A 144,179-nucleotide genomic window follows, 5' to 3' on the forward strand; every position below is an offset into this window, starting at 1 on the left:
TTCCACACAATCAACAAATTATTTTCCCTTTGTTATTATTTGAACTTCCTCCTCTATCTCTTCCTCTAGAAGCATTCTGATAGCCACCTCTATTCACATTTTGATTAAATTGAGCGCCAGGAAATAATCCAAACTTATTCGTAGCAATTAGATGAGCTTGAGGAAGAGTGTGTTTTGAGATACTGGATTTACTTTACAGCAGCAAATTGTACGGAATTTCCAGAATGCAAATCAACCGTAAAGAAATTGACACCATTTGAGATGTTAGATTCATAATAACAGCTTCAAAATCTAATCCATCTAAAATAAAATCTAACAGCTTATCATCAGAAATAAAAGTTCACTAATTGACAATGATCCTTTCTTCATAGTTTATAATTGATGTTTAAAATGATGTGTACTAACTTTACAACTATTCTGATGAAATTGTCGCAGAGTAATCCAAATTTTAGACGAAGTCTGACATCGAGAAATATAGCTATACTTTAGCTCTGAGATAGAAGCCAATAGCCAGCTGAACAACGAATTCTTTGTTTTGTTCCAATCGACATAGTCATGATTAGGTTTTTGATAGAATCATCTGATACTTTTTTTGACTTCGAGATCTTCACTATCACAAATGGATCTGGACATGATATTAAACAAAGTACGAACGACTCAAGTTCATGGTTGCGAGTTGTAGACAGAACAAGAGAACTACAATATCGATAATTGTCACGAATCAGTTTAATAGAAAGAGGAATGAGAATGGTTAAGTTAATTTGTGGAGGAGTTATAAAAAAAAATTTATCAGATTGTAAATTTGCAAAGTTCTTAACAACGGAAGAAATTTTCTCATCAGTGTTTGGAAGGTGAGAAAATGAATGAAATTTTTCCATGACTAGAAGACGTTTGTCAAAATGCTCTAATACCAGGTGGAATAAACTTCAAATTGAGGGAAACTTTTATTAACTGAACGCTTTCAAGTACAAGCACTCTTTTATATTAAGCTTATAGCGGAGCATAAATGATTTCGAGCATCTCCAAATGACTCTTTATATGACCTAAAATCTTTTTATAATAAAGAGTTTATCCATAAAAACAAGAGTCCAACAGACTCTTTATCTTTAAAATAAAAATTAGAGAGTGAGTTTGACTCTCCATATTTAGAGAGTCAAATTTTACTCTCTATCATAATTTTAATTAATAAATTATAAATTCCTATGTATTTTATTTATTAATTATCTCTCTCATTAAATCTTTTTCTTAAAAATAAAAAGTATTTTCATTCAATTTAAAGAGTCTATTAGATTTTAATAAAAATTGTATTTTTTATATTTAAAAATTAATAAAAATATTTTTTATTTATACGAAAGATGTTTTTCAAAATAAAGAGTAACATCTTACTAAACATAAATGGAATACTGACTAAGCATAGTCAACAAGTCTAAATGCTAAAACTTTGACTTTGAACAGTAAGCTCGAAAATCATGTTGCAAGTGTTTTACAAGTTAAGATCGACTTTTCTTCAACGAAAAAATATGGGGATATTCGGAGGAACATTGAATTTGTAGCTAAGTTTTGTAATTAATGTCTCATATTCAGCTGGCTGTGGAAAGATCTCTATCAGCCCACCAAGCTTTAGAAATGTCGCCTTGACCAGCTGTCTATATGCTGATTACTGAGGTGCACTGGTTAAATTGGCAAAAGGCAGGTACATTGCTGTGAATTGAATGATGGAATGGGGAATTGAGCAAGCATAGTCAACCATACATCATTGTTTTAAAACCCTGGGTCAACCAATCCAATTGATATGACGTCAGTAATAATTTTATTTTTAAAAAAATTATATATTAATTATTTAAATTTTAATATATTACAAAAATTCTCTTAAAAAAGTTTAATTAGTCCATAAAATTTTTATTTATTTCGAAAATATCCCAAAAAATTTTAATTAATCCCTAAAATATTGACATATCTCCCAAACACCCCTATAAAATTACAAATTAACCTTTATAAGTTTAAAATGTTATAAAACCCCCCTAAGACCTAAACCGGACCAGAGAAGTTGTCGGGTCCCAATCGGTCCGGTCCGATTTTTAAAACAAAGACATACATTACCCATTTCCACATATTAATTGAAAACTTATCTTAATAACAATATCAACTGATTTGATTTTTCACATGAGGGCAATTTTACATACTTGTTTTAAAGCTTGAGCAACATTTGTCTGATCGAGCTATGCCTCGTAACACGCTCTCCTGCTTTCTGATCGAGCTATGCTCTCAAATCAAGCTCTCCTCACTCTTTCTAGTCGAGCTATGCTCTCAAATCAAGCTCTTCACGCTTTTTGATCGAGCTATACTCTTAAATCAAGCCCTCCACGCTTTCTGATTGAGCAATGCTCTTAGATCAAGCCCTCCACGCTTTCTGATTGAGCAATGCTCTCAGATCAAGCCCTCCACGCTTCTGATCGAGCAATGCTCTCAGATCAAGCTCTCCACTCTTTTTGATCGAGTTATGCTCTCAGATCAACCTCTTCATGATTTCTGATCGAGCTATGCTCTCAATCAAGTTCTCCACGCTTTCTGGTCGAGCTATGCTCTCAAATCAAGCTCTCCACTCTTCTAATCGAGTTAGCTCTCAGATCAAGCTCTCCTGCTTTTAATCGAGTTATGCTCTCAAATCAAGCTCTCCACTCTTCTAGATCGAGCTATGCTCTCAAATCAACTCTCCACGCTTTCTAATCGAGCTATGCTCTCAGAACAAGCTCTCCACATTTTCTGATCGAGTAATGCTCTCAGACAACTCTCTATGCTTTCTGATCGAACTATGCTTTCAGATCAAGCTCTCTGCGCTTTGTAATCGAACTCCTCACACTTTAGATTCAGCTTCTTGTGCTCTTTGATCGAGCTCTCTATCTTTTAGATTAAGCTCTTTATGCCTCTAATTAATCTCACAACTCGCTCATTTGCTTGGATCACGTGTTCAAGATCTCTTAGATCTCTTAAATCGCGGCAAGCATAATTCAAGTTCTTCAGTTCGAGACTGCAGCCTATATGCGACAACCATCCAGATCAAAGACATGAGTTTTTGAAGCGGATTATGCACCCAAAAACTGGGGCTTTTGTTGTGGTATTAACCGGAGAGGATAATTCCCTATTAGGAGAGAAGATATTGATATTGGCTCAATTTGGAAGGAAATATTCAGATTGACTTGACTCCAACTAAGGTAGCGGAGGATCATACACTCCTAATTCTACGTATTTGAATCTTATCTTACTCATCATGTAAATGGTTGCATATAACCTCAATAACTTGTTTTCAAAGGGGTGGAATTTTCTAAGCAAATTTTCCTAGGAATTACACTGTTTCTATAAGTTCTCAAAAGCAAGAAGATAACATGGACATAAGGCTCAAGTTCTAACTTGCCGAACACTTTAAAAATTGTCTTGTGTTCTTATTTATGATTCTTTCTTTTTTGTTCATTGCTGATTTCATTAAACACGCACACATCTATTCTGGTTCCGAAGGGTCAATCGCATTCTCTGTTGGTGCAGATTTCTATATCAACAACGATATAAGGAAAGAAAAAGAAGTTATGGTAAGGGTATTATATCCAAAAATCTTATATTTTGTTATCAAAAGAGAAAGCACTATGTAAATGCAATGATGCACTACATTGTTTATCTGTCAAACCAATAAAAATGTTATGCAATTATTTTAAATTTACAAATATTATTGGTTGTTGAATTAAAAAGAGAAATAATACACTAATGTCATATATTCATAAACCTGATACATATACGATGTGATACATTTAATACATAATATATTTTCTTGTTATCAATAATCATATAATAGTTAAAATTAACGACAAAATAAAAAATAAATAGATAGATATTCATCCACTTGATATATGGATAATATGATACATCTAATGTATGTGAATTTTTTTTTAAATAAAAATATTAATTGTTAGAGTTGAAAAGAATGTAAACTAATACATACATAATGATATATATTCGGTTGATGCGTTTTTCGCACCAATGAAAGTACATAATCTAATGGGAATTTACGCAAGGGTTTGTAATAAACTGATAATTTGTGTTGGATTAATGCTAAAGTGTAAATAAAAAAACAAAGCTTAATTTTTAAATGGTTCAATACAAGTGCACAATCCTATATCCATTTTATTTTATTGTTTTTTTTTTTTTTTTTTTTTTTTTTTGTGTGGTTTTTATAAGTCAAGCATCTCAATCCTCAACACAAATGAACAATTTCTATAGCCAGAAAATAACTTTCAATAAATCTTTCTTTAGGGTGAGAGACCCTTTATATACTGCTGCTTTAGTGGACTTACTGGTGAAGTAACCTACAGAAAGGGACACGGCCTAGGGTAGTCTTGCACATGAATTACTCCCCCATGAGGTGACATTAGCCTCACTATCAGCACAATTGATCTTACTAATGAAGTAATATTTGATAAACTTGCAAGGAATTAGCTCTCTACCAGGGTGAAATGTGGCTTGGTGACAATGCATTCTTGAGACACATGGTGAGCCACGATGGTGGATTTCCCGCCACAATATATTCATTGATTTGATGCCTAACACTTGAAGTATTTATATAAGATCGACTCTTCTTCAACGAAAAATGATGGGATATTTGGAGGAACTTGAACTTGTCCTAAGTTTTGTAATTAATGTCTCATATTCATGTGGCTGGGAAAGATCTGTGTAGCCCACCAAGATGTAGAAATGTCACCTTGACTAATTGTGTCTATGCTGATTACTGAGGTACACTCATTGAATTTTAAAAGCAATGTACCTGCCTTTGTTGGCAAAAGGCATGTACATTGCTTTGAATTGAATGATGGAATGGGGAATTGAGCAGAATCAACCATACATCATTGTTTTAAAATTCGGATGGAGCACGGTCAATCGTCCAATCAAGTTGGATAGTGACTCAATCATAATTATTATAAAAATAATATTAATACTTAAATTTTAATATATTATAAAATTTTCTTAAAAGTTTAAATCCCTAAATTTTTATTTATTTAAAAATCTCAAAAAAATTTTTAATCCCTAAAATTTTGACATATCTCCCAACACCCCTATAAAATTAATTAACCCTTATATTTGATGTCCAACTTTGGTGCCAATATCCATTTTATTTCCAGGTTTCATGGAAGCTTGACACGTCAAACTACTAAACAGACCACAGATACAAATGCTACAAAAGCAGGTACACGTTGGCTTGACAATTGCAGCTGAATAAGCCACCTCTAGCATCCATTGAGTAATAGATTCCCCATATCCTTCCTTTATCAAATGTCCATCAATAATTCTATGAGAACAAAATTATCTTCAAGCAATTTAGATACACAAATCAATTTTTTGGTAATTTCAGGCACATGAAGTACTTGTCGTACAGCAAAATTTTGAAGAAGCAGTTGTACGCAATTTATGGAACCAATATGCACATAGGTAAGTTGTTACCATTCCACAGTCAATGTATCTAGACCTTGATGCTGAATTGATGTTAAGTCGCTGAAGATTTGAGGTGACATGATTGGTGGCGTCACTGTCAATGTACCAATTAGGATCCACAAGTGTAGTAGGATTAGCAATCATAGCCTAGAAGCTTGAAAATTCCGATTCTACTTAATTATTCAGACTTTAGAAAGAAGAAAAAGTCTCTCTCCCATCTCTTTCTCCCTGAAAAACAACAAGTACGGTGCCTCTCTCTCTCTCTCTCTCTCTCTCTCTCTGTGTGTCTGTGAAATGAGTAGAATAAGGACGAGGAAGTCTTTGAAGAAGCATCAGTTAATAGTTAAAACAGAAGAACCCAGCTTCCAATGCCTGTATGATTAATAACCCCACTTCCTTTCAGAAGCAACTTGTGCTACGTGTAGTGCTACAGTTTAGGCTTTCTTGTGTTAATTTATGCATATATTTTTCATTAATACCATAACTTTTTTATGCTTCTGCAGAGAAAAAGTAAGAAGGTCTTTCAAGACTAAGCATTCAACAGATATATAGAAAATATAATAATTTTTTTTCTGCAGCCCATTTTGAATATTGACAAATCTTTGAAAAATCACTTTCTATTTTGTTATATCTGTCGTGTCTTCTCATCACTTAGTTGTATGTTGAATTTTCTTGTTTTCTTTTTAGCATATATCATTTTCTGCTTGCCTAGCTTGGATTTTATACTCCAAATAAAATAAAATAAAACCTCTGTGTTCTTTGTTTTTGCACATTAGAATGCTTGAGTTAACTTTCAATATAGAGATTCTACTTAATTATGCAAAATGGATCGAGGAGATTACCATGTACTTTTGTTGCTTTCAAGGATTAGGAATTGCATTATTTTGCGTGTTTTGCTGTCGAAGTTATCTACTAGTTTAGTGGTAAAGTAAAGCTCATAAATTCCGGATCAAAACAAAAGAGCCCCATCTTTATAGTTTACTCATTTTGGTTGGAAACAATTTCCAAATTCATAGACTGAAATCCAACAAATTTTTTGGCTATATTATTCTTGTTGCCCTAACATTAGTGGTAGGATTTATGCTAGGATTTATGCGTATTTGATAGGATAGCTATATCATTAAACCCAATTTCAAAAGTAAGCTTTGAAAAACTAGGGTTTTGAAACTGGGATCCACATGAATAAGACCATAATGATTGAAGAAGGTTAAATCCAAGTTGGATTTTCAAGACCCTTTTTGGAAAAATGTATGAAGAATTAAACTCTCAATCTCTCATACGTCTCTATTTAATTTCCATTGCCGGTGTCGTCCTTTAGGTTCAACCCTTGAACTTGCTCCATGCATATCTATCAGGGTGGATGTTTTTACATTGGTTGATAAGATCTGTTTTAAGATTTTGGGACAATAATACTGTTAGCATAACTTCTTTCTTCTCTTCCTTCTCTAGCTCTTCTCATTAATTACTTCAAAACGAATAAAAAATCTAGTTTTATTATAAGTTTTATTCTTGAGCTTAGTTAAGCCATTTAATACGATTATTGTGCAGTCAATTCGGAGATGATAATTCTCTATTAAGGGAGAAGATATTTAGAATGACTCAATTTGGAAGGAAGATATTCAGATTGACTTAGACTCAAACTAAGATAGCGGAAGATCATGCAACTTCATAATTCTATGTATTTTTTATCTCAACTCTATCATGTAATTGGATGCTATATAAACTCATCATAACTTGTTTTCAAAAGGGCTGGGGAATTGTTCTAAGCAAATTTTCCTAGGAATTATACTATTCTTTATAAGCTCTCAAAAGTAAGAAGATAACAGTGGACGTAGACTTAACTTCTAACTTGCCGAACCACTTTAAAAATTGTCTTATGTTCTTATTTATGATTCTTTCTTTTTTGTTCGTTGTTGATTTTCATTAAATAACACGCACATCCATTCCGGTTCTAGCAGGGTCAATCATAATTCTCTAGTTGGTGCAGATTTTTGTATCAACATTTTGGCGCTAGTATGAGGGCTTGATTCATAGCAGCTCTCCATGTTTTTTCCTCAAGTCTCAACTTCTTCAACAAATCCCAGCTTCTTAATCTAGAATCACATCGTCAAATGTGAAAATCTGAGTAGGATAAAGTCTGAATCTGGCTAAGTGGTAAACACAAGAATTGTAGCTCTTTGAGTTAGCTTTCCGATGGTCTAAGAATCATCCAAATCCGAGATTTTCAACTCAAGTTATCATCAAAATACTAAAGCATGTTCCAAATCAGAACTATCAGAGTCAGATCCCTCAGATCACGTGCTTAGATCACTATGATCTTTAGCTTCAGATCGTGTGGCCAAATCGCTCGGATCGTGCGCTCAGATCTCTCAGATTAGAAAGAGCTCTCAAGCTCTTAAGCTAGCTCTCTATCTCTTAAGTTATCGAGCTGTCAAGCTCTCTAGCTCCCAAGCTATCGAGCTCTCAAGCTAGCTCTCTACCTCTCAAGCTCTCTAGCTCCTAAGCTATCGGGCTCTCAAGCTAGCTCTCGAGCTCCCAACTATCAAGCTCTCAAGCTAACTCTCTAGCTCTCCATGCTTTCTAATTGAACAATGCTCTCAGATCAAACTCTTCATGCTTTCTGATCGAGCTATGCCTTAGAACAAGTTCTTCATGCTTTCTGATCGAGCTATGCTCTTAGATCAAGCTCTCCATGCTTTCTGATCGAGCTATGCTCTCAAATCAAGCTCTTCACGCTTTCTGATCGAGCTATGCTCTCAAATCAAGCTCTTTACGCTTTTTGATCGAGCTATACTCTTAAATCAAGCCCTCCACGCTTTCTGATTGAGCAATGCTCTTAGATCAAGCCCTCCACGCTTTCTGATTGAGCAATGCTCTCAGATCAAGCCCTCCACACTTTCTGATCGAGCAATGCTCTCAGATCAAGCTCTCCACTCTTTTTGATCGAGTTATGCTCTCAGATCAACCTCTTCATGATTTCTGATCGAGCTATGCTCTCAAATCAAGTTCTCCACGCTTTCTAGTCGAGCTATGCTCTCAAATCAAGCTCTCCACTCTTTCTAATCGAGTTATGCTCTCAGATCAAGCTCTCCATGCTTTTAATCGAGTTATGCTCTCAAATCAAGCTCTCCACGCTTTCTAATCGAGCTATGCTCTCAAATCAAGCTCTCCACGCTTTCTAATCGAGCTATGCTCTCAAATCAAACTCTCCACGCTTTCTAATCGAGCTATGCTCTCAGAACAAGCTCTCCACATTTTCTGATCGAGTAATGCTCTCAGATCAAGCTCTCTATGCTTTCTGATCGAACTATGCTTTTAGATCAAGCTCTCTGCGCTTTGTAATCGAACTCCTCACACTTTTAGATCGAGCTTCTTGTGCTCTTTGATCGAGCTCTCTATGCTTTTAGATTAAGCTCTTTATGCTCTCTAATTAATCTCACAAGCTTGCTCATTCGCTTAAGATCACGTGTTCAAGATCTCTTAGATCTCTTAAATCGCGGCAAGCATAATTCAAGTTCTTCAGTTCGAGACTGCAGCCTATAATGCGACAACCATCCAGATCAAAGACATGAGTTTTTGAAGCGCGATTATGCACTCCAAAAACTGGGGGGCTATTGTTGTGTAGTTAACCGGGAGAGGATAATTCCCTATTAGGAGAGAAGATATTTAGATTGGCTCAATTTGGAAGGAAGATATTCAGATTGACGTAGACTCCAACTAAGGTAGCGGAGGATCATACAACTTCCTAATTCTACGTATTTGAATCTTATCTTAACTCAATCATGTAAATGGTTGCCATATAAACTCATCATAACTTGTTTTCAAAGGGGCTAAAGAATTGTTCTAAGCAAATCTTCCTAGGAATTACACTGTTATCTATAAGTTCTCAAAAGCAAGAAGATAACAGTGGACATAAGCTCAAGTTCTAACTTGCCGAACTACTTTAAAAATTGTCTTGTGTTCTTATTTATGATTCTTTCTTTTTTGTTCATTGCTGATTTTCATTAAATCACGCACACATCTATTCTGGTTCCGAAAGGGTCAATCGGCATTCTCTAGTTGGGGCAGATTTCTATATCAACAACGATATAAAGGAAGAGAAGAAAGAAGTTATGGTAAGGGTATTATGATCTAAAAATCTTATAATTTGTTATCAAAAGGAGAAAGCACTATGTAAATGCAATGAATGCACTACATTGTTTATCTGTCAAACCAATAAAATTATGTTATGCAATTATTTTAAATTTTACAAATATTATTGGTTGTTAGAATTAAAAAGAGAAATAATACACTAATGTCATATATTCATAAACCTGATACATATACGATGTGATACATTTAATACATAATATATTTTCTTGTTATCAATATATCATATAGATAGTTAAAATTAACAAAGACAAAATAAAGAAATATAATATATGATATTCATCCACTTGATATATGGATAATATGATACATCTAATGTATGATGAATTTTTTTTTTAAATAAAAAATATTAATTGTTAGAGTTGAAAAGATATGTAAACTAATACATACATAAATGATATATATTCGGTTGATGCGATTTTTTCGCACCAATGAGAAATACATAAATCTAATGGGAATTTACGCAAGGGTTTGTAATAAACTGATAATTTAGTGTTGGATTAATGCTAAAGTGATAAATAAATATAAAGAACTGAAAATTTTTAAAGTGGTTCAGATACAAGGTGCAAATCCTATATCCATTGTTATTTTATTGTTTTTTTTTTTTTTTGTGTGTGCTTTTATAAGTTCAAGCAATCTCAATCCTCAACACAAATGAGACAATTTCTATAGCCAGAAAATAGACTGTTCAATAAATCATTTCTTTAGGGTGAGAGACCCTTTTATATACTGCTGCTTTAGTGGACTTACTGGTGAAGTAACCCTTACAGAAAGGGACATGCGGCCTAGGGTAGTCTTGCACATGAAGTAACTCCCCCATGAGGTGACATGTAGCCTCACTATCAGCACAAATTGATGCTTACTAATGAAGTAATATTTGATAAACTTGCAAGTGAATTAGCTCTCTACCAGGGTGAAATGTGGCTTGGTGACAATGCATTCTTGAGACACATGGCGTGGAGCCACGATGGTGGATTTACTGTGCACAATATATTCATTGATTTGATGCCTAACAACTTGAAGTATTTATATAAAGATCGACTCTTCTTCAACGAAAAATGATGGGGATATTTGGAGGAACATTGAACTTGTGCCTAAGTTTTGTAATTAATGTCTCATATTCATGTGGCTGCGGAAAGATCTGTGTTAGCCCACCAAGATGTAGAAATGTCACCTTGACTAATTGTGTCTATGCTTATTACTGAGGTACACTCATTGAATTTTAAAAGCAATGTACCTGCCTTTTGTTGGCAAAAGGCATGTACATTGCTTTGAATTGAATGATGGAATGGGGAATTGAGCAAGAATAGTCAACCATACATCATTGTTTTAAAATTCGGATGGAAGCACGGGTCAATCGGTCCAATCAAGTTGGATAGATGACATCAATCATAATTTTATTTTTAAAAAGTGACATATTAATTACTTAAATTTTAATATATTATAAAAATTTTCTTAAAAAGTTTAAATTCGCCTCTAAAATTTTTATTTATTTCAAAAATATTTCAAAAAAATTTCATTAATCCCTAAAATTTTGACATATCCTCCAAACACCCCTATAAAATTATAAATTAACCCTTATAATTTAGATGTCCAACTTTGGTGCCAATATCCATTTTATTTGCCAGGTTTCATGGGAAAAGCTTTGACAGCGTCAAAACTACTAAACAGACCACAGGATTACAAAATGCTACAAAAGCAGGTACACGTTGGCTTGACAATTGCAGCTGATATAAGCCACCTCTAAGTACTCCATTGAGTAATAGATTCCCCATATCAAAAAAGTGTCATCAATAAATTCTATGAGAACAAAATTATCTTCAAGCAATTTAGATACACAAATCAATTTTTTGGTAATTTCAGGCACATGAAGTACTTGTCGTAACAGCAAAAATTTTGAAGAAGCTGTTGTACGCAATTTAATAGAACCAATATGCACTATAGGTAAGCTGTTACCATTTCCAACAGTCAATGTATCTAGACCTTGAAGGCTGCGATGACTGATGTTCTAGAGAAGAAAAATCAGTAGTCTGCGTCTGCTGACTAGAGCCAATGAAAACTTATATCATATCCGTGATAGCGCTGCCAAGCACCATGATCTGACTTTCTTCACAATCAACAAATTATTTTCCCTTCGTTATTATTTGAACGTCCTCCTTTATCTCTTCCTCTAGAAACATTCTGATAGCCACCTCTATTCACATTTCAATTAAATTGAGTGCCAGGAAATAATCCAAACTTATTCGCAGCAATTAGATGAGCTTGAGGAAGAGTGTGTTTTGAGATACTGGATTTACTTTACAGCAGCAAATTGTACCGAATTTTCAGAATGCAAATCAACCGTAAAGAAATTGACACCATTCGAGATGTTAGATTCATAATACCAGCTTCAAAATCTAATCCATATAAGACAAAATCTAACCGCTTATCATCATAAATAAAAGTTTACTAATTGACAATGATCCTTCCTTCATAGTTTATAATTGATGTTTAAAATGACGTGTATTAACTTTGCAACTATTCTGATGAAATTATTGCAGAGTAATCCAAATTTCAGATGAAGTCTGACATCGAGAAATATAGCTATACTTTAGCTCTGAGATAGAAGCCAATAGCCAGCTGAACAACGAATTCTTTGTTTTGTTCCAATTGACATATTCAAGATTAGGTTTTTGATAGAATCATCTAATACTTTTTCTGACTTCGAGATCTTCACTATCACAAATGGATCTAGACATTATATTAAACCAAGTACGAACTACTTAAATTCATGGTTGTGAGTTGTAGAGAGAACAAGAGAACTACAATATCAATAATCGTCACGAATCAGTTTAATAGAAAGAGGAATGAGAATGGTTAAGTTAATTTGTGGAGGAGTTATAAAAACGAATTTATCAGATTGTAAATTTGCGGAGTTCTTAAAAACGGAAGAAATTTTCTCATCAGTGTTTGGAAGGTGAGAAAATGAATGAAAATTTTCCATGACTAGAAGACGTTTGTCAAAATGCTCTAATAACAGGTGGAATAAACCTCAAATTGAGGAAAACTTTTATTAATTGAACGCTTTCAAGTACTAGCACTCTTTTATATTAAGCTTAAAGCGGACCATAAACGACTTCTAACATCTCTTTATATGACTCAAAGCTCTTTATTATAAAGAGTTTATCCATAAAAACAAGAGTCCAACAGATTCATTATCTTTAAAATATAAATTACAGAATGAATTTGACTCTCCATATTTAGAGAGTCAAATTTTACTTTTTATTCTAATTTTAATTAATAAACTACAAATTTTTATAAATTTTATTCATTAATTCTTTCTCTCATTAAGTTTATTTTTTAAAAATAAAGAGTATCTTCATTCAATTTAAAGAGTCTATTAAATTTAAATAAAAATTATGTTTTTTATATTTAAAAATTAATAAAAATATTTTTTATTTATATAAAATAAATTCTTCAAAATAAAAATCAGATATGCTTTTATTAAACGTAAATGGAATGCTGAGTAAGCATAGTCAACAAGTCAAAATGCTAAAACTTGACTTTCAACAGTAAGCTCGAAAATCATGTTAAGATCGACTTTTCTTCAACGAAAAATGATGGGGATATTTGGAGGAACGTTGAATTTGTAGCTAAGTTTTGTAATTAATGTCTCATATTCAGCCCTCCAAGCTGTAGAAATGTCGCCTTGACTAGCTGTGTATATGCTGATTACTGGTTGAATTTTAAAAGCAATGTACCTGCCTTTTAATTGAATGATGGAATGGGGAACTGAGCAAGCATAGTCAACCGGTCCAATTGGATTGATGATATCAATAATAATTTTATTTTTTAAAAATTACATATTAATCACTTAAATTTTAATATATTACAAAAATTATTTTTTTAAAATTACATATTAATCGTTTAAATTTTAATATATTACAAAAATTCTCTTAAAAAGTTTAAATTAGTCCCTAAAATTTTTATTTATTTAAAAAATGCTCCAAAAAAAATATTAATTAATCCCTAAAATTTTGACATATCCTCCCAACACCCTTATAAAATTGCAAATTAACCCTTATAATTTTAAAATACTATGAAAACCCCCCTAAGACTTGAACTGGACCAGAGAAGCTGTCGAGTCCCAGCTGGTCCAGTCCGATTTTTAAAACAAAGCCATACATTACCCATTTCTGCATATTAATTGAAAACTTATCTTAATAACAATATCAACTGATTTGATTTTTCACATGAGGGCAATTTTACATACTTGTTTTAAAGCTTAAGCAACATTTGATTTTTCCCAAGTAAATTAGTACAATAGTTCTAGGCCTTTACAGAGTATTTCAAGAAATTGAATATAAATTGTTTGAATTCAAGGGTCAAACCATGCACGCCCCTATGACTTTTGTAATTCTCAATATAAGGGTCTCCATTATTTGACAAGAAGTAAAATTCACCTAAAAATCTTAACGTGTACTTTAAAGACAAATTTGATGATATATATACATAACAAAATATGTTTATAATGTATGTTAATGGGTCGTTTTTCCTTTTTCTTTATTTTTTGGGTGATAAGGTGGGAGAATGGACAGAAGTTTATGAAGGGCTAACATTTGCAACGGTGAGAGAGGCAGGTCATGAGGTGCCACTCTTCAAGCCAAGGGCTGCTCTGCGGCTATTCAAATCATTTTTGAGAGGTGAACCTCTTCCAAAGTCTTGATGAAGAAGGACAACAAAGAAAAATGAAAAAAAAATTAATTCTAAGTCTTTGGTATTGAATTGATGTTATTGTTATGAACAAAGAAATTAAATTAAGTTAAGTTAGTAGAGAGAGAGAAAGAGAGGGAAAGAAAGAGTTTGATTTGTGTAATAGGAAAATTAAGAAAATTGGAATGAATCCATTTCTTTGAATGAAATAATTATAGTGGAAACCATTGAAATGATCTCATCACTTTATTCAAACAATTTGGTAATGGAAAACACGGAACGAATTTGTTTTGACTCAATTTGTCCCCCACCTTTTATATAATTAAAGTCTGAATTTTTGAATCCATGTCCAGAAGCTGGGGGCGATAATTGCGAGAACAATATAAAACTGGATGCAACTAAGAAATGTAGCAAATGGCAACTCACATGAACAACTCCATATTTAAAATATGAACTATTCATATTCCTTTTTATTTTTCTTTTCAGTTTTTGCGCATCTCAATTAATTCTTTGGAACCTTAGAACTATTGATCTGGTAAAAATTTCAATGACTATCTGCAACTGAAGAAGGACTCAAGCTTATCAAAATGTTTCTATCAAATCATTAAGAGGTAGTTTATTCAAATTCATCTTTACTAATCTTAATTTGTAAAAATTTAATGTATTTATTTAGAGGACAAATTTAGTCATAAAATCACATTATTTAACTTAATATTAAAAATAATTGGAATGCACTAAACTACCAAACCTAACATGGCCTAACATGTTTTAACTAAACTATTAAAAACTCACCCGTGGGTAGTTATGCACAACCTTTTTGGTTCACTTTTATCGTTGGATCCCATGATTTATCGTTGGATCCCATGATTTACCTGGCTCGGACACCTCAAACAAATCCTATACATTTTAAGAAAAAAATGTGATTATTGAGTTAACTTCATATATCTAACCCCTTAAAACAGTTAAACTATTGATCCCCATGTATTATTCTTTAACATCCTGATTCTATTGGTTACAAAGTCACTGTACTTGATGCAACGATATTGATATTATGGAATCATTTGTTGGGTTATTATTTATTAAAGTCTAATTACAGTGTATTCTCCCCTATAAAATAGTACCAGAATCAAAATCTCAGTCAACACCCATGTAGAAATCAAGAAGAAGTTATCACGGTAAATGGTGACTTTCTTTGTATTTATGCGCGTAGAGGAAAATGGTCAAAGCCACGAGGCCTCCCCAACCCCAAGTGTATCAAAAGGCCATAATCAATAAACAAAGACTAAGAACAGAGGAAGGAGAGAAGTTTCACAGAAACTTAAACGAAGACACTCAAACACGCACAAAGAGAAAGAGAGAGAAAGAAGAAGCTAAGCTATAACCGAGAGAGAAAGCTAACAGCTTAAAAACGATTAATTATCTTCAAAAGCATCCGGGAAAACTGGTCAGTTTCATTAGTACTCTCCGTACAAAGTCTCCTTTTTTATTATTAATANAAAGGCTTAGGAAGCAATTCCATATTCCATCCAAGTAACAACTTGGGCCACACTAAGGGTGGAAAAATTCGATTTTTTGGTTTCGTCTTCGGTTCGGCCTTTTTTTCCAGCCCTAGCCCACACCATTAATTAACCTTACTTTCACGCTGTGGTCGCTTAAAGAGCTAAGTAAAATTACTATTACCCCCTTTATTTTATTCCTCTCTCCTTCCGCCCTTTGGGCTTTAATCTCTCCTTGGATATTAAAGACTTGAATTAAAAGACTTTTCTCCATGCTTCCAAATTTATTCACCAAAAACAAAAACAAACATATAATTAAATTAAATTAGATAACTAACAAAATATATTTAAGGATAATAAATATGGTCTAAAATAGGCCTAACAACATCAGAATTGATCGTCCATTTGAGCGATGGATGATCAATTCTAATGCTGTTGGGCCTCTTTCTAGATTCAATTATAAATAGGGTATCTCTCTTTTTTGATGGTGGTATAGCGTTTGAAACTAAGATAGATAACAGTGTTGTTAATGACTTTAACAATTAGTATACGATATGTCATGTCAAGTAGCGGTTCTCCACAATCCAGTTTCAATTCATGCCTCAGATTAATAAAATTACCACTAACCTTTTCATAATAAAATTTAAGAACTTATGAGAATATTTATGATAGTATACAATAATTATAAAAATTAAATTAAAGTACATAATGATTTGGTGTTTATTGACTATATAACCTGTATAAACGCAAGAGGTTTGATGATCAGCAATATTGTAGATCTTTCAAAGATTTATGGTAGTGTACAGTCTGAACTTTCAACTCTTCCGAAAGGAACCTAGATAGCTGAAACAAGGCTCCCTTTGGTCTTTATCTTTAGGCCACACCCTCGAGATATACACTGGTCTTTATCTTTGACAAACATCAATCTTCATCTGCTTTTTGTTGATCCCACACAAGTTGATAGTGGAATGTATTTTCTATTTTTGTTTGATTCCTCCAATACACGCTAACTAATTTCTTCTTTCACTAATTGACCGTTCTTTCAAACATACAAATGAAGAGTGCTTCCAGTTGTAGGTTCGTCACTATTAGCTGAGATTCTAGTACAGAGATAACTATTTTTTATGCCAGGGTCTATTTGAACTTATGTCTACCACTTAAATTCCGGGGTCTTTATCTCAACTAGTGACCACCACTGATTTTCATACAGGTAAGACATTAGCTAGCAGACTAGCATAGAAAACTCAGTCCATTACTCCACTTGTAGAAGTCAGCATTCAAAGTCTTCCACTTCCATGGAAATAATCTCGATCTCTGGGTCGCTCAAATTTTGAAAATCCTCCATATACACATCCAATTAACATAACTTGGTGAGTTTTAGATGCTAGGATTTTGAATTATATAAGCTGGGAACATACAATTAACATAACATAACTTGGTGAGTTTTAGATGTCCGTAGGAACATATAGGAAACTGAAAACTAAAATGAGTCCTCCACATATTCTAGTTATTCCTTTTCCTGCACAAGGCCATGTAATTCCTTTACTGGAGCTTTCATTATGCTTAGTTAAGCATGTCTTCAGAGTCACATTTGTTAACACAGATCATACTCACAACCGGGTCATCAACGCATTACCGGAAAATTCTATAGGGGATGGAATCCGTCTGGTATCGATTCCAGATGGAATGGAAGCCGGGGAGGATAGAAATGATATGGGGAAGCTATGTGCAGCAATGCCGAAGGTGATGCCGGGGAAGCTGGAGTAGCTCATTGAAGAGATCAACAGAGGGGTGTTTTTGTGATTGTTGATGGGAGTGTTGGATTTGCTCTTGAAGTTGCAGAGAAGATGAAAATTAAGAAGGCTGCCTTTTGGCCTGCATCAGTCGCTACTCTGGCTTTCTTTTACAATATTCCAAAGATGATTGATGATGGAATCATTGACAGTAATGGTAACACGCTCTAACTCGTTTTTACCCTTTTCCATCTTCCGCTGTAAACTTTTTGCAAGTTAAAAGTCACTGAATCACCGTCTTCTTTGTGTACAATTTGTTTCCAGGGACTCCGCTCAAGAAACAAATGATTCAGTTTGCACCCAACATGCCTGAAATCAACAGTATAAACTTTATTTGGGCAAACATTGGTGGCGCCGTAGCCCAAAAGATACTCTTTGACTATTTATGGAAGACCACAGAAGCTGTGAAAGTTGCAGATACCCTTATTGGCAACTCAACCTATGGCTTTGAACCTGGAGCATTCAACTTGGTTCCAAAGATGCTTCCAATAGGACCTCTTTTGGCGAGCAACCGACAAGGAAATTCAACAGGATACTTCTGGCAAGAAGACTCAGCATGCTTGGAATGGCTTGATCAACAACAGCCTAACTCAGTCATTTATGTTGCATTTGGCAGCTTCACAGTTATAGACAAGATCCAATTCCAAGAGCTGGCACTAGGACTTGAACTCTCCAACAAGCCATTCCTGTGGGTTGGTAGGCCAGACATTACTGATGGTGCCAATGAAGCCTTCCCAGATGGGTTTGAAGAAAGGGTAGCCAACCGTGGGAAAATGGTGGGTTGGGCGCCGCAACAGAAGGTTTTGAGTCAGCCTTCCATTGCCTGCTTCTTTAGCCATTGCTGTTGGAATTCAACCATGGAAGGTTTAAGCAGTGGGCTTCCTTTCTTATATATGTTGGCCATACTTTGCTGACCAGTTCATTGATGAGAGCTACATTTGTGATGTTTGGAAGGTGGGATTGCGGTTTAAAAGAGACGAAAGTGGAATCATTACACGAAAAGAAATTAAAAGTAAGATAGATCAAGTGGTTGGTGATGAAAAATTTAAAGAAGAGCTTTAGCACTCAAGAAAACTGCCATAGAACCTATTTTCATGCTCATCCCTAATAATATTCATATTGTCTAACAATTGCTTGCAAGAAAGAAAAATGAACAGTTCATTCCCCAACAGTTCATATTCTAACAATTAAAATGAACAGTTCGCAAAAATTTAAATTTGAATAAATAAACGTTATCTATCTTTGACCTCATTTTTCACCTCCCTCCTTCAGTGTTAATAAAATATAAAATCACAGCTTTGTCAGATTTTGAGGCAGATATCAGGCTATGATCCTTGTACAGAAAAGTATGCCGAGATTTATTACAACAGGCCTGATGTGTAAAAAGCCCTCCATGCTAACATAACCAACATTCCTTATAAGTGGACTGCTTGCAGGTGATCGTAAATACAATATTTAAAAACTGACAGAGAGCTTAAATCAAGAAAGGGTCCTTATTTATTTAACACTTTTTAAATAAATTTCGTGTTATTTGATGACACAGATGTATCAGTTCTTCCAATTTATAGACAAATGATAGCTGGTGGATTGAGAGTTTGGGTTTTCAGGTTGGCAATTATGTATTTACTATAAAATTTCATTTTAGTTCTCCATATATATAGTTATAATTAACCATTTTCTCTTCGAAAATTGCAGTGGAGATGTGGACTCAGTGGTGCCAGTTACTGCAACAAGGTATTCTCTGGCACAACTGAAATTAACAACCAAAATTCCAGGGTATCCTTGGTATGTTAAGAAGCAGGTCAGTAGCTAATTATGCCTACATCTCTTTGATTAATTAATTTGGTCATAACATATATGGCAGGTTACCTGAGTTCTAGGCCTTTACAGAATATTTCAAGAAATTGAATATAAATTGTTTGAATTCAAGGGTCAAACCATGCACGCCCCTATGACTTTTGTAATTCTCAATATAAGGGTCTCCACTATTTGACAATAAGTAAAATTCACCTAAAAATCTTAACGTGTACTTTAAAGACAAATTTGATGATATATATAAATAACAAAAAATGTTTATAATGTATGTTAACGGGTCGTTTTTCTTTTTTCTTTATTTTTTGGTTGATAAGGTGGGAGAATGGACAGAAGTTTATGAAGGGCTAACATTTGCAACGGTGAGAGAGGCAGGTCATGAGGTGCCACTCTTCAAGCCAAGGGCTGCTCTGCAGCTATTCAAATCATTTTGAGAGGTGAACCTCTTCCAAAGTCTTGATGAAGAAGGACAACAATGAAAAATGAAAAAAAAAAATTCATTCTAAGTCTTTGGTATTGAATTGATATTATTGTTATGAACAAAGAAATTAAATTAAGTTAAGTTAGTAGAGAGAGAGAAAGAGAGGGAAAGAAAGAGTTTGATTTGTGTAATAGGAAAATTGGAATGAATCCATTTCTTTGAATGAAATAATTATAGTGGAAACCATTGAAATGATCTCATCACTTTATTCAAACAACTTGGTAATGGAAAACACGGAATGAATTTGTTTTGACTCAATATGTCCCCCACCTTTTATATAATTAAAGTCTGAATTTTTGAATCCATGTCCAGAAACTGGGGGAGATAATTGAGACTACAATATAAAAGTGGATGCAACTAGAAATGTAGCCAATGGAAACTCACATGAGCAAGTCATGATCAACCAAACAAAGTCCATATTTAAAATATGAACTATTCATATTCCTTTTTTTTTTTTTTTTAATTGGAGGTGTCGGAGTTAGCCTTCGTGTACCTCAACTAATTCCTTAGAACCTTAGAACTACTAGTCTGATAAAAGTTTCAATGGTTATCCTTATTAACAATTGAAAAATGACTCAAACTCATTAAAGTGTCCCTATTGAATCACTCAGTTATCCAGAGGTAGTTTATTCAGATTCATCTTTACTAATCTTAATTTCTAAAAATGTAAAGTATTTATTTAAAGGACAAATTTAGTCATAAAATCACATTATTTGACTTAATATTAAAAATAATTGGAATGCACTGAACTACCAAATCTAGCATAATATAGCATGGCCTAACATGTTTCAATTAAACCATTAAAAACTCACCCGTGGATAGTTATGCACAATCTAGCATAATATAGTGATGGGTTGCTGGCTCGGACACCTCAAATAAATCCTATACATTTTAAGAAAAAAAATGTGATTATTGAGTTAACTTCATATATCTAACCTTAAACTATTGATCCCCATGTATTATTCTTTAACATCCTGATTCTATTGGTTACAAAGTCACTGTACTTGATGCAACGATATTGATATTATGGGATCATTTGTGGAGTTATTATTTATTAACGTCTAATTACAGAGTGTATTCTCCCCTATAAAATAGTACTAGAATCAAAATCTCAGTCAACACCCATGTAGAAATCAAGGAGAAGTTATCACGGTAACTTTCTTTGTATTTATGCGCGTAGAGGAAAATGGTCAAAGCCAAGAGGCCTCCCCAATCGGGTCATTTATTAAAACACCATTTTAACTTAAAATTTAATTAAAAGGCTATAGAGTTTGTAAATTTTAACTAAATGGTCTTGTTTTTTATTAAACCTAATTAAACATAATTATGGAGTTAATTAGGATTAATGAATAATTGTGTAATCTTTTAAAAATTATAATAAGTCTCCAAAGAGTCAAAAATCTTGCAAACAAACCCAAACACCTTCTTCTTCTTCCTCCCGCCATTAAGGCATCCTTCCCCTAGTTTTTGTTTCTTCTAAGCTTTGTCTACATCTTCTTCTTCTTCTGTATGTTCTTCTTCGTCTACATCTTCTTCTTCCTCCGCCATTAACACGTTCTTCTTCCTCTACCATTAACACATTCTTCTTCTTCCGCCATTAACATCTTCTTCGCCAAAGATCTGCCTATTCCTACTCTCAACATTTCATCCAGGGATGTATATCACCTCTTTGCATTTTATATTTCTATTTACAAAGATTTAATGATGGATTGGGTTTAGGTTATGATTTCGATTTAATGGTTTAGGTTCTCGGATTGTGTTTGATGTAATGCAAGTTAAAAGGAGTAAGATTTGTTGATGATTTTCTTGCACTGTGCGTAGTTGGGGGTGGTAGCACCGATTATAGGTGAAGATGACTGAAAATGTATTCTGGAGCTAATGGATCGCTTAAGCGATCTGGTATATCGCTTAAGTGATCTGGTACAAGTCTGATATATAGCAGTAGATCACTTAAGCGATACCAGATCGCTTAAGCGATCTGGTATAAGTCTGACATATGGCAGCATATCGCTTAAGCGATCAGGTATATGGCAGTAGATCGCTTAAGCGATCAGGCTTATTTATACCAGATCGCTTAAGCGATCCAGTAAGCGATACACTATATCGCTTAAACGACTCTGCAAATGTTTTTTAAAATCTATCTAATCCTTAATATATCGGTTAATAACTTATTAGCGATCGCTTATCAAATCTTTTGATATTGTGAATGTTTGAGTAAGAAATTATATTCCGTAATGTTTATTTAATATTTAGTCATTTTTTATTAATTATTAATTATTATTAATTATCTTTTTCAATTCAATAGAATGTGAAAAGAACACTTCGGTCTTTGTCGATTAACACCGTACATAAAACCGAAAGATCTATTGTTATTCTATTATTTTTGTTAGTTCTTGGCAAGAAAGTAATATATAAAAAATATAATATTGATATAAAATTGAACTCTGCAACCATCTGCTATGCACTCTGTAGACCAAGACTAAATAGACGGGATCGCTTAAGCGATTGAGGGTAATTTACTTCAATATTTCTTTTCCATGTTTATGGACATATGTTTAATATAGACGTAAAAGAACTCATTTAATTAAAATATAATAACGGTCATGGTCCACTGAACGAATCGTACACCTGATATGTTTAATATAGACGTAAACATTCTACACCATATATGTTTAATATAGCCGTAAAAGAACTAATTTAATTAAAATATAATAATGGTCATTGTTCACTGAATGAATCGTACACCTTATATGTCTAAGATAGCGTTAATCGCTTAACCAATCTAGTGAAATACAATAAAAATAATCCAAATACACTGGATCGCTTAAGAGATTTCATTTCTCGCTTAAGCGATCCTGTGTATTTAGACTTAGTCGTTTAAGAGATCTGGTTGTATTTATGTTATCGCTTAAGTGATTCTATGCTTTTACACTTGGTCGCTTAAGCGATCATAGATCGCTTAAGCAATCACGAACAAGACAGAATCAATAAGTGTTCAGACGCACGATCGCTTAAGCGATCCTTTGCTTTTAACCTTGGTTGCTTAAGTATCGCTTAAACGATTACAAATCGCTTAAGCGATCATGTTCGAGGCAGAATAAACTTCTACCTAGATGCACAATCGCTTAAGCGATTAAGTGTATCGCTTAAGCGATTCTTCGCTTTTACTATTGGTCGCTTAAGCGATCTACGATCGTTTAAGCGATCATGAACAAGACAATAAATAAGTGCCTAGACGCAGGATCGCTTAAGCGATTCTTCGCTTTTACTGTTGGTAGCGATCATGAACAAGACAATAAATAAGTGTCCAGAAGCATGATCGCTTAAGCGATCCTTTGCTTTTAATGTTGGTCGCTTCAAGCGATTTATAATTGCTTAAGCGATCATGTCCGAGGCAGAATCAACTTCTGCCCAGATGCACGATCGCTTAAGCGATCCTTTGCTTTTACTCTTGGTCGCTTAAGCGATTTTAGATCGCTTAAACGATCATGTCCGACGCTTGGAATTTGCGTCGGCATCCTCCTCTTCAGTTTCAATTTGAACTCTTGCCCTCCCTTGTTCCGCCAATAGAATGTCTTCCATCGACGTTGTCTCCTCTCCTGGTGGAGCAACTTCAGTCATCGAAAGTTACTCCACCACAACTTCTTCTTCTCCATTTTTGGTAGACCCAATGGTGCCTACAATTTAGGGAGTAGATGGGTTTTTTCTGTTTCTTTAAGGATCTCATCCATTATAACTTAATCGGGAATTACAAGGAATGACAAAAATGTAAAGAGCAAAGAAATTGAGAAATTGTAGAAAATTGGAAGAAAAAACGAGAGAGAGAAAGGTGTTTGAATCCTGTTGTGAGAAAGAGAAGCTGAGAGAAATGTGTTTTNCCAGGGTGGTGTTTGCCATAGGCACTCCGACGCTCAAGTCAGCGAGGCTGAAAGAGATTATTTGATAAGAATTAAGGAGATGAAGAATTACCAGGAGTCTTGTCGGAGACTAGGACTACGGCGGAGACGTCGGGGTTCTTAGAAGCAAGAACTTAGGAGCAAATAAATGGTTTTGAGTAGTCTAGATTGACTATGGGAGATTGCCCCTTAATGAGAGGGCAAGCCTATATTTTTATAGTGAACCCAACAGGTTGGAATCCTGGTAGAACATTGAGTCCTCTTTTTTGGGAGATAATCCCTATCAAGAAAGCAATATAAATCTTGGCCTTATCAGATTAAGTTTAATAGTTTAAGTAATGTTTGAAATCTTATTAGGACACTAAGTCTTATTTTGGGAGATAATCTCTATCATGAAAGAGATATTATTTCTTGACCTTATCAAAGTAAGTTTAATAGTTTGAGTAAGATTTAGAATCTTAGTAGAAGAGGAAATGGAGTGGGATTCTGATTTCCTATTCATGGACTGTTGCAGGCTAATGGGCTGAAATCCACTTTAGCTTAACTTATAGAATAGCCTAACTAGTAGAGTGGGTAGTTCGCAAGGTGATTTTAAACATAGGCCTGATCGAGATTAGGTTGAGACCTTAGGTCGTGACATGTTTATTTCGTTATTAGGCCTCATCAAGCCCAAGACGATTTTTGGCCCCTAACAAAAATCACATTATTTGACTATTAAAAATAATTGGAATTCACTAAACTACCAAGTCTAGCATAATATGTTTTAATTAAACTTTTAAAAACTCTCGCGTGGGTAGCTGTGCATAACCTTTTTAGTTCACCTTTACCGTTGGATCCCATGAGTTACCTGGGGGCCGCAATAGTGATGGGTTGCTGGCTCGGACACCTCAAATAAATCCTATGCATTTTAAGAAAAAAATGTGATTATTGACTTAACTTCATATATCTAACCCCTTAAACTATTGATACCCATGTATTATTCTTTAACATCCTGATTCTATTGGTTACAAAGTCACTGTGATGCAACGATATTGATATTATGGAATCATTTGTTGGGTTATGATTTATTAACGTCTAATTACAGAGTGTATTCTCCCCTCTAAAATAGTACCAGAATCAAAATCTCAGTCAACACCCATGTAGAAATCAAGAAGAAGTTATCACGGAAATCGTGACTTTCTTTGTATTTATGCGCGTAGAGGAAATTGGTCAAAGCCACGAGGCCTCCCCAACCCCAAGTGAATCAAAAGGCCATAATCAATAAACAAAGACTAAGAACAGAGGAAGGAGAGAAGTTTCACAGAAACTTAAACGAAGACACTCAAACACGCACAAAGAGAAAGAGAGAGAAAGAAGAAGCTAAGCTATAACCGAGAGAGAAAGCTAACAGCTTAAAAACGATTAATTATCTTCAAAAGCATCTGGGAAAACTGGTCAGTTTCATTAGTACTCTCCTTTTCTGATGGAGCAATGCTATCAGAGCAAAACTCATATGCTTTCTGATTAGCATGCGCATCACGTTCATGCGTCAGAGTAGACATACTCTCGCCTTTGTGCTTTGTGATCAAATACTCGCACTCTTAGAGAGAGCTTCTTGTGCTTCTATCGAGTCTCCTATACTTTTAGATAAGCTCTTATACTCTCTAATTAATCTCAACAAGCTGCTCATCCTAGATCACGTGTTCAAGCTATCTTAGATCTCTTTAAAATGGACAAGCAAATCAGTTCTTCAGTGCGAGGCTGCCAGCCTATAGTGTTGACAACCATCCAGATCAAAGACATAGTTTTAAAGCCGCGATTATGCACGCCACAAATGGGGGGTATTGTTGTGCGGTTAATCGGAGAGGATAAATTCCTATTAGGAGAGAAGTATTAGATTGGCTCAATTTGGAAGGAAGATATTCAGATTGACCTAACTCCAAACTAAGGTAGCGGATGATCATGCAAATTCTAATTCTACGTATTGAATTGTATCTTAACTCTATCATATAAATGGGTGCTATATAAACTCATAATAACGTGTTTCAAAGAGGGCTGGGGAATATTCTAACAATTTCCTAGGAATTATATGTTCTCTATAAGCTCTCAAAAAGCAAGAGTAACATGGGACATAGGCTCAAGTTCTAACTTGCGAACCCCTAACACTTAAAAATTGTCTTGTGTTCTTATATTATGATTATGTTCTTTTTTGTTCATTGCTGAGTTTCATAAATCACGCGCATCTATTCTACGGTTCGACAGGGTCAAGCTGGCATCTCTGGGTTGGCGCAGATTCTATATCAAACGATTTAAAGGAAGCGAAGAAAGAAGTTATGGGTAAGGGGATAATGATCTAAAAATCTTATAATTTGTTATCAAAAGGAGAAAGCACTAGTAAATGCAAGAATGCAACTACATTGTTTATCTGTCAAAACCAATAAAATTATGTTATGCAATTATTTAAAATTTACAAATATTATTGGTTGTTAGATTAAAAAGAGAAAATAATACATAAGTGCATATATTCATAAACTGATACATATACGATGTGATACATTTAATACATAATATATTTTCTTGTTATCAATATATCATACAGATAGTTAAAATTAACAAAGACAAATAATGCGTGATAATGAATATGATTATCAATCCACTGCATATGGATAATTATGATACATCTAAGTTGATGAATTTTTTTAAAAATAATAATTAATGTTTGAGTTGACAAAGACATGTAACTAATACATACATTAAATGAATATTCGTGATGTGATTTTTTCGCACCAATGACGAATACATAAATCTAATGGGAATTTACGCAAGGGTTTGTAATAAACTGATAATTGTAGTGTTGGATTAATGCTAAAGTGATAAATAAATATACGAACTGAAAATTTTTAAAGTGGTTCAGATACCAGTGCAAATCCTTATCATTGTATTTATGTTTTTTTTTTTTTTTTTTTTTTTTTGTGTGCTTTATAGGACAAGCAATCTCAATCCTCAACACAAATGAGGCAATTCTACAGCAAGAAAATAGACTGTCAATCAATCATTCCTTTCAGGGTGAGAGACCCTTATATACTGCTGGTTTAGTGGATTACTGGTGAAGTAACTTACAGAAAGGGACAAGCGGCCTAGGGTAGTCTGCACATGAAGTAATTCTCCCATGAGATGACACATAATCTCACTATCGTACAAACAAATTGTACTTACATGAAGTAATATTTGATAAACTTTGTAGGGAAGTAGCTCTCTATCAGGGTAAAATGTGGCCTGATGACAATGCATTCTTAGAAACATGACGTGAAGCCAACCGGTGTGGATGTACGCACACAATAAATTCATTGATTTGATGCCTAACATCTTGAAGTATTTATATAAGATCGATATTCTTCACCGCAAAATGATGGGGATATTGGAGGAACATTACTTGTACCTAAGTTTTGTATTAAGTCTCATATTCATGTGGCTGTGGAAAAGATCTGTGTGAGCCCACAAGATGTAGAAATGTCACGCTTGGACTATTCGTGGATACGTTGTAACTGAGGTACACTGGTTGAGTTTTAAAAGCAATGTACCTGCCTTTTGCTTGAATAGAATGGGGAATTGAGCAAGCAAAGTCAACCATACATCATTGTTTTAAAATTCGGAAGGAGGCACGGGCAATCGTGTCCAATCACAATAATTTTTTTTTAAAAAAATTAGATATTAACTCACTTAAATTTAATATATTAAAATTTTTCTAAAAAATTTAAATTAATCCATAAAATTTGGTCTATTAAAAAAAATGCTCCAAAAAAAATCTATTAATTGAATCTCTAAAATTTGACATATCTCCCAAACACCCACTATAAAATATAAATTAAATCTTATAATTTGGATGTCTAATTTGGTGCCAATATCCATTTTATTTTCAGGTGTTCAAGGAAAAGCTTTGACAGCTCAAAGCTACTAAAGAGACCACGGACTACAAATGCTACAAAAGCAGGTACACGTTGGCCTCTGACAATTGCAGCTAATAGCACACCTTAAGACTCCATTGAGTAATAGATTTCCCATATCCTTGTCCTTTATGCAAAAAGTGCATCAATAAATTCTATGAGAACAAAATTATCTTCAAGCAATTTAGATAAAAATCAATTTTTGGTAATTTCAGGCACATGAAGTACTCGTCGTAACAGCAAAAATTTTGAAGAAGCAGTTACGCAATTATAGAACCAATAGCACTAAGTAAGGTGTACATTTCACAGTCAATGTCTAGACCTTGAAGGCGAATTGATGTTAAGTCGCTGAAGATTTGAGGTGACATGATTGGTGGCGTCACTGTCAATGTACCCAATTAGGATCCACAAGTTCAGTAGGATTAGCAATCATAGCCTGAGAAGCTTGAAAATTCCGAGCATTCGAGTGTTTGGTATCTGCATTAGAGGCTGAAGGAAATTGTGCATTAGTGTTCACAACTGATGGCTGAGAAAAATTTCGTGATTGAGACTATAGTAGTGGTTGAGGCATAGAAGAACATGTTTGCTGCGAGACTGATGTTCTTGAGAAGAAAACAGTAGTCTGCGTCTGTTGACTAGAGCCAATGATAACATTTGAAGGACCTTGAAAACTGCCAGCACATGATTCGACTTCCACCTATCAACAAATTATTTTCCCTTTGTATTATTGAACGTCCTCCTCTATCACTTCCTCTAGAAGCATTCTGATAGCACCTCTATTCACATTTCGATTAAATGAGCGCCAGGAAATAATCCAACTTATTCGCAGCAATTAGATGAGCTTGAGGAAGAGTATGTTTTGCGATACTGGATTTACTTACAGCAGCAAATTGTACAGAATTTCCAGAATGCAAATCAACCGTAAAGAAATTGACACAATTCGAGATGTTAGATCTAATAGAGGTTCAAAATCTAACCCATCTAAGATAAAATCTAACAGCTTATCATCAGAAATAAAAGTTCACTAATTAACAATGATCATTTCTTCATAGTTTATAATTGATGTTTAAAATGAGTGTATTGACTTTACAACTATTCTGATGAAATTGTCGCAGAGTAATCCAAATTTCAGACACAAGTCTAACATCGAGAAATATAGCTATACTTTAGCTCTGAGATAGAAGCCAACGCCTGTGAACAACGAATTCTGTTTTGTTCCAATCGACATAGTCAGAGTTAAGTTTTTGATAAAAGCATCTGATACTTTTTGACTTAGAGATCTTCATATCACAAATGGATCTGGACATTTATTAAACCAAGTAGAGTTGTAGAGAAACAAAGAGAACTACAATATCAATAATTGTCACGAATCAGTTTAATAGAAAGAGGAATGAGAATGGTTAAGTTAATTTGTGGAGGAGTTATAAAAACGAAATTATCAGATTGTAAATTGCGGAGTTCTTAAAACGGAAGAAGAAATTTTCTATCAGTGTTTGGAAGGTGAGAAAATGAATGAAAATTTTCTTATGACTAGAAGACGTTTGTCAAAATGCTCTTATACCAGTGGAATAAACCTCAAATTGAGGGAAACTTTATTAACTGAACGCTTCAGTACCAGCACTCTTTATATTAAGCTTACAGCGGAGCATAAACGACTTCTAGCTCTTTTATATGACCCAAAATCTTTATTATAGAGAGTTTATCCATATAAAAAACAAGGTCCAACAGATTCTTTATCTTTAAATAAAATTAGAGAGTGAGTTTGACTCTCTATTGTTTAGAGAGTCAAATTTTACTTTTATCCTAATTTTAATTAATAAACTACAAATTTCTATAAATTTTATTCATTAATTTTTCTCTCATTAAGTTTTCTTTATTAAAATAAAGAGTATCTTTATTCAATTAAAGAGTCTATTAGATTTAAATAAAATTATGTTTTTATATTTAAAAATTAATAAAAATATCTTTATTTATATGAAATATATTCTTCAAAATAAAAATCAGATATGCTTTTATTAAACCTAAATGGAATGCTGAGTAAGCATAGTCAACAGTCAAAATGCTAAAACTTGACTTTCAACAGTAAGCTCGAAAATCATGTTGCAAGTCTTTACAAGTTAAGATCGCTTTCTTTAACGAAAAATGATGGGGATATTGGAGGAACATTGAACTTGTAGCTAAGTTTTGTAATTATGTCTCGTATTATGTGGCTATGGAAAGATCTCTATCAGCCCACCAAGCTGTAGAAATGTCGCCTTGACTAGCTGTGTATTGGCTGATACTGAGGTATACACTGGTTGAATTTTAAAAGCAATGTACATTGCTTTGAATTGAATGATGGAATTGGGATGAGCAAGCATTGCAACCAACATCATTGTTTTAAAACTCGGATCAGAGGCACGAGTTCATCGGTCCAATTAGTTGGGTCGGTGATAGATAATAATTATTATTTTTTTAAAACTACATATTAATTACTTAAATCTAATATATTATAGAAATTCTCTCTAAAAAGTTCAAATAACTCTTAAAATTATGTATTTATTAAAAAAATGCTCCAAAAAAATTATTAATTAACCCTAAAATTTTGACATGTCTCTCAACACCCCTATAAATTGCAATTAACTCTTATAATTTTAAAATATTACAAAAACCCCCCTAGACTTGAAACGGACCAGAGAAGCTGTCGAGTCCGGCGGTCCGGTCGGTCCGATTTTAACACAAAGCCATACATTACCCATTTCCACATATAATGAAACTTATATATAACAATATCAATGATTTGATTTTTCACTGAGGGCAATTTTACATACTTGTTTTAAAGCTGAGCCAAAATTTGGTTTTCCTAAGTAAATTAGTACAATAGTTTTTTTGTCCTTCTTTAGGGCTAAATGTGTGTATCAACTAATTTCTCGAGACGTAAACTATTAAAGAGATACATAAGCTCTAGTGACCATCCCTATTTGCAACCGTGGGGACTCAAACTCGAAAGATATGTTAGATCCCATTTTGCTTTTGACCATCAAGAAGACTCGAATTTGGAGACACATGTTAAATCATTCTTTGATCTTTATCTTCAGGTATCTAGTGATTGTTTAGTCCAACAATTATTGATTGAAAGGAAAAATACATGTATAATCCAACTTAGAAACTTCAAGGTTTCTGGAGATAAGTTGAAAGACTCGAAACTTAATAAGAAATTCTCGGCAAAAGATGACAACCTTTTAGGACTCCTGATATCATGACTTTTATGGAAGGGACAGAGATAAGATAAGGATACATGCCCAACAGAAGGCGTAAACACAAAAATGTAAATTGCAAAAAGAAGATAACTAGTAATCATCAGCATTGGATTACACTCAAAATGTTGAACGGACTATTGTAATTTTGCAGTTTCAAAGGTGTGTCATACATCTTGCTTCAGATATTTGGCAGCTAACTTTTTATTCCGAGTCTTTTCCTTATAAAACTTGGTTCTAGTAATTTAGCTTAGTAAACTACCTTAGGTAGCCGAGTGATTCGATAGAGACTTTTAGTGTATTACTTAAGAGGTCTAAGTTTGAATCTTTCATCGTTGCTAATAGGGGTAGCTACTATACAAGTCTTACCTAGTCAAAATTTCAGAGTCCCAAAAAATTAATTGAGATGTCTGTAAGCTGAATCCAATAACCTCGGTAAAAAAAAAAAAAAAAAAAAAAAAAAAAAGGCTAGGAAGCAATCCATATTCCATCCAAGTAACAACTTGGGCCACTAAGGGTGGAAAAATTCGATTTTTTGGTTTCGTCTTCGGTTCGGACCTTTTTTTCCAGCCTAGCCCACACCATTAATTAATTACTTTCAAGCTGTGGTCGCTTAAAGAGCTAAATAAATTTCTATTACCCCCTTTATTTTATTCCGCTCTCTTCTGCTCTTTGGGCTTTAATCTCTCCTTGGATATTAAAGAATTGAATTAAAAGACTTTCTCCATGCTTCCAAATTTATTCACCAAAAACAAAAAACAAAAATGAACATTAATAAATTAAATTAGATAACTAACAAAATATATTAAGGATAATAAATATGGTCAAAATAGGCCCAACAACATCAGAATTGATCGTCCATTTGGGATGGATGATCAATTTGATGCGTTGGCCTCTTTAGATTCAATTATAAATAGGGTATCTCTCTTTTTTGATGGTGATATAGCGTTTAAAAGAGATAGATAACAAGTGTTGTTAATGACTTTAACACTTGGTATACGATATGTCATGTCAATGTGCTCTCCACAATCCAGTTTCAATTCATGCCTAAGATAATAAAATTACCACTGACCTCTTCATAATAAAATTTAAGAAGTTATGAAAATATTATTATCGACACAATAATTGTTAAAATTAAATTAAAGTACATAATGATTTGGTGTTTATGACTATATATCCTTTATAAACGCAAGGGTTTGATGATCAGCAATATTGCAGATCTTTCAAGATTTATGGTAGTGTACAGTCCGAACTTTCAACTCTTCGAAAGGAACCCGATAGCTGAACACAAGGCTCCCTTGGTCTTTATCTAGGCCCACCCCGAGATATATTGGTCTTTATCTGACAAACATCAATCTCCATTGCTTTTTGTTAATCCACACAAAGTTGATAGTGGAATGTATTTATTTGTTTGATTCCTCCAATAAACGCTAATAATTTTCTTTCACTAATTGACCGTTCTTTCAAACATACAAAATGAAGAGTGCTCCAGTTGTAGGTTCGTCATTTAGCTGAGATTCTTAGTACAGAGATCAACTTTTTATGCAGGGTCTATTGAACTTATGTCGACGCATAAATTCCAGGGTCTTATCCAAATACTGACCACACACTGATTTCGTACAGGTAAGACATTAGCTAGCAGATAGATAGAAAACTCAGTCCATACTCCACTTGTAGAAGTCTCTGGCAGCATTCAAAGTCTTCCATTCCTGGAAATAATCCGATCTCTGGGTCGCCCCAATTTTGGAAATCCTCCATATACAACATCCAATTAACGTAACTTGGTGAGTTTTAGATGCTAGGATTTGAATTATATAAGCTGGAAACTACAATTAACATAACATAACTTGGGTGAGTTTTAGATGTCCGTAGGAAACATATAGGAAACTGAAAACCAAAATGAGTCCTCAATATTCTTGTTATCCTTTCCTGCACAAGGCATGAATTCCTTTACTGGAGCTTTCATTATGCTTAGTTAAGCATGGCTTCAGAGTCACATTTGTCAACACAGATCATACTCACAACGGGTCATCAACGCATTACCGGAAAATTCTATGGGGATGGAACGTCTGTTGTCGATTCCAGTGGAATGGAAGCCGGGAGGATAGAAATGATATAGGGAAGCTATGTGCAGCAATGCCGAAGGTGATGCCGGGGCAGCTGGAGTAGCTCATTGAAGAGATCACCACGAGTGGAAGAGAGATAGCTTTTTTTTGTGATGGTGAGGGAGTGTTGGATTTGCTCTTGAAGTTGCAGAGAAGATGAAAATTAAAAAGGCTGCCTTTGGCCTGCAGGAGTCGCTACTCGTTCTTTACAATATTCAAAGATGATTGATGATGGAATCATTGACAGTAATGGTAACACGCTCTCAATCGTTTTTACCTTTTCTATCTTCCTCTGTAAACTCTCTGCAAGTTAAAGTCACTGAATCACCGTCTTTTGTGTACAATTTGTTTCCAGGGACTCCGTTCAAGAAACGAATGATTCAGTTTGCACCCAACATGCCTGAAATCAACAGTACAAATTTATTTGGGCAAACATGGCGGCGGGCGTAGCCCAAAAGACACTCTTTGACTATTTAGGAAGACACCAGAAGCGTGAAAGTGCAGATACCTATTGGAACTCAACCTATGGCTTGAACCTGGAGCATAAACTGGTTCCATATATGCTTCCAATAGGACCTCCTTTGGAAGCAACCGACAAGGAAATTCAACAGGATACTTCTGGAAGAAGACTCAGCATGCTTGGAATGGCTTGATCAACAACAGCCTAACTCAGTCATTTATGTTGCATTTGGCAGCTCACAGTTTTAGACAAGATCCAATTCCAAGAGTTGGACTAGGACTTGAACTCTCCAAAAAGCCATTCCTGTGGGTTGTTAGGCCAGACATTATGATGGTGCCAATGAAGCCTTCCTAGACGGGTTTGAAGAAAGGGTAGCCAACCGTGGGAAAACGGTGGGTGGGCGCCGCAACAGAAGGTTTTGAGTCACCCTTCCATTGCCTTCTTTAGCCATTGCGGTTGGAATTCAACCATGGAAGGTTTAAGCAATGGCTTCCTTTTATGTTGGCCATACTTTTGCGACCAGTACTCGATGAGAGCTACATTTGTGAGGTGTGGAAGGTGGGATTGCGGTTTAAAAGAGACGAAATTGGAATCATTACAGGAGAAGAAATTAAAAGTAAGATAGATCAGGGTGTGGTGATGAAAATTTAAAGAAAGAGCTTTAGACTCAAGAAAACTGCCATAGAACCTATTTCATGCCACCCCTAAAATATTATATTCTCAACAATGCTTGCAAGAAAGAAAAATGAACAGTTCATTCCCCACCAGTTCAGCTGCTTTCGCAAAAATTTAAATTTGAATGAAATAAACCTTATCTATCTTTGACCTCATTTTTCACCTCCCCTTCAGTGTTAAAAATATAAAATCACAGCTTTGTCAGATTTGCGGCAGATATCAGGCTATGATCCTTGGACAAAAAGTATTCCGAGATTATTTACAACAGGCCTGATGTGTTAAAAAGCCCTCCATGCTACACATAACCAACATCCTTATAAGTGGACTGCTTGCAGGTGATCGTCAATACAATCTTTAAAAAATGACACAGAGCTTAAATCAAGAAAGGGTCATTATTATTTAACACTTTAAAAATAAATTTCGTGTTATTTGAAAGACAAATGATGGCTGGTGGATTGAGAGTTTGGGTTTTCAGGTTGGCAATTAGTATTTACTATAAAATTTCATTTTAGTTCTCCATATGTATTATAATTAACCTTTCTCTTCGAAAATGCAGTGGAGATGTGGACTCAGTGGTGCCAGTTACTGCAACAAGGTTTTCTGGCACAACTGAAATAACAACCAAAATTCCAGGGTATCTCTGGTATGTTATGAAGCAGGTCAGTAGCTAATTATGCCTACCAACTCTTTGATTAATTAATTTGGTCAAATAATATCTCATAACAATATATGGCAGTTACCTGGTTCTAGGCCTTTACAGAAATATTTCAAGAAATGAATATAAATTGTTTGAATCAAGGGTCAAACCATGCACGCCCCTATGACTTTGTAATTCTCAATATAAGGGTCTCCATTATTTGACAACAAGTAAAATTCACCTAAAAATCTTAACGTGTACTTTAAAGACAAATTTGAGATATATATACATTACAAAAATATGTTTATAAGTATTGTGGGGGTGGTTTTTCTTTTTCTTTATTTTTGGGGTGATAAGGTGGGAGAAGGACAGAAGTTTATGAAGGGCTAACATTTGCAACGGTGAGAGAGGCAGGTCATGATGTGCCACTCTTAAGCCAAGGGGGCTCTGCAGTTATTCAAATCATTTTTGAGAGGTGAAACCTCTTCCAAAGTCTTGATGAAGAAGGACAACAAAGAAAAATGAAAAAAAAAATATTCTAAGTCTTTGGTATTGAATTGAGTATTTAGAAAAAGAAATTAAATTAAGTTAAGTTAGTAAAGAGGAGAGAAAGAGAGGGAAGAAAGAGTTTGATTTGTGTAATAGGAAAATTGGAATGAATCCATTTCTTTGAATGAAATAATTGTATGCAAAACATTGAAATGATCCATCACTTTATCAACAATTTGATAATGGAAAACACGGAATGATTTGTTTGACTAATTTTCCCCACTTTTATATAATTAAAGTCTGATTTTAATCCATGTCCAGAAACTGGGGGAGATAATAAGACTACAATATAAAAGTGGATGCAACTAGAAATGTAGCCAAGGCAACTCAGATGAACAAGTCAAATCAACCAAACAAAGTCCATATTTAAAATATGAAACTATTCATATTCCTTTTTTTTTTTTTTTTTTTTTTTTAATGATAGGGAGTGTCGGAGTTAGCTTTGCATACCTCAACTATTCCTTGGAATCTTAAAACTATTAGTTTGATAAAGTTCCAATAGTTATCCCTATTTGCAACTGAAGGACTCAAACTACCAAAGTGTCACTATTGAACTCACTCAGTCATCCAGAGGTAGTTTATCAGATCTATCTTACTAATCTAATTTATAAAAATGTAAAGTACTTATTTAAAGGACAAATTTAGTCATAAAATTGTAGATGCAAAAATCTACCGTCATGAAAATTAGGTCTCATCCCGTGAGATTGAGGCCACTGACAATCCGCTAGACCTACACACATGAAAGGGCAAGACGTGGAAGCCTCCGGAAAAAACAACAGGGTGTACTTAATTATGCAAAATGGATCGAGGAGATTACCGTGTACTTTTGTTGCTTTCAAGGATTAGGAATTGCATTGTTTTGCTGGCGAAGTTATCTACTAGTTTAGTGGTAAAGTAAAGCTCATAAATTCCAGATCAAAACAAAAGAGCCCCATCTTTATATTTTACTCATTTTGGTTGGAAACAATTTCCAAATTCATAGACTGAAAACCAACAAATTTTTGGCTACATTATTCTCGTTGCCCTAACATTAGTGGTAGGATTTATGCGTATTTGATAGGATAGCTATATCATAAAACTTAATTTCAAAAGTAAGCTTTGAAAATCTAGGGTTTTGAAACTGGGATTCACATGAATAAGACCATAATGATTGAAGAAGGTTAAATCCAAGTTAGATTTTCAAGACCCTTTTTGGAAAAGTGTATGAAGAATTAAACTCTCAATCTCTCATACGTCTCTATTTAATTTCCATTGCCGGTGTCGTCCTTTAGGTTCAACCCTTCAACTTGCTCCATGCATATCTATCTGGGTGGATGTTTTTACATTGGTAGATAAGATTTGTTATAAGATTTTGGGACAATAAATCTGTTAGCATAACTTCTTTCTTCTCTCCCTTCTCTAACTCTTCTCATTAATTACTTCAAAACGAATCAAAAATTTAGTTTTATTATAAGTTTTATTCTCGAGCTTAGTTAAGCCATTTAATATGATTGTTGTGCTGTCAATCTAAAATGGATAATTCCTTATTAGGAGAGAAGATATTTAGTTTGATTCAATTTGGAAGAAAAATATACAGATTGACTTTGACTCAAACTAAGGTAGCGGAAGATTATGCAACTTCATAATTCTACGTATTTGAATCTTATCTCAACTCTATCATGTAAATCGGTGCTATATAAACCCATCATAACTTGTTTTCAAAGGGGCTGGGGAATTGTTCTAAGCAAATTTTCCTAGGAATTATACTGTTTTTTATAAGCTCTCAAAAGCAAAAAGATAACAGTGGATATAGGTTCAAGTTCTAACTTGCCGAACCACTTTAAAAATTGTCTTGTGTTCTTATTTATGATTCTTTCTTTTTTGTTCGTTGCTGATTTTCACTAAATAACGCGCACATCCATTCTGGTTCCGGCAGGGTCAATCATAATTCTCTAGTTGGTGTAGATTTCTGTATCAACATTTTGACGCTAGAAGGAGGGCTTGATTCATAGCAGCTCTCCATGTTTTTTCCTCAAGTCTCAATTTCTTCAACAAATCCCAACTTCTTAATCTAGAATCATGTTGTCAAATATGAAAATCTGAGCAGGATAAAGTCTGAAACACAAGAATTGTAGCCCTTCGAGTTAGCTTTCTAATGGTCCAAGAATCATCCAAATCCGAGGTTTTCAGCTCAAGTTATCATCAAAATATTAAAGCATGTTCCAAATCAGAGCTCTCAGATCGCGTGGTCAGATCCCTCAAATCACGTGCTTAGATCACTCTGATCTTTAGCTTCAGATCATGTGGCCAAATCGCTCAGATTGTGCTCTTAGATCTCTCAGATTAGAAAGAGCTTTCAAGTTCCCAAGCTATCAAGCTCTCACGCAAGCTATCAAGCTCGATAGCTCTCTCTAGCTCATAAGCTATCAAGCTCTCTAGCTCCCAAGCTTTCTACTTCCTAAGCTATCGAGCTCTTAAGCTAGCTTTCTAACTCTCAAGCTCTCTAGCTCCCAAGCTATCGGGCTCTCAAGCTAGCTCTCGAGCTCCCAAGTTATCAAGCTCTCAAGCTAGCTCTTGAACTCTCCATGCTTTCTGATTGAGCAATGCTCTCAGATCAAGCTCTTCATGTTTTCTAATCGAGATATGCTCTTAGAACAAGTTTTTCATGCTTTCTGATCAAGCTATGCTCTCAGATCAAGCTATGCTCTCAGATCAAGCTATGCTCTCAGATCAAGCTTTCCATGTTTTCTGATTGAGCTATGCTCTTAGATCAAGCTTTCCATGCTTTATGATCGAGCAATGCTTTCAGATCAAACTCTCCACTCTTTTTGATCGAGCTATGCTCTCAGATCAACCTCTTCACACTTTCTGATCGAGCTATGATCTTAAATCAAGCTCTCCACGCTTTTTGATCGAGCTATGCTCTCAGATCAAGCTCTCCATGCTTTTTAATTGAGTTATGCTCTCAAATCAAGATCTCCATGCTTTTTGATCAAGCTATGCTCTCAAATCAAGCTCTCCACGCTTTCTGATCGAGCTATGATCTCAAATCAAACTCTCCACGCTTTCTAATTGAGCTATGCTCTCAGATCAAGCTCTCCACATTTTTTGATCTAGTAATGCTCTCAGATCAAGCTCTCTATGCTTTCTGATCGAGCTATGCTTTCTAATCGAGCTATGCTTTCAGATCAAGCTCTCTGCGCTTTGTAATCGAACTCCTCGCACTCTTAGATTGAGCTTCTTATGCTAACTAATCGAGGTCTCTATGCTTTTAGATTAAGCTCTTTATGCTCTCTGATTAATCTCATAAGCTCGCTTATTAGCTTGAGATCACGTGTTCAAGATCTCTTAAATCACGGCAAACATAGTTCAAGTTCTTCAGTTTGAGACTGCAGTCTATAGTGCAACAACCATCTAGATCAAAGACATGAGATTTTGAAGGGCGATTACGCACTCCAAAAACTGGGGGCCTATTGTTGTGCGGTTAATCCTGAGAGGATAATTCCCTATTAGGAGAGAAGATATTTAGATTGGCTCAATTTGGAAGGAAGATATTCAGGTTGACTTAGACTCAAACTAAGGTAGTGGACATAGGCTCAAGTTCTAACTTGCCGAACCACTTTAAAATTTATCTTGTGTTCTTATTTATGATTTTTTCTTTTTTGTTCATTACTGATTTTCATTAAATCACGCGCACATCAATTCTGATTCCGACAGGGTCAATCGACATTCTCTGGTTGGTGCAGATTTCTATATCAACAACAATATAAAGGAAGAGAAGAAAGAAGTTATGGTAAGGGTATTATGATCCAAAAATCTTATAATTTGTTATCAAAAGGAGAAAGCACTATGTAAATGCAATGAATGCACTACATTGTTTATCTGTCAAACCAATAAAATTATGTTATACAATTATTTTAAAATTTACAAATATTATTGTTTGTTAGAATTAAAAAGAGAAATAATACACTAATGACATATATTCATAAACCTGATACATATACAATGTGATACATTTAATACATAATATATTTTCTTGTTATCAATATATCATATAGATAGTTAAAATTAAGAAAGACAAAATAATCCATATATGATATGATATTCATCCACTTGATATATGGATAATATGATACATCTAATGTATGATGGATTTTTGTTTTAATAAATAATATTAATTGTTAGAGTTAAAAAGACATGTAAACTAATACAAACATAAATGATATATATTAGGTTGACGTGATATTTTCGCACCAATGAGAAGTACATAAATCTAATGGGAATTTACGCACGGGTTTGTAATAAACTGATAATTTAGTGTTGGATTAATGCTAAAGTGATAAATAAATACAAATAACTGAAGATTTTTAAAGTGGTTCAGATACAAGGTGTAAATCTTATATCCATTGTTATTTTATTGTTTTTTTGTGTGCTTTTATAAGTACAAGCAATCTCAATCCTCAACACAAATGAGACAGTTTCTTTTGCTTGAAAGTAGAATGTTCAAAAGATCATTTCTTTAGGGTGAGAGACCCCTTTATATACTGCTGCTTTAGTGGACCTACTGGTGAAGTAACCCTTACAGAAAGGGACACGCGGCCTAGGGTAGTCTTGCACATGAAGTAACTCTCTCATGAGATAACACGTAGCCTCACTATCAGTACAAATTGATGCTTACTGATGAAATAATATTTGATAAACTTGCAAGTGAAATAGCTCTCTAACAGGGTGAAATGTGGCCGGATGACAATGCATTCCTGAGACCCATGACGTGAAGCCACAAGGGTGGATTTACCGCACACAATATTTTCATTGATTTGATGCCTAACAACTTGAAGTATTTATATAAGATCGACTTTAGATATACAAATCAATTTTTTGGTAATTTCAGGCACATGAAGTACTTGTCGTAACAGCAAAAATTTTGAAGAAGCAGTTGTACGCAATTTAATAGAACCTTGAAGGCTGAATTGATGTTAAGTCGCTGAAGATTTGAGGTGACATGATTGGTGGCGTCACTGTCAATGTACCAATTAGGATCCACAAGTGTAGTAGGATTAGCAATCATAGCCTGAGAAGCTTGAAAATGCCGAGCATTCAGAGTGTTTGGTACTGCTGCATTAGAGGCTGAAGGAAATTGTGCATTAGTGTTCACAACTGATGGCTGAGAAAAATTTCGTGATTGAGACTAATAGTAGTGTTGTTGAGGCATAGAAGAACTTGTTTGCTGCGATGACTGATGTTCTAGAGAAGAAANATTTAGTTGGTAAATATAGCCTTTTTGCAACTAATTCTGGTTAGTTGCTAAAAAATTGGTTGCAGAATGTAGTTTTTCTTGTAGTGAAATTTGAATCATTGTATCAAGGTTACATCAAAACCCTAGCTAAACAACTCAATTCATACTCAAAAACAAAATAAAATAACAAAAACAAACTGAATCAAGATTCATCATTGAAAAACAAGCAAAAGATGGAGAAATCTTCTCTAATTTGAAGCCCAAATCTTTAATAATCTTCTCCTTCCAAGAGCTGCCTTCCAAATAACGAACCAAGACCCTTTTTCTTTCATTTTTATGCTAATTTATACCACTTTCACTTAAGGACGAACCCTAGCAAGCCAAAACGCATCATTTTATTTTTCACATGTAATGCAGTTTCACTGCGGCGAAGCTTTTTCCTTATGGTGGCGAGAATATTTCAGGCCCAATTTGAGCATGAAAGATTCTGAATCTGGAAAAGTGTTAAACATATGAATTATAGCGCTTTAAATTATCTTTCTACTCGTTCAAGAATCAGCACAATCAGAGGACCAAAGCTCAAGTTATGGCAGAAATACTAAAGCACATCCAAAGACGTTTTTCTTCCGTTTCCAACATTCTGTTCACGACTTCAAGCCAAGTTTTCACCCGTGTCCAGTCAGAACTAGAAAAAACCCAAAACATGAAAGTTGTAGCTCTGGTTCTTAGCTTTCGAAAGCTTCTAAAATCAGGTCATTCTGAGTTTCCAAGCTCAGGTTACGCAATTTATGCTCAAAACTATCATTTATGCTTAAAATCATCATTTAGGCCTACAAAGACAAATTAATAGAATTAGGTAATAATTAAGGCCTAAATTGTATGAGAAATATCCCAAATCCTATCGAAATTTAATGCAAAATCATAGGAAAAAATATAATTATCATTTACAATAACCACAAATCTACCAAAAATATTCTACATAAATTTAGAGCTCAATCATAACTCTAACAAAAATAAAATACACAAAGGTTTACAAAAAGATGGATTACAATTACTCCAAATTCAGATCCGCACGTAAGAGGGTAGTTGGGAATTGGGGAAGAAAAACTTGAATATAAAAAAGATAATACCTAACTTTTTAATTTTTTAACTTTTAACTTTTAACTTTTCTTTTTTACCTTTTAATAAAACTTTTCAATTTTTTTTTTAAAGTTGAGGGCAGGCCTGGGCCTACCCTCAAGGGGCCCGGGTCCGCCCCTGCTTCCAGTTGTAGGTTCGTCACTATTAGCTAAGATTCTAGTACAGAGATCGCTAATTTTTATGCCAGGGTCTATTTGAACTTATGTCGACCACTTAAATTCCAGGGTCTTTATCTCAACTAGTGACCACCACTAATTTTCATACAGGTAAGACATTAGCTAGCAGACTAGCATAGAAAACTCAGTCCATTACTCCACTTGTAGAAGTCTCTGGTAGCATTCAAAGTCTTCCACTTCCATGGAAATAATCTCGATCTCTGGGTCGCTCAAATTTTGAAAATCCTCCATATACACATCCAATTAACATAACTTGGTGAGTTTTAGATGCTAGGATTTTGAATTATATAAGCTGGNTAATTATAGTAGAAACCATTGAAATGATCTCATCACTTTATTCAAACAATTTGGTAATGGAAAACACGGAATGAATTTGTTTTGACTCAATTTGTCCCCCACCTTTTATATAATTAAGTCTGAATTTTTTAATCCATGTCCAGAAACTGGGGGAGATAATTGAGACTACAATATAAAAGTGGATGCAACTAGAAATGTAGACAAATTGCGTAAAGAAAGAGATTTGACTTAATAAACCATTTTTTATATCACCGAGATTTCCGGGGAAGTCACGCTGATCATTATAAAACAAAGCAAATTGTGTTCATAGGAACATATAGGAAACTGAAAACTAAAATGAGTCCTCCACATATTCTAGTTATTCCTTTTCCTGCACAAGGCCATGTAATTCCTTTCCTGGAGCTTTCATTATGCTTAGTTAAGCATGGCTTCAGAGTCACATTTGTCAACACAGATCATACTCACAACCGGGTCATCAACGCATTACCGGAAAATTCTATTGGGGATGGAATCCGTCTGGTGTCGATTCCAGATGGAATGGAAGCCGAGGAGGATAGAAATGATATGGGGAAGCTATGTGCAGCAATGCCAAAGGTGATGCCAGGGAAGCTGGAGTAGCTCATTGAAGAGATCAACAGAGCGAAAGAAGATAAGCTTGTTTTTGTGATTGTTGATGGGAGTGTTGGATTTGCTCTTAAAGTTGCAGAGAAGATGAAAATTAAGAAGGCTACCTTTTGGCCTGTGTTATGCCTGGGAAATCAAGGGCTGACGTGGGAAATCACGTGATGGGGCGTGACCTGCTCCCGTCATAACGGTAAGCGCACGTCAGGCTTGCCAGACGCCATGGAGCTCCCACGTGTCCATTCCCTGCTCCAAATTGCGTGAAATCAACTTGGAAGGTGGGCAATGTGACGTAAAGCCGGATTTAGTCCTGACATTCACACCAATCCACGGATTTAATGATGATTATTTGCACTCATCTCACTATAAAAAAGAAAGACCCCTTCATTGAAGGGATTCGGCCTTTTTACACTCTAAACTAGCTTTCTCTCTCTCTCTCTTTCTCTTTTTCTCTCTCTCTCTCTTTCTCTTTTTCTCTCTCTCTCTCTCCCTCTCTCTCTCTCTCTTGTATCTTTGTATTGACTTTTTCTTAATCATTTTGTAAGTCAGTCCGCAGTTGTAACCTGACCCACGATCTTAATACAACAATCAGTGGACGTAGGACTTGCTACCTTAGCATCCGAACCACTTTAAAAAGCTCTCATTGTTACATTTACTCTACATATTATCCATAATCACGTGCGTCTCTTGACGAATCAACGTTACGCATGTGTCAATTAGTTGGTGTCAAAATCACGCATCAACAGTTTGGCGCTAGAAGGAGGGCCTGATTTAGTGTTCATCCTTCATCAGGAGAATCTTAAAGTTACTGGTCCTACAGCAACAAATGGCCCGCCAATCTAAACCTGAGCAAGCCACCAGCACGCTGAGGGAGTTCCCCTAACCCAGGGGGATACCTCTTCCAGGATACTTCCAATTCCACAAAATGCTACGGTGGATATTTCGGCAGCTTCGCAGCTTGACCCCGCCATCAGAAGCTACCTGGAGAGTTTCGACAATACTCTCCAGACGGTCAACCAAAGGCTGGACCGTTTGGACCAAGGCGTACCATCTAGAACAGCTGGGGTGGTGCAATAGCCAAAAACACCTGCAGGTCGCGCAAAAGTGTGGCAGAGGGAAATAGCCTGTGCCGCGAGCACTGCAGCGCGTAGATGTAAGGGTAAGCAAGTGGCAAAAAACAAGCCTACTGGCTCCCAAGGGCCAGTGAACACAAACCGTGCCCTAAGCAGGGTGCCGGCAAAGTTGAGACTCGACGAAAAAGTGAATCCCGAGCTGTCCCATGCCACGTCGCAGATGAACCCAAGCAAAAGTACTGGGCGGGACGATTCTTATCACTGCCAGCAGAACGATCCTGATCGCTATCATGCGGGTGGTCCCCACACCTCGCGGGGTGATTCATACCACTGCGAGGGTCGTGAAAATACCCCGCACCATCAATCATCTTCACACACCTCTAGTCAGCGTGTGTTGAGAGCAGCCGGAAATGCCAGCCGAGGCGAAGAGGAGTCCGACCTCTGGACTTTCCTGAATCGTAATCGCGAAGGCCGGACTCACATGGGTGAAAGCAATCCCCAATTGGCTCCGTTGCCACAAATTGAGGAGCTACAGCGAGCTCTGGATAGGCTGAGAGAGCAGCAAAACGAGCAGGCCCATGTCGCCTCTGCATCCCCCTTCTCTCCCGAAGTGCTAGCTGCTCCACTCCCACCGAGGTTCAGAATGCCCGACATGTGACCGTTTGATGGGAACCATGACCCACAGGATCATTTGTATGAATTCAACGACCTGATGGAGCTCCACCAGGTTTTGGATCCTGCAAAATGTCGTTGATTGGCTGGGACTCTAACTTCCCATGCCAAATGGTGGTTAAGGTCGCTCCTAGAGGGATCGATCAGTTCGTGGCCTCAGATGAGCACGACGTTCCTGCGGCATTTCTAAGCAAATCGAAAGTTTTCGATACCTTTGAGCTATCTTAGCAACATAAGGCAAGAAAGGGACGAATCCCTACAATCCTACATCAACCGTTTCCACAGGGAACTCAACAAGGTGGCTCACGCCCCTGAAGAGTCCATCCAAACGCTCATAATAACTGGAGTTCGCCCGCAAACTGACCTGTGGAAAGAATTACAAGCCGAGGACGATGTTTCCCTCACCAGGTTTTACAACCTTGCAGAAAAATATCTCCAAATAGAGAATTCATTGGCGGCACTCAGCCGTCGCGATCATGGAACTTCGAGCACGAGACATCGATTAGCCCAAGTCTAATTCCTTAATTGAAAATCGATTCCCTAACTTGTAAAACATACCTTCTCAGACTATATTTTCTACTTATCCCTATTAAGCTTCCGCACCCAACAAAATGAAGATTAATAGTTCAAAGTTTTTTAAGCTTTATGGAATTCTATCTAGATTTCATAAATCGGTAAATCTATCTCTAGGTTTGCTTCTATGTATTTATCCCAAAAGGCACAATCAATCACTTCTTAGTCTCATTGTCAACAATACACATTTGAATGGTGATCAAGCATCCAAAATCATTAAGCAAAGAGATAACACCCCATCATGAAATTAAAACTCAAAGTAATCAATTCATATAAACACTACAAGAAACTGACTTTCTGCGTCTACCAATTAGACGCAGAAAGTCACATTTAGACGCTAAACTTTTAGCGTCAAATTTGATAGTCGCCCCGTATTGTGCAGTAGGCTGGTCGCAGATTCATGCGCGTCTAATTATGGTTTAGAGCGCAAAAAGTTTTTTTTTTTTGCGACTATCAAAATAGTCGGCAAATGTTGTTCAAAATAGTCCCCCAACTTAGACCTAAAAGTTGAAGGGTAATTTGGTAAAATTGTATAGCGACTAATCAATTAGTTGCAAAATGTCGGTTTTATTGTCTAATAATTTGTCGCGAATCCCACGCAAATTAGTCGCCAATGGTGTAAGGGTAATTTCATCAAAGGCTTTCGCAACTATTTTATTATCGACGAATGTATCTTTTTGTGACCAAACTTTAGTGGCTAATTGTACCTCTTTTAGATGCTGAATGTAGAATCCAACGGTTTTCGCGACTATTTTATTAGTGGCCGAATGTATCTTTTGGTGACTAATTTAGTGTTAATTATAGTCTTTTAGACGCTGAATGTGGAATCCAATAGGTTTTCGCGACTATTTATTAGTGGCCGAATGTATCTTTTGGTGACTAAAATTTATTAGTTAATTTAGTCATTTTAGACGCTGAAGTGTGAATACAAGGTTTTCGCAACATTTTATTAGTGGCTGAATGTATCTTTTGGTGACTAAAATTTAGTAGTTAATTATAGTCATTTTAGACGCTGAATGTGGAATCCAATAAGTTTTGTGACTATTTTATTAGTGATCGAATGTATCTTTTAGTGACAAAAATTTAGTGGTTAATTGTTACATTTTAGACGCTGAATGTGAAATCCCAAATGTTTATCGCGACTATTTTTAGACGCTGAATGGAATCAATTATACTTAAATTACTTTTTGCTACTAAAACATTAGTTGCAGAATGTGTTTTTTTAGAGCATTTCATATTGACCCACCAACGGAATGCAATTATGCTATGACTTTTTGCTACTGAAAAATTACTTGCAGAATCTGTTTTTTTTTACAGCATTTCGTATTGACCTACATTATACATTCAACATGAACAAAATAATGGACACAATATAAAAATCTGATCACTATATCAAAAATCATATTTTCTACATATATATATAATAATAGTCCATACATGGATTTTTATGCATGATGAGCAATAAAAATCCAAAATGCACTATCACATGTGCATAACCCAAAGAACAGCATGCACCCACATTTTCCTTTCTCTACCTATCTATCTGTGCTAACTAACAAAAAAAATGCCCACCCATGTACACATCTAACACAATATGCAAACATCCAAAAAGATGGTTCTACCCCCATGTCAAAATATCTTTTGTCCAGCAACACAAAAATAACCATCAATACCGTTAGCATGTCAAGTGTCCCCAGTTCCGGTATTTGAAATAGCTGTAGCTGATGAGGACACTCTTCATCAGTTCGGAAGCAAGTGCTGTCGAGTTCGAGCTTTATCAGATATCTAGTTCAGGGCTATAGTTGCTGCTTCATCATCTCTAACAGGACGAATTGTTGGTGTTCAAGGCTTTTTATTTTCTCTTTTTGTTGATCAAATAAGATTAGCTGGTCCTCCAACTGTTTAATCTTATTTTCTTGTGTTGCACAATGCACCTAACTCCAGCTCTGCTGCAGTGGATTGATGCTCAATCTGTGAAAATGCAAAATTCTGTTAAATCCGGAAGCTTTACCCAGAACTTCCTCACAATCTCAGCTTCTGTTTTTCACTTTCCCCTCTTGTGTTTCCTCTTGCAGCTCTATCATTTTTTCCTACCGTCAATTGAATGCATAATCAATAGTCAACCAACAAACTAAATAGCAACATAAAAGAATCTACAGCGCAAACAAAATAAGTCTGATGGAGTAAGAGGCAACTACCAAACATTATCAATCTAATACTAAAAGGAATTTTCTGACATTAAGTTTTTCTTATACCACATATAGCAACATATTACATTCACATATCCATGCATAAGCATGCTAAGTAATTGGAAAGATAAGGCTGTGCATTTTCTCTAACACATAATTCTGCAAGAGGCATATTTTAAATCTGTGTTTTAATTCTGCAAGAGGCAAACAAAGCCATATGTATGAATTTGTACATATGCATTTCCATTTTCAAAGTGTTTTAAATCTGTACTACTCATCAATTGTAATAAATTTGTACATAATTATAAATCGTACATATGCACATAAAGATGCCAAGAAATGATTTTTATAACCCTAGGATGAGTTTCAATTTGTACAGAATTTGAAGAAACAAAGATTATAGTTTCCTACTTCCTTCCTACACTTAAACACTTCAGTTTGGAGAAAGATATATAAAACAGAAGCCATCTTGATTGAATCACATCTATTGTATGAGCTTCCTCATAGTTATAGCCAAGAAAGAAGTTGAACTTTAGATGAAACTTTTGCCTTCTTCTAAGCTCTAAAAGTGGAACTTATAGCAAGAAGCATCATTGATTGACCAAATAGTATGTTCAAAGTAAATACCCTGATGGTTCTAGATTTCATGCTTTATGTTCCTTTTTCATATCATCTACATGATGTTCTCTATTTGAGGCAGAAGGGATGTTAACTACTTCATCATCTTTCAAGTCTAGAAAATACAAATTCCCCCCAAATGATTATTATAAAACCAGTCTACTCTGAACCTTATTTAATTTATTTTTTGCTCTAATTTATCTACATCATTAAATCCAACTGTTAATTCAATCCAAACAGATTATAAACCATGAAACAGGTTTTCCTACTAGCCAACCACAGCAAAGTTATAAAAGTTTGGTAACACTCAGAAAAACTAAATGCCAATATCAAACAAATACATAAGCAACAACTAATTACAGGTGATCAAAAGATGACAGAGAAATGCATGAGACTCAAATAAAACAAATCCGCATGGCAATATGGAACATTACAAAAAATGATCAACTTACATATAGCTCTCTTGCTTTTTCATTAATCCACCCTTCTCCGCGCTCCAACGAGTGTCATGAAATAATTGTATAGGACCGACAGATTCCCCAACTTGTTGCGCCTTAACAGTTCATATCGTCATTGACCATAAATTGAAATAATTTAGTCAGCAGGACAACAATGTTGTATATTTGTATAGGTGATCATATTAAATACCTTTTCCTTTTGTGCTGGATAAGTTCTTGGAACCACCACGGTGGTTACACCTCACCTCGACCGGTTCTCATGTGTAGTTTTTGACCGTGCCTAACACCACAAAATCAGGAAATTAAAATACAACATATATAACAACATTAAAGCCATGTTGACCTTACCTGATACTTTTCACTCGAAAAAAGGTCACAAAGATATATCCATCATCAGGATCTTTAATTTCTTCTGGTCTATTCTGTAGCTTCCTCCTTAGTAGCATATGCTTTGAATTTCTTGTGTAGGGCACTCCGGAAGCTGTTGAATCTCTTACACAATCTGTGCTTCAGCCATTTTAATACATGGGCCCGTGACATCAATGTCAAACTTGGTCTAAATTCATCAATAATGTACATGCATTAAACTTATATGGGTATTATATATTTTTTTCGTTAGGAAGTATGACAATATGGATGATATTAACTACATTACCGTGATCCGAGCAATCATTGTTTTTTACATCGTACGGAACTTTCTTCCAAGTAAGCACCTTACGGGGGCATAGTTCCTCGCAACTATTCCTACTCTGAACTCAACTTTGATGCATTTACTCTAGTAGGTACTCCATCTTCTTTGTGAAAGTCTACATGCAACTTTGACTGCGCTTTTTGTAGGAGTCTTTCACATCCAACCCTCTACTCTTCCCTCCACGTTCTCGCCACTATATTCTCTACAAAATCAAATAATGCATCAACAGTAAATACTATGTTATCACAAGGACGGTTTCATGTTGGAAAAGAAATGTATTCTTAATTTTAAACAAACATTGTACTGTATCTAAAATCCAAGTATATATTTTAGTATGCTTATATGGACCCATATCATAACTTTACCAGTGATTGTAGCAATTTCAGGTTCGGTACAGGACTATGATTCTGTTGCACAACATTTGCACGTCTAGCTAGGGTCCTTCTTCTACCAGGAGCCATCTTTGGAATCTGCAAACACAACATAAGAGAAAATGTACCAAGTATATATAGTCAATTTATACAAATTACTCACGACATTAGATCATTAACTATATTTACACATTCAGAAAATAGTAAAGAGTACATATAATCAACAAGCATACCATCAGAAGTTGTTATCAGAATCACTCATTAAATCATATTCATTATCAGTACAATATCAATCAATGTATCATCTTCTTCTTCAACCAGCATTGCATCATCTCCCACTACTTCAGCTCCAACATGTGTAATTGTGCATCAACCAAGTCAGGATCAATATCATGTCTAATGAAATGTCCCCGTCAAACTCATTCCTGAACAGGAACAAATCCTCCTCTTCTTCTCATTTGTGTTATCCATCTCTGGTACATCCCATAGGTTTCTATGTTGAGCTTTTCGAACCACTTTCCAATTTGTCCCGAGTTTGTAATCATCAACATGAATACTTGTTGAGCTTGAATGGCAAGTAAAAGGATCATTTTCATACCACAATTTCCCAACATTATACAAGTGAGATGATAATCTTTTGTATCCTTTTTTTTTTGCATCAGTGTCAAACCAGTTACACTTGAATAACATAACCCGAAACCCATTAACATAATTTAGCTCTAACACACCACTTAATTCACCATAAAAATCAATTGGATCACCATCATGCTCCCCTGGCACCATCACTCCACAATTTGTGTAACTCGACAATGTGATTGATCATTGTTATGGAAACGCACTCCATTGACAATACAATTGTTATAACATTTAACACGAAAATCAGGACCATAAGATAAGAGTACAGTTCCTTAGTTGTATCATTGCACCTGCAACATGCAGTGTTCATCTACACAAAAACACAATTCCAAATCATTAAGCATAACCTAAAACTATTAAACCTTGTTTTGTATGTTTTATAAACGATAAGGCATACTTACACGATCTGCAAACCATTTAGGAAATAACTGTTCTTGTGTTTTGAATATGTTATCACAATTTAGGGCCTCCACTCTTTTAAGTGTTCTCTGTTGTTACATAAAGAAAAGAGAGAATTGATGGTTATAATGCTCAACTTATATACAGTTTAACATTTGTTTGTCAAGGTTTCAACTAAACTTAAAAAGGGACTCACTCTAGAAAAGGTTGCAGTTCTTCACAATTTTCAAGACGTACCAATGAGCCTTTTGCAATTCATCTGGTGGAAGTTCGATTAACTTCCTGAACCCCATGGACGAGCCTTTGACAAAAACTGTTAATACTCTTCTGGCTGTCCATTTAAACTGTCATCATTTCTCTCTACTCGATTAAATCTAGTTTCAATTCCGCACAGAGACATTGAACAAAATGTTAGTGCTTCATTCACCAAATAACCCTCCGCAATAGAGCCTTCCGATCTAGCTTGTTTCTAACATATTTTTCAATTTTCCCAAAACCTTTCAATTGGATACATCCACCGATATCCACTAGACCACCCAATTTAGCTTCCAATGGAAGGTGTATAGCCAAATGAACCATAATATCAAAAAATGCAGGAGGGAAAACCATTTCAAGCTTACAAAGAATTAGGACTATATCTTGTTCCAATCTATTTAGATCATTTCAGACAACGTCCTAGCACATATTTGTGGAAGAAGTAGGACAACTCAACAAGTCAGTACAAACGTCTTGACGCAAAAATGGATGTATTCCAACGGGCAGCAGTTTGTTGTAGCAGGACTGACAATCATGACTCTTTAACCCATGAACCTTGCCTTCTTCACATTGACACATCGTGAGATATTACTTGCATAACCGTCTGGAAACTTCACTGATTCAGGAACTGGCGAAATTGTCTTCTCTCATCTAAGTAAGAGTATAACATGCTTGTGGTTTCAAATATCTATCACCATGAGGTTGCAAATGTAACTCTGCGCGTATGTTCATATCAGCCAAACCAGTCTAGCTTTATCAGTATCTTTTGATTTCCCTTCCATGTTCAATAATGTACCAATGATGTTGTCCATATGTTTTTTTCAATGTCATAACATCAAGGTTATGTCTGATTTTAAGCTTACACAGTATTCCAACTCAAAGATATACTTTTCTTTGTCCAATTTGATGCACCAGGACTCTGTTTCCTTTTTCACCTCTATCAACTGATAATATATTTTTCCGAAACACACATCGTTCACATGAGATTGTTGTTCATGATTTCATCCCTGAATATAGTTTCGGCGGAGATCTAATTTCTCTTTTCCCATCGAATTGCTTGCTTCGCCTCCACCATGATCTGGAGACAAGAATCGCGATGTTCCATGTGGCATATTTTACTTCGCAACACATTGGGATGAAGTATTCTCATTACATATAGGACAAGCCTTTAGCCTTTGGTTCTCCATCCAGACAAATTGCCTAAGGCGGGAAAATCTTAATTGACCACATGACAGCGGCATGTAAACGAAAATGTTCTCCCCGACTGTATCATAAGTTCTACACCATCAACCCATAACTCTTTTATCTTCAATCAATGGACGCAAATACACATCAATATCTCTTCCAGTGCTTTAGGCCCTGGAATGAGCAATGACATCATATAGTAAGGGTCTTTCATACACTTCCATGGAGGCAATTGTAAGGACAAGTACCACTGGCCACATGCTATAAGATAGACTCATGTCCCAAAAGGATTAAAACCATCAGTTGCAATACCCATCCGGACATTTCGGGCATCTTGTGCAAATGAAGGGTATATCTGTCAAATTCTTTCCAAGATTCAGAATCAGCAGGATCCTCAACATATCTTCTGTATTTAATCGTTTTCCTTAGCCACACCATATATTCAGCTGTGTGCTTTGACATGAGGAGTCGTTGAGTCTAGGTTTCAGTGGGAAGTAACGCAAAACCTTATGTGCAATTTTTTGCCCTTTCCATCATTATCTTATATCTAGGTTCATCACATACAGGACATTTATCAGCATCGCATGCTCCTTCCAAAATATGCACAATCAACCTACTGCATGTATGATTCATAGCCTAAGCCTAATTATTGCATAATTTTTCTAGCTTCGTAGTAGGATTCGGGGAGATTGGATCCTTTAGGCAACACACTTTTATCAACTGTATTATCAAGTCACATGATTTATCAGTCATGTGAGTAATGGCTTTATATGCAACAATTTAACTATGAACTCTAGGATTGACATGTTGGTGCACCCTGGATACAATTCTTGTTGAGCATATGCAAACATGTCATCAAATTTCTCATAGTCTACAGTCCTAAGATTATGGGTTTTACTACCACCTACATTTGATGAATCCCCATCCATATACTGTTTACTGGACCACGAGCATCATAAGCATTTCCATGATGTCATCATCATCTTATTTTCATTGTCGACTTCATCGCCAGACACGACATCAAATATGTTCCAACATTCAAGTGTTCCCCGTGAAAAGCCATACATCATAACTTCTTGAAAACCCATGTCTATACAAATGTAGCTGAATGGTGTATATCATGTGATCTTGTATTCAAACAAGATCTACATGGGCAGGGGTCTTACCCTCACTATCCAAATGTTGTTTTGCAATGTCTATGAAAGAGTCAATTCCTTGAATATATCATCGCACAACCTATTCGACAACCAAATCATCTTCTACCATTGTGACCTTCTAGGTTGCAAACAAAACATAAATTCAGTATCATAAATATGTTCTATCACAAAGACATACTCAACCCAATTAAACCACATTCATCCATACAAAGAATATAGTACTATGATAATTAAATGGGTATAAACGATCAATAAATTAATTAAATATCAATTTACATAACTTATACCTTTTTGTTATGGTTGTAGTATAGTGGTGCCCGTAGTCTTCTTAGCCTCGGCTTCAATCAACTTTAAGATCCTCAAATACATTTTACAACAAAATAATTAGGTTATATTTTTAATTTATCAAGAATATGTTATTTTCTTATATGAAAAGAAATACCACACCAAAATTAAATGAATCAGCAAGCAATGGCTAAAATAAAATTCAAAGGTAGCCTCAAAACAAGCAACATGAGTATAAGATAAGGAAGATCAGTTTATAATTAAGAGGATATGTACTTTCACTGATCCATGAGTAATTGTAATATCACTGCTCTTTTTTTATACAATTCAAGGTAAAACTTGTAACTTGAATTTCATTCATAATCTAATTCATAAAATTCCAGATTCCTTAATATCTCGAGAAATAATTCCATCAATATATGAACAAGCTACGTGAAGTGCATTAGATAATTTAATACATACAGAAGTGCACAAAAACAGTAAATACAGAACAGGTGAGGAAAAAATGGCTTAAATTAACATGGAATACAATACAATGCAACAAATCAAAATCATCACTCTTAAACGTGATAATAATTAAAAAAGAACCCTTTTAAGAGGTCTACAAGTGGTAATCTGTTGGTTATTTTAAGATGTATTATGACAGATGGTTAACCTTTCTTATCTCTTTTTATTTTTTTAAATGATTCTGCATTTCAAAATGATACTACAATAAAATGCAGTAAGATGTGTACAAGTAGAAAGCAATTCCCTTAAACTGCTTTAATTGCACAAACTTTTATATAGAAACAAAATTGGCCTTGTTCTTCACTATAAAGCATATAATAGCAATTCTATCAAAAAGTAATGAAATGTCCAATGATAGTTGTATCAAAGTGATGTATTGTCATTGATAAGACTTAAATTGGCATGAGATGTGATCATGAACTGCAAGTTGTTTTGGCTTAGAAAAACCAAGCTATGAATAAGAAGGCAACAAACAGGGCAATAAATGAATGAAAACTGCTTTTTATTGATCCCATGTTCTTGCTACCTAGTTTTAGAGTCCTTTAAAGTGCTTAGTTCCTGAATTTATCACCCATATCCAAATAATTGACAAACTAACTGAAGTGTTTACAGCAAGCACCTTTGCCCAATTAGCATAAATGTAGCATTCAAACTAACAATACTTTAACTCACACCTTTCCAATACTACCTCAAGAAGCACTATTGCTAAAGCATACATGAAATTTAAAAATAATAAGAAACAAAAGAAATCTGGAAATCACATTTATGAGTTCTTTGGCTGTGGACACTAACTTAGAAGTCTACTTTATAGATTTCAAAAATCTTAAGATCCTCTATGTACATCATACAATCAAACAGTTATAAAGAGACACTATATAACAGAAGTGACATTCATTTTTTTTTCCATTCTCCTCCAGTCAAGAACGTTTTGTTCCAGTTAAAAGTAGAAAACAGGAATTCTGACACCATAGCATCTAATTGGAGCGGTAGTACCTAATACATAAAGAATCATTTTTAATGATAAATCAAAGAAATTTCACAAAAAGGTGAGGTAACTTTATCAAGTAAAGAACAAGACCCTTTTCTTTACTTGATAAAAGTTAGGTGTGAGATTGTTAGTTCAAAAGTCTGGCTGGTCAATAGTCCACAACAATAAGTAGAAGAAGTAATACAGCTACTGATAGTCAAGTCTTTGAACTCTGTTTTGTATACAAAGTCTCTGCAGTCTTAAAATTCCACCCCAACCAAATTTTTGAAAAATTTCCCACTATTGATGCTGCTCATAAGATATTTTCTATGTATCAATATTGATGGATAGGAAGGCATTAAGTTCAAAACAATTCACAGATGTAAGCTGCGGGCTCAAAATTAAATCTTCTAATAAATATTTCATGTGTTTCTAACTAAATAGAAATACCTTCAGTTAGCTTTTGTTGTTGAACCCCAGGGGAGCATGCCAACGTTTTCCTTAAGTAGTTTAAAAAACCAATGGGTGCAAAATTGTCAAACTATAATTAAAATGAGAACCACAAAAACTAGTTTAGGTCACCGTATTCATTAAACTATTTGCAAGTATAGTGCTCCAATGGACAGAATTTCTCACTTCTTTACAAACAAAAACAAATGCCAACGAACCATACTGCAAGAAATGTAATGAATAAATCACCTTAATCTGATCATTTTTTCCATCTCCGGTATATAATAAAATAATTTTCCCTTTCCCATATACACTCAAAATTTTTGTTAATGTTAACTGAAACTATTTGCATGTTGCAGAACCCTCAAACCTAATGAGGAACAACTAAAAATAATGAAACCAATACCATTCTCAGATTTGGCAACCTACCTAAACTATCTCATCCCAACTACGCAATTTGGGAAACAAACAGAAATTTAAGATGCTTGTAAGTAAAACCTGTGATGAGATATGACAACTTTCAATTACAAACTGCAAAAACCTCAAAGAAATGATTTTCTGAATGGATAAACCTTGTTTGAACTCTTGAGCTCATCAACCTTACAACCAGAGCAGTTCTCACAGAAACATTCATCTACATACAATTTTGAGGACTGAACAATAATTGGAACAAATGGAACAATATGATCACTAGGATGAAAGAAAGTACGCAGCTTTGGAACATGTAATGGCTTACCCAAGAAGGAAAACAAAGTCTTAGGTTGTCAATATTGCTTGACCTTTGCAGTGATACCAGATGGGGCAAGATGGCAACTGCTTCAATATAGATTGAGAAACTCCAAATATTCTGTCAAAACAGGGTGGGTTTCCATCAGAAATCAAATATATTCCATCAAATATGAAAATGTAATTTACTATCAACAACACAAATTCTGTAAACAAGAAAACGGTATAAGGAGAACATCATCTTTCTCAAAATCACTATAATTGTACATTACCAGTTTCCTAACACAATACATACCAAGTCTGACGTGGGTCCATCAATCCATCAAATGAGCACCACTCAAACTTCTTCTTGGGGTAATCGCCACGGATTTGCATGAAGAAGAAATTGGAATTTGGGAAACAGGGGGATTTGCGTGGAGAAGAGAAGAGCTAGGTAGGTTATGAGATTGTGAATTTGGGGAAATAGGTAGGGATTTGCGTGGAGAATATTGGGAATTTGGGGAAAGGCTTGCTTTATATAGGTTAGGGTTTTATGTAAATAACTTTAAACATAAGGCTTTAATTAGTTGTTTAATTTTTAAATATATTATATTTTGCAAACAAATCAATTTGCAACTAAATTTTTAGTTAGGAAAGATTAGTTTAGTTGCAAGTCTGGCGGGAACAAATAATTTGGGGGGAAGATGAATTTTTCAACTTAATTGGCACTAAACCGAATTTAGTTGCTGTATGTAATTTTTTGCACCATTGTTAATATGAACACAAACATTTGTTGCTAAAAATACCTTGGGGCCCTTGTAATATTGTCCAAATCTGGGATATTTTGGTAATTTAATTTTTCTATACTAATCATAATAGTTACTAATACATTCTAATTATTTGCAACCAATTTAGCTACTAACGGTAGTTGCAAAAAAAATGTTTTTTTGTAACTATAATGTAGATGCAAAATAAAAAATTTAGATGCAAATTGTCAAATTATGGAGGGAAAAAATGGCCCACCAAAATTGCAACTAAATTTATTAGTCACTAAAGCAGTTTGTTCTGCAACTAACAAATAGTCGCAGAACATTACTTTAGACCCAAAGTTGGAACATGTGGACCTCAAAATTGAGTTGCTCTTTGCCCGACTAATTACAATTTAGTTGGTAAATATAGCCTTTTTGCAACTAATCTGGTTAGTTGCTAAAAAATTGGTTGCAGAATGTAGTTTTCTTGTAGGAAATTTGAATCATTGTATCAAGGTTACATCAAAACCCTAGCTAAACAACTCAATTCATACTCAAAAACAAAATAAAATAACAAACAAACTGAATCAAGATTCATCATTGAAACAAGAAAAGATGGAGAAATCTTCTCTAATTGAAGCCCAAATCTTAATAATCTTCTCCTCCAGAGCTGCCTTCCAAATAACGAACCAAGACCCTTTTTTCTTTCATTTTTATGCTAATTATACCACTTTCACTTAAGGACGAACCTAGCAAGCCAAAACGCATCATTTTATTTTTCACAGTTAATGCAGTTTCACTGCGGCGAAGCTTTTTCCTTATGGTGGCGAGAATATTCAGGCCCAATTTGAGCATGAAAGATCTGAATCTGGAAAAGTGTTAAACATATGATTATAGCGCTTTAATTATCTTCTACTCGTTAAGAATCAGCACAATCAGAGGACCAAGCTCAAGTTATGGCAGAAATACTAAAGCACATCCAAAGACGTTTTCTCTTCCGTTTCCACATTCTTTCACGACTTCAAGCCAAGTTTTCACGTGTCCAGTCAGAAAGAAAAACCAAAACATAAATGTAGCTCTGTTCTTAGCTTTCGAAGCTTCTAAAATCAGGTCTTCTGAGTTTCCAAGCTCAGGTTACGCAATTTGCTCAAAACTTCATTTATGCTTAAAATCTCATTTAGGCCTACAAAGACAAATTAATAAAGAGTAATAATTAGGCCTAAATTGTATGAGAATATCCCAAATCCTATCGAAATTAATGCAAAATCATAGGAAAAAATATAATTATCATTTACAATAACCACAAATCTACCAAAAATATTCTACATAAATTTAGAGCTCAATCATAACTCTAACAAAAATAAAATACACAAAGGTTTACAAAAAGATGGATTAAATTACTCCAATTCAGATCCGCACGTAAGAGGGTAGTTGGAATTGGGGAAGAAAATTGAATAAAAAAGATAATACCTAACTTTTAATTTTTTAACTTTTAACTTTTAACTTTCTTTTTTACCTTTTAATAAACTTTTCAATTTTTTTTTTACAGTTGAGGGCAGGCCTGGGCTACCCTCAGGGGCCGGGTCCGCCCTGCTTCCAGTTGTAGGTTCGTCACTATTAGCTAAGATTCTAGTACAGAGATCGCTAATTTTTGCCAGGGTCTATTTGACTTATGTCGACACTAAATTCCAGGGTCTTATCTCAACTAGTGACCACCACTAATTTCATACAGGTAAGACATTAGCTAGCAGACGACATAGAAAACTCAGTCCTTACTCCACTTGTAGAAGCCTCTGGTAGCATTCAAAGTCTTCCACTTCCATGGAAATAACTCGATCTCTGGGTCGCCAAATTTTGAAAATCCTCCATATACACATCCAATTAACATAATTGGTGAGTTTTAGATGCTAGGATTTTGAATTATATAAGCTGGGAACATCCAATTAACATAACATAACTTGGTGATTTTAGATGTCCGTAGGAACATATAGGAAACTGAAAACTAAATGAGTCCTCCACATATTCTATTTATTCCTTTTCCTCACACTAACTTGTGTATACCTCAACTAATCTCTCGAGACGTAAAACTATTAACAAGATAAACAAAGCTCTAGTGACCACCCCTATTCGCAATCGTGGGGACTCAAACTCGAAAGACTATGTTAGATTCTCATCTTGCTTTTTGACCATCAAGAAGACTCGAATTTGGAAGACCATGTTAAATCATTCTTTGTTCTTTTATCTTCAAGTTATCTAGTGATTGTTTAGTCCAACAATTACTGATTGAAAGGAAAAATGCATGTATAATCCAGCTTAGAAACATTCAAGGTTTCTGGAAGATAAGTTGAAAGACTCGAAACATTAATAAGAAAATCTCGGCAAAAGATGACACCTTTTATGGACTCCTGATATCATGACTTTTATGGAAGGGAAAGAGATAAGATAAGTATACATGCCCAAACAGAAGGCATAAACACAAAATGCTAAATTGGAAAAAGAAGATAACTAGTAATCATCAGCATTGGATTACACTCAAAATGTTGAACGGACTATTGTAATTTTGCAGTTTCAAAGGTGTGTCATACATCTTGCTTCAGATATTTTGGCAGCTAACTTTTAATTCTTGAGTCTTCCTTTATAAAACTTGGTTTCTAAGTAAATTTAGCTTAGTAAACTACCTTTAGGTAGTCGAGTGATTCGATAGAGACTTTTGAGTGTATTACTTAAGAGGTCTTGAGTTTGAGTCTTTCATCGATTGCTAATAGGGGTAGCTACTACAAGTCTTACCTAGTCAATAATTTCAGAATCCTGAAAAATTAATTGAGATGTCTGTAAGCTGAATCCAATAACCCTGGTAAAAAAAAAAAAAAATGGCGTAGGAAGCAATTCCATATTCCATCCAAGTAACAACTTGGGCTACACTAAGGGTGGAAAAATTCGATTTTTTGGTTTCGTCTTCGGTTCGACCTTTTTCTCCAGCCCTAGCCCACACCATTAATTAACCTTACTTTCACGCTGTGGTCGCTTAAAGAGCTAAGTAAAATTTCTATTACCCCGTTTATTTTATTCCTCTCTCCTTCTGCTCTTTGGGCTTTAATCTCTCCTTGGATATTAAAGACTTGAATTAAAAGACTTTTCTCCGTGCTTCCAAATTTATTCACCAAAAACAAAAATAAACATATAATTAAATTAAATTAGATAACTAACAAAATATATTTAAGGATAATAAATATGGTCCAAAATAGGCCCAACAACATTAGAATTGATCATCCATTTGAGCGATGGATGATCAATTCTAATGTTATTGGGCCTCTTTCTAGTTCTAGATTCAATTATAAATAGGGTATCTCTCTTTTTCGATGGTAGGTATAGCGTTGAAATTGATAGACAACAATGTTGTTAATGACTTTAACACTTGGTATAAGATATGTCGTGTCAAGTAGCAGTTCTCCACAATCCAGTTTCAATTCATGCCTAAGATTAATAAAATTATCACTGACCTCTTCATAATAAAAGTTAAGAAGTTATGAGAATATTTATTATAGTACACAATAATTATAAAAATTAAATTAAAGTACATAATGATTTGGTGTTTATTGACTATATATCCTGTATAAATGCAAGAGGTTTGATGATCAGTAATATTGCAGATCTTTCAAAGATTTATGGTAGTGTACAGTCCGAACTTTCAACTCTTCCGAAAGGAACCCAGATAGCTGACACAAGGCTCCCTTTGGTCTTTATCTTTAGGCCACACCCCCGAGATATATATTGGTCTTTGTCTTTGACAAACATCAATCTCCATCTGCTTTTTGTTAATCCCACACAAGTTGATAGTGGAATGTATTTATTTGTTTGATTCCTCCAATAAACGCTAATTAATTTCTTCTTTCACTAATTGACCGTTCTTTCAAACATACAAATGAAGAGTGCTTCCCGTTAGTGGCGGACCCAGGATTTTTGCACAGGAGAGGTCCCCTCGCTCTGCCACTGCTTGCCAATCAACTAGTGAAAGCATAAGAAAATAACATTACAAGGAAACACAAGAAAATTGTTACGTGGAAAAACCCCTTCAATGTGAAGAGATAAAAACACTACGGGAATCTAACAATCCACTTAAATCCAATATAATTAAAAGAGTTTACTGATGCGTATTTTTGACAAACATGCAAATGTAGCAAGTGCGCTAGTCGTAAAAAGTAATAAAGTGATAAGTAGAGTATCGTTCTTACGAGGATAGTGTTACTAAGTACCGATTTCTCTAGTTTAAGTCATAATTAAAGCAACAATAAATTAGATTGATAGAAAATTAACGAACTAAATACAATTTAAGAAAATATAAATGAATTATAATGAAATTAAAGCAAAACTTAACAACTTACTAATTAAACAAAATGCTAAAAGAAATGCTACGGTGTTGATTTCACCTAATATAAATGAATTATAATGAAATTAAAGCAAAACCCAACAACTTAACTAATTAAACAAAATGCTAAAAAAAATGCTAGGGTGTTGATTTCACCTAGATACGTTAACCCAAATCATAGAATCTATTACCCAAGTTCTAATTCCTTAATTGAAAATCGAATTCCCTAACTTGTAAAACATACCTTCTCAGACTATATTTTCTACTTATCCCTATTAAGCTTCCGCACCCAACAAAATGAAGATTAATAGTTCAAAGTTTTTTAAGCTTTATGGAATTCTATCTAGATTTCATAAATCGGTAAATCTATCTCTAGTGTTTGCTTAATCTATGGTATTTATCCCAAAAGGCACAATCAATCACTTCTTAGTCTCATTGTCAACAATACACATTTGAATGGTGATCAAGCATCCAAAAATCATTAAGCAAAGAGATAAACACCCAATCATGAAATTAAAACTCAAAGTAAATCAATTCATATAAACACTACAAGAAAACTGACTTTCTGCGTCTACCAAAATTAGACGCAGAAAGTCACATTTAGACGCTAAACATTTTTAGCGTCTAAATTTGATAGTCGCCCCGTTAGTTGCAGTAGGCTGGTCGCAGATTCATAGCGCGTCTATATTTTGGTTTAGATGCAAAAAGTTTTTTTTTTTGCGACTATCAAAATAGTCGGCAAATGTTGTTCAAAATAGTCCCCCAACTTAGACGCTAAAAGTTGAAGGGTAATTTGGTAAAATTGTATAGCGACTAATCAATTAGTTGCAAAATGTCGGTTTTAGTGTCTAATAATTTGTCGCGAATCCCACGCAAATTATCTCCATGGGTAATATTCATCAAAGGCTTTCGCAACTATTTTATTATCCGAATGTATCTTTTTGTGACCAAACTTTAGTGGCTAATTGTAACTCTTTTAGATGCTGAATGTAGAATCCAAACGGTTTTCGCGACTATTTTTAGTGGCCGAATGTATCTTTTGGTGACTAATTTAGTATTTAATTATAGTCATTTTAGACGCTGAATTGGAATCCAATAGGTTTTCGCGACTATTTTATTAGTGGCCGAATGTATCTTTTGGTGACTAAAATTTGTAGTTAATTATAGTCATTTTAGACGCTGAATGTGGAATACAATAGGTTTTCGCAACTATTTTATTAGTGGCTGATGTATCTTTTGGTGACTAAAATTTAGTAGTTAATTATAGTTCATTTTAGACGCTGATGTGGAATCCAATAAGTTTTTGTGACTATTTTATTATGATCGAATGTATCTTTTAGTGACAAAAATTTAGTGGTTAATTGTTACATTTTAGACGCTGATGTGAAATCCCAAATGTTATCGCGACTATTTTTTAGACGCTGAATATGGAATCAATTATACTTAAATTACTTTTTGCTACTAAAACATTAGTTGCAGAATGTGTTTTTTTAGAGCATTTCATATTGACCTCCAACGGAATGCAATTATGCTAAATGACTTTTTGCTACTGAAAAATTACTTGCAGAATCTGTTTTTTTTTACAGCATTTCGTATTGACCTACATTATACATTCAACATGAACAAAATAATGGACACAATATAAAAATCTGATCACTATATCAAAAATCATATTTTCATACATATATATATATATATATAGTCCATACATGGATTTTTATGCATGATGAGCAAAAAATCCAAAATGCACTATCACATGTGCATAACCCAAAAGAACAGCATGCACCCCATTTTCCTTTCTCTACCTATCTATCTGTGCATAACTAACAAAAAAAATGCCCACCCATGTACACCATCTAACACATATATGCAACAACCTAAAAAGATGGTTCTACCCCCCATGTCAAAATATCTTTTGTCCATGCAACACAAAAATAACCATCAATACCGTTGCATGTCAAGTGTCCCCAGTTCCGGTATTTGAAATAGCTGTAGCTGATGAGGACGATCTTCATCATCAGTTCGAGAAGGCAAGTGCTGTCGAGTTCGAGCTTTATCGATATCTCTAGTTCAAGGCTATAGTTAGCTGCTCATCATCTCTACAGGACGAATTGTTGGTGTTCAAGGCTTTTATTTTCTCTTTTGTTGATCAAATAAGATTAGCTGGTCCTCCAACTGTTTAATCTTATTTTCTTGTTTTTGCACAATGCACCTTACTCGCTTCTGCTGCAGTGGATTGATGCTCAATCTGTGAAAATGCAAAATTCTTGTTAAATCCGGAAGCTTAACCCAGAACTTCCTCACATATCTCAGCTTCTGTTTTTTCACTTTCCCCTGCTTGTGTTTCCTCTTGCAGCTCTATCATTTTTTCCTACCGTCAATTGAATGCATAATCAATAAGTCAACACACAAACTAAATAGCAACATAAAGAATACTACAGCAGCAACAAAATAAGTCTGATGGAGTAGAGAAGCAACTATCTCAAACATTATCAATCTAATACTAAAAGAATTTCTGACATTAAGTTTTTCTTATACACATATACAACATATTACATTCACATATCCATGCATAAGCATCTAAGTAATTGGAAAGATAAGGCTGTTGCATTTTCTCTAACACATAATTCTGCAGAGGCATATTTATAAATCTGTGTTTTAATTGCAAGAGCAAAACAAAGCCATATGTATGAATTTGTACATATCATTTCCCATTTTCAAAGTGTTTTAATCTGTACTACTCATCAATTGTATAAATTTGTACATAATTATAAATCTGTACATAGGCACATAAATGCCAAAATGATTTTTATAACCACATAGGATAGGATTTCAATTTGTACAGAATATTGAAGAAACAAAGATTATAGTTTCTACTTCCTCCTACACTTAAACACTTCAGTTTGGAGAAAGATATATAAAAACGAAGCCATCTTGATTGAATCACATCTATTGTATTGAGCTTCCTCATGAGTTAATAGCCAAGAAAGAGTTGAACTTTAGATGAAACTTTGCCTTCCTTCTAAGCTCTAAAGTGGAACTTATAGCAAGAAGCATCATTGATTGACCAAATAAAGTATGTTCAAAGTAAAATACCCTGATGGTTCTAGATTTCAGCTTTATGTTCCTTTTTCATACATCTACATGATGTTCTCTATTTGAGGCAGAAGGGATGTTACTATCTTCATCATCTTTCAAGTCTAGAAAATACAAAATTCCACCCAAATGATTATTAGATAAAACCAGTCTACTCTGAACCTTATTAATTTATTTTTTGCTCTAATTTATCTACATCATTAAATCCAGACTGTTAAGTTCAATCCAAACAGATTAAACCATGAAACAGGTTTCCTACTAGCCAACCACAGCAAGTTATAAAAGTTTGGTAACACTCAGGAAAACTAAATGCCAATATCAAACAAATACATAAGCAACAACATAATTCAGGTATCAAAGATGACAGAGAAATGCAATGAGACCAAATAAAAACAAATCCAGCATGGCAATATGGACAGTTACAAAAAATGATCAACTTACATATAGCTCTCTTGCTTGTTCATTAATCCACCCTTTCTCCGCGCTCCAACGAGTGTCATGAAATAATTGTATAGACCGACAGATTCCCCAACTTGTTGCGCCTTAACAGTTCATATCGTCATTGACCATAAATTGAAATAAATTTAGTCACAGGACAACAAGTTGTATATTTGTATAGGTGATCATATTAAATACCTTTTCCTTTTTTGTCTGGATAAGTTCTTGGAACCACCACGTGGTTAAACCTCATCCTCGACCGGTTTCAGTGTAAGTTTTTGACCGTGCCTAACACCACAAAATCAGGAAATTAAAATACAATACATATAAACAACATTAAAAGCCATGTTGACCTTACCTGATACTTTTCACTCGAAAAAAGGTCACAAAGATATACCAATCATCAGGATCTTTAATTTCTTCTGGTCTATTCTGTAATGCTTCCTCCTTAGTAGCATATGCTTTGAATTTCTTGTGTAGGGCACTCCGGAAGCTGTTGAATCTCTTACACAATCTGTGCTTCAGCCATTTTAATACATGGGGCTCCGTGACATCAATGTCAAACGTGTCTAAATTCATCAATAATGTACATGCATTAAACTTATATGGGTATTATATATTTTTTTCGTTAGGAAGTATGACATATGGATAATGATATTAAACACATTACCGTGATCCGAGCAATCTTTTGTTTTTTGACATCGTACGGAACTTTCTTCCAAGTAAGCACTCTTACGGGGGCATAGTTCCTCGCAACTATTCCTACCTCTGAACTCAACTTTGATGCATTTACTCTAGTAGGTACTCCATCTTCTTTGTGAAAGTCTACATGCAACTTTGACTGCGCTTTTTGTAGAGTCTTTCACTCCAACTCCTCTACTCCCTCTCACGTTCTTCGCCACTATATTCTCTACAAAATCAAAATAATGCATCAACAGTAAATACTATGTTATCACAAGGACGGTTTACATGTTGGTAAAGTAAAATGTATTTCTTAAATTTTAAACAACATTGTACTTGATATCTAAAATCCAAGTATAATTTTAGTATGCTTATATGGACCAATATCATAACTTTACCAGTGATTGTAGCAATTTCAGTGTCGGTACAGGACTATGATTCTGTTGCACAACATTTGCACGTCTAGCTAGGGTCCTTCTTCTACCAGGAGCCATCTTTGGAATCTGCAAACATCAACATAAGAGAAAATGTACCAAGTAAGATATAAGTCAATTATACAATTAATCTCACGACATTAGATCATTAACTATATTTCACTTCAGAAAATAGTAAAGAGTACATATAATCATACAAGCATACCATCAGAAGTTTTATCAGAATCACTCATTAAATCATATTCATTATCAGTACAATAATCAATCAATGTATCATCTTCTTCTTCACATCAGCATTGGCATCATCTCCCACTACTTCAGCTCCAACATGTGTAATTGTTGCATCAACCAAGTCAGGATCAATATCATGTCTAATGAAATGTCCCCTGTCAAACTCATCTTCCTGAACAGGAACAATATCCTCCTCTTCTTCATTTGTGTTATCCATCTCTGGTACATCCATAGGTTTTCTATGTTGAGCTTTCGAACCACTTTCCAATTTGTCCCAGTTTGAATCATCAACATAGAATACTTGTTGAGCTTGAATGGCAAGTATAAAAGGATCATTTTCATACCACAATTTCCCAACATTAATACAAGTGAGATGATAATCTTTTGTATCCTCTTTTTTTTTGCATCAGTGTCAAACCAGTTACACTTGAATAACATAACCCGAAACCCATTAACATATTTAGCTCTAACACACCACTTAATTCACCATAAAAATCAATTGGATCACCATCATGCTCCCCTGGCACCATCACTCCACAATTTTGTGTAACTCGACAATGTGATTGATCATTGTTATGGAAACGCACTCCATGACAATACAATTGTTATAACATTTACACGAAAATCAGGACCATAAGATAAGAAGTACAGTTCTTAGTTGTATCTTGCACCTGTCACCATGCAGGTGTCATCTACACAAAAACAGCAATTCCAAATCATTAAGCATAACCTAAAACATATTAAACCTTGTTTTGTATTTTTATAAACGATTAAGGCATACTTACACGATCTGCAAACCATTTAGGAATAACTGTTCTTGTTTTTGAATATGTTATCACAATTTAGGGCCTCCAACTCTTTTAAGTGTTCTCTGTTTTTACATAAAGAAAAGAGAGAATTATGGTTATAATGCTCAACTTATATACAGTTTAAAACATTTGTTTGTCAACAGGTTTCAACTAAACTTAAAAAGGGACTCACTCTAGAAAAGGTGCAGTTCTTCACAATTTTCAAGACGTACCAATGAGCCTTTGCAATTCATCTGGTGGAAGTTCGATTAACTTCCTTGAACCCATGGACGAGCCTTTTGACAGAAAACTGTTAATACTCCTTCTGGCTGTCCATTAAACTGTCATCATTCTCTCTACTCGATTAAATCTAGTTTCAATTCCGCACAGAGACATTGAACAAATGTTAGTGCTTCATTCACCAAATAACCCTCCGCAATAGAGCCTTCCGATCTAGCTTTGTTTCTACATATTTTTTCAATTTTCCAAAACCTTTCAATTGGATACATCCACCGATATCCAACTAGACCACCCAATTTAGCTTCCAATGGAAGGTGTATAGCCAAATGAACCATAATATCAAAAAATGCAGGAGGGAAAACCATTTCAAGCTTACAAAGAATTAGGACTATATCTTGTTCCAATCTATTTAGATCATTTACAGACAACGTCCTAGCACATATTTGTTGGAAGAGTAGGACAACTCAACAAGTGCAGTACAAACGTCTTGACGCAAAAAGGATGTATTCAACGGGCAGCAGTTGTTGTAGCAGGACATGACAATCATGACTCTTTAACCCATGAACCTTGCCTTCTTTCACATTGACACATCGTTGAGATATTACTTGCATAACCGTCTGGAAACTTCACTGATTCAGGAACTGGCGAAATTGTCTTCTCTCATCTAATGTAAGAGTATAACATGCTTGTGGTTTCAAATATCTATCACCATGAGGTTGCAAATGTAACTCTGCGCGTATGTTCATATCAGCCAAATCCAGTCTAGCTTTATCGTATCTTTGATTTCCCTTCCATGTTCAATAAGTACCAATGATGTTGTCACATATGTTTTTTTCAATGTGCATAACATCAAGGTTTATGTCTGATTTTAAGCTTACACAGTATTCCAACTCAAAGAATATACTTTCTTTGTCCAATTTGATGCACCAGGACTCTGTTTCCTTTTTCTACCTCTATCAACTGATAATATATTTTTCCCGAAACACACATCGTTCACATGAGATTGTTGTTCATGAATTTCATCCCTGAATATAGTTTCGGCGGAGATCTAATTTCTCTTTTCCCATCGAATGCTTGCTTCGCCTCCACCGATGATCTGGAGACAAGAATCGCCGATGTTCCATGTGGCATATTTTACTTCGCAACAATTGGGATGAAGTATTCTCATTACATATAGGACAAGCCTTATAGCCTTTGGTTCTCCATCCAGACAAATTGCCTAAGGCGGGAAAATCATTAATTGACCACATGACAGCGGCATGTAAACGAAAATGTTCTCCCGAGCTGTATCATAAGTCTCTACACCATCAACCCATAACTCTTTAATTCTCAATCAATGGACGCAAATACACATCAATATCTCTTCCGTGCTTTAGGCCCTGGAATGCAATGACATCATATAGTAAGGGTCTTTCATACACTTCCATGGAGGCAAATTGTAAGGGACAAGTACCATGGCCACATGCTATAAGATAGACTCATGTTCCCAAAAGGATTAAAACCATCAGTTGCAATACCCATCCGGACATTTCGGGCATCTTGTGCAAATGAAGGGTATATCTTGTCAAATTCTTTCCAAGATTCAGAATCAGCAGGATACCTCAACATATCTTCTGTATTTAATCGTTTTTCTTATGCCACACCATATATTCAGCTGTGTGCTTTGACATGAGGAGTTCGTTGGAGTCTAGGTTTCAGTGGGAAGTAACGCAAAACCTTATGGTCAATTTTTTGCCCTTTCCTCATTAATCTTATATCTAGGTTCTCACATACAGGACATTTATCAGCATTCGCATGCTCCTTCCAAAATAATGCACAATCAACCTACATGCAGTATTGATCATAGCCTAAGCCTAATTATTGCATAATTTTTCTAGCTTCGTAGTAGGATTCGGGGAGATTGGATCCTTTAGGCAACACACTTTTATCAACTGTATTATCAAGTCACATGATTTATCAGTCTGTGAGTAATGGCTTTATATCAAACATTTAACTATGAACTCTAGGATTGACTGTTGGTGCACCCTGGATACAATTCTTGTTGAGCATATGCAAACATGTCATCAAATTTCTCTAGTCTACAGTCCTAAGATTATGGGTTTTACTACCACTACATTTGATGAATCCCCTCCATATACTGTTACTGGACCACGAGCATCATTAAGCATTTCCATGATGTCATCATCATCTTATTTTCATTGTCGACTTCATCGCCAGACACGACATCAAATATGGTTCCAACATTAAGTGTTCCCCGTGAAAAGTCCATACATCATAACTTCTTGAAAACCCATGTCTATACAAATGTAGCTGAATGGTGTATATTCATGTGATCTTGTATTCAAACAAGATCTACATGGGCAGCGGGTCTTACCCTCACTATCCAAATGTTGTTTTGCAATGTCATGAAAGAGTCAATTCCTTGATATATTCATCGCACAACCTATTCGACAACCAATCCATCTTCTATCCATTGTGACCTTCTAGGTTTGCAAACAAAACATAAATTCAGTATCATAAATATGTTCTATCACAAAGACAATACTCAACCCAATTAAACCACATTCATCCATACAAAGAATATAGTACTAGTGATAATGTAAATGGGTATAAACGATCAATAAATTAATTATATCAATTTACATAACTTATACCTTTTTGTTATGGTTGTAGTGTAGTGGTGCCCGTTAGTCTCTTAGCCTCGGTCTTCAAGTCAACTTTAAGATCCTCAAATACATTTTACAACAAAATAATTAGGTTATAATTTTAATTTATCAAGAATATGTTATTTTCCTTATATGAAAAGAATACCACACTCAAAATTAAATGAATCAGCAAGCAATGGCTAAAATAAAATTCAAAGGTAGCCTCAAACAAGCACATGAGTATAAGATAAGGAAGATCGTTTATATTAAGAGGATATGTACTTTGCACTATCCATATTGATAATTGTAATATCACTGCTCTTTTGTTTATACAATTCAAGGTAAAACTTGTAACTTGAATTTCATTTCATAATCTAATTCATAAAATTCCAGATTCCTTAAATATCTCGAGAAATATATTCCATCAAATATATGAACAAGCTACGCTGAAGTGTCATTAGATAATTTAATACATACAGAAGTGCACAAAAACAGTAAATACAGAACAGTGAGGAAAAATTGGCTTAAATTAACATGGAATACAATACAATGCAACAAATCAAAATCATCACTCTTAAAACGTTGATAATAAATTAAAAAAGAACCTTTTAAAGAGTCTACAAGTGGTGAATCTGTTGGTTATTTAAGATGTATTAATGACAGATGGTTAACCTTTTCTTATCTCTTTTATTTTTTAAATGATTCTGCATTTCAAAATGATACCATACAATAAAATGCAGTAAGATGTGTACAAGTAGAAATGCAATTCCCCTTAAACTGCTTTAATTGCACAAACTTTTATATAGAAACAAAATTTGGCCTTGTTCTTCACTATAAAGCATATAATAGCAATTCTATCAACAAAGTAATGAAATGTCCAATGATAGTTGTATCAAAGTGATGTATCTGTCATTGATAAGACTTAAATTGGCATGAGATGTGATCATGAACTGCAAGTTGTTTTGGCTTAGAAAAACCACAGCTATGAATAAGAAGGCAACAAACAGGGCAATAAATGAATGAAAACTGCTTTTTATTGATCCCCTGTTCTTGCTACCTAGTTTTAGAGTCCTTTAAAGTGCTTAGTTCCTGATTTTACACCCATATCCAAATAATTGACAAACTAACTGAAGTTGTTTACAGCAAGCACCTTTGCCCAATTAGCATAAATGTAGCATTCAAACTAACAATACTTTAACTCACACCTTTCAAATACTACCTCAAGAAGCACTATTGCTAAAGCATACATGAAATTTAAAAATAATAAAGAAACAAAAGAAATCTGGAAATCACATTTATGAGTTCTTTGGCTGTGGACACTAACTTAGAAGTACTTTATAGAATTTCAAAAACTTAAGATCCTCTATGTACATCATACAATCAAACAGTTATAAAGAGACATCTATATAACAGAAGTGACATTCATTTTTTTTTCCATTCTCCTCCAGTCAAGAACGTTTTTCCAGTTAAAAGTAGAAAACAGAATTCTGACACCATAGCATCTAATTGGAGCGGTAGTACCTATACATAAAATCATTTTTAAATGATAAATCAAAGAAATTTCACAAAAAAGGTGAGGTAACTTTTATCAAGTAAAGAACAAGACCCTTTTTCTTTACTTGATAAAAGTTAGGGTGTGAGATTGTTAGTTCAAAAGTCTGGCTGGTCAATAGTCCACAACAATTAAGTAGAAGAAAAGTAATACACTACTGATAGTCAAGTCTTTTGAACTCTGTTTGTAGTATCAAAGTTCTCTGCAGTCTTAAAATTCCACTCCCAACCAAATTTTTGAAAAATTTCCCACTATTGATGCTGCTCATAAGATATTTTTATGTATCAATATTGATGGATAGGAAGGCATTAAGTTCAAACAATTCACAGATGTAAGCTGCGGGCTCAAAATTAAATCTTCTAATAAAATATTCATGTGTTTCTAACTAAATAGAAATACCTTCAGTTAGCTTTTGTTGTTGAACCCCAGGGGAGCATGCCAACGTTTTCCCTTAAGTAGTTTAAAAACCAAATGGGTGCAAAATTGTCAAACTATTTAAAATGAGAACCAAAAACTCTAGTTTAGGTCACCGTATTCATTAAACTATTTGCAGTATAGTGCTCAATGGACAGAATTTCTACTTCTGTTACAAACAAAACAAATGCCAACAGAACCATACTGCAAGAAAATGTAATGAATAAATCACCTTAATCTGATCATTTTTTCCATCTTCCGGTATATATAAATAATTTTCCCTTTCCCATATACACTCAAAATTTTGTTAATGTTAACTGAAACTATTTGCATGTATGCAGAAACCCTTCAAACCTAATGAGGAACAACTAAAAATAATGAAACCAATACCATTCTTCATATTGGCAACCTACCTAAACTATCTCATCCCAACTACCAATTTGTGAAACAAACAGAAATTTAAGATGCTTGTAAGTAAAACCTGTGATGAGATATGACAACTTTCAATTACAAACTGCAAAAACCTCAAAGAAATGATTTTCTGAATGGATAACCTTGTTTGAACTCTTTGAGCTCATCAACCTTACAACCAGAGCAGTTCTCACAGAAACATTCATCTACATACAATTTTGAGGACTGAACAATAATTGGAACAAATGGAACAATATGATCACTAGGATGAAAGAAAGTACGCAGCTTGGGAACTGTAATGGCTTACCAAGAAGGAAAACAAAGTCTTAGGTTGTCAATATTGCTTGACCTTTGCAGTGATACCAGATGGGGCAAGATGGCAACTGCTTCAATATAGATTGAGAAACTCCAAATATTCTGTCAAAACAGGGTGGTTTTCCATCAGAAATCAAATATATTCCTCAAATATAAAATGTAATTTACTAATCAACAACACAAATTACTGTAACAAGAAAACGGTATAGGAGAACATCATCTTTCTCAAAATCACTATAATTGTACATTACCAGTTTCCTAACACAATACATACCAAGTCTGACGTGGTCCATCAATCCATCAAATGAGCACCAACTCAAACTTCTTCTATTGGGGTAATCGCCAGGATTTGCATGAAGAAGAAATTGGGAATTTGGGGAAACAGGGAGGGTTTGCGTGGAGAAGAGAAGAGCTAGTAAGGTTATGAGATTTGAATTTGGGGAAATAGGTAGGGATTTGCGTGGAGAATATTGGGAATTTGGGGAAGGCTTGCTTTATATAGGTTAGGGTTTTTGTAAATAACTTTAAACATAAGGCTTTTAATTAGTTGTTTAATTTTTAAATATAATTATATTTTGCAAACAAATCAATTTGCAACTAAATTTTTAGTTAGGAAAGAATTATTAAGTTGCAAGTCTGGCGGGAACAATAATTTGGGGGAAAGAATTTTCAACTTAAATTGGCAACTAAACCGAATTTAGTTGCTGATGTAATTTTTTGCAACCATTGTTAAGAACACAAACATTTGTTGCTAAAAATACCTTGGGGCCTTGTAATTATTGTCCAAATCTGGGATATTTTGGTAATTTAATTTTTCTATAACTAATCATAATAGTTACTAATACATTCTTAATTATTGCAACCAATTTAGCTACTAACGGTAGTTGCAAAAAATGTTTTTTTGTAACTAATAATGTAGATGCAAAATAAAAAAATTTAGATGCAAATTGTCAAATTATGGAGGGAAAAAATGGCCCACCAAAATTGCAACTAAATTTATTAGTCACTAAAGCAGTTTGTTCTGCAACTAACAAAATAGTCGCAGAACATTACTTTAGACGCCAAAGTTGGAACATGTGTGACCTCAAAATTGAGTTGCTCTTTGCCCGACTAATTACAATTTAGTTGGTAAATATAGCCTTTTTGCAACTAATTTGGTAGTTGCTAAAAAATTGGTTGCAGAATGTAGTTTTTCTTGTAGTGAAATTTGAATCATGTATCAAGGTTACATCAAAACCCTAGCTAAACAACTCAATTCATACTCAAAAACAAAATAAATAACAAAAACAACTGAATCAAGATTCATCATTGAAAACAAGCAAAAGATGGAGAAATCTTCTCTAATTTGAAGCCCAATCTTTAATAATCTTCTCCTTCCAAAGCTGCCTTCCAAATACGAACCAAGACCCTTTTTCTTTCATTTTTATGCTAATTATACACTTTCCTAAGGACGAACCTAGCAAGCCAAAACGCATCATTTTATTTTTCACATGTAATGCAGTTTCACTGCGGCGAAGCTTTTTCCTTATGGTGGCGAGAATATTTCAGGCCCAATTTGACATGAAAGTTCTGATCTGGAAAAGTGTTAAACATATGAATTATAGCGCTTTAAATTATCTTTCTACTCGTTCAAGAATCAGCACTCAGAGGACCAAAGCTCAGTTATGGCAGAAATACTAAAGCACATCCAAAGACGTTTTTCTTCCGTTTCAACATTCTGTTCACGACTTCAAGCCAAGTTTTCACCCGTGTCCAGTCAGAACTAGAAAAACACCAAAAATGAAGTTGTAGCTCTGGTTCTTAGCTTTCGAAAGCTTCTAAAATCAGGTCATTCTGAGTTTCCAAGCTCAGGTTACGCAATTTATGCTCAAAACTATCATTTAGCTTAAAATCATCATTTAGGCCTACAAAGACAAATTAATAGAATTAGGTAATAATTAAGCCTAAATTGTATGAGAAATATCCCAATCCTATCGAAATTTAATGCAAAATCATAGGAAAAAATATAATTATCATTTACAATAACCACAAATCTACCAAAAATATTCTACATAAATTTAGAGCTCAATCAAAACTCTAACAAAAATAAAATACACAAAGGTTTACAAAAAGATGGATTACAATTACTCCAAATTCAGATCCGCACGTTAGGGTAGTGGGAATTGGGAAGAAAACTTGAATAAAAAAAGATAATACCTAACTTTTAATTTTTTAACTTTTAACTTTTAACTTTTCTTTTTTACCTTTTATAAAACTTTTCAATTTTTTTTTAAAGTTGAGGGCAGGCCTGGCCACCCTCAAGGGGCCCGGTCCGCCCCTGCTTCCAGTTGTAGGTTCGTCACTATTAGCTAAGATTCTAGTACAGAGACGCTAATTTTTATGCCAGGGTCATTTGAACTTATGTCGACCACTTAAATTCCAGGGTCTTTATCTCAACTAGTGACCACCACTAATTTTCATACAGGTAAGACATTAGCTAGCAGACTAGCATAGAAAACTCGTCCATTACTCCACTTGTAGAAGCCTCGGTAGCATTCAAAGTCTTCCACTTCCATGGAAATAATCTCGATCTCTGGTCGCCAAATTTTGAAAATCCTCCATATACACATCCAATTAACATAACTTGGTGAGTTTTAGATGCTAGGATTTTGAATTATTAAGCTGGGAACATACTTAACATAACAAAACTTGGTGAGTTTTAGATGTCCTGGAGAACATATAGGAAACTGAAAATAAAATGAGTCCTCCACATATTCTAGTTATTCCTTTCGCACAAGGCCATGTAATTCCTTTACTGGAGCTTTCATTATGCTTAGTTAAGCATGGCTTCAGAGTCACATTTGTCAACACAGATCATACTCCACAACCGGGTCATCAATGCATACCGGAAAATTCTATTGGGGATGGAATCCGTCTGGTGTCGATTCCAGATGGATGGAAGCCGAGGAGGATAGAAATGATATGGGGAAGCTATGTGCAGCAATGCCAAGGTGATGCCAGGGAGCTGGAGTAGCTCATTGAAGAGATCACAGCGAAAGAAATAAGCTTGTTTTTGTGATTGTTGTGGGAGTGTTGGATTTGCTCTTAAAGTTGCAGAGAAGATGAAAATTAAGAAGGCACCTTTTTGCCTGTGTTATGCCTGGGAAATCAAGGGCTGACGTGGGAATCACGTGATGGGGCGGTGACCTGCTCCCGTCTAACGGTAAGCGCACGTCAGGCTTGCCAGACGCCATGGAGCTCCCACGTTCCATCCCTGCTCCAAATTGCGTGAAATCAACTGGAAGGTGGGCATGTGACGTAAAGCCGATTTAGTCCTGACATTCACACCAATCCACGGATTTAATGATGATTATTTGCACTCATCTCACTATAAAAAAGAAAGACCCCTTCATTGAAGGGATTCGGCCTTTTTACACTCTAAACTAGCTTTCTCTCTCTCTCTCTTTCTCTTTTTTCTCTCCTCTCTCTCTTTCTCTTTTTCTCTCCCTCTCTCTATCCTCTCCTCTCCTCTCTCCTCTTGTATCTTTGTATTGACTTTTTCTTAATCATTTTGTAAGTCAGTCCGCAGTTGTAACTGACCCACGATCTTAATACAACAATCAGTGGACGTAGGACTGCTACCTTAGCATCCGAACCACTTTAAAAAGCTCTCATTGTTACATTACTCTACATATTATCCAATCACGTGCGTCTCTTGACGATCACGTTACGCATGTGTCAATTAGTTGGTGTCATCACGCATCAACAGTTTGGCGCTAGAAGGAGGGCCTGATTAGTGTTCATCCTTCATCAGGAGAATCTTAAAGTTACTGGTCCTACAGCACAAATGGCCCGCCAATCTAACCTGAGCAAGCCACCAGCACGCTGAGGGAGTTCCCTAACCCAGGGGGATACCTCTTCCAGGATACTTCCAATTCCACAAAATGCTACGGTGGATATTCGGCAGCTTCGCAGCTTGACCCCGCCATCAGAGCTACCTGAGAGTTTCGACAATACTCTCCAGACGGTCACCAAAGGCTGGACCGTTTGGACCAAGGCGTACCATCTAGAACAGCTGGGGTGGTGCAATAGCCAAAAACACCTGCAGGTCGCGCAAAAGTGTGGCAGAGGGAAATAGCCTGTGCCCGAGCACTGCAGCGCGTAGATGTAGGGTAAGCAGTGGCAAAAAACAAGCCTACTGGCTCCCAAGGGCCAGTGAACACAAACCGTGCCCTAAGCAGGGTGCCGGCAAAGTTGACTCGACGAAAAAGTGAATCCCGAGCTGTCCCATGCCACGTCGCAGATGAACCCAAGCAAAAGTACTGGGCGGGACGATCTTATCACTGCCAGCAGAACGATCCTGATCGCTATCATGCGGTGGTCCCCACACCTCGCGGGTGATTCATACCACGGCGAGGGTCGTGAAAATACCCCGCACCATCAATCATCTTCACACACCTCTAGTCAGCGTGTGTTGAGAGCAGCCGGAAATGCCAGCCGAGGCGAGAGGAGTCCGACCTCTGGACTTTCCTGAATCGTAATCGCGAAGGCCGACTCACATGGTGAAAGCAACCCCAATTGGCTCCGTGCCCAAATTGAGGAGCTACAGCGAGCTCTGGATAGGCTGAGAGAGCAGCAAAACGAGCAGGCCCATGTCGCCTCTGCATCCCCCTTCTCTCCCGAAGTGTCTAGCTGCTCCACTCCCACCGAGGTTCAGAATGCCCGACATGTGACCGTTTGATGGGAACCATGACCCACAGGATCATTGTAGAATTCAACGACCTGATGAGCTCCACCAGGTTTTGGATCCTGCAAAATGTCGTTGATTGGCTGGGACTCTAACTTCCCATGCCAAATGGTGGTTAAGGTCGCTCCTAGAGGGATCGATCAGTTCGTGGCCTCAGATGAGCACGACGTTCCTGCGGCATTTCTAAGCAAATCGAAAGTTTTCGATACCTTTGAGCTATCTTAGCAACATAAGGCAAAAAGGGACGAATCCCTACAATCCTACATCAACCGTTTCCACAGGGAACTCAACAGGTGGCTCACGCCCCTGAAGAGTCCATCCAAACTCATATAACTGGAGTTCGCCCGCAAACTGACCTGTGGAAAGAATTACAAGCCGAGGACGATGTTTCCCTCACCAGGTTTTACAACCTTGCAGAAAAATATCTCCAAATAGAGAATTCATTGGCGGCACTCAGCCGTCGCGATCATGGAACTTCGAGCAGTGTGGTCTGGTCGGGGGGGGGGGGGGGGGGGGGGGGGGGGGGGGGGGGAAGTAGGAGAGCTGATCGCAAAGGAGACACTGACGATCAACAAAAAGGGAAGAAACCCCGCTACGAGCACAAAAAGTCCTACGCCACTATTCCTCGTCGCGACCGCAACAGAATCCAATACACTCCGCTGAATGTGTTCATATCAGTCATTCTTGACAAATCCGAGGAGGCCAGCCTGCTCTGTGAGCCAGAACCCATAAAAACCCCTGCTACTGCCAAAAACAGCAAAAAATACTATCGTTTCCATAGGGACAATGGGCATCACACCGATGAATGCCGAGCTCTAAGGCAGGCAATCGAAGAGCTCATCAAGAAATGGCACTTCAAAGAGTATATTGATGACTCTACTCCAAAAGAGAACCAAGAGGAGCAGAAGAAAAAGCGTCGTAATCGCAGTAGATACAGTAGTGTAAACATAATCTTCAGAGGACTGCACCTCGTGGGAAACACGCGAGGTGCGCAGGAAAGGTATGCTCGCGAAACATATCACGACCTGATTAGAGTAATGAACACATCGCAGCGACCACAAAAGGCTCGAAAGGAGCAGTTGATCGCCTTCTGCGAAAAAGAAGCAGCTCGCCTGCACCATCCTCACGACGACGCCCTTGTGATCATGCCCCTCATAGGGCGCCATAACATCCACAGAATGCTTGTGGAGAATGGGAGCACTGTGAACATTCTGTTCCAGACCGCTTTCGAAAGAATGAACCTGAACGAGACCGACCTGAAGCCCGCCTCGATCCCCCTCTATGGCTTTACAGGGGACCACTTGATCCCCAAAAGGACGATCCAACTCCCGGTCATGCTGGGTGACTATGACGAGGTAACTAAGATAACTGAGTTCTTAGTAGTGGATTGCCCGTCCGCCTTCAACGGGATTCTGGGGCGACCTCTACTAAAAAGCTTCAAGTCGGTCACTTCCATATACCATCTCAAAATGAAGTTCCCCACCCCAACAGGGATAGGGAAAGTGAGCGGATCACAAAGCGCATCTCGCGACTGCTACATAAAAGCGATGCAGATGGCAAGTAAAGGAAAGGGCATTCCGTGAAGTGCACCCCGACAGGCTATGGCGATCAGCAGGATTGAGCCGAGCCTAGCCCAATAGAGGATGACATAGATCCTCGGATTCAGGAAATCCCTTCCAGTGGCCCAGTTGGGAACTTGCTGAAGTATCGGTTGACCCGAATGAGCCAAGCCGAGTGTTAAGGATTGAGAGCAGTCTCAACCCTCAGCTCGCGTCCGAACTGATAAGCTTCTTAAGAGAGAACATTGATGTGTTTGCCTAGTCGTATGCAGATATGGTCGGGATCAGCCCGGACATTATTTGCTATACATTAAACGTCAACAGTGAGACCAAGCCGGTTCGCTAGAAAAGAAGAGCAATATATCCGGAGCGGTATGCTGCATTGAAATCGGAAGTAGAAAACCTCCTCCTTAATGGGTCCATCCGAGAGGCACTCTACCCGACCTAGGTTGCCAACCCGGTCCTGGTAAAGAAACCAAACGGCAAGTGGTGGACCTGCGTTGATTTCAGCGACCTCAACAAGGCTTGCCCAAAAGATAACTTCCCTCTGCCGAGCTGCTAAGTTTCATGGATGCATACTCGGGATACAATCAAATCTCGATGTATGGGCCAGACGAGGAGCATACATCTTTCATTACAGACCGGGGGCTGTATTGTTACAAAGTTATGCCTTTTGGCCTCAAGAATGTTGGCGCGACCTACCAGAGGTTGGTTAACCGAATGTTCTCCGACCAGATCAGAAAAACAATGGAGGTCTATGTGGATGACATGCTGGTCAAATCCCAGGTCGCCTTAGAACACATTGCGCATCTCGCCGAGATGTTTGACATCCTTCGACAGTACAGAATGAAGCTGAATCCTCTCAAGTGTCCATTCGGGGTATCGTTAGGAAAGTTCCTGGGGTACATGGTTAATCAGTGAGGGATAGAGATAAACCCCGAGAAGATTCAAGCTCTGCTCGATATGGAGAGCCCGACCAGCAAAAAACAGGTCATGAGTCTAAATGGGCGAATAACAACACTTAGTCGCTTCATATCGAGGCTGACAGATCGCTGCTTGCCATTTTTCAATGTTCTGAAGGCCAATAAGAAATTTGAATGGATTCCCGAATGCGAACAGGCGTTCCAGAGTATAAAAGAACACCTCAGGAAGCCACCTCTCCTCTCTAAGCCTCTTCCACAAGAAATCCTACTCCTCTACCTGTCCGTCTCTCAGTTCGCGGTCAGTGCAGCTCTAGTACGGGAAGAGGAAAAGGCATAATGGCCAGTGTATTATGCGAGCAAGCGTCTGATGGATGCCAAGATGCGGTATCCGAAAATGGAGCGACTAGCCTATGCTTTGTGATCGCATCCAGAAAGCTACGACCTTACTTCCACGCCCATACGATCCATGTAATGACTAATTACCCCCTCAGACAGATCCTCCAGAAACCAAAAGCCTTGGGTAAACTGCTCAAATGGGCCATGGAAGTAAGCCAGTTCAACCTGAAGTACAAGCCTAGGTCGACCATCAAAGGGCAAGCTGTTGCTGACTTCATCTCAGAATTTTCCTATCTTCCAAGCGAGCAACAGCCTGGCGAAGCCATTCGGGAAAGTATTCGGAACCTGTTGACCTGGAACCTTTATGTCGACGACTCATTAAACAGAAAAAGGGCCGGTGCAGGTCTTCTCCTTGTAAGCCCCGAAGGGGCTCAAATTCATGGTATTCTCTGGTTCGGGTTTAAAGCGACCAACAATGAGGTTGAGTATGAAGCCCTGCTCACCGGGTTGCAGCTGGCCAAAGAAATGGGTGCAACCGCGATCGGTGTTTACAGTGACTCCATACTGGTCGTCAACCAAATTTTGGGGGAATATTAAGCCAAGGAAGAAAATATGGTCCACTATCTGAAAGAAGTTAAGGCTGCTCTTGGGTCGTTCAAACACTTTGAAATCACTCATATTCCCAAAGATAACAATTCTATAGCGGATGCCCTAGCAAAGATAGCCTTATCATTAGATTCAGAAGCTCCAGATAGCATTCCTATTCGGTTCGTCGATGCTTCAACTATCAGTTCAACTAAATAGGCCATAAATGTGACTCAACCGGACTCCTGGATGACTCCCATTTTCCATTACCTCAAGGATGGGACCTTGCCAGACGACAAGGTCGAGGCGAGGGTCCTGCGAGCAAGATCTGCTCATTACACACTCATCAGGGATCAGCTGTACAGGAGAGGATTCAGTGCCCCTTTTCTCCGATGTGTAACCAGTGAAGAAGCAGACTATATCATGAGGGAAATTCACGAAGGTATCTACGGTAATCACACAACTGCTCGATCTCTTACGAACAAGGTTGTTCGTCAAGGGTATTATTGGCCCCGGATCTAAAAAGATACGCACAATTTTGTCAAGAAATGTGACAAGTGTCAACGGTTCGCGAACATTCCGCAAGCCCCCTCTCACGAGCTGATAACGATGTCTAGCCCCTGGCCATTTTCCATGTGGGGGATCGACCATATCAGTCCCATGCCAGTCGAAAAAGGAGAAGTCAAGTATGCCGTGGTCGCGATCACGACCAAAAAGCTGAAAGACTTCGTTTTCAAGAATATAGTGTGCCGCTACAGAATTCCCCACACCTCATCTCGGATAATGGAAAGCAATTTGATAACGAGGAGTTCAAGCAGTTCTGCGACGAGTTGGGCATCCATAAAAAATTTGCCTCAGTCGCCAGACCACAAGCAAATGGCCAAGTCGAAGCTGTCAACAAGACCATCAAACACACTCTAAAGGCCAAACTTGGGACAGCCAAAGGAAATTGGGCTGACGATCTCCCCGAAGTCTTATGGGCATACAGGACAACTCTGAGAACCTCCACCTCAGAAACACCCTTTTTAGTAGCCTATGGCTGCGAAGCAATGATTCCTATAGAGGTAGGAACTAGTTCTCTTCGGAGAGACTTGTATGATGAGGTTAAAAACAAAGCACTTATGAGAGCAAGTCTGGATCTTGTTGAGGAGCACCGCAACAAGGCTTCGCCAAGGATAGCAGCATACCAACAACGTGCGAAGAGATTCTTCGATTCAAAGGTCAAGCGAAGAGACTTCCAGGTCGGTGACCTTGTGCTAAAAGAAGTTCTCCTCAGAACTAGGGAGCCAAGCGCGGGAGTATTAGGACCAAACTGGGAAGGTTCGTACCAGGTCGACAAGGTGATCAGACTGAGGACTTACCATCTCAAAAGGCTGAACGGTTCCAAAGTACCCCGAGCTTGGAATGCCGAGCACCTCCGGCCATACTATCAGTAATCTCGAACTCAACTCTCATTGCAAATTAGGTTTTAATTTTGTTAGTTTCCTTTTTATTGTAAAATATTATCCTGTTCGCTTGTAACAATTCGCATGTAATATTGCCTATGTAAACAAATTGAACTGTAAACTGCACTCATGTATGATTAAGCGAACATAAATTGAAACTAAAGTGTCAGTTATGTACAACAAAAATTGTTAAGACCCTATTAACTCCTATGGAGTCGGTCTCATCATACTATGCCTGGTCGGTGGAGGGATCCTGCGAGGTAAGACTCGAACCCCCTGCCTGGTCGGACCCTCGGGGCTACTGCTCCTGCTCGATCATCTTCCCTCGCCAAGATCTGCAAGGTCTCTTGCCACTCCCTTGGGAGGTCGAACATATCCATATCTAGGTTCTTCGGTCGCAGGGTATAAATGGACCCAATCGCCCAGTCGGCAGCCTTATCCTCGAGCTCCTTTGACTGGATCCGCATTTCTTCAGTCAAGGAAGCAACTTTTCCCTTACTCTCCTGAAGTTCGGCCTCAAGAGCTAGCCTTCCCTTTTCGGAGGCCTCCCTCTCTTGTTCTGCTCGCTGAGCCCGTATTAAGGTCGTCCGGAGCTCCTGGTCTTTCTCGACCTCTTTAGAGAGTCTAGCGGTTGTTCTCTGAAGCTCTTTCACTTCCTCCGCGCGTCGCTCAAGCTCCGTCTTTTGAAAGTCGACTGTACGCATAGCGGCCATCTTTTGGTTCAAATATCTATTCGCTACCTCGTCAGACATCGCTCTTTGTGCTTCGGCGTCCTGCAGGCTCTGTTTGAGCTTCGCGATCTCCTATTTCAGATCATTTTCCCCCTTCGCGGCCCCCAGCTGATCTTTCTCCATAGACATCCTCATGGCGAGCAGAGCCTGCAAACAAAAAGTGAGTTAAAATGAAAATGGCTGACAAATTCAAGAACAGTTCGTTTACCTTGCTTAGATGTTGGAACGACGTGGTCATCAGGTCGTCGCCCGTATGAGCGAACTCATCGTATGACTCCAATAACCCACACTCAAGTGGAGAGTAGACTATCGGCTGTAAGTATTCGGGCAGACTCCCCAACGAATCCAGTATTGGTGTGTTGATGCGTGTTTACTATAACATGCAAATGTAGCAAGTATACTAGTCGCACTAAGTAATAAAGTGATGAGTGAGTATCGTTCCCACGAGGATAGTGTTACTAAGTACCGATTTTTCTAGTTAAAGTCCTAATTGAAGCAACAATAAATTGGATTGATGGATGATTAACAAACCAAATACAAATGCAAAACCCAACAACTTAACTAATTAAACAATTCTAAAACAAATGCTAGGGTGTTGAATTCACCTAAATACGCTAACCCAAATCATAGAATCTATTACCCAAGTTCTAATTCCTTGATTGAAAATCGAATTCCCTAAGTTGTAAAACATACATTCTCATGCTACATTTCCCTACTTATCCCTATTAAGCTTCCGCACCCAACAAAATGAAGATTAATAGTTCAAAGGATTTTAAGCTTTGTGGAATTCTATCTAGATTTCATAGATCGCTAAACCTATCTCTAGCGTTTGCTAATCTATGGTATTTATCCCAAGAGGCACAATCACAAATCACTTCTCAGTCTCATTGTGAACAACACACATTTGAATGGTGATCAAGCATCCAAAAGACATTAAGCAAAGAGATAAACACTCAATCATGAAATTAAAACTCAAAGTAATTCAATCCATATAAATTTGAATCATTGTATCAAGATTACATCAAACCCTAGCTAAACAACTCAGTTCATACTCAAAAACGAAATAAAACAACAAAAACAAACTGAATCAAGATTCATCATTGAAAAGCAAGCAAAAGATGGAGAAATCTTCTCTAATTTGAAGCCCAAATCTTCAATAATCTTCTCCTTCCATGAGCTGCCTCCCAAATCACGAACCAAGCCTCTTTTCTCTTCCTTTTCGCTCTAATTTATACCTCTCTCACTTAAGGATGAAGCCCGAGCAAGACTTCCAGGCCAAATTTGAGCATGATAGAGTTCGAATCTGGAAAAGTATTAAACATATGAATTGTATCCCTTTGAATTATATTTCTGGTCGTTTAAGAATCAGCACAATCCGAGGTCTACAGCTCAAGTTATGGCAGAAATACTGAAGCACGTCCAAAGACATTTTTCTTCAGTTCCGAGCGTACTTTTCACGACTTCAAGCCAAGTTTTCACATTTGTCCAGTCAGAATTAGGAAAATCCCAAAACAAGAACGTTGCAGCTATTCTTCTTAGCTTTCCAAAGCTTCTAAATTCAGGTCATTCCGAGTTTTCAAGCTCAAGTTACACAATTTACGCTCAAAACTGTCATTTATGCTAAAAATCATCGTTTAGGCCTACAAAGACAAATTAATAGAATTAGGTAGCAATTATGGCCCAAATTGTATGAAAAGTATCCTAAATCCTATCAAAATTCAATGCAAAATCATAGTGTAAAATATGCTTATCATGTGCCCTTCACCTTGTTGGCAGCAACCGTCTCGTCTACGGGCTCCTTGCCAGACCTCCTTCTGATGTCCCGTCGCGACATTAGTGGCTCCTCCTCAGATTCAGTTTCTGACTCTTCGGCCTGAATCTGCTTCCTCTTCTTCGACCGCTAGGCCAGAGCCTTCCGCCTCGGACGAGAAAGTGGTGGCTGAACAACCTGTTCTGTGCTGGTCGATTCTTCCTCACGACGGGACTGGGAAGGCACGGCAATTCGCACCAGTTGTACCGCTGTGGGGCGAGTAGCTTCGGTCGCCCTCTCCTCGATCGAGGGAAGTTGAATGGTGCTCGCCGTGACTACTTGGACTCTTTCGGAGGCATGGTCGTTGTATGCAAGTACATTAATAACTAAATAAAAATTATTCTACGACCAGAAAGGAATCAGTGTCCAACTTACATTCTGGGGACTCTAAAGACGCGCGGTGGCTGAAAAAACTGTACTTCCGCAAGTTTGCGGTTGTTACAAGCTTCCTCGCATCCCGACTTTCTTCAGGGAGAACCCCAAAAGACACGATCCTATCCGGGTCGGTGAGCAGGTCCAAGCTGGTCGTCTTGTTAACTGCAAAATAGTGCAAGTCGTTAGAAAAATCGAGCGCATAGTAAATGAATCCAGCGAAGAGGGACCTACTTGGTTTCTGAAAGTGGCAGTAGCTGTCGTAGCAGAAGAAGAAGAATTTCGTCTCGTAGGCCCCCGCATTGCTGGGATAGCTATGTATCCCTTCGGCTATGGTAGATCGCCGAGACAAGTAATAGGAGTCTTTGTCCTTACTCCTTTTGAGGTAATACGAACAGTTGAGCTCCACCGCTGTTAGCTCGCCCAAGCTGCTCTCACGGCACGTGATGTACATCGCAACAATGATGACATATGCATTTGACGTTAATTGCATTGGTGCAATTCCGAAGTGATCCAGGACCGACCTAATAAAAGGGTGGAAAGGAATCGTCCCCCACCCTTGAAGATCTCTTCGGAGATCGCAGCCAGGCCATCAGAAGGATGCCGCGATGACCGGGTGTCATCGAGGAACACCTCTGTGTGGACGTCAAATTGTTTCTTTATCCTCTCGAGCTCTTCTCGGGTGAGAACCGAGAAGACCTCAAGGGATTCATCCACGAGAACATCCCGCGAAGACGAACCGGCTCCTTCTTCAGATCTGGACGCTGAGGGTTCCATTCTGCAGTCTGCAACACCGACAGACAGAAGGTCATTTTAGCCATCGTACGTCGCCCCGTACGGCGGCTTGGAGCAAATTCCCTAAAACCTAACTGTAGCTCAAGCCGCCATTCACGGCAAGAATCCAACTCCAGCGTCGCTTCTCTGACGAAACATCAGATGACCCAACGCCATTGCATCGCAAAAAAAAAAAAAAAAAAAAAAAAAAAAGGAGAAAAGAACCAAAATCCTTACCTTTTGGGGGATGTAATCGTGAACGGTTCTTGCTTCAGGTATCGGAGGGACGTCAATCGGAAAAGAAAGGCTTCCGGTTTGTAGAGAGTTTTCACCCGAGGCAAATGGGGTTCTGGTGGACTCATCTGAAAAATCTGGGTTTTTATATGGACTACGAACTGTCGTTTACCACCCCTCAGAATCAAAACGATGCCTTTCTCTCTCTCCGCATTAAATGCGCCCCAAGCCGCATTTATTGTTGAGATGAGGGTTGTCGTTTTAGGCGTGTCATGCAATTAATGCTCTGCCAAAGCATTAACGCGTCAGCACACAACGCATTTAATGCACTTGGCAGATGCCTGACACACACAATGCGCCTGTCAACGCAGAAACGACCTCATTAAATCTCCATCTTTAAGGCACGATAAGGAACGCCCGATGAAGCCAGGACGCTTGGGCGATGGATGTCAGGTCATTCGGACGAGGTTTGCGCAAGGTCATGTTCACAAAAGGTCCTATTCTGAGCTCCTTTCATTCAGGTCAGAATGGTCAGAACCTCCAATCGCGGCATGACTTAGTTTCCAAGGTTTGATCCTCAAACCTTAAAAACTAGGGGACTTCTGTTATGCCTGGGAAATCAAAGGCTGACATGGGAAATCACGTGACGGGATGTGACTTGCTCCCGTCAGAATGGTAAGCGCACGTTAGGCCTGCCAGACGCCGTGGAGCTCCCACGTGTCCACTCCCTGCTCCAAATCGCATGAAATCAGCTTGGAAGTTGGCCAATGTGACGTAAAGCCGGATTTAGTCCTGACATTCATACCAAGTCACGGATTTAATGATGATTATTTGCACTCATCTCGCTATAAAAAAGAAAGACCCCTTCATTGAGGGGATTCGGCCTTTTTACACTCCAAACTAGCTTTCTCTCTCTCTCTCTCTCTCTCTCTCTCTCTCTCTCTCTCTCTCTCTCTCTCTCTCTCTCTTGTATCTTTGTATTGACTTTTCCTTAATCATTTTGTAAGTCAGTCCGCTGTTGCGACCTGACCCACGATCTTAATACAACAATCAGTGGACGTAGGACTTGCTACCTTAACATCTGAACCACTTTAAAAAGCTCTCATTGTTACATTTACTCTACATATTATCCATAATCACGTGCGTCTCTTGACCAATCAACGTTACGCACGTATCGATTAGTTGGTGTCAAAATCACGCATCAATAGCCTGCATCAATCGCTACTCTGGCTTTCTTTTACAATATTCCAAAGATGATTGATGATGGAATAATTGACAGTAATGGTAACACGCTCTAACTCGTTTCTACCCTGTTCCATCTTCCTCTGTAAACTTTTTGCAAGTTAAAAGTCACTGAATCATTCTCTTTTGTGTACAATTTGTTTCTAGGGACTTCGCTCAAGAAACAAATGATTCAGTTTGCACCCAACATGCCTGAAATCAATAGTATAAACTTTATTTGGGCAAACATTGGTGGCGGCGTAGCCCAAAAGATACTCTTTGACTATTTATGGAAGACCACAGAAGCTGTGAAAGTTGCAGACACCCTTATTGGCAACTCAACCTATGGCTGTGAACCTGAAGCATTCAACTTGGCTCCAAATATGCTTCCAATAGGACCTCTTTTGGCAAGCAACCGACAAGGAAATTCAACAGGATACTTCTGGCAAGAAGACTCAGCGTGCTTGGAATGGCTTGATCAACAATTGCCTTACTCAGTCATTTATGTTGCATTTGGCAGCTTCACAGTTATAGACAAGATCCAATTCCAAGAGTTGGCACTAGGACTTGAACTCTCCAACAAGCCATTCCTGTGGGTTGTTAGGCCAGACATAACTGATGGTGCCAATGAAGCCTTCCCAGTTGGGTTTGAAGAAAGGGTAGCCAATCGTGGGAAAATGGTGGGTTGGGCGCCGCAACAGAGGGTTTTGAGTCACCCTTCCATTGCCTGCTTCGTTAGCCATTGCTGTTGGAATTCAACCATGGAAGGTTTAAGCAATGGGCTTCCTTTCTTATATATGTTGGCCATACTTTGCTGACCAGTTCATCGATGAGAGCTACATTTGTGATGTTTGGAAGGTGGGATTGCGGTTTAAAAGAGACGAAAGTGGAATCATTACACGAGAAGAAATTAAAAGTAAGATAGATCAAGTGGTTGGTGATGAAAAATTTAAAGAAAGAGCTTTAGCACTCAAGAAAACTGCCATAGAACCTATTTTCATGCTCACCCCTAATAATATTCATATTCTCTAACAATTGCTTGCAAGAAAGAAAAATGAACAGTTCATTCCCCAACAGTTCAGCTTGCTTTCGCAAAAATTTAAATTTGAATGAATAAACCTTATCTATCTTTGACCTCATTTTTCACCTCCCTCCTTCAGTGTTAATAAAATATAAAATCACAGCTTTGTCAGATTTTGAGGCAGATATCAGGCTATGATCCTTGTACAGAAAAGTATGCCGAGATTTATTACAACAGGCCTGATGTGTAAAAAGCCCTCCATGCTAACATAACCAACATTCCTTATAAGTGGACTGCTTGCAGGTGATCGTAAATACAATCTTTAAAAATTGACAGAGAGCTTAAATCAAGAAGGGGTCCTTATTTATTTAACACTTTTTAAATAAATTTCGTGTTATTTGAAGACACAGATGTATCAGTTCTTCCCATTTATAGACAAATGATAGCTGGTGGATTGAGAGTTTGGGTTTTCAGGTTGGGAATTATGTATTTACTATAAAATTTCATTTTAGTTCTCCATATATATAGTTATAATTAACCATTTTCTCTTTGAAAATTGCAGTGGAGATGTGGACTCAGTGGTGCCAGTTACTGCAACAAGGTATTCTCTGGCACAACTGAAATTAACAACCAAAATTCCAGGGTATCCTTGGTATGTTAAGAAGCAGGTCAGTAGCTAATTATGCCTTCATCTCTTTGATTAATTAATTTGGTCATAATAATATCTCATAACATATATGGCAGGTTACCTGAGTTCTAGGCCTTTACAGAATATTTCAAGAAATTGAATATAAATTGTTTGAACTCAAGGGTCAAACCATGCACGCCCCTATGACTTTTGTAATTCTCAATATAAGGGTCTCCATTATTTGACAAAAAGTAAAATTCACCTAAAAATCTTAACGTGTACTTTAAAGACAAATTTGATAATATATATACATAACAAAAATATGTTTATAATGTATGTTAAGGGGTCGTTTTTCTTTTTTCTTTATTTTTTCGGTGATAAGGTGGGAGAATGGACAGAAGTTTATGAAGGGCTAACATTTGCAACGGTGAGAGAGGCAGGTCATGAGGTGCCACTCTTCAAGCCAAGGGCTGCTTTGTAGCTATTCAAATCATTTTTGAGAGGTGAACCTCTTCCAAAGTCTTGGTGAAGAAGGACAACAAAGAAAAATGAAAAAAAAAAATTCATTCTAAGTCTTTGGTATTGAATTGATGTTATTGTTATGAACAAAGAAATTAAATTAAGTTAAGTTAGTAGAGAGAGAGAAAGAGAGGGAAAGAAAGAGTTTGATTTATGTAATAGGAAATTAAGAAAATTGGAATGAATCCATTTCTTTGAATGAAATAATTATAGTGGAAACCATTGAAATGATCTCATCACTTTATTCAAACAATTTGGTAATGGAAAACACGGAATGAATTTGTTTTGACTCAATTTGTCCCCCACCTTTTATATAATTAAAGTCTGAATTTTTTAATCAAAATCTCAGTCAACACCCATGTAGAAATCAAGAAGTTATCACGGTAAATGGTGATTTTCTTTGTATTTATGCGCGTAGAGGAAAATGGTCAAAGCCACGAGGCCTCCCCAACCCCAAGTGAATCAAAAGGCCATAATCAATAGACAAAGACTAAGAACAGAGGAAGGAGAGAAGTTTCACAGAAACTTAAAGGAAGATATTGACTTTCCATATCTCTTTGTATTTGCTTTCTTAGTATATCTTGATTTTGTTTCCTCTTATTTTGTTGATTTAATTTCTTGTTCTGTAATCCCGAAGTCAATGGGATTATTCCATGTAATTTCCCTTATAGTCAGGGACTGCTGTATTATATAAACCAATTTTGGTTGATTAATAAAATAAACTAATTAACACAAAATTGATATAGTATCAGAGCAGGCCATCTAGGGCATGCTTCTCCTCATCATGTCTGATGATTCTAGCCAACATTCTTCTGCAAAAACCCAATCAATCACCGCAAACACCAAACAAACCATGAATGATTTATCATCCCCATATGTCTTACACCCATCTGACAATCCGGGAATCGTGCTAGTTTCATGTCTTCTCAAAGAAAATAACTATCCAACATGGCGAAGAGCCATGTCCAATGCATTACTTGCCAAGAACAAGTTTGGCTTTGTTGATGGAACTTTGCTACGACCAGAACCAGATTCAGCAGATCTTGCAATATGGATCAAAAACAACTCCATGATTATCTCATGGATATTTAATTCTCTTGACTCATCTCTTCATGACAGTGTTGTTTTTTTTGATACAGCTAGGGAGATATGGGTCAATCTTGAAGAACGTTTGTCACAAGGAAATGCACCAAGAGTGCATCAACTAAGAACTGAGATAGTGAATACGCAGCAGAAGGATATGTCAATTGCTGCATATTACACAAAGCTTAAGGGACTTTGGGATGAGTACAACGCTTATTCTCAAATTCCGCCTTGCACTTGCGGTTCGGCCAAAGCAATTGCTGTTGAGAAAGAAAAAGAAAAGGTTCATCAATTCTTGATGGGATTAAATGAAAAATATAATGTGGTGAGANCCTTCTTGACATGTATGAGGTACTAGCAGATCTTCTTCCAGATATACATGGAATGTACTTTGATGAAGTTGGTTCTTCTGTTAGAATCGAGTATCATGAGGTTTTGAGGAGATTGGGTGATTCGGTGAGATCAACATTTCTGGAATTTGAGAATGCCATTTCTTCATGCAAATCAACTAGCCCATTGGCAGGGGGAGGAATTCACCGTCTGACCAAATATGTGATGAATTACATCAGGAATCTGACTACAGTAAGACCCTGAATTTGCTTTTGAAGAACAATATTAAAGAGGATTGTAGTTCGCAATCATCTAACATGAGTACAGATATGGAAGAGGAGGACACAAGTGAAGGTTCGTCATGCAATTCTTCACCAATGGCTCTCCGATACCGATTAGTTGCCTCAATTCTAGAATCCAAACTTCATGATAAATCAAGGATGTACAAGGATATTTCATTGCAGCACTTCTTTTTGATGAATAATATACATTACATGGCTCAAAAGGTTAAGAATTCAGAACTTAGGCCCATTTTTGGTGATAGCTGGATTCGAAAGCACAACTGGAAATTTCAACAGCATGCAATGGGCTATGAAAGAGCTACTTGGAGCTCAATCCTCGCTTTATTGAAGGAGGAGGGGAATTCTAGTTCAGGAGGTGTTTCGACAACCCAACTCAAGGAGCGGTTCAGGAACTTCTATCTTGCATTTGAAGAGGTCTACAAAACCCAAACAACATGGCTCATCCCAAACGCTCAGCTTCGAGAAGATTTACGAATTTCAACATCTCAAAGTGTGATCCAAGCTTACCGCACTTTTGAGAGTAGACATAAGAATCGGATAAGTGACAAACACATTAAATACAGTGCTGATGATCTACAGAATTACTTGTTAGATCTCTTTGAGGGATCCTCAAAATCCTTGCATAATCCATTCCGGAGGTGATGGTAGCAAAATAACTAGATCAATCTTTGTGATTTTTTTTTCCTAAGAACTTATGGAGGAATAACTTCTTGTAATTTGATAGACTGGTGGTTCTTGTGCAATTTCTTCACCCTACTCCTTTTCTCAGTTCCAGATTATTTAATCTTATATGACTGAAATTTTTCATATGCAGTGTTTTTCTATTAAGCAAGAATTTCATGAAAAATAGAGATGTTATATGTGTAACATGATAATTATCCATTAATTTATTATAATAACATGATATTAACAGGAAATGCACTTAAAATATACACATAACAGAATATTAATTCTTTACAACTAGTTTAGAAGACGATAATGTTTATCAAGTGAACCACCACGTGATAGTTTACGGTCCATTATAACTTTTGGGTATAGCTTCAAATGATTAGTTTAGAAGAAGATAATGTTTATCAAGTGTAATAAGCAATGATGTAAACATCTGACAGATCTAAAAAGTATTTAATGAAGTGGTCCTTAGTTTATTTAATATTGGGCGGTTAATAGGACCAGAAAAATCTCCAGCACATGGGGTCTAATGTTTGATGGGAAATGTAGGCCTTAATAAGGCAATGCTGCACATTAGTAAAAAGATTTTTGTTAGCCATCACTTTTGAAAATGAGCAAATTTTGGCTTGTCTCCATTTAAAAATAAATTGCCTAAAGAAAGAGACTTGACTTAATAAACCATTTTTTATATCACCGAGATCTCCGGGGAAGTCACGCTGATCATTATAAAACAAAGCAAATTATGTTCATAGGAACATATAGGAAACTGAAAACTAAAATGAGTCCTCCACATATTCTAGTTATTCCTTTTCCTGCACAAGGCCATGTAATTCCTTTACTGGAGCTTTCATTATGCTTAGTTAAGCATGGCTTCAGAGTCACATTTGTCAACACAGATCATACTCACAACCGGGTCATCAACGCATTACCGGAAAATTCTATAGGGGATGGAATCCGTCTGGTGTCGATTCCAGATGGATTGGAACCCGGGGAGGATAGAAATGATATAGGGAAGCTATGTGCAGCAATGCCGAAGGTGATGCCGGGGAAGCTGGAGGAGCTCATTGAAGAGATCAACAGAGTGGAAGAAGATAAGCTTGTTTGTGTGATTGCTGATGGGACGGTTGGATTTGCTCTTGAAGTTGCAGAGAAGATGAAAATTAAGAAGGCTGCCTTTTGGCCTGCAGCAGTGGCTACTCTGGCTTTCTTTTACAATATTCCAAAGATGATTGATGATGGAATCATTGACAGTAATGGTAACACGCTCTAACTCGTTTTTACCCTATTCCATCTTCCTCTGTAAACTTTTTGCAAGTTAAAAGTCACTGAATCACCGTCTTTGTTGTGTACAATTTGTTTCCAGGGACTCCGTTCAAGAAACAAATGATTCAGTTTGCACCCAACATGCCTGAAATCAACAGTACAAACTTTATTTGGGCAAACATTGGTGGCGGCGTAGCCCAAAAGATACTCTTTGACTATTTCTCGAAGACCACAGAAGCTGTGAAAGTTGCAGATACCCTTATTGGCAACTCAACCTATGGCTTTGAACCTGGAGCATTCAACTTGGTAACAAATATGCTTCCAATAGGACCTCTTTTGGCGAGCAACCGACAAGGAAATTCAACAGGATACTTCTGGCAAGAAGACTCAGCATGCTTGGAATGGCTTGATCAACAACAGCCTAACTCAGTCATTTATGTTGCATTTGGCAGCTTCACAGTTATAGACAAGATCCAATTCCAAGAGCTGGCACTAGGACTTGAACTCTCCAACAAGCCATTCCTGTGGGTTGTTAGGCCAGACATTACTGATGGTGCCAATGAAGCCTTCCCAGATGGGTTTGAAGAAAGGGTAGCCAACCGTGGGAAAATGGTGGGTTGGGCGCCGCAACAGAAGGTTTTAAGTCACCCTTCCATTGCCTGCTTCGTTAGCCATTGCGGTTGGAATTCAACCATGGAAGGTTTAAGCAATGGGCTTCCTTTCTTATGTTGGCCATACTTTGCTGACCAGTTCATCGATGAGAGCTACATTTGTGATCTTTGGAAGGTAGGATTGCGGTTTAAAAGAGACGAAAGTGGAATCATTACAAGAGAAGAAATTAAAAGTAAGATAGATCAAGTGGTTGGTGATGAAAAATTTAAAGAAAGAGCTTTAGCACTCAAGAAAACTGCCATAGAAACTGTTAAAGAAGGTGGTCAGTCGAACAAGTGTTTGAACAAATTCATTGAATGGATCAAGGCATAGGAACTGGCCACAAGTGATGATGGATCATTGTTAAGGAAAATAAAACATGTAATAACCACTAGGAAATCTCTGCCATCACAACCAGGGTTTTAATTCCATCGTGTATTTCTCTTTTATCATATATTCGAAGAATCAAAGTCATTGTTTTTTAATTTGTAATAGTCTTTTGCATTGCGAGGAATAAGCTCATCAATTCTCTTTTCCTTGCTTTGGATCAATCGATCTTAATGGTGTGTGAAACTTTTTCTACTGTTACTCTTGAGATGCCCACCACTACTGCTCCTACTTAATTATTCAGACCTTAGAAAGAAGAAAAAGAGGGGTTACAAAACCCTAATAGTCTCTCTCCCATCTCTTTCTCCCTGAAAAACAACAAGTACGGTGCCTCTCTCTCTCTCTCTCTCTCTCTCTCTGTGTCTGTGAAATGAGTAGAATAAGGACGAGGAAGTCTTTGAAGAAGCATCGGTTAATAGTTAAAACAGAAGAACCCAGCTTCCAATGCCTGTATGATTAATAACCCCACTTCCTTTCAGAAACAACTTGTGCTACGCGTAGTGCTACAGTTTAGGCTTTCTTGTGTTAATTTATACATATATTTTTCATTAATACCATAACTTTTTTATGCTTCTGCAGAGAAAAAGTAAGAAGGTCTTTCAAGACTAAGCATTCAAAAGATATATAGAAAATATAATAATTTTTCTGCAGCCCATTTTGAATATTGACAAATCATTGAAAAATCACTTTCTATTTTGTTATATATGTCGTGTCCTCTCATCACTTAGTTGTATGTTGAACTTTCTTGTTTTCTTTTTAGCATATATCATTTTCTGCTTGCCTAGCTTGGATTTTTTACCCCAAAAAAAAAAAAAAAAAAAAACATAAAATAAAACCTCTGTGTTCTTTGTTTTTGCACATTAGAACGCTTGAGTTAACTTTCAATATAGATATTCTACTTTATTATGCAAAATGGATCTATGAGATTACCGTTTACTTTTGTTGCTTTCAAGGATTAGGAATTGCATTGTTTTGCGTGTTTTGCTGGCGAAGTTATCTACTAGTTTAGTAGTAAAGTAAAGCTCATAAATTCCGGATCAAAACAAAAGAGCCCCATCTTTATATTTTACTCATTTTGGTTGGAAACAATTTCCAAATTCATAGACTGAAAACCAACAAATTTTTGGCTACATTATTCTCGTTGCCCTAACATTGGTGGTAGGATTTATGTGTATTTGATATGATAGCTATATCATAAAACCCAATTTCAAAAGTAAGCTTTGAAAATCTAGGGTAAACTTTGAAAATCTAGGGTTTTGAAACTGGGATCCACATGAATAAGACCATAATGATTGAAGAAGGTTAAATCCAAGTTGGATTTTCAAGACCCTTTTTGGAAAAGTGTACGAAGAATTAAACTCTCAATCTTCATACGTCTCTATTTAATTTCCATTGCCGGTGTCGTCCTTTAGGTTCAACCCTTCAACTTGCTCCATGAATATCTATCTGGGTGGATGTTTTTACATTGGTAGATAAGATCTGTTATAAGATTTTGGGACAATAAATCTGTTAAGCATAATTTCTTTCTTCTCTTCCTTCTCTAACTCTTCTCATTAATTACTTCAAAACAAATAAAAAATCTAGTTTTATTATAAGTTTTATTCTCGAGCTTAGTTAAGCCATTTAATACGATTGTTGTGTGGTCAATTCGGAGAGAATAATTCCCTACTAGGAGAGAAGATATTTAGATTGATTCAATTTGGAAGAAAGATATACATATTGACTTAGACTCAAACTAAGGTAGCGGAAGATTATGAAACTTCATAATTCTACGTATTTGAATCTTATCTCAACTCTATCATGTAAATCGGTGCTATATAAACCCATCATAACTTGTTTTCAAAGGGGATGGGGAATTGTTCTAAGCAAATTTTCCTAGGAATTATACTGTTCTTTATAAGCTCTCAAAAGCAAGAAGATAACAGTGGACGTAGGCTCAAGTTCTAACTTGCCGAACCACTTTAAAAATTGTCTTGTGTTCTTATTTATGATTCTTTCTTTTTTGTTCGTTGCTGATTTTCATTAAATAACGCGCACATCCATTCCGGTTCCGGCAGGGTCAATCATAATTCTCTAGTTGGTGCATATTTCTGTATCAATATTTTGGCGCTAGAAGGAGGGCTTGATTCACAGCAGCTCTCCATGTTTTTTCCTCAAGTCTCAATTTCTTCAACAAATCCCAACTTCTTAATCTAGAATCACGTCATCAAATGTGAAAATCTGAGTAGGATAAATTCTGAATCTGGCTATGTAGTAAACACAAGAATTGTACCCTTCAAGTTAGCTTTCCGATGGTCCAAGAATCATCCAAATCCGAAGTTTTCAGCTCAAGTTATCATCAAAATATTGAAGCATGTTCCAAATCAGAGCTCTCAGATCGCGTGGTCAGATCCCTCAGATCACGTGCTTAGATTACTCTGATCTTTAGCTTCAGATCATGTGGCCAAATCGCTCAAATTGTGCGCTTAGATCTCTCAGATTAGAAAGAGCTTTCAAGTTCCCAAGCTATCAAGCTCTCACGCAAGCTATCGAGCTCGAGAGCTCAATAGCTCTCTCTGGCTCATAAGCTATCAAGCTCTCTAGCTCCCAAGCTTTCTACCTCCCAAGCTATCGAGCTCTCAAGCTAGCTTTCTAACTCTCAAGCTCTCAAGCTCCCAAGCTATCGGGCTCTCAAGCTAGCTCTCGAGCTCCCAAGTTATCAAGCTCTCAAGCTAGCTCTCGAGCTCTCCATGTTTTCTGATTGAGCAATGCTCTCCGATCTAGCTCTTCATGTTTTTTGATTGAGCTATGCTCTTAGAACAAGTTCTTCATGCTTTCTGATCGAGCTATGTTCTCAGATCAAGCTTTCCACGTTTTCTGATCGACCTATGCTCTTAGATCAAGCTTTCCATGCTTTATGATCGAGCAATGCTCTCAGATCAAGTTCTCCACTCTTTTTGATCGAGCTATGCTCTCAAATCAACCTCTTCATGCTTTTTGATCGAGCTATGCTCTCAGATCAACCTCTTCATGCTTTTTGATCGAGTTATGCTCTCAAATCAAGCTCTCCACGCTTTTTGATCGAGCTATGCTCTTAGATCAAGCTCTCCATGCTTTTTAATTGAGTTATGCTCTCAAATCAAGCTCAGATTTTCGAGGCAGATATCAGGCTAGGATCATTGTACAGAAAAGATGCCGAGCTTTATTACCAACAGGCCTGATGTTGTAAAAAAGCCCTCCATGCTAACATAACCAACATTCCTTATAAGGGGGACCTGCCTTGCAGTGATCGGAAATACATATTAAAAACTGACAGAGAGCTGAAATCAAGGAAAGGGTCCTTATGTATTTATCACTTTTTAAATAAAATTTCGTGTATTTGATGACACAGAGTATCAGTCTTCCAATGTATAGACAAATGATAGCTGGTGGATTGAGAGGTTGGGTTTTCAGGTGGCATTATGTATTTACTATAAAATTCATTTAGTTTCTCCATATATCTAGGTAGTAATTAACCATTTCTCTTCGAATTTGCAGTGGAGATGTGGACTCCAGTTGGGCCAGTACGGCAACAAGGTATCTCTGGCACAACTGAAATTAACAACCAAAATTCCAGGTATCCTTGGTATGTTAAGAAAGCAGGTCAGTAGCTAATTATGCCTTAATCCTATTTGATTAATTAATTGGTCATAACTATATGGAAGGTTACCTGGTTCTAGGCCTTTAGAGAATATTTCAAGAAATGACTATAAATTGTTTGAAGGCAAGGGTTCAAAAACCATGAAGCCCCTAGACTTTTGTAATTCTCAAATATAACGGGTCTCAATATTTGACATAGTTAACTTCACCTAAAAAATCTAAGGTGTATTTAAAGACAAATTTGATGATCTATATAAATAACAAAAAAATGTTTTAATGTATGTGAAAGGGTCGTTTTATTTTTCTTTATTTTTTGGTTGATAAGGGGGAGAATGGACAGGACGTTTCGGAAGGGCTAACATTTGCAACGGTGAGAGAGCAGGTCATGAGGTGCCACTCTTCAAGCCAAGGGCTGCATCTGCAGCTATTCAAAATCATTTGAGAGGGAACCCTCTTCCAACGTCTTGATGAAGAAGGACAAACAATGAAAAAGGAAAAAAAAAAAAAATCATTTGCTAAGTCGTTGGTATGAAACTGAATTATTGCTTATGACAAAGAAATTAAATTAAAGTTAAGTTAGGAGAGAGAGCGAAAAGAGAGGGAAGAAAGAGTTTGATTTTGTGTAATAGGAAATTGGAATGTGAATCCATTTCTTTGAATAATAATTATAGTGGAAAACCAGTGAATGATCTCATCACTTATTCAAACAACTTGGTAATGGAAACCCGGAATGAAGTGTTTGACTCAATATGTCCCCACTTTATTATAATTAAAGTCGATTTTTGAATCAATGTCCAGAAAATGGGGGAGAAATTAGATACAATATTAAAAAGTGGATGCAACTAGAAATGTAGCCAATGGAAAACTCACATGAGCAAGTCATGATCAACCAAACAAAGTCCATACTTTAAATAGGAACTATTTATCCTTTTTTTTTTTTTTTTTTTAATTGAGGGGTCGGAGTTTAGCCTTCGTGTCCTCAACTAATCCTTAGAACCTAGAACTTACTAGTCATGATAAAAGTTTCAATGGTTTATCTATAACCATTGAAAAATGACTCAAAACTCTTAAAGGTCCCTATTGAATCACTCAGTATCCAGGAGGTAGTTTATTCAATTCATCTTACTAATCTTAATTTTAAAAAATGTTAACGATTTATTTAAAGGAAAATTAGTCATAAAATCACTTATTTGACTAATATTAAAACTAATGGGAATGCACTGAAACTACCAAAGCTAGCATACTTATAGCAGGGGCCTAAACATGTTTCAATTAACATAAAAATCACCGTGGATAGTGATGGCACAATCTAGATAATATAGTGAGGGGTTGCTGGCTCGGAAACCTAACAATAAATCTCTACATTTTAAGAAAAAAATGTGATATGGAGTTAACTCATAATCTAACCTGTAAACTATGATCCCCATGATTATTATTTAACATCCTGATTCTAGTGCGTTACAAAGTCACTGTACTTGATGCCACGATATTGATATCTATGGGATCATTTGTGGAGTTATTATTTATTAACGTCTAATTACAGGAGTGTTATTCTCCCCTATAAAATAGTACTAGAATAAATCACTCAGTCAACACCCTGTAGAACCAAGGAGAAGTTATCACGGTAATTTTTGTATGTATGCGCGTAGAGGAAAAGGTCCAAAGCCAAGAGGATCACCAATCGGGTCATTTATTAAAAACACCATTGTAATTAAAAATTTAATAAAGGCTATAGAGTTTGTAAATTTAAACTAAATGGTCATGTTTGTATTAAACCTAATTAAACATAAGTTATGGAGTTAATTAGGAATTAATGAAAATTGTGTAATCTTTAAAAATTATAATAAGTTCCAAAGAGTCAAAAAATCTTGCACAAACCCAAACACCTTCGTTTCTTCCTCCGCCCATTAAGGCATCCTTCCCCTAGTTTTGTTTCTTTCTAAGCTTTTGTCTACATCTTCTTCTGCTTCTGATGTTATTCTTCGTCTACAGCTGCTTCTTCCTCCGCCATTAACCGTTTTCTTCCATACCATTAACACATTCTTCTTCTTAAGCCATTAAAATATTCTCGACAAAGATCTGCCATGTCCTACTCTAACATTTCATCCAGGGCTGTATATCACCTCTGTGCATTTTAATTTATTTACAAAGATTTACTGTGGATTGGGTTTAGGTTATGATTGCGATTTAATGTGGTTAGGTTCTCGGAGTGGTTTGATGTAAGCAAGTTAAAGGAGTAGATTTGTTGATGATTTTCTGCATGTGCGTACGTTGGGGGTGGTAGCACCGATTATAGGTGACGATGACGAAAAGTATTATGGAGCTAATGGATCGCTTAAGCGATATGGTATATCGACTTAAGTGATATGGTACAAGTCTGAGATATAGCAGTAGCACTTAAGCATACCAGATAGAGTAAGCGATCTGGAAAGTCTGACTATGGAAGCATATAGCGTAAGCGATCAGGTATATGGCAGTACACGCTAAAGCGATCAGGCTTATTTATACCAGATAGCTAAGCGATCCAGGTAAGCGATACAATCATCCTTAACGAACTCTGCAAATGTTTTGTAAAAAATCTATCTAATCATTAATATATCGGGTGAAGAACTTATTAGCGCGATAGATTATTCACATCTTTTGAATTTGTGGAATGTTTGAGTAAGATATTATATTCCGTAATGGTTATTTAAATATTAGGCATTTTATTAATTATAAGTATTATTAATTATCTTTTCAATCAATAGATGTGAAAAGAACACTTCGGTCTTTGTCGATTAACACCTACATAAAAAACGAAAAAAGGGATCCTATTGTTATTTATGATTTTTGTTAGGTACTTGGCAAAGGAAAGTAATATATAAAAATATAATATTGATAAAAATTGAACTCCTGCAACAATTTTATGCTATGAACTTCTGTAGCCAAGACTAAATAGACGGGATCGCTTATGCGATGAGGGGTAATTACTCAATATTCTTTGTCAAATGTTTATGGAAATATGTTTAAATAGACGTAAAGAAACATTTAATTAAAATATAATAACGGTCATGGTCCACATGAACGAATCGAGGACACCTGATATGTTTAATCATAGACGTAACATTCTACACCATATATGTTAATATAGTCAGTAAACGAACTAACTTTAATCTAACATATAATACCGACTATGGTCCACTAACGAATCGTACCACCTGATAGTTTAATATAATGTAAAACATTCTACACCATATAGTTTAATATATCTGTGAAAGAGCTAAATTAATTAAAATATACTAACGTAATGGTCAACTGAACGATCGTACACCGGATATGAATAAGACGTAAACATTTACACCATAAGGGTTACTAAGCCTAAAAAGAACTAATTAATAAGATATAATAACGGTCATAGTCCACTGAACGAATCGTACCCCTGATATGTTTATATAGACTGTTAAACATTTCACACCATATAGTTTAATATAGCTGTAAAGAACTAATTTAATTAAAAATAATAACGGTCTGTCCACTGAAGGAATGTACTGATATGTTTAATATAGACGTAAACATTCTCCGACACAGATGGTTTCAACATAGCCGTTAAAGAAATAATTTAAGTAAAATAGGTCTATTGAAAAATCATTACACTGATAGTTTTTCATATAAGGACGTAAACATTTACACATATGTGGTTAATATAGCGTAATGAACTAATTTAATAAATATAATAAGGTAATGGTCCACTGAACGGTCGACACATGATAGTTATATAGACGTAACAAATTCTACACCATATATGTTAATATAGCCGTAAAAGAACTATGTAATTAAATATAATAACGGTCATGGTTCCACTGACGAATCGTGCCACCTGATATGTTTAATATAGAGAAACATTCTACAATAAGGTTTATTAGTCATAAAAGAATTAATTTAATAAAATATAATAACGTCCTGGTCCATTGAACGAATCGTTGCACCGATATTTTAATATAGATGTAAAATATTCTACCAAATATTATGTTAATATGGCGTAAAAGAACTAATTTAATTAACATATAATAATGGTCATTGTTCACTAAGAATCGTACACCTTATATGTCTAAGATAGCGTTACTCGCTTAACCAAATATAGGTGGCAATACAAGAAAATAATCCAAATACATGGAGCGACTTAAGAGATTTCATTTCCGCTAAGCGATCCTGTGTATTTAGACTTAGTAGTTTAAGAGATCGGTGTATTGATTTATCGCTTAAAGTGATTATATGCTGTACACTTGGTCGCTTAAGCGAGCTAGATGCTTAAGCAATCACGAACAAGACAGAACAAGAAGTGTTCAGACGCACGACGCTTAAGCGTCTTTGCGTTTAACCTTGGTTGCTTAAAGTATCGCTTAAACGATTCAAATCGCTTAAGCGGGATAATGTTCGAGGCGAATAAAACTTCTACTAGATGACACCCCAATCGCTTAAGAGATTAAGTGGATCGCTAAGCGATTCTTCGCTTTTACTATGGCGCTTAAGCGATTCTACGATCGTTTAAGGCGATCATTGAACAAGACAATAAATAAGTGCCTAGACGCAGGATCGCTAAGCGATTCTTCGCTTGTAATGGTGGTAGCGATCATGAACAAGACAATAATACGGTGTCCAGAAGCATGATCGCTTAAGCGATCCTTTGCTTTTAATGTTGTGTGCGCTTCAAGCGATTATAATTGCTTAACGATCTGGCGAGGCAGAATAACTTATGACCAGGCACGATCGCTTAGCGACCTTGCTTTTACTCTTGGTCGCTTAAGCGATTTTAGATCGCGAAACGATCAGTCCGACGCTTGGAATTTGCGGCGGCATACTCCTCTTCAGTTTCAATTTGAACTATTGCCCTCCCTTGTCCGCCAATAGAAGGTCTCCATCGACGTTGTTTGTCTCCTCTCCTGGTGGAGCAACTTCAGTCATCGAAAGTGACTCCACACAACTTCTTCTTCTCCCCCATTTTTGTCCTCAGACACAAGGGTGCCCACAATTTAGGAGTAGACCCCCCCTCGGGTTTTTGCCGCGCGTCTTTAAGGCATCTCCCCACTCCATTATAACCTTAATCGCGGAATTCAAGGAATGACAAAAAATGCTTAAAGAGCAAAGACACCCCAATTGAGAACTCCCTGTAGAAACCTTGGAAAAAAAAGACGAGAGAGAAGGTGTTGAAATCCTGTTGTGAGAAAGAGAAGCTGAGGGAGAAATGTGTTTTGCCTTTTCAAATGTTAAATTCAACCTTCTATTGTAACTCAACCCACAAATTTTAATCTTTTACCCTAATAGTTTACTGCTTATTACCTTAATCGTGAGCTCCGTATATTTTTGAACCCAAAAAAAAAAAATCAAAAAAGATTTTCCATGACTATTTTGTTAAATGGAAACTTGGGATGGACGGGAGCTATTAATTTTTCCCTCCCACCCCAAGTGTATCCAAAGGCCAATAATCAATAAACAAAGATAAGAACAGAGGAAGGAGAGAAGTTTCAAGAAAACTTTAAACGAAGACACTCAACACGCACACAGCGAAAGAGGAGAGAAAGAAGAGCTAAGCTATAACGAGAGAGAAAGCTAACATGTTAAAAACGATTAATTATCTTCAAAAAGCATCCGGGGAAAAAGGTCAGTTCCATTAGTACTCTCCGTCACAAAATCTCCTTTTTTTATTAATATTATATAATTACTATTTTCCATCTTGGACTTTGTAGTCTAATTGAATCGTTTTCAATAAAATACACATACAAACTCCCTTACAACATTCCTTACAAATGACTGGCATCTGAAATGGCAGTGCCCACCTCATCTGACACTCAACAAAATGCCCACGTCACTTCCCCAAAAATTAAAAAACAAAAAAACTTCTCAACCCTAAATTTCAAAATTTAGCATAACCACGTGAATCAAATCTTAATCCCAATATTCATTTGCAAAACCTAAAAGTTCAAAATCTCTTTTTCTATCTCTCGCGGCTATCTCCTGCCACGGACTGACCTCTTTCCCCTCCAGCTCGTCTTATCCCCCTTATCTCATGACTCCGAAATGTTTTCAGTGTCAAGACTAAGATTTTCAAAAAAAATCTACCCAAATTTACACTCGAAACCTTTAAGATTCTCCGAGCTTTACAATGTTTGCTCAATCCAACTAAAGCTCTGGATTTTCGATGAACAAACATGAATTTCACGACAAGTTTTAGCGGGAACTGGAGTTTGCTGTCAGTGTAGTTCTTGCTGTCCATGTTGTCCTCCGCCATTTTTAGGTTCTTTACAGGTTCATCGCGTGGAAACACTGTCCTTTTGCAAGTTTCTAGTCACCCAGGTTTCAATCGGTAACATTTTTAGTTTGTTGTTTCTTAATGTATTTATTTTTTGGTTTTTTCCAAGTAATGCAGTACTGTGTGTAATGGATATTTTGCAGGAAGAGAGAGGATTGTTGTTAGAGTACTGGGACGATACAGAACCCAGATAGCAATTAATGCTAAGGTGATTTTTTTGAAGGTTCAAATTTTTTGTTTAAGATACGATGCAGTGATTGAATGCATTTGTAGGGTTATTGTTTTTTTAAGCAACTATTTTGAATTGGGTCTTAGGGCTGGGTTTTTGGCCCTACAACGCATATTCCTTTATCAAATTTGTGTTTTCATTAATGATATTGACGTTTTATGAATATATACAGGAAAAGCAAATAAATGAAGATGGGAAAACCCACCTACCACTGATACCCATTAGAAAAATGATAAAACCCTGAGCTTGATCGAAGCTTGAGATGTGAATCAGATAACCAGCATATGCATACAGAAACAAAAATGGTCTAGGTGGTGTGTGAACGGTATTTATTTCTGATTTTTTTATGAATTATGCTAACCTAAATGTTAGTCAATTGGATTGTTTTTGCTATATGCTGATTGGTTTAGTTAGGTTAGGGGCAAAAAAAAATGTTATCGAATGAATTCAACTGTCCATGCTTTGCCTCAGTAGTGATTATGGGATGTGATTTGCTTCATATTTATTTTCTTCTGTTGTCATAGACTTAGGATATGCTTAGAAAAGGGAAGGTTAAAAATCTTGTTCAAGTATTATCTGGCCTTCGGGTAATCTCATTAAGAATTACGATATTGACTTTTGCCTGAGCATTCAAGTCTATCAGCTTGTTTTATGTTCTTTGAAATATCACACTAGCTCACACTTTTTGGCCTATGGGTCGGAGAGAAATCAAGTTCCACACAAACATATTGTCGTCACTAGGATATGATCCCAAGACCTTTGTAAAACTACAAGAGATCTTACTAGTGTGCTAGCTTGAACTCAAGAAATAAACATTAGCTCTACAGAATGTTCAGAGTTTGGCACTGTTTTAGTGTTCAACAGTACTTTTTAAGGATGAAGAAAAAAATGGGATTTTTTTTTTTTGTGGTAGGACGTTGTATTTTAGTTCCTTGATACCTATTTATTATATTTGTTTAATGAACACATTTTTAATTTCTGTTTCAACAAGCTTTTCATTCACCATTCGTAATGTTCTGGTTATGTTTACTCAAAACGACATAGGTTGAAAGTTGTTTTTAACGTCAGGTGTAAGAATTGTTGTGTTAAGTTCTCATGCATTATCCAGGAATCTTAGCTGGAGGAGTGAATATGAATGATCGAAAATAGAAGTGGTGGGTGATGGAGGCGATCGAATCTAGCATGGAACTGGTGTTGTAAAACATTGTTGATGAGGTGGTGACATTTAATTGTTGCTGGAAGTTATTACAACCAAATTACCAATAAAGAGACGCCACAAAATGTGTACAGCATAGTTACTCAATGTCAAACTAGATGTCAGTTAGTGATGCTAGAATCAAGTACGCTTGTTTGATTTGGAATCTATCAAGGAGATGAAAACAAATGTAACGAACTTAGTGAAGCAGCAAATTGCTTGACATAATTATGATTATGTGTCTAAGAAACTCACAGATTCATGAATCATGTGTTGATTATGTGTTCAAAGGTTAAAATGGAGTAATTAGATTGGTTCAATTTTTTTTCCTTGTACTTGATTCTGATTCTCCGTGGGTGAGAAATCAACTATATAGATTAGGATATTTTCTGGCCTTAGTGATAAATCAACCCTATAGAATGATATCTAGTTAATCTTAGTTTTCCACATATTTTCTTTTTGTGTATAATCGGATGCATGTCTTTTTTCTGTTTATAATTGATTGGCATGTCTTTTTTCTGTTATAATCTAAGCTTGTCTTTTTTCTATGCAGTCTTGCTCATTTGCTAGAGGGGAAAGCGTGGGCAGTTTCGCTGCAGCTGCAGAATTGCAGAAGTTGCAATCTTTCTCAGTTTGGGCAAATTTCAAAAATAGAATTTGTGCCAGAATTTGAAAAAAATCAGGAAAAATTTGTGCAGTCTTTCTCCACTTGTTGAATTTGAGAAGCCGCTGAAACGTTGCTGTTTAGGATGGAGCTTGTTAAATTAGACATAGTTGTTTAGGATGTTAGGATCGAAACTGGAGAAAATAATCAGTTGTGATAATGTATTGAACTTTTATTTCTTTCATGGAATTGGGATATTTAGTGGTTTTCATGTATTTGCCACACGATCAGTAATTACAATTACCATTTGTTTTTACTATGTGTCTTTTTGGGCTAGAGAGAGCCAGCTTTTCTCTTGAAACTGTGTGATGTTAGAACATAATGTTTATCTGCTTTAGTTAATTGCAAACATTTAAAAATCCAGGGTTTTTTTTTTTTTAGGTAAACCTGCTAATTTTGTTAAAAGAAAAGAATAATCCTAAAAAATCGCACGCCCTTTACAACAGGCGGGACTGGAATGCCAAGGGGAACAAACTACACCAAAAGAAATAAGGCAACCAAGTATATACAATCCTTATACACAAACAGTAAGACTACACAAGACAACATAACTGAAGTCTTCACCCAGAAACTGAAGAAATGCAGCAATCACGTGCACCATAAACACCACTGCAGATCACTACTTCAATTCAAGCACACACAACACACCCGGCACATACTGCAAGACTCCTGGAACTGCTAACAAAATGCAAACCTGCACACCTGCCAATTTACACAGTGCAAAAAATACAACCATGAAAAAGCGTATATCCAACACCCACAATCTACACCAGCTGCACAGAAATCATGGCATCACATAAATGCAGAAAATCTAAATTACAATGATAGGCCACAATAACCGCTGACAATCAGCTGAAGCTTCGGCTGCCTCCATTACCTATTGAGACCAAACAATTATATTAAAAACTATCACAAGATTTGAAGTAACAATTCTAAAATCTAAGCTCACGCAAATGTTCAGAAATATTGATACCAGCGGCAAATTAAAGCAAAAGAAACACAATGATGCATTTTTACAGGATAAAGTCTCACTAAACAGTCAGTGGTTTAAAAACACAATAACAATATACCAGTTAAAATGAAAAATAAAAAATAAAATGTGCAGTATAGAGGATTTATATATTTAATACCAGCCCCCACCTTGGCTTAGCCTTCTGCTCCAATCCATCGTTATGATGGAACTGTGGTTTCTAGATCACATTAATCAAATGAGTCAAAACGAATTTGCTTGCTTCACACAATCGTTACATTTGTTTCCATACCTTGATAGATTCCAAAATCAAACATGTACTGATTATAGCACTCAAACTATACCGAACATCCTATTTGCACAGTAAACTATGTGATACACATTCTGTGCGTCTCTTCATTTGACATTTTTAGCAAGAAACTTCCAGCAACAAATTATAAAGTCACCAACCTCATCAAACAACGTTTTACAAAACACGTTTCAATGTACTAGATCGTCGAATCCAGCATCCACCAATTATAATTTCGGCCAGTTTTTTTTTTTACCATATGTTACTCATCCAGCTAATATATGTCTTTTTTTTTCCGGAGAATGAATGAGATACTTAAACACAACAATTCCGTACACCCTGAGTAAAAAACAATTCAGCCTATGTCGTTTTTGAGTAAACCATAAAACCAGAAATTACCAATGGTGACTGAAAGTTGTTGAAAACAGAAAGTAGAAAATGTGCATTAACAACTATAATAGAATAGGATCAGAGGAACCTAAAAATCATGTCCTATCACAAAAAAAAAATCCCTTTTTTCTTCATCATAGAAAGTAATGAAACTAAACCAAGTGCCAAAAACTGTGAACCTTCTGTAAGGAGCTAATTTTATTCTTGAGTTCAAGCTAGCAACTAGTACGACTCTTTGTAGGGTACAAAAGGTCTTGGATCATATCCTAGTCACGGACAATATGTTTGTGTGTGGGAAACTTGATTTCTCGCAGAAATAGGCCAGAAAGTGGTGATCTGGTGTGATATTAAAAGAACATGAACAAGCTGATGGACTTGAATGCTACCAGGCAAAAGTCAATATCGTTCTGCTTTAATGAGATTACCCGAAGCCATAATATTGAACAAGATTTTACCCTTCGACGTTTCTAAGCATATCAGAAGTCTATGACAACAGAAGAAATAAATATGAAGCAAATCAATCCCCATAAGTTAACTACTGAGCAAAGGCATGCGAAAGTGAATCATCAGATACCATTGACTAACCAGTAACTAAAACCAATCAGATAAGCAAAAAAATATCCATTGACTAACATGTAGGTTAGCAATAAATTCAATAAAAATCAGAAATAAAATACCTGCACACCACCACCTAGACCATTGTTTCGTCATTGCTGGTTATCTGATTAACCATCATCAAGTTCGGAATGACAAGCTCAGGTTATCATTGTTCTAATGGGTATCAGTGGTAGGTGGGTTTTCCCAATCTTCAGTATTGCTTTTCCTGTATATATTCATATAAACGTCAATATGGATAATGAAACACAAAATTTGAATAAAGGAATATGCTTGTAGAGGCCAAAACAAAGCCCTAAGACCAAATTCAAAATAGTTGCTAAAAAAACAATAACATTACAAATGCAGTGTCATCTGCATCGATCTTAACAAAAAAATGAACATTCAAAGAAAACAACACCTTATCATTATTGCTATCTGGTTCTGTATCTGTCCAGTTACTCTACAAACAATCTCTCTCTTCTTATTCAAATATACATTAAAACAGTACTCATTACTGGAAACCAAAAAAATAAATAAATTACGAAACAAACAATAAAAATGTTACATGAAACCTGTATGAACTAAAAAGGCAAAGGACAGGTTCCACGCGGAGGAGAGGGAAAACATGTGTAAGGAAGCCTCAAAAAGGGCTGAAGGACGAACATTGGTAGGCCAAGAACTACACTGACAGCCAAACCTCAAGTTCCCGCGAAAACGTGTGAAATCAGTTTGTCAGCGAAAATCCAGAAGCTTTAGTTTGGATTGAAGAAACTGTAAAGCTCGGAGATCTTAAGGTGTTCGACCAGTGTAAATGTTGGAGATTTTTGAAAAATCTTATCTTGACAAGGGAACAAACATTTCGAGAGTCATGTGAAGAAAGGGGGATAAGACGAGCTGGAGGGGAAAGTGGGTCAAGTCGTGGCAGGAGAGGCCGCGAGGAAGCGAGAAAAAGAGATATTGAACTTGGGTTGCAAATGAATATGGGGATTAAGATTGATTCACTGGGTATGCTTAAATTTTGAAATTAGGGTTATGAGAAGTTTTTTGTTTTTAATTTTGGGGAAGTACGTTGGCATTTTGTGAGTGTCAGATGAGGTTGCACTGCATTTCAGATGCCATGTCATGTTGTAAGGGAATGTTGTAAGGGAGTGTTGTATGTGTAGTGTTATGTAGTTGTGTTGGGACTTAGATCTGGCTTAAACTTGTTGCTGATCTTCTCTGTTCGTTGCTTTGCTCTTCTGGTTTTTGTTACTGTTACAACTTTATAAATCCCATTCTAGTTTTCATGCATTCAGTGTTATTTTAGGTTTTGGATTGATTGATGATCCATTTCTGCTTTGGGATCCATTTTCTGATATATTGTGTTCAAAAGATCGGGACGACAGTTGGATTTTTCAGGTTCTTGTTCTGTTTTTAGTTGATCAAGGTTGTTTTATATTTCATTTGTGGTTCTTGTTTTTCTGTCATTGTGCAGTTTGTGTTGACTTTCTGTTAATCTTTAGTTGAATATTTCCGATCATGCAAGAGCATATTTACTGATTTTGATTTAGCTAGTTTGAGTTTCTTGTTGGTTATATGATATTTTGAGTAGTTATCATTCATTTGGAGGAAGTCTTGAAGCTTTTTTGCTTAATATTATCATTGATTTTTCTGTTTGTTGAAAATTTAAGGTGGGCAAGAGCAAAAAGGGAAGAAGGCCAGGCTATGGAGGACTGTCAACGATTATTCCGGAAATGGAAGTAATAGAAAACTTGATTGCAGCGAACACCTTGTCAGGGCGTTAGGGCAAATGAAAACCACACGAAGTATGAAGAAAATGGTGCAGATCTTGGTTCCAATTGTCCACCATGTGCAACTCATGATGATGAGAAGGGTGAGGGAGTCAGTGAGATTAAAGAAAGCTTAATTTGTTCAGAGAAATTATTGGTCGGGATGAAGATCAGTCTATGATTGGGACTCAGGGATTAATGAAGGTTATAGTAATCTGAATGCTGCTGATGAACTTCGAAAATTGATTGAAAGATTAGGTAGTTTTGTTCGAAGAAGATGGAAGGGAAGGAGCTGTTACGAAGAGCGCATAATGTTCTTCAAATAGCTATGGCAAGACTGAGAAGAATTCAGACACTTGCTCGTGCAAAACAGCACCTTTTGAGACCAGAACAGTCTTTTCGTTCAAGTGAGATGATCTGGTAGAGTTAGCTCAGTTGTTCTTGTTATTAAGGTTCGTTCAGCAGAACCCTCAGAGATTTCACAGTGATTTGGTCAAACCAATGTGATTACTGATCTCAGATGCATTGCCAATTTGATGTTCATCTTTTATGATCATGAATGTTGCCAGGCCTAGTCAATCCCGGAAGGATGCCTTGGATGAATGTCTCTTCATTCTTGAACTGGAGAAACTGAGTATTGAGGAGTGCCTAAGATGAAATGGCTAACTTGAATTCCAAGATCAAAGATGGGTTTGGGCTAGAAGATCTTTGTGCGCATCTACTTGCTAGTGAAATTGTCAGCGGCAAATATTGGGGTGTTTGGTCAATTATTTATCATGCTTTGTTGAGCTTCGAAGGCTTCAATTTGCAGCTTCTGAATTTTGGTGAAGCTGTGCTATTGGCCCCCACCAGCCAGAAAAAGTTATTTTACCTTCTTGACATGTATGAGGTACCACAGATCTTCTTCCAGATTACATGGAATGTACTTTGATGAAGTTTATTCTTCTGTTAAATCAAGTATCATGAGGTTTTGAGGAGATTGGGTGATTCGGTGAGATCACCAGTTCTGGAATTTGAGAATGCCATTTCTTATGCAAATCACTAGCCCATTGGCAGGGGAGGAATTCACCATTGACCAAATATGTGATGAATTACATCAGGAATTACTGACTACCGTAAGACCCTGAATTTGCTTTTGAAGAACAATGATAAAGAGGATCTAGTTCACAATCATCTAACATGAGTACAGATATGGAAGAGGAGGACACAAGTGAAGGTTTTTCATGTCAATTCTTCACCAATGGCTCTCCGATATCGATCAGTGTGCTTAGTTCTAGAATCCAACTTCATGATAAATCAAGTCTATACAAGGATATTTCATTGCGCACTTCTTTTTGATGAACAATATATTATATGGCTCAAAAGGTTACAGAATTCAGAACTTAGGCCCATTTTGGTGATAGCTGGATTCGAAAGCACAACTGGAAATTTCAACAGCATGCAATGGGCTATGAAAGAGCTACTTGGAGTCAATCCTCGCTTTATTGACGGAGGAGGGGAATTCTAGTTTGGAGGGCTTCGAGACACCAACCACTCAATGCGCAGTTCAGGAACTTTAATCTTGCATTTGATAAGGTTTACAAAACCCAAACAACATGGCTCATCCCAAGCTCAGCGTTCGAGAAGATTTACGAATTTCAATATCCAAAAGTGGTTCATGCTTACCGCGTTGTTTTTGGGTAGCACATGTATCGTCCAGACACATGTATCAGATGCTCAGACACCTGAATACACTCTGAAGATCTACAGAATTACTTGTTAGATCTCTTTGAGGGATCCTTAAAATTCTTGCATAATCCCTACCGGAGGTGATAGGAGCGATATAACTATATCAATCTTTGTGAGTTTTTTTTTTCTGAAATTATAGAGGAATTTTTGTAATTGATAGACTAGTTGTTCTTGTGCAATTTTTCCACTTGGTATCTCCACTCTTTTTCTCAGTTCCAAAATATTTTATCTATATGAATGAGTAAAACTTTCGTACAGTATTTCTGTACTCTCCCCATAATCCACCACCTGAATATGTCATAAAGGCCAAAATGGTTTTTAACAGCTATTTCTTTGAGTTGAGACTGAATGAGAGTCAGAGTAAGGGATTCTCCGCCGGTTTCCTCCAGGTCTCATCATCTTCTCCGTACTCCATCAGCTTGACCAGAGTATCTGAACAACTATGATTTGGATAACAAATAGAACAGATTTAGGAGGACAACAAATGTGACCACTAAAGAACCTTTTATCTGGAGATAACGAGGAGGCAAGATAACCTCTTCCATGTGCATCATAAATCTCATAGCATTTGTTGTTGATATGCCTAAAGTCCGCTCCAAAAACGTGAATAAGAAGACCGATTGCTGCAAAACCCAAACAACATGGCTCATCCCAAACGCTCAGCTTCGAGAAGATTTACGAATTTCACATCTCAAGTGTGATCCCAAGCTTACCGCACTTTTGAGAGTAGACATAAGAATCGGATAAGTTGACAATAACAATCAAATCTTTGTGATTTTAATTTTATTTTTTCTAAGAATTATGGGATAACTCTTGTAATGAGGACTGGGTTCTTGCGATTTCTCCATCCTACTCCTTTTCTCAGTTTCCAGATATTTAATCTTATATGAATGAATTTTTCATTATGCATGGTTTTGTACTCTCTCCCTATATAATATTCAATTAAGCAGAATTTCATGAAAAATAGAGAGTTATATGTGAACATGATAATTAACCATTATTTATTATAATAACATGATATAACACGAAATGATCACTAATATACACATAACAGAATATTAATTCTTTAACTAGTTTAGAAGAAAAGAAATGTTTACCATGTATTTGATTTTGCACCTGTTATTATCTCTAAAAGTATTATGAAGTGGCCTTAGTTTCTTTAATATTGGGCGGTTAATAGGCCACAAAAGTTATTGCCTGCTGCAACTAGCAGAAAAATCTCCAGCATATAAGCACATGGGGTCTAATGTTTGAGGGAGATGTAGGCCTTAATAAGGCAATGCTGCACATTACTAAAAGCGGTGTCCTGATAGACAAAATGACAATTAAAGTTTTAAGGCTAGTATTAATGGCCAACTGTTAGACCAATCGTCACGGTCAAAAATTAAACCTAAATACCGAATAGCGGTAAGTAAGATCGAATCTACAGGGAGCAAGACTAACAACTTAATGTATTTTAAGTACGAAATGAAATAGCAATGGATTAATAAAACTAAATAGACTAAATGCAATAATGAATAGTGAAATTAAAACAAATAAAGACTTTATAATAAAAATGTTGTCGTTACGGTTTTGGTTCGACACAGACCGACTCACACAATTCTCTCCTCCACCCTCTACGATCCCCTAAACCTACAAGGCAAGGTAAATCAATGAATGGTTTCCCGACACTCTAGGTATAATTTATCCTGTCTCACCCCATCATTCACAGTTCAATTGGTTAAAGACTACATGAACATCGATAACGCTACAAGGCAATACCATTGTTGGTACCGATTAACAAATAACATGTCAATACGTATATCCAATCAACCACTTCCAATAACGTAACATAGTAGAAATTAATTAATCCGAACCAACAATTACAATCGATGCGAAGTAATAAAAACAATTCATATTAGTATTCCAACCAACGTTTATCATTCAGCAAGTTCTATGAAACATTAAATCATAATGGACAACAATATTCATCACAAGTTATGCTCAAATCTTATTAAAGTATCGAAATTAATCATGAAACGAAAACAAATAATCCGAAGCACAATACTACCAATGTCCTATAATCGGCGCACTCCACACTAGTCGAGAGCTGATGAGGAGAGTGCTGGAGTCATCCCGATCTCGCCTATGCCGTAACAGACAACCGGAGCTTAGCGCTCATGTGGTGATGATGGAGGCCGAAACGGTGAAACGGAGCTGACCGTGGCGGAGAGGAGGTAACCGACAGCGATATATGATGCGAAGAAGGGGCGAAAATGACCAACGACAGCCCAGAATACGAACAGCCGCACTTCGCTGAAAACGTTAATTTTTCGGGGGTCTTCCGGAAAGATGCGATAGAAATGGGATCCGAAGGTACCGATTAAAGCTCTGGTGATGGGGAGTTCAATCAGGTCCTGGGAGGTGAGAAGTCGCTAGAAATGAGCAGGATCTGGCCGAAGATGAGAGAGTCGCTGCGGCTAAATCGAGATTCCGACGGTTTTCGCGGCGGCTGAAGCTAGGGAAGTGCAGATCCGGCCGTGGGGAAGGGAGATCGACCTTAGGGAGCTGGAACGTCATCGGAAACGGCCAAAACTGGCCTGGAAGACGAAGAGTCGCGGTGGTGGAAGATGAAACGCCGCGTGCTGCTTCCTGATTCGCGTGGTGGTCCGCGATGAGTGGATGAAGACGATCTGTGCACGAGAAGCCGAAGAGTGCCGGAGGTCGCCGAAAATGGAAGACGAAGGGTCGCCAGAAAAGATGACGAACAGCCCCCTGGAAAACGCGAACTGCATTTTTCTTTTACAGAACAAATTGTAAAGATCAGTTTAGTCCCTACTAATTGAAAAGTGACAAAATCACCCCTTAAAACATGACATTTTACCCCCTAAACAACAAAATGAGACAAAATCACCCTAATCCATAAACCACAACCTAATATCAACTCATTGTACTTTCCAAATCATTCAAACACATTAAATTCATAAGAAAACTATTAGAAGCGATTTTCGTGAATAATTCATAAATTCTTTAATTATCTCAATATACTTCAATTTAAGCACACATGGGGTATTTTTATCACCAAATAGAGTCACTTTCATGACTCTAACACACTCCCCAACTTACTCTTTGCTCGTCCTCCAGTAAGTTAAAGGAACTCTTTCAACATTCTCACAAAACCATACACAACCATATTCATACAAACCAAGACTTCATCAAAGGTAAAGTGAAAATTTGAACATAATAAGTAAATAACACAATCCTAAATAAAGAACTAAAGTTTCTGTCAAGATTGCCTATCTCCATTCAAGCTTCTCAAACGCACATTTCATATTCATATCACAATGTTAAAATGTCATGCAAAACCCCAACTTATGTACACGAACATAATGCCTCATTTTCCACACAAGATTTTGACATATAATTTCTTTTTCATTCACACCTTTTTTTTTTTTTTTTTTTTTTCTTGTCTAACTTCTTAAGCTTTCTAGAAGATCGTGTTAACGGGCTTTAGGTCAATGACTCCCAAACCAGATGGCTATAGGGCACTAAGTTAGAATACTCCTCGACTTACTCACCCGAACCAATTAGGCTACAAGTCAAGACTTTATTTCTTTATTTCTTATAAAGCTCATGATTTATATAATGACTTATTAAGCTTTCTAGAGGACCCAGTAACCGCTTTAGGCCAACCGCTCCCAAGCTAGATAGCTTTAGGGATTAGGTGTAGAACACCCCTCGGCGTACTCACTCGAGTCAACTAGGCTACAAATCAAAACCAATCATCAAGCAACTTAAGCACTCAACACGCAAGATAATAAATGAAAATTTGCTCCATGGGCATGTAAAGTATGTGGAGACTTGCATAAACACAAAACACATAACATTACACAAAACAGTGTCTAACCACAATTATGGACAACCTAGCACAAACAGAACCAATAGTTCAATTTTAAAACCATGTTGCACAAATTTTTTTCAAAAACCTCACAAACCTTTCAACTAGCACTTAATCTTCTAAATGGTAATTATGCATGAATTCATGAAAAATTTTAAAAAAATCACTTTAGTTCACTTTAACCATTTTGGACTTACAGAATAAGATTCAACATATTTTCAACAAAAACATCATCATGCCACAAAATTTAAGCATAACTCCCACAAAAGCATCATCAACACACTTCACAAAAATATCACAATCTCCACAAAAGTCTCATCAACAACACTTCAAAAATATAAAATCAAATCAACACTCCCCAACTTAAAATGTCATTGTCCTCAATGACCCACAACTACAAATATCCTCCCAACGTGGCATCAAATTATCTCAAATGGCAATATGATCAATAACATTAAAATCCTCTAGCATATTTGAGAAACAAGAAATCTAACAATAATAGCATGTAAGGTGGAGAGATACAACCTAGGAACAATGGTGGGGCTATCATCAACAGAGTTTGTGGAGCATGCATAAGCGTAGCCTTGGACTAGTTATGAGTTTCCAAACATGACAATCCTGCGAAGACAAAAACAACAAAACATAAAAGCAATAAAAACATATTTACAAAGGGGTTGCCTCCCACAACGCTAAGTTTAAAGTCTTCAGCCAGACTCAGTGCACTACATGGCTATATGGTTCTAATAAAGAACACTCCTCAATCACCTCTCCATCAATAATGCCATCGACATAAGAGTTTAAGTCTTTGGCCATTCACCTTAAAAACTTGTCCCGTTTTTGGGTTTCGGATTTCAACAGCTCCGTGAGAGAAAACATTAAGAACAATAAAAGGGTCATCCCATCGTGATCGAAGCTTCCTCGGAAAGAGGCGAAGCTTAGAGTAAAGAGCCACACTTTTTGATTAGGAGAGAATGACTTCCAATAATGTGTTTATCGTGAAAGCTTTAGTTTCTCTTTAGAGATGCGAGAGTTCCATAAGCTTCGTGTCTTAGCTCATCTAACTCTGAAGTTAGAGTTTCCTATGGTCACCGGCCGTGGTGCATATCAAAATTGAATTTCCTTGTGGCCCAATATGCTCTATGTTCAAGTTCTGCAAGAAATAGCATGCTTTCCCAAAAACTAACCAGTAAGGGGACATGCCAATAGGGTACGATATGCAGTCGATAGGCCCAAGTGCATCATTCAGACGCATTGACAATCCTTAGATCGGGCCGTACCATTTTCTCTAAGATAGTCTTAATTTCCTATTAGCACGTTCCACTTGTCCACTAGTTTGAGGGTGATAAGGTGTGGCAACTCATGGTGGGTTGAGTACTTTTTCAATAGTGAGCCAAAGTGCCTATTGGTGAAATGTGAGCCACCATCACTGATAATGGCGCGCAGATGACCGAAATGGCTAAGATGTGCGATTGAACAAAGTTGACGACACCTTATGATCATTGGTCCTAGTGGCAATGGCTTCTACCCATTTAGACACATAATCAACTGCAAGAAGATATATTCAAAGCAAAGATGAGGGAAATGGACCCATGAAATTAATACCCCACACATCAAATACTTCCACAATCAAAATAGGATTCAGGGGCATCATATCTCGTCTACCAATATTCCCTACTTTTGACATGAAGTACAAGCACGACAATAAAAGAATGCATCACGAAAGAGAGAGGGCCAATAGAAACCACACTGGAGGACCTTTAAGGCGGTCCTCTGCCACTATAATACCACCAAGCAACTAAGAATGACAAAATGCAAGTACACTACTAAACTCATGGTTGGGAACACATCTCTTAACTATTTGGTCTGCACACACCCTGAAAGGTTGGGTCTTCCCAAAAATAATGTTTGATGGTTGCAAAGAAATGATCTTTCTGAGTTTTGGTCCACCCTAATGGTAATTGTCCTAAGGCCAAGTAATTGACTATATGGGCATACCAAGGTGCTTTGGATTGGGATAACGCAAACAATTGCTCATCTGGGAAAGATCATTCAAACATTGACCAGGGAGAAACTCTATAAAGAGTCTAGAAAGTGGTCGGCGACCACATTATCACTACCCTTTTTATCTTTGATTTCTAGATCAACTCTTGCAACAACAAAATCCATCGAATTAGTCTAGGCTTAGTGTCTTTCTTGGCTAACAAATACCTAACTGCAACGTGGTCTGTAAGACAACTATCCTAGACCCAAGAAGATAAGACCGGAACTTATCAAGGGAAAACACTACTGCAAGCAACTCTTTCTCCGTGGTGGTGTAATTACATGAGCATCGGAGAGGGTCTTGCTTGTATAGTAGATCATAACGGGTTTTTTATTCCCGTTGGCCAGGACTGCACCAATGGCATAGTTCGACGCGTCACACATCACTTTAAAAGGTAGGTTCAATCAGGAGGTTGCATGATGGGTGCTGTGGTCAACGCTTCCTTCAAAATGGTAAAGGCAATCATACAAGAGTCATAAAAAACAATGGCACATCTTTAGCTAGCAAATCACACAAAGGCTTGGAGATCTTGCTAAAATTCTAGATGAAACGCCTATAAAACTCTGCATGGCCTAGGAAAGATCTAATTTGTTTGACCGACGAAGGCGGGGTAGTTGAGAAATCAATTCTATATTTGCCTTATCCACTTATCCCCTCCTTGGAAACTATATGACCTAAGACAATTCCCTCTTGAACCATGAAATGGCTCTTTTCCCAACTAAGAACAAGATTTGTCTCTTTGCAACGTTTTAACACCAACTCAAGTTTTTCAAGACATCATCAAAGATGTAAAATACAGAAAATCATCCATGAAGACTTCAAGGAATTGACCCACCATGTTAGAAAATATCGATAACATGCACCTTTGAAACGTTGCCGGTGCATTGCACAACCCGAAGGGCATGCGACGAAAGGCAAACGTGCCAAAAGGACATGTGAACGTGGTCTTTTCCTAGTCTTCGGGGTAACTGGTACTTGGTTATATCCGAAATAGCCATCCAAAAAATAATAGAAAGCTTGCCCTGAAGTTTTTCTAGGATTGGTCAATAAATGGGAGCGGGAAATGATCTTTCCTAGTGGCTAGGTTGAGCTTCCTATAGTCAATGCAAACTCTCCATCTTGTGGGAGTAGGGTAGAAATTCGATCACCTTTTTCATTTTCAACAACGGTGAGACCACTCTTCTTAGGTACAACATGGGTTGGACTCACCCATTGGCTGTCGGATATAGGGTAAATGATACCGCATCAAGCCATTTGATCACCTCTTCTTCACTCACCTCCTTCATATTCGGGTTTAACCTTCTTTGAGCTTCATGCACGGTTTAGCATTCTCCTCACAAAGTATGCGATGCATGCACAAAGAAGGGCTATCCTCGCAAATCGACAACCGACCAACCGATTGCTTCCTTATGTGCTATCAAGATGCCACTAATCTCTCATCTGTCTCACTATCTAGTTGGCGGCAATGATCACGGTAAGGTTTTGTTGGGTCCTAGGAAACATACTTTAGAGTATCAGGCAAGGCTTTCAACTCTAAGACTGGTAGAGACTCAATTGACCTCGGTTGTGTCGTCTTAGACAAAGGTGGTAAGGTTTTCATACTTGATGTTCCAAGGTCGACGCTCTAGAGTGGGCGACACTAGCTATATAACGCACTAACCTCCTGAATCTCAGACACGACACTCAAGCTAGATATCTCCTCAACAAATGGATTCATAAGAGTGTAAATTGCATCATCACATAATCTGTGGGCGTGAGCCTCCACTAGACTGTCAATAACATCAACCATGAAACACTCGTTATCGTCCTCACGCATTGGTCCTAACCCAGCATTAAACACATTAGTCTCAATTTCCTATTCCCAAACGACACTTTCATCTTTCCAGATCTACAGTTAATGCAAGCATTTGCCGTGCTAGAAAAGGTCTCCCTAAATAATTGGTGGCATACTTCCACGTCGTATACTCCATGTCTAAGACAAGAAAATCCACCAGAAAATATAGTTCTCAACCTTAACTAACACGTCCTCAATTAGGCCCCTAGGCATTTTGACCGATCTGTCAGCTAACTGTAGTATGACTTCATCGACTTGAGCTCACCTAAGTTAAACTGTTCATACACGGAAGTGGGTAATAAGTTCACGCTCGCCCTAAGTCTAAGAGTGCTCTATCAATCGTGACATTACCTATACACAAGAATAATAGGACTCCAGGATTCTTTAACTCGGGGGAATGCGGTTTGAGACAACCGCACTTACATTTTTCCGGTAAATGTACAGTCTCAGATGTGTGAGATTTCATTTTCCTCTTTGCGTGCACAAGTCTTTGAGGAATTTGGCATAAGCAGTACTTGCTTAATGGATCTAAGAGTGGAATGTAATCTGCACCTGCTTAAACAACTCAACCATTTCATCCATCCTAGCGCTTTTCTAGTAGTGGGAACATTTGGGGATGGTTCATTCTCCCTAACTTTTTCCTTACCCGGTCTCTGAACACTTAACTCAACAAGAGGCTCACTCTCACTCTCTTTGGCTTGGTCTCTACCTAGACTTTCCTCTTCTCTACCCTAGACTTTTACTTCCCTCTGGCCTAATTAGCTCTCAGCCGCTCCGAAGAGTCATCACGGCCTTAGCTGTGTTCGGAAAACCCTCTCTGCTGAGAAGAACCACTAGGGTTACCAATGACTTGACTAGGCAATTGGCCTTGTTCCCTCCTATTGACTGCTTCGGCTATTGACCAATCTGGGTCTCTAGCTTACTAATGGATTGGAATGGGAATGTAGAAGTTGGGTATTCGCTCTAAATCCTGGAACCTAGCATTCATGTCGGCTTTTTGTTCCTACATGGTTTGGAGCATTTGAGCCATCATTGATTTCGTGAACTAGACACTGGAGTAGGCTGCTGAATGGGAGGTGGGAACCTAGGTTGGATGGGTGGTTAGATTGAAGGTTGCTCCCTATAATTGCCTTGCTGATTAGAAGGATTGTTCCTGTATGACATACTATTAGGGACATTCTGAGGTGGTTGTGGCTTCCATGAAAAATTAGGGTAGTTACGCCACCCAGGATGTAGTGTTCGAGTACGGATCGCTCCGTCTCTAGAAGCCTTGTGCAACTTGCACTTGCTCCTCAAAGAGTCAGGGGCAGGTTCCTCAACCGATGGTCAAGAGTGGAGGGCATGGCAAAAACATTCTGGTTCGCCTTCTGAGATGATTGTGTAGAGGGTTGCCCTTGTATAGATACAAACTGGTCAAATCGGTGGGCCAACACCTCTAACTTGGAACTAATGTCATCTAACCGTGACATTCTGGCTTCGCCTTGGATGGCTGTTGAGATAGGCATTAGACGCAGAAATGTGGGTCATTGATTTTCACTTAAGGTCTCGAAGAGTTGCCATAACTCATTCTCGTCCTTGTGCATAAATGTTCCTCCACAAGAGGCGTCTACCATATTCCTATGCCTCTCGGTCAGTCCGTCATAGAAACTACAACTAATTGCCACCTAGGGACTGCATGATGGGTACACTTCCTAAGCATTCCTTCAAACATTCACCACTCTCATAAAATTCCTCGCCATCAGTTGAGCGAAACTAGTAATGGCTCGTCGTATGCTGTTGGTTTTACCAATGGGATAATACTTTTTTAGGAATCCTTCTTGCATTTGAGTCCAAGAGATAATGGACCCTGCTGCCAAAGAATTGAGCCACTGTTTGGCTCGATCCTTAAGTGAAATGGGAACAAATTAAGCTAAAACAAATCTAAAATCTAACGAAACTATACTCAATGAAATTTCACACAACAAAATGTTTAATCAAAACTAAATTTATCAATGCAACCTAAAAGAATTTAATACTAAGGACAAAATTAAATCCTAGGAATAAAGAAAAATCAAAGGTTAAGAGAATTTCACAATCAGGACGTGCAGGATTTCAATGCTCACGACACGCTGAAGCGTTTTCCCAATTGCAATTTTCTTGCAAAACAAAAACAAACACAAATGAACTATTCCAATGAAATAAAATGAAAATAAAATAAAACAAAGTAAAAATGAAATTAGCAAACAACCTAAAAAGAAAATAATTAACTAACAATGCAAAGAGACAAACTAAATGGAACAAAAATTAAACAATTCCCCAAACAAATAATCACAAGAAAAAAATATACAAACAAATCAACAAAACAACAAAGACTAAAATAAACCTAGAATAAAAACTAATAACTACCCAAACACACAAAGTCAAAAGCATGTTGCTCCCCGGCAACGGCGCCAAAATTTTGTTAGAACCGATCGTCACGGTCTAAAAATAAACCTAAATACCGTAGTAGCGGTAAGCAGATCGAATCCACAGGAGCAGACTAACAACCTAATGGATTTTAAGTAGCGGAAATGAATGGCAATGGATAATGAAACTAAATAGACTAAATGCAAATAATGAAATAGTGAAATTAAACAAATAAAGACTTTATAAAAAATATTGTCGTTACGGTTTTGGTTCGACACGAGAACCGACTCACACAATTCTCCTCCACTTTACGATCCCCTAACCTACAAGGCAAGGTAAATCAGTGAAATGTTTCCGACACTCTAGTATAATCTATCCTGTCTCCCGATCACTCAGTTCGATTGGTTAAAGACTATCATTGAACATCGATAATGCTACAAGGCAATACCACTGGTTGGTACGCGATTAACAAATACAATTAGTCAACGTAATATCCAATCAACCAACTCCAATAACGCAACAATAGTAGAAATTAAATTAAATCGAACGCAACTCAATTACAATCGATGCGAAGTAATGAAAACAATATTCATCATTTAATTATTCCAAAAACGTTTATCATTCAGCAAGTTCTATGAAAACATTAAATCATAATGGACAACAATATTCATCACAAGTTATGCTCAAATCATATTGAAGTATCGAAATCAATCATGACGAAAAAACAATATAATCGAAGCACAATAATATCAAATGTCCTATAATTGGGCTCATCCAACTAGTCGAGAGCTGATGAGGAGTGTCGTGGAGTCAATCCCGATCTCGCCTATGCCGTAACGACAACGGCGAGCTTAACCGCTCATGTGGTGATGATGAGGCCGAAACGTGGAAACGGAGCTGACCGTGGCGGAGAGGAGGTAACGACAGCGATATGATGCGAAGAAGGGGCGAAAACGATCAACGGATAGCCCGGAATACGAACAGCCGCACTTCGCTGGAAAACGTTAATTTTTCGGCGGTCTTCGAAAACGGTGGCAGAAATGGGATCCGAAGGTACCGATGGAAAGCTCTGGTGATGGGGAGTTCAGATCAGGTCCTGGGGAGGTGAGAATCGTCGGAAAGAGCAGGATCTGGCCTGGAAGACTAATCGCGGATTCCGACGGTTTTCGCGGCGGCTGAAGCTAGGGAAGTGCAGATCGACCGTGGGGAAGGGAGATCGCCCTTGGGGAGCTAGAACGTTATGGAAAACGGCCAAACTGGCCTGGAAGACGAAGAGTCGCGGTGGTGGAAGATGAAACGCCGCGGCTGCTTCGTGATTCGCGGTGGTGGTCCAGGACGATGGGATGACGACGATCTGTGCACGAGGAAGCCGAGGAGTCGCTGGAGGTCGCCGAAAATGGAAGACAAGGGTCGCCAGAAAAGATGATGACACCCCCCTGAAAACGCGAACTGCGTTTTTTTTTACAGAACAAATTGTAAAATATCAGTTGGTCCCTACACAATTGAAAAGTGACAAAATCAGCCCCTTAAAACATGACATTTTACCCCCTAAACAGCATAAATGAGACAAAATCACCCAATCCATAAACCACAACCTAATATCAACTCATACTTTCCAAATCATTCCAAACACGTTAAATTCATAAGAAAATATTAGGAAGCGATTTTCGTGAATGAATTCATAAATTCTTAATTATCTCAATATACTTCAATTTAATCACACATGGGGTATTTTTATCACCAAAATAGAGTCACTTTCATGACTCTAACACCAACTTGGCATATGATAAAAAGATTTTTTTTAGGCCACACTTTTGAAAAAAGCAAATTTTCGCTTGCCTCCATCTTGAAATAAGTTGCGTAAGAAGAGATTTGACTTAATAAACCATTTTTTATATCACCGAGATTTCAGGGGAAGTCACGCTGATCATTATAAACAAAGCAAATTGTGTTCATAGGAACATATAGGAAACTGAAAACTAAAATAGTCCTCCATATTCTTGTTATTCCTTTTCTGCCCAAGGCCATGTAATTCCTTTCCTGGAGCTTTCATTATGCTTAGTTAAGCATGGCTTCAGAGTCACATTTGTCACACACAGATCATACTATAACCGGGTCATCAACGCATTACCGGAAAATTCTATAGGGGATGGAATCCGTCTGTGTCGATTCCAGATGGATTGGAACCCGGGGAGGATAGAAATGATATAGGGAAGCTATGTGCAGCAATGCCGAAGGTGATGCCTGGGAAGCTGGAGGAGCTGAGAAGAGATCACAGAGTGGAAGAAGATAAGCTTGTTTGTGTGATTGCTGATGGGACGATTGGATTTGCTCTTGAAGTTGCAGAGAAGATGAAAATAAGAAGGCTGCCTTTGGCCTGCAGCAGTGGCTACTCTGGCTTTCTTTTACAATATTCCAAAGATGATTGATGATGGAATCATTGACAGTAATGGTAACACGCTCTAACTCGTTTTTACCCTATTCCATCTTCCTCTGTAAACTTTTTGCAAGTTAAAAGTCACGAATCACCGTCTGTTGTGTACAATTTGTTTCCAGGGACTCCGTTCAAGAACAAATGATTCAGTTTGCACCCAACATGCCTGAAATCAACAGTACAAACTTATTGGGCAAACATTGGTGGCGGCGTAGCCCAAAAGATACTCTTTGACTATTTCTCGAAGACCACAGAAGCTGTGAAAGTTGCAGATACCCTTATTGGCAACTCAACCTATGGCTTTGAACCTGGAGCATTCAACTTGGTAAAATATGCTTCCAATAGGACCTCTTTGGCGAGCAACCGACAAGGAAATTCAACAGGATACTTCGGCAAGAAGACTCAGCATGCTTGGAATGGCTTGATCAACAACAGCCTAACTCAGTCATTTATGTTGCATTTGGCAGCTTCACAGTTATAGACAAGATCCAATTCCAAGCTGGCACAGGACTTGAACTCTCCAACAAGCCATTCCTGTGGGTTGTTAGGCCAGACATTACTGATGGTGCCAATGAAGCCTTCCCAGATGGGTTTGAAGAAAGGGTAGCCAACCGTGGGAAAATGGTGGTTGGCGCCGCAACAGAAGGTTTTAAGTCCCCTTCCATTGCCTGCTTCGTTAGCCATTGCGGTTGGAATTCAACCATGGAAGGTTTAAGCAATGGGCTTCCTTTCTTATGTTGGCCATACTTTGCTGACCAGTTCATCGATGAGAGCTACATTTGTGATCTTTGAAGGTAGGATTGCGGTTTAAAAGAGACGAAAGTGGAATCATTACAAGAAGAAATTAAAAGTAAGATAGATCAAGTGGTTGGTGATGAAAAATTTAAAGAAAGAGCTTTAGCACTCAAGAAACTGCCATAGAAACTGTTAAAGAAGGTGGTCAGTCGAACAGTGTTTGAACAAATTCATTGAATGGATCAAGGCATAGGAACTGGCCACAAGTGATGATGGATCATTGTTAGGAAAATAAACATGTAATAACACTAGGAAATCTCTGCCATCACAACAGGGTTTTAATTCCATCGTGTATTTCTTTTTATCATTTATTCGAAGAATCAAAGTCATTGTTTTTAATTTGTAATAGTCTTTTGCATTGCGAGGAATAAGCTCATCAATTCCCTTTTACTTGCTTTGGATCAATCGATCTTAATGGTTTGTGAAACTTTTTCTACTGTTACTCTTGAGATGCCCACCACTACTGCTTCTACTTATTATTCAGACTTTAGAAAGAAGAAAAAGAGGGGTTACAAAACCCTAATAGCTCTCTCCCATCTCTTTCTCCTGAAAACCAACACAGTACGGTGCTCTCTCTCTCTCTCTGTCTGTGAAATGAGTAGAATAAGGACGAGGAAGTCTTTGAAGAAGCATCAATTAATAGTTAAACAGAAGAACCCAGCTTCCAATGCCTGTATGATTAATAACCCCACTTCCTTTCAGAAACAACTTGTGCTACGTGTAGTGCTACAGTTAGGCTTTCTTGTGTTATTTATACATATATTTTTCATTAATACCATAACTTTTTTATGCTCTGCAGAGAAAAAGTAAGAAGGTCTTTCAAGACTAAGCATTCAAAAGAAAATAATTTTTTTTCGCAGACCATGTGCAAGTTAAAAGTCACTGAATCACCGTCTTTTTTGTGTACAATTTGTTTCCAGGGACTCCGTTCAAGAAACGAATGATTCAGTTTGCACCCAACATGCCTGAAATCAACAGTACAAACTTTATTTGGGCAAACATTGGTGGCGGCGTAGCCCAAAAGATACTCTTTGACTATTTATGGAAGACCACAGAAGCTGTGAAAGTTGCAGATACCCTTATTGGCAACTCAACCTGTGGCTTTGAACCTGGAGCATTCAACTTGGTTCCAAATATGCTTCCAATAGGACCTCTTTTGGCGAGCAACCGACAAGGAAATTCAACAGGATACTTCTGGTAAGAAGACTCAGCATGCTTGGAATGGCTTGATCAACAACAGCCTAACTCAGTCATTTATGTTGCATTTGGCAGCTTCACAGTTATAGACAAGATCCAATTCCAAGAGTTGGTACTAGGACTTGAACTCTCCAACAAGCCATTCCTGTGGGTTGTTAGGCCAGACATTACTGATGGTGCCAATGAAGCCTTCCCAGATGGGTTTGAAGAAAGGGTAGCCAACCGTGGGAAAATGGTGGGTTGGGCGCCGCAACAGAAGGTTTTGAGTCACCCTTCCATTGCCTGCTTCTTTAGCCATTGCGGTTGGAATTCAACCATGGAAGGTTTAAACAATGGGCTTCCTTTCTTATGTTGGCCATACTTTTGCTGACCAGTTCATCGACGAGAGCTACATTTGTGATCTTTGGTAGGTGGGATTGCGGTTTAAAAGAGACGAAAGTGGAATCATTACAAGAGAAGAAGTTAAAAGCAAGATAGATCAAGTGGTTGGTGATGAAAAATTTAAAGAAAGAGCTTTAGCACTCAAGAAAACTGCCATAGAACCTATTTTCATGCTCACCCCTAATAATATTCATATTCTCTAACAATTGCTTGCAAGAAAGAAAAATGAACAGTTCATTCCCCAACAGTTCAGCTTGCTTTCGCAAAAATTTAAATTTGAATGAATAAACCTTATCTATCTTTGACCTCATTTTTCACCTCCCTCCTTCAGTGTTAATAAAATATAAAATCACAGCTTTGNTACGCACTCCAAAAACTGGGGGGCTATTGTTGTGCGGTTAATCCGGAGAGGATAATTCCTTATTAGGAGAGAAAATATTTAGATTGGCTCAGTTTGGAAGGAAGATATTCAGGTTGACTGAGACTCCAACTAAGGTAGTGGACATAGGCTCAAGTTCTAACTTGCCGAACCACTTTAAAAATTGTCTTGTGTTCTTATTTATGATTCTTTCTTTTTTGTTCATTACTGATTTTCATTAAATCACACGCACATCAATTCTGGTTCCGACAAGGTCAATCGGCATTCTCTGGTTGGTGCAGATTTCTATATCAACAACGATATAAAGGAAGAGAAGGAAGAAGTTATGGTAAGGGTATTATGATCCAAAAATCTTATAATTTGTTATCAAAAGGAGAAAGCACTATGTAAATGCAATAAATGCACTACATTGTTTATCTGTCAAACCAACAAAATTATGTTATACAATTATTTTAAAATTTACAAATATTATTGTTTGTTAGAATTAAAAAGAGAAATAATATACTAATGACATATATTCATAAACCTGATACATATACGATGTGATACATTTAATACATAATATATTTTCTTGTTATCAATATATCATATAGATAGTTAAAATTAACAAAGACAAAATAATCCATATATGATATGATATTCATCCACTTGATCTATGGATAATATGATACATCTAATGTATGATGGATTTTTTTTTTAATAAATAATATTAATTGTTAGAGTTGAAAAGACATGTAAACTAATACATACATAAATGATATATATTCGGTTGATGCGATTTTTTCGCACCAATGAGAAGTACATAAATCTAATGAGAATTTACGCAAGGGTTTGTAATAAATTGATAATTTAGTGTTGGATTAATGCTAAAGTGATAAATAAATACAAAGAACTGAAGATTTTTAAAGTGGTTCAGATACAAGGTGCAAATCCTAAATCCATTGTTATTTTATTGTTTTTTTTTTTTTTTTAAATACAAGCAATCTCAATCCTCAACACAAATGAGACAGTTTCTATAGCCAGAAAATAGACTATTCAAAAGATCATTTCTTTAGGATGAGAGACCCCCTTATATACTGCTGCTTTAATGGACTTACTGGTGAAGTAACCCTTATAGAAAGGGACACGCGGCCTAGGGTAGTCTTGCACATGAAATAACTCTCCTATGAGGTGACACGTAGCCTTACTATCAGTACAAATTGATTCTTACTAATGAAATAATAATTGATAAACTTACAAGTGAAATAGCTCTCTAACATGGTGAAATGTGGCTGGGTGACAATGCATTCCTGAGACACATGACGTGAAGCCACGATGGTGGATTTACCGCACACAATATATTCATTGATTTGATGCCTAACATCTTGAAGTATTTATATAAGATCGACTTTTCTCCAACGAAAAATGATGGGGATATTTGGAGGAACATTGAACTTGTACCTAAGTTTTGTAATTAATGTCTCATATTCATGTGGCTGTGGAAAGATCAGTGTGAGCCCACCAAGATGCAGAAATGTCACCTTGACTAGTCGTGTATATGCTGATAACTGAGGTACATTGCTTTGAATTGAATGATGGAATGGGGGAATTGAGCAAGCATAGTCAACCATACATCATTGTTTTAAACCCCGGATCAGGGCATGGGTCAACCGGTCCAATCGGTTGGACCGATCACATCAACAATAATTTTATTTTAAAAAAATTACATATTAATCCTTTAAATTTTAATATATTACAAAAATTCTCTTAAAAAGTTTAAATTATTCCTACAATTTTTTTGAATTTTTTTAATTTAAAAATACCCCAAAAAAATTACTAATTAATCCCTAAAATTTTGATATATCTCCCAAACACCCCTATAAAATTACAAATTAACCCTTATAATTTGGATGTCCAACTTTGGTGCCAGTATCCATTTTATTTGCTAGGTTTCATAGGAAAAGCTTTGACAGCGTCAAAGCTACTAAACAGACCACAGGAGTACAAAATGCTACAAAAGCAGGTAAACGTTGGCTTGACAATTGCAGCTGATATAAGCCACCTCTAAGTACTCCATTGAGTAATAGATTCCCCATATCCTTGTCCTTTATCAAATAAGTGTCATCAATAAATTCTATGAGAACAAAATTATCTTCAAGCAATTTAGATACATAAATCAATTTTTTGGTAATTTCAGGCACATGAAGTACTTGTCGTAACAGCAAAAATTTTGAAGAAGCAGTTGTACGCAATTTAATAGAACCAATATGCACTATAGGTAAGGTGTTACCATTTCCAACAGTCAATGTATCTAGACCTTGAAGGCTGAATTGATGTTAAGTCGCTGAAGATTNTTTGGCAGTTTCTCACGAACCGTTCCCATATAAAAGGAAGGTTTTTTCTTTTAGAAAAGGTAACTCACTAAAAACTCACCAAAACGCAAAAGAAAAATACGCTTTCTCTCTCTAGAATTTGGAAAACAGAAATACACTTCGTGGTTTTCTTCCAGATTAATTTTGTTGCTTCAGAGATAAGGAAAAGAGGTATTTATGCTGTGTTAATTCATTGTAGTTCATTTATATACAAATGTGATTGCAATGGTGACTATGACCTTGGGATTATGTTAGGATATATGTTATTCTATGTTATTTCAAAGATTGGTATCAGAGCATTTGGTTTATATATTGTTTCAAATTCGTACTTTCATGTTCAAGCATGTTGATGGTTGATAAATGCAGTTCTGATTTTTTCAAATTTTGTACATAAAAAGTTGCTTTTTTGGTAATGATAATTAGACTAAGAGATTCCTTATGAAATTATGAAGAAAATGGTTTTTGAATCATAAAAAATAGAGTTAAAATGACTTAGATATGCCTTTTTGAAGTTTCAAGTTTCGTATGGGTTAATTTCAGAGTCGGGTACCCAGTTGCAGACCCGGACAGAGGTTGAAGACAACAAGAACCGACATGTTGTTTTTGAACCAACCTTATGAATGGCATGTCGTTTTTCCCGTTTTACTTTTTTTTTTTTTTAAAAAAAAAATTCAAACCAACGTCGTTGGTGCAACTTGAACCCAAGTCTCCTTGGTTGAAGCCCAATACCCTAACCACTGGGCTAATTTTGTTTTTGTGTTAACTATATTCACAAACCTAATATATTCCTATCTGGCCCAACCCATAACCAAAATAAAAAATTGGGTCAAGTTGACCCGTTGACCCGACCCATATGACCAAACGGGTTAGTCAAACCCGACCCATAAGATCAAACGGGTCAGTCAAACCCAGTCAACGCCTAACCCGTAAGAGCAAACAGGTCAGTCAACACCCGACCTGTAAAGTCAAACGAGTCAAACTCGGGTTGGTATTGAACCGATTGAGTGTGGAAACGGGTCGACCCGACCCGAATTTGTATGGGCGCATGTGATACTCTGGCAGCAAGTGGGGGCGCGTGAAAGCTTCTGTCGGCGCGTGAGGGTGCGTGAAGTATTCTAATATTATTTTTTCTTTTGCTGTAAAGAATAAAATTGCATACTTGGTATATTGTTATGAGTCTAATTTTGTTATTGAACCATAAACACGTATATATATTATTTATCAAATATAGTCAACTTTTATTTGATAAATAAATAGTTTTTTTTGTATTTGTTACAGAAAAATGTTACGTTATAGACGTATAATGGTTGTTAGAACACCCGCTCAAAGGGAAAGGGTTATGAACATGATTAGAACTCTACAAACTCACACCTTGATTTTAAGAGACACAGAGGATGAGTTGGTGCAACTCATAAATCATTTCATTCATGTGAATGAAAAGATTCAGGAAATTGTCTGGATAGGGGGATTAAAGGAATATGAGTCGAAATATCAAGTTCTAAGAGAGACTCTTGGTTACGCTAATCTCGTTGGTCTCCTTGATATGGTTTGGACCAAGCTGAAAATTCATAACTTTAAAGATGACAATGAAAATTATAGACGTTTAGTCAACAACTATATCAAGGAGTACATAGATTGGAGTGTGAAAAAGACAGCTGGTGCATCAATAGGAGTCTCCACTCGTAAAGGACATCACAAGAAACTGGGAGTTCCCCTACCTAGGGTTAACTACAAGTTAGATAAAGACCTTAGGATAAGGATTATCAGATCCTTTCCAGTTTTAGGAATGTGGCTGTACACTTAATTTTTTTTAAATTGTTTGTTTTTAATTTCATTACATGTTGAATTCTATTTACATAATGGAATTAATTTTATTTATTAAAATTTAAAATTTAAAATTTTATGTGAATTGATGTTGATTTATATTTATATAATTGTGTCTAAATATATTTTTAGAATTGCAATTAATTATATCTATGATAATTGGAAATTGGAATTTTGGATGATGATTGTTGAATTGTTAACTTTTGATTCCAAATCTAATATATAATTATTATTGGTATAATTAATTAAATGAATATGTATGTTCNTCCTTATCTTTAAAATATAAATTAGAGAGTGAGTTTGACTCTCTATATTTAGAGAGTCAAATTTTACTTTTTATCCTAATTTTAATTAATAAACTACAAATTTCTATAAATTTTATTCATTAATTCTTTCTCTCGTTAAGTTTCTTTCTTAAAAATAAAGAGTATTTTTATTCAATTTAAAGAGTCTATTATATTTAAATAAAAATTATATTTTTTATATTTAAAAATTAATAAAAATATTTTTTATTTATATGAAATATATTTTCAAAATAAAAATCAGATATGCTTTTATTAAACCTAAATGGAATGCTGAGTAAGCATAGTCAACAAGTCAAAATGCTAAAACTTGGCTTTCAACAGTAAGCTCGAAAATCATGTTGCTAAGTCTTCTACAAGTTAAGATCGACTTTTCTTTAACGAAAAATGATGGGGATATTTGGAGGAACATTGAACTTGTAGCTAAGTTTTGTAATTAATGTCTCGTATTCATGTGGCTGTGGAAAGATCTCTATCAGCCCACCAAGCTGTAGAAATGTCGCCTTGACTAGTTGTGTATATGCTGATTACTGAGGTACACTGGTTGAATTTTAAAAGCAGTGTACCTGCCTTTTATCGGCAAAAGGCAGCTGCATTGCTTTGAAATTTGAATTGAATTGAATTGAATGATGGAATTGGGAATTGAGCAAGCATTGTCAACCATACATCATTGTTTTAAAACGAGGCACGAGTCCATCAATCTAATTAGTTGGGTCGATGATATTAATAATAATTTTATTTTTTAAAAATTACATATTAATCACTTAAATTTTAATATATTAAAAAATTCTCTTAAAAAGTTCAAATTAAACTCTAAAATTTTTATTTATTTAAAAAAATGCTTCAAAAAAATTATTAATTAATCCCTAAAATTTTGACATGTCTCTCCAACACCCCTATAAAATTGCAATTAACTCTTATAATTTTAAAATATTATGAAAACCCCCCTAAGACTTGAACCGGACCAGAGAAGCTGTCGAGTCCCGGCTGGTCTGGTCTGGTTTTTAAAACAAAGCCATACATTACCCATTTCCACATATTAATTGAAAACTTATCTTAATAACAATATCAACTGATTTGATTTTTCACATGAGGGCAATTTTACATACTTGTTTTAAAGCTTGAGCAACATTTGATTTTTCCTAAGTAAATTAGTACAATAGTTTTTTTTTTCTTCTTCTATTTAGGCTAACTTGTGTGCACATCAACTAATTTCTCGAGACGTAAAACTATTAACGAGATAAATAAAGCTCTAGTGACCACACCTATTTGCAAACATGGGGACTCAAACTCGAAAGACTATGTTAGATCCTCATTTTGCTTTTTGACCATCAAGAAGACTCAANATTACTCTATTCTGTTTCTTGAAAACTTCATTTAATGATTGCTATCTTAGAGTGTTACCAAAGGATTAAGATAAATTCAATCTGCTGGGACATTTCTAGAAAAGCAAGTTAAATTAAAGTTGCAAGAATCGAGAAAAGAGGAATATTACGATTTTTAATTATCACATTATAATCACGTGTATTCGTTGGTCGACCAATTATATTTTACTTTTATATAAAGATAGAACATAATTATGAATACAACGGATATTTTTTTGTAAATGAGATTGTTAGAAAAATGTGATAAGTAATCTATAGTATTGCATACAACATACAACCTGAGTTTCATAATTCGAGAAGTTATATACTCCTAACAGATATATGACTAATGTGCTCTCGAAGTATACATGGTCACACGGTATATTTACTAAAGTATAAACCTTAAAGAAGCACAGAGAGAGAAAGTCTCATCATGTGTGAGTGAGAGACATTGGATAAATACACCCATGATGAAGGGGTGTGAGAAGTGGAAACTGCTAAAGGCAGTTTCTCACGAACCGTTCCCATATAAAAGGAAGGTTTTTTCTTTTAGAAAATGTTACTCACTAAAAAACTCACCAAAACGTAAAAGAAAAATACGCTCTCTCTCTCTAGAATTTGGAAAATAGAAATACACTTCGTGGTTTTCTTCCAGATTAATTTTGTTGCTTCAGAGATAAGAAAAAGAGGTATTTATGCTGTGTTAATTCATTGTAGTTCATTTATATACAAATGTGATTGCAATGGTGACTATAATCTTGGGATTATGTTAGGATATATGTTATTCTATGTTATTTCCAACAGTTATGAACAAAGAAATTAAATTAAGTTAAGTTAGTAGAGAGAGAGAAAGAGAGGGAGCGATAGAGTTTGATTTGTGTAATAGGAAAATTAAGAAAATTGGAATGAATCCATTTCTTTGAATGAAATAATTATAGTGGAAACCATTGAAATGATCTCATCACTTTATTCAAACAATTTGGTAATGGAAAACACGGAATGAATTTGTTTTGACTCAATTTGTCCCCCACCTTTTATATAATTAAAGTCTGAGTTTTGAATCCACGTCCAGAAACTGGGGGAGATAATTGAGACTACAATATAAAAGTGGATGCAACTAGAAATGTAGCCAATGGCAACTCACATGAGCAAGTCATGATCAACCAAACAAAGTCCATATTTAAAATATGAACTATTCGTATTCCTTTTTTTTTTTTTTTTNATTCCATCTTTGTCCCTTAGTCAATTACCAAAATGCCTTCACTTTTATTGAATTCTCTATGATTTTCTATCTCTTTTCACTCCCCACAAAATTAACTAGTTTTGAGTGAAAAGACTATTTTACCCTTAATGCAAATTTAAGGCATTTTCTTCATATTCTCTTAAAATAATTCTAACAAAATTTTACTAAGGGCTATACAACATAATTTAAATCATGTACCTCAATGTTGGGTGTTACAATCCAATTCAATGAAAAACCATAAATCAAAGAAAATTTAATAAAAATGAATTTACATGGTTTAGTTAATTAAACAATCCTAACTATCAATAATACGTGACATTTAGATGAAAGAATATATCTAATTAAATAAGAAGCAAGAACAATGATCTTTTACTTATGATGCACATATAAATGAATCATACCATATTATTAAAAAATTAATCATTAAACATAGGTTTCATCAACTCTCATTCTAAGAGATTCAAAAGACACTGTAAAAAATTATTAAAAAAAAAAAAAAACCGAAGTGGTGCTGATAAGCCTCTATCACCAAGTCTTCAATCCTCCAAGATGCAACTCCTCTCCCTAAATTGTGTTGAAAATCTTTTCCTTTATAAAACTTGGCTTCTAAGTAAATTTGGCTTAGTAAACTATCTCTAGATGGTTGAGTGATTCGATAGAAACTTTTGGGTGTATTACTCAAGAGGTTTTGAGTTCGAGTTTCTCATCGGTTACTAATAGGGGTAGCTACCAAAATTGTGACCTGATCGGTAGTTCCAGAGTCCTAGAAGATTAATTGAGATGCTTGTAAGCCGACTTGAATTATCCAGGTAAAAAAATAAATAAATAAATAAATAATCGCTTAGGAAGCAATTCCATATTCCATCCTAATAACAACTTGGGCCATACTACGGGTGGAAAAATTCAATTTTTCGATTTAGTTTTCGGCTTGATTTTTGGTTTTTTTTTTTTTTTTTTTTCCCCAGCTCTAGCCCACACCATTAATTAACCTTAGTTTCACGCTATGGTCGCTTACAAAGCTATGTAAAATTACATCTTACCCCTTTATTTTATTCCTCTCTCCTTCTGCTCTTTGGCCTTTAATCTCCTTGGATATGAAAGACTTGAATTAAAAGACTCTTCTCCATCCTTCCAAATTTATTCACTAAAAACAAAAATAAACATATAATTAAATTAAATTAGATAACTAACAAAATATATTTAAGGATAATAAATATAGTCTAAAACAGGCCCAACAACATCAAAATTGATCATCCATTTGGGCGATAGATGATCAATTCTGATGCTGTTGGGCCTGCTTATTTTCATCTCCTTCTAGATTCAATTATAAACAGGGTATCTCTCTTTTTCGATGGTGGTATAGTGTTGAAACTGAGATAGATAATAGTGTTGTTAATGACTTTAACACTTGGTATTAGATATGTCATGTCAAGTAGCGGTTCTCCACAATCCAGTTTCAATTCATGCCTAAGATTAATAAAATTACCATTGACCTCTTCATAATAAAATTTAAGAACTTATGAGAATATTTATGATAGTACACAATAATTATAAAAATTAAATTAAAGTACATAATGATTTGGTGTTTATTGACTATATATCCTGTATAAACGCAAGAGGTTTGATGATCAGTGTTGATACAGAAATCTGCATCAACGAGAGGATTCTGATCAACCTTGACAGGACCAGAATGGATGTGTGCGTGATTACGGGTAACCAGCATTAGACAAATATATAAGTGCAATAAAATAAATGGCAATGAGAATTTTTAAGTGGTTCAGCGAGGTAAACTCTTGAGCCTACGTCCACTATTTTTTGTATTTGCTGTGAGAGCTTACAATGTGAATTCTCTGTCAAAGTCGTAATCCATTTTTTATCATTTGTGGGCGTTTATATACAAGGTTTGTGCAAAGGAAAGAGCGAAAATAAAGGGATTACAATTGATCTAAACTGCAATTCTGATATTCTCGTAATTGAGCGCTATGATCGCATAGAGATTGATGTTGATTTGGTCATTCTCAAAATATATGGGATCTGAAGATATCCAAGAATTGATTGAAGGATCATTCGGGTTGTTCACGACTAGCTTATGTTAGGTCGAGTTATGTGTTGACGAGTTTGTGCTTGGTCGAACAACCAGTGGAGTCGAACTGGTCTTGGGTCCAGCTATAGCCTCGCGGTAGCCTGAGCTTAGTGGAAAATCACACATAACATCTACCCTCTTGTGTTTGACGCTCGTTTCAAGCTTCGAAGACTATTACTTGATTTGATGCCAAGCTCAGCATCACCAACAGGTCTCCGAATGCAAGTTCGGTCGAGCTCTAGGGTCGACCTCATGTCTGGTCAACGTGCTTCACACTTGTTCACTTCCCGCGATACCTGCCAAACTCAGAACATGAAAAGTTAGGGCAAAAATGTAATTTTGAAGTGGTCATGTTGCATTAAATGTGACAGCTTTTGTCAGTCACATTTCGTCACGCGTGGGCGACTACAGCTGTTCGCGTGCGAAGTTGAGGAGATGATTGTTAGTGAAACAGTCCAATGGTTCCTCGCCCTTCGCAGATGGATGACGCGTGGCCATGTCTAGGGCCGAGATTGCTTGACAAATGAAGCATTGAGATTCACTGCAGATTGACAGCTATGATTAAACCCTGCCTTTTCATCTTCCATGCAAACCACTATAAAAGGTGGCGAGGTCGTCAGAATGCTCATTCAGTCCATGAAAGTTCTCTGCATCTTTATCCACTTTGTTGTTGTTCGTCATCGTCACGGTGCTCTTTTCGACGAGTTTCTACACTTCTTTCATTCCGGTAAGGTTCTCTTCCCTTCATTTACTCGTTTTTCCCCTTTTTGCGTCAAGGGGTGGCTACTATCGTGGCCACACTAGATATTCTAGGGCTTTAGTAAGGTTGTTGAATACAGCTCTGGCAGTCCTAAGTTTAAGGAGGGTTTAACATTGTTGCCGCTGGAACTTGGGGTAGGTCGCATGCATTCGTTGTGTGACGCGAGCTATCTTGGGTGCCTGAACTGAAAGCAAGTTTGAAATGGTTGAGCTCTAACACATGTTCGCTTCCATTTTAGGTACCTAGAAACGAGCTATAACCATGTCTTCCTCCACCAATCACACAATTTACCGCATGTTCAACTCGCCCACGTGCTCGGCAGTCCTTGGGGATTTAACTCCTGAGGTTTCAAAGGAAATCGTCACATGAAGCTCGAACCCTGATGTGACGGGCTCTTCCGACTGTGCCTCGATACAGTTAGCTTTACCCGCTCGGTCTCCAGTCCATAGGCTGCGAAGAGAGCCACAATCCTCGATTACCGTCAGAGATCTAGAACGCATAAGGGTGGTCTATGCGCTGCAGCTTAATTTGATGGCCCCTAGGGACATTTCTCGAAAGAATCCCCCACTTGGATGGGTGGTCACCTTTGAGACCCTCCTGAGATGTGGGGTATCTATTCCCCTTCATCGTTTTATTGACGACGTGCCAAGGCGGTTCGACATCATCCCCTTTCAGCTTTTTGCAAATTCCTATGTCATTATTATTGCTTTGTACATAGCGTACATGATCGCTGAGTTGGGCAAGCTATCCGTCGAGGAGCTCATCCATCTGTATAGGCTCAAAAAAGGGCAAGACTAGATGTACTACCTTTCCAAAGCGAGGAAGGTACGTTTCAATGGGCTGGTTGATGTCCCAAAGAAGGTCACACACTAGGACTTACAATTTTTCATGTATGAAGCCCAGGAGACTAGCGCCTTCGCCTTGAAAGCGAGTAAGATTTTGGCTTACTGTACGTGTGAGGATCACTTTCAAGCTTTGTATTTTAGCTAACCAAATTGCCTTGTTACGTAGTTAACATCGAGCATAATTATCTCCCCATCGCGAGCTTGTAGAGGCTTCAGCGTTTCAGCGACCATTCCGACGGACATCATAACATTAACAAAATCATTACAATCCCCCACCTGCTAGCATACGGCTTCTGTCGGGATGAGTCACTTACTATTTGTTACATTCTTGCAGAGATATGGGCCGAGAAACCCAAAGGCCTTAAAAAGATAACGACAGCTTTGACGGCTGCCAAGAAGACATCAGATGCTTTGGCAAATAGATTTGGATTGGAGATATTGATAAACCTGAATACTTCCCCCCATAATTACCAAAAAACGCTGAATCATTAAGCATCATCGACAAAATCTACTTGACAGCCCGACTTTCTCGTTCTCAATTGACCTACACATTCCTTATTTCGACAGGTCAAAAGTTCATCCGCCTCTATTTCTATCCAGCTTCATATCAAGGTTTTGAGCGTTCTAAAGCAATATTCTCTATCAAAGTTGGTTCTTTTACCCTTCTTAGTAACTTTAATTCTTCAACTACTACCACTACCTATGACCAACATACCATTCACAAAGAATTATGCATTAACGTTGAAGAAGATGGGAGGCTAAACATAACGTTCACTCGAAGTCATAACTACCAAGATGCATATGCTTTTATCAACGGAATTGAAATATCATCCATGCCCCCCAATCTTTATTATACCAAAGAAGGAAATGAACCATTAAAATTTCTTGGCCAAGTGAATCCTTACAAAGTTGAAAAGAGCAATGCCCTTGAGACGGTATACAGAATAAATGTCGGTGGAGCTCTTATCTCACCTGCAAGTGATAAGAGCTTGAAAGTATATATTTTTTTAGTGATTTAATTGATTATTTGTGGAAAAATGTGTTTAATTTGTGGAGTTTGAATTAATTCTTTCATAAATACCTTTTATGGGATCACATGTGTATTTTCAAGTTCAAACCGATGTTTGAAGGAATAAGAATGATTTTGATGGAATTCATGACAAGTAGGAACAAACGGTGCAAGAATCGGAGTCGAAACGAGAAAGTTGTGACGCGTCGAAGACACAACGTAAAATCTGGAAATCCTTCAAGATGAGCATGCTTCAATTTTTCTGTCATAACTTGAGCTGTAGTAATTGGAATTTGATGATTCTTGTGGCGTTGGAAATATTATTCAAAGAGCTAAAAATCTTGTTTGGTGACTTTACCAAATTCTGAAGATCACAGACTCATGGGACAGAAAGAACGATCGCTGCATCGACCATTCCTTATCACCGCATCGATGGGTCATGAGCCTGTTTGGGTTATTGCATTCTCCTAGTCCGAATCTGAATGGATTAAGCATTTAATTATTTCCTAAGAAACCTCCAAATCCTAGTGCTATAAATAAGGGTCTTTAAGTAGTTTTTAGGAGATTAGAGAGAGAAGGGGAAAAGACAGCTACTATTTTGGAGATCGTAATTCTTGCAGTTCTCGTTCGCCAATTATAGAAGTTTTTATATTTTTCTTTCTTGAACTCATGTTATTGAATACAATGGTTGTTTTTATTACTGCAATTATGAACTAAATCCCTTTTCTAGGGCTAAAGATGTAGCCCAATTTATGAATATGTGTTGACGTTATTGTTGATGATTTTTAATTGAGCACTAATTCTAAGTTTTATTATTTTGTGTAATGCTTTCAATTCTTATGGATCTGAGAGTTGAATGATATCATGGGTTGGGTTGAGATTGAGAGATGAAACCTAATTAGTCTAAGGTAATAAAACCATAGATTGAGCAAACGCTAGAGATAGGTTACCGCGATTTATGAGGCTCCGGTAAATTCCATAGAACGTAATGATTTCTTAGCTCCTAAATCCAACTTAAAGATATTTTGGGTTGTTGCTTAAGGGTTAATTCGCTAATTGTTTGAGAGAAAGTTAGTGAAATATCAGGGAGTTTGGCCTTTAGAATTAGTTTAATTAGGTTAGCAATAATTGTTAATGCATAGGATTAAATTGGTGTGAAATCTATACCTTAGGTTTAGTCATATTGGTCTATTTACCAAATTATTCATAAAATTCTTCTTTTGTTTAGTTTTTAGTTTGTTATCTTTTTCATTAAATTTATTCTTAAAATTATGTTTCATTAAATAGTAACAAAATAGACTAGTTTGGTACTTGGTAGGTAGTTCCCTTGGGATTTGACACTCGTTTACTCGAGCTTTATTACTTATGCGATTTCGTATACTTGCGAATAGCTTGTCAGCAAGTGGCACCGAGATGTACTGAACCTGGTTTGATTGGTACAATGACTACCTTACAGACGCTAGACCAAAAACTTAGTAATAAAGCTCCCCGGCAACGGAGCCAAAAACTTGACAGGCTATTCGCAAGTGTATGAAATCGTGCAAGTAATAAAGCTCGAGTAAACGAGTATCGAATCCCAAGAGAACTATCTACCAAGTACCAAACTAGTCTATTTTATTGCTATTTGATGAAACAGAATTTTATGAATGACTTTAATGAAAAAGAAAACAAATTAAAATCTAAACGAAATGAGAATTTTAGAATCACTTTGGTATAAAAATCAATATGGCTAAACCCTAGGGCACAGATTTCACACCAATTTAATCATATGTATTGACGATTATTACTAACCTAATTAAGCTTATTCTAAAGGTCAAACTCCCTAATATTCCCCTAATTTTCTCTCAAGCAATTAGTGAATTAACCTTTAAACAACAACCCAAAATATCTCTAAGTTGGATTTAGAAGCTAAGAGATCATTAAGTCTTATAGAATTTACCAGAGCCTCATAGATTGCAGTAAGCTATCTCTAGCGTTCGTTCAATCTATGGTTTTATTACAAATTAGGTTTCATCTCTTGATCTCAACCCAACCGATGATATCATTCAACCCTCGGATCCTTAAGAATTGAAAGCATTACACACAATAATAAAACTTAGAATTAATGCTTAATAAGAAATCAATAAATATAACATCAACACATATTCATAAATTGGGCTACATCTTTAGCCCTAGAAAAGAGATTTAGTTCATAGTTGCAGTAATAAAAACAACCATTATATTCAATAACATGAGTTCAAGAAAGAAAAATAGAAAAACTTCTCTAATTGGCGAACGAGAAATGCAAGAATTCCGATCTCCAAAATAGTAGCCGTCCTTTCTCCTTCTCTAAAAAAACTCCCTTAAAACTTCTCAAAGAACCCTCTTTATAGTCCCAGGGTTTTGATCTAGCTTAGAAAAAGAGTAAATGCCTTAGCCCATTCAGATTCGGATTAGGATAATGCATTAACATAACAAGCCCGTGATCCATCGCTGCAGCGGTAAGAACAATCGCTGTGGTGATAGTTCTTTCTATCCAAGGCATCCGTGATATTCAGAATTCGGTAAAGTCATCAACATGAACTTTGTAGCTCTCTGAATAAGATTTCTAACGCCACCAGAATCGTCAAATTCAGATTTCTACAGCTCAAGTTATGACAGAAACATCGAAGCACGCTCATCTTGAAGGATTTCTAGATTTTATGTTATATCTTCGATGCGTCACAACTTTCTCGTTTCAACTCCGATTCTTGTACTGTTTGTTCCTACACGTCATGAATTCCATCGACATCATTCTTTTCCCTTCAATTATCTGTTTGAACCTGAAAATACTCAAAATACACCCGTGATCCCATAAAAGGTATTTATGAAAGAATTTATTCAAATACCACAATTTAAACACATTTTTCCATAGATAATCAAATTAAATCACTAACAAAATATAAACTTTCAAGCTCTTATCACAACCCCCAACCAACTTTTTGCTAGTCCCTAGCAAACTAAGTGATAAAATAAGTCTCTAAGCTTGAAAATAAAACAACTAATTAAAAACCTATATCTAAACTATCCTAAATCACTTTCGTAGATTGACACGATTGCATTTAGCGTATGCAACAAGCCTTTCAACCCCTAGGCAGCCCTAGTTTGATGAGTTGTAGTCTCGTGAGGGTTTCCAACGATGATACCCACAAGCATGCACACTACACTTATCCTAAACTCCAAAAACAAAGATAAACATAAACATAAAAAGAACAAAAGCCAACAGAAATTCTTGGATCAATTCATGGAAGTGTCTCAAAAATCGCATATACACAAAACAAATAGAATAATTAAAAATCACCTAAACTCACAGACAATGCAAACATCAATTTCATTTTCGTTATTGACCCTAGAACATCCATACAACCACAAACCATTAGTCTACAAACTCTGATAGTTTTATGCATAACATTCATGAACAAGATTTTGATCTTAGTATTTGGGTTATGACTTATATGTGAATCATGGAATCAAACTCCATAGGTTCACTTTTCAAACCACTCTCCACTAATGTAGAATTTCACATTACCTTGGATCAATAGGTCTTTGTAAAGGTTGTAACGTTAGGCTAGGGTATGAGTTCATGAAGGAACGAAAAGGGAAATTAACAAAAATAAAATCAAGAGACTTAGTTTTTATTCAATCTTATTACTAACATACACAACACTTCCTTCTTTCACTAAGTAGTTTCCCAACCTCTATCGAGCTTTTTCTTTTTTGACAATAATATAAACCCATACATAATTCCACTCTTCACAATGCTTTTCAACGCCCACTTTTCTTTTCTTTTTCCTTTTTTTTTTTCCTTTTTTTTTAAGACTTAATAAGAAGAGAGTAGAAAACACACATACAACCCCACTAATCTTACAAGCACTCCACAACCCCCAACCAATTTCTTCGCATAAACCTGGGTTGTGGCAAAACTACACTTCCTCACCATTACTCTTACTAAGCTTGAATAACAATTAAGTCTCTTAAATATAACATGGGTAGGATTGTGTTTTAGGCTCATAATCAGGGTAGGGTCAAAATTAAGTTCAAATAAAGAAAGAAAAAAAAAACAAGGCTAAATTGTGTTTAAAGGCTCAAAGGGTTAACTAGCGATGACAATAAAAAGGGTTGGCTTGAAAAGCTCAGTCGATCCAAAAATAGCCTAAATCATTTCCTAAGTGATGTGAACTCTAGGATTTCGCTTTGAGTGGTTATCAAATGAGTTCTAGAGTTTGTTGAGATCGCAACAATGTTCATGGAAAATTCACACATAATACATCTCTAAGTAGGTAAACTGAACCACTTTCAATCCATAAATCACTAGGGTCTCAAACTAAATGTCATTAACATTCACAAACATCAGTAATTAAAGGTGTCCTCCATTAGTTTTATGTTATTGCAATCACATTCCTATCATAGACATAAAACTTCATCCAAGAGATAAAAAATTAAACTCACAACATAAAACAAAAGAACAAACAAAACTGCTCTCTAAATCCAAAAAAATTTCTGCTCAATTTAAATTTCTTAAATTGCTACCCCCACAAAAAAAAAAAAAAAAAAAAAAAAATTCAACATTGTCCTCAATGTTAAGAGTTGAAACAAGAGAAAGAGAACGTTACCACATCCTCAATGTAATAAGGCTATCCAGTTCGTATACGCCAAATTCGTTCTAAAAAAAAAAAAAACACTAACAGACCTTGTCGGCTATCATTGTTATGCAGAAAAAAATAATGGATATAAAGAGCATTATCAATAACGATGTATAATAAGTTCACAAAGACTTAATGAACAAACAGTACCCAAAAAAAAAAAAAAAAAAAAAACAAGTACATCAAAACAAAACAACAAAACAAACTACACTGACAACATTAAATAAAAACACAACTGAACTTTCAATCCTCCATACTCTTCTCAGAATCATTATCAGGAACATCGCCTTGCTCCTCATCTGCTGGGTATACAAAATCTGTCCATTCATACCCTGGTGCTATTATCCCAGCATGAGCAAGTTGCAATCTTTGCATCTCATGTTGCACCCACATTTGCCCACTCATCCACCTCATCCTGGCTTCTTGACGATTCTGTTGCTTTTTCAATGTCTTCATTTAACTTCGACAATTGATCTCTTTGGGATAACTTCGTCGATGAAGAGGCTTTGGCCGTGGGTACTTCTACTCTGCCCTCACTGGTGAGATTTTGCATAAATTGCATTGTAAGACATACTCCTTGCAGGATGAAAACTTCTTCAGCATTCAAAGGCACTTGAGCTTGCTTACACAATTCAATAAGCATGTGAGGGAAGTAAAAACCAGTCTTGTTACGCTTTGCCGAATGGGTAATCTCTTGAAAAATTATCTCACCCATATTCATCCTCATCTTG

The 144,179-nt window shown here is 36.5% G+C and overlaps 5 protein-coding genes and 2 pseudogenes across 5 annotated transcripts; all 7 read left to right on the plus strand.

Moving 5' to 3' along the window:
• The first annotated feature begins 17,123 nt into the window (after positions 1–17,123).
• LOC116126982 lies at positions 17,124–18,732 on the plus strand (annotated as a pseudogene).
• Positions 18,733–19,145: 413 nt separating this feature from the next.
• On the plus strand, positions 19,146–19,851 carry LOC116126983 (serine carboxypeptidase-like 25). Its single transcript, XM_031412649.1, has 3 exons — positions 19,146–19,212; positions 19,301–19,406; positions 19,735–19,851. The coding sequence occupies exons 1-3, from the start codon at positions 19,178–19,180 to the stop codon at positions 19,849–19,851; spliced, it is 258 nt and encodes an 85-aa protein (XP_031268509.1). The 5' UTR covers positions 19,146–19,177.
• A 22,539-nt stretch (positions 19,852–42,390) lies between these two features.
• On the plus strand, positions 42,391–88,395 carry LOC116126941 (annotated as a pseudogene).
• Positions 88,396–88,550: 155 nt separating this feature from the next.
• Positions 88,551–89,225, plus strand: LOC116126984 (serine carboxypeptidase-like 25). Its single transcript, XM_031412650.1, has 3 exons — positions 88,551–88,590; positions 88,679–88,784; positions 89,127–89,225. Exons 1-3 carry the CDS (start codon positions 88,556–88,558, stop codon positions 89,223–89,225), a joined length of 240 nt encoding a protein of 79 aa, XP_031268510.1. The 5' UTR covers positions 88,551–88,555.
• An 891-nt stretch (positions 89,226–90,116) lies between these two features.
• On the plus strand, positions 90,117–91,785 carry LOC116126985 (exocyst complex component EXO70E2-like). The gene is given in 3 exon segments (XM_031412651.1): positions 90,117–90,629; positions 90,677–90,914; positions 90,917–91,785. Coding segments are annotated over 3 exon segments (1,455 nt in total). The 3' UTR covers positions 91,621–91,785.
• A 560-nt stretch (positions 91,786–92,345) lies between these two features.
• On the plus strand, positions 92,346–94,149 carry LOC116126940 (UDP-glycosyltransferase 83A1-like). The gene is made up of 2 exons (XM_031412611.1): positions 92,346–92,903; positions 93,011–94,149. Exons 1-2 carry the CDS (start codon positions 92,390–92,392, stop codon positions 93,892–93,894), a joined length of 1,398 nt encoding a protein of 465 aa, XP_031268471.1. The 5' UTR covers positions 92,346–92,389; the 3' UTR covers positions 93,895–94,149.
• Positions 94,150–124,214: 30,065 nt separating this feature from the next.
• Positions 124,215–126,954, plus strand: LOC116127045 (UDP-glycosyltransferase 83A1-like). The gene is made up of 2 exons (XM_031412717.1): positions 124,215–124,272; positions 125,970–126,954. Exons 1-2 carry the CDS (start codon positions 124,242–124,244, stop codon positions 126,248–126,250), a joined length of 312 nt encoding a protein of 103 aa, XP_031268577.1. The 5' UTR covers positions 124,215–124,241; the 3' UTR covers positions 126,251–126,954.
• Positions 126,955–144,179: the final 17,225 nt, after the last annotated feature.

The sequence above is a fragment of the Pistacia vera genome, unplaced genomic scaffold (assembly GCF_008641045.1).
Source record: "Pistacia vera cultivar Batoury unplaced genomic scaffold, PisVer_v2 Contig188, whole genome shotgun sequence".
Taxonomy (NCBI): domain Eukaryota; kingdom Viridiplantae; phylum Streptophyta; class Magnoliopsida; order Sapindales; family Anacardiaceae; genus Pistacia; species Pistacia vera.

What these genes read in the sequence shown, in the direction of transcription:
- LOC116126940 (XM_031412611.1), top strand. Translation starts at nt 92,390, where the DNA reads ATGTTCATAGGAACATATAGGAAACTGAAAACTAAAATGAGTCCTCCA. An exon ending in TGGAATCATTGACAGTAATG is followed by an intron (nt 92,904 to 93,010) that starts GTAACACGCTCT and finishes ATTTGTTTCCAG; the next exon opens with GGACTCCGTTCAAGAAACAA.
- LOC116127045 (XM_031412717.1), top strand. Translation starts at nt 124,242, where the DNA reads ATGATTGATGATGGAATCATTGACAGTAATG. An exon ending in TGGAATCATTGACAGTAATG is followed by an intron (nt 124,273 to 125,969) that starts GTAACACGCTCT and finishes ATTTGTTTCCAG; the next exon opens with GGACTCCGTTCAAGAAACGA.
- LOC116126984 (XM_031412650.1), top strand. Translation starts at nt 88,556, where the DNA reads ATGATAGCTGGTGGATTGAGAGTTTGGGTTTTCAG. An exon ending in TTGAGAGTTTGGGTTTTCAG is followed by an intron (nt 88,591 to 88,678) that starts GTTGGGAATTAT and finishes TGAAAATTGCAG; the next exon opens with TGGAGATGTGGACTCAGTGG. An exon ending in CTTGGTATGTTAAGAAGCAG is followed by an intron (nt 88,785 to 89,126) that starts GTCAGTAGCTAA and finishes TTCGGTGATAAG; the next exon opens with GTGGGAGAATGGACAGAAGT.
- LOC116126983 (XM_031412649.1), top strand. Translation starts at nt 19,178, where the DNA reads ATGATAGCTGGTGGATTGAGAGTTTGGGTTTTCAG. An exon ending in TTGAGAGTTTGGGTTTTCAG is followed by an intron (nt 19,213 to 19,300) that starts GTTGGCAATTAT and finishes CGAAAATTGCAG; the next exon opens with TGGAGATGTGGACTCAGTGG. An exon ending in CTTGGTATGTTAAGAAGCAG is followed by an intron (nt 19,407 to 19,734) that starts GTCAGTAGCTAA and finishes TTGGTTGATAAG; the next exon opens with GTGGGAGAATGGACAGAAGT.